Source organism: Callithrix jacchus, chromosome 2 (genome assembly GCF_049354715.1).
Source record: "Callithrix jacchus isolate 240 chromosome 2, calJac240_pri, whole genome shotgun sequence".
In the NCBI taxonomy this organism is placed as follows: domain Eukaryota; kingdom Metazoa; phylum Chordata; class Mammalia; order Primates; family Cebidae; genus Callithrix; species Callithrix jacchus.
The window spans coordinates 154993770-155137948 of NC_133503.1; the positions used below are offsets into that span (position 1 = coordinate 154993770).

At 41.6% G+C, this 144179-nt stretch overlaps 1 pseudogene; it reads left to right on the forward strand.

Moving 5' to 3' along the window:
- The first annotated feature begins 99352 nt into the window (after positions 1–99352).
- Positions 99353–101171, forward strand: LOC128931431 (uncharacterized; annotated as a pseudogene).
- Positions 101172–144179: the final 43008 nt, after the last annotated feature.

Consider the following 144179-nt stretch of genomic DNA (forward strand, 5'->3'; position numbering starts at 1 on the left):
AGGGAGATACAGGGAGCGAAAATTGGGAAGGTTTCTCTGAGGCAGTAGACTTTAGGTTGAGGCTGGATTAGAACCAGCACTTAGCAAGGTGAGAGGGCACGTGGAGTGGGAGGGGTTCAGGCAGAGGCAGTGGGAAGAGCTGCAGAGATCTCCACTCAGGCCTGGGCAGTGGGGCCCAGCTCTGCGGAGCTGAGGTAAGATGGCATCACATAGTCTCCCAGAGGCTCGCTGCACTGGGCAGCCATTGCCAGGCACTCCTTGTTTCCTCTTTCCACCCAGAATCAGGGCCTATTTAGGAGCTTAAAATGGCTGTGTGGTTGTTTTCTTTTTTTATAGTCCAACCCTCTTTCCCATCCAGGTCTAGATTCTGCTCTGATTCTCGGGGCTTCTCAGGGTACTTAATGTTCCCATTCAGTCAGGGTCCCATGGCTTTCTAAGCAGGGGTCCGGTGACCAGCCTTTTCTTTGGTCCTGGGTATGTGACTTTTACAGTTTCCCTGAGTTCAGTCTCCTTTATGAATCAGTGCACATGGTGGACTCATTCTTATTCTCCATCTCTCTCTCTCAGTCTCTTACACACACACACACACACACACACACACGCACGTCAACAATATCCTTTAAGTCAAAAGCTCATGGAGGAACAGAGAATACCATACCCTGCTCTCTCTCTTTCTTTTCCAACCACTAGACTGCCATTAGAAATGTTCAGGCTCGGGGGAGAGGAGAAGATGGTGCTATAGGAGCAACTCAGAATTGCAGCTCCCAGTGAAAGTGCAAAGGGTGACTGGACGCCCCATTCCCAGACAGATCTTTATTGCCCACAGACCAGGAGATTCCCAGGTGTAGGAGCCCCAAGGGCCACCAGTGTGTGGTCGGCGCAGTGTTTCGGCCAGTGCCGCAGTGCAGCAGCACTCCATACAAAATACACTGGTCTGGTTGCCCTGTTAAACCGGCAATTTGAGATTTGGGAAGGCAGATTAGTACATTCATCTGATTAAATGGGACTTAAACAGTAATCCAGGCCAGGAGATTCCTGGGCAGTGACGTTTCAGCCGGTGCAGTGGGTTGCCGCACAGGAAATCACACAGATCTCGGTGCCCTTTCAGCAGGCAACTGGAACACCTGGGAGAGAGTCAACCGTTCAACTTAAAAAAAAAAAAGGGCTCTGAGGCAGGGAGCCAGGTGATCAGGCTCAGCAGGTCCCACCCCACAAAAACAAACAAAACAGCAATTGGAAACACTCGGGATTGAGAGTTTCAAGGCAAGCATAGCTGAACCCAGGACGATGCAGCTCGGTGAGGGAGGGGCATCCCCCATTACTGAGTCACTCCACCCCTACGGAGGTACTCTGCCATTGCTGACAAAGCCTGCCATTGCCGAGGCAACCTGCCATAACAGAGAGAGTCCGCCATTACAGAGGCAGGCCACCATCGCCATGGCAGTTCTAACCATACCCATATAAATAGGACTACAGGGAATTACACACGGCAGCAGGGCAGAGCCCACGACAGCAGGGAGGAGCCCACAGCAACAGGGCGGAGCCCACGGCAGCAGGGCAGAGCCCAGAGCAGCTCAGCATAGCCTCTGCAGCAGGCAGTGACTAGACTGCCTCCTTGCTGGGCAAGACAGTGCAGTGGATACTCATAAATAAAGCCCTAACTCCCTGGGACAGAGCACCTGAGGAAAAAAAGGGGCTTTATGAGTTCTGCTGCAGCAGACTTAAACATACCTGCCTAGCAGCCCTGAATGAACAATGGAGCTCACAGCTCAGCACTTGAGCTCCTATAAAGTACAGACCATCTCCTCAAGCAGCTCCCTGAGGGCCTAGACTGTTAGAAAGAAAACTAAGAAACAGAAATACTTCATTATCAACAATCTGGACGTCCACTCAGAGACCCAATCAGAAAGTCAGCATCTACTCAGACGACAGGTGGATAAATCCACAAAGATGGGAAGAAACCAGCACAAAAAGGAGGAAAACACCTGAAACCGGAACACCTCGCCTCCTACAAGGGACCACAACCCCTCACCAGCAAGGGAACAAAGCTGGACGGAGAATGAGTGTGATGAAATTACAGAATCAGACTTCAGAAGGTGGGTAATGAGAAAAGAACACATTCTAACGCAATGCAAAGAAACTAAGAACCTTGGAAAAAGATTTGAGGAAATGATAACAAGAATGGACAACTTAGAGAGGAATATAACTGAATTGATGGAGCTGAAAAACACAACACGAGAACTTCGCAAAGCATGCACAAGTCTCAACAGCCAAACTGACCAAGCAGAAGAAAGGATATCAGAGGTTGAAGATCAACTCGATGAAATAAACTGAGAAAGCAAGATTAGAGAAAAAAGTGCAAAAAGGAATGAACAAAGTCTCCAAGAAATGTGGGACTATGTGAAGAGACCTAACCTACGTTTGATAGGTGTACCTGAATGTGACGCAGAGAAGGAATCCAAGCTGGAAAATAGTCTTCAGGATATTATCCAGGAAAATTTCCCCAACCTAGCAAGGCAGGCCAATATTCAAGTCCAGGAAATACAGAGAACACCACAAAGATATTCCACAATAAGAGCAACCCCAAGGCACATAATTGTCAGATTCACCAGGGTTGATTATGAAGGAGAAAATGCTAAGGGCAGCCAGAGAGAAAGGTTGGGTCACCCACAAAGGGAAGCCCATCAGACTCACAGCAGATCTCTCAGCAGAAACCCTACAAGCCAGAAGAGAGTGGGGGCCAATATTCAACATTCTTAAAGAACTTTCAACCCAGAATTTCATATCCAGCCAAACTGAGCTTCATAAATGAAGGAAAAATAAAATCCTTTGCAAACAAGCAAGTACTCAGAGATTTTGTCACCACCAGGCCTGCTTTACAAGAGCTCCTGAAAGAGGCACTACACATAGAAAGGAACAACCAGTACCAGCCATTCCAAAAACATACCAAATGCTAAAGAGCATCAACAAAATGAAGAATCTGCATCAACTAATGGGCAAAACAGCCAGCTAGCATCAAAATGGCAGTATCAAATTCACACATAACAATATTAACCCTAAATGTAAATGGGCTAAATGCACCAATCAAAAGACACAGACTGGCAAATTGGATAAAAAGCCAAAACCCATTGGTGTGCTGTATCCAGGAAACCCATCTCACATGCAAGGATACACAAAGGCTCAAAATAAAGGGAAGGAAGAAGATTTATCAAGCAAATGGAGAGAAAAAAAAAAAAAAAAAAGCAGGAGTTGCAATTCTTGTCTCTGATAAAATAGACTTTAAAGCAACAAAGATCAAAAGAGACAAAGAAGGACATTACATAATGGTCAAAAGATTGATACAATAAGAAGAGCTAACAATCCTAAATATAAATGGACCCAATACAGGAGCACCCAGATATATAAGGCAAGTTCTTAATGACTTACAATGACACTTAGACTCCCATGCAATAATAGTGGGAGACTAACACTCCACTGTCAATATTAGACAGATCAACCAGACAGAAAATTAACAAGGATATCCAGGGCTTGAACTCAGACCTGGAACAAGCAAACCTGATAGACATTTACAGAACTCTCCACCCCAAATCCACAGAATATACATTCTTCTCAGCACCGCATCATACCTACTCTAAAATTGACCACATAATTGGAAGTAAATCACTCCTCAGCAAATGCAAAAGAACTGAAACCATAACAAACAGTCTCTCAGACCACAGTGCAATCAAGTTAGAACTCAGAATTCAGAAACTAACTCAGAACCGCACAGCTTCATGGAAACTGAACAACTGGCTCTTGAATGTTGACTGGATAAACAATGAAATAAAGGAGAAATAAAGAAGTTCTTTGAAACCAACGAGAATGAAGGCACAACATACCAGAATCTCTGGGACACATTTTAAGCAGTCTCTAGAGGAAAATATATAGCAATAAGTGCCCACATGAGAAGAGTGGAGAGATTCAAAATTGACACCCTATCGTCAAAATTGAAAGAGCTAGAGGAGCAAGATCAAAAAAACGCAAAACCTAGCAGAAGACAAGAAATAACTAAGATCAGAACAGAACTGAAGGAGATAGAGACACGAAAACCCTTCAAAAAATCAATAAATCCAAGAGCTGGTTTTTTTAAAAGATCAACAAAATAGACAGACCACTAGCCAGATTGATAAAAAAGAAAAGAGAGAATAACCAAATAGAGGCAATAAAAAACGATAAAGGGAAAATCACCACAGATTCCACGGAAATTCAAACCATCATCAGAGAATATTACAAACAACTCTATGCATATAAACTAGTAAACCTAGAAGAAATGGATAAATTCCTGGATACTTGTGTCCTCCCAAGCCTAAACCAGGAGGAAGCCAAAACTATGAATAGACCAATAACAAGTTCTGAAGTTGAGGCAGCAATTAAGAGCCTACCACACAAAAAAAGCCTAGGTCCAGACAGGTTCACAGCCGAATTCTACCAGACACACAAAGAGGAACTGGTCCCATTCCTTCTGAAACTATTCCAAATAATCCAAAAAGAGGGAATCCTTCCCAAATCATTTTATGAGAGCAACATCATCCTGATACCAAAACCCAGCAGAGACTCAACAAGAAAAGAAAACTTCAGGCCAATATCCATGATGAACATAGATGCAAAAAACTTCAATAAAATACTGGCAAGCTGATTGCAACAGCACATCAGAAAGCTTATTCACCATGATCAAGTAGGATTCATCCTGGGGATGCAAGGCTGGTTCAAGATACGCAAGTCTATAAACATAATTCACCACATAAACAGAACCAAAAACAAAAACCACATGATTATCTTAATTGATGCAGAGAAGGCCTTTGATAAAATTCAACAGCCCTTTATGCTAAAAACCCTCAATAAACTCAGTATTGATGGAACATATCTCAAAATAATAAAAGCTATTTACGACAAACCAACAGCCAATATCATACTGAATGGGCAAAAACTGGAAGCATTCCCTTTGAAATCTGGCACTAGACAAGGATGCCCTCTCTCACCACTCCTATTGGATATAGTACTGGAAGTTCTAGCCAGAGCGATCAGGCAAGAAAAAGAAATAAACGGTATTCAAATAGGAAAGGAGGAAGCCAAATTGTCTCTATTTGCAGATGACATGATAGTATATCTAGAAGACCCCATTGTCTCAGCCCAAAAACTCCTGAAACTGGTAAGCGACTTCAGCAACGTTTCAGGATACAAAATCAATGTGCAAAAATCACAAGCATTCCTATACACCAATAACAGACTTAAAGAGAGCCAAATCAAGAATGAACTGCCATTCACAGTTGCTACAAAGAGAATAAAATACCTTGGAATACAACTCACAAGGAACGTAAAGGACCTCTTCAAGAAGAACTACAAACCACTGCTCAACGAAATAAGAGAGAACACAAACAGATGGAGAAACATTCCATGTTCATGGTTAGGAAGAATCAATATCGTGAAAATGGCCATACTGTCCAAAGTAATTTATAGACTCAATACTATCCCCATCAAGCTACCAATGACCTTCACAGAACTGGAAAAAACCACCATGAACTTCATATGGAACCAAAAGAGAGCCCGCATAGCCAAGTCAGTTCTTAGCAAAAAGAATACAGCAGGTGGCATCACACTACCGGACTTCAAACTATACTACAAGCCTACAGCAATCAAAACAGCATGGTACTGGTACCAAAACAGAGATATAGACCAATGGAACAGAACAGAGGCATTGGAGGCAACACAACATATCTACAACCATACAATCTTGGATAAAGCTGACAAAAACAAGCAATGGAGAAAGGTTTAATAAATGGTGTTGAGAAAAATGGCTAGCCATGCGCAGAAAGCAGAAACTGGACCCCTTCCTGACACCTTACACTAAAATTAACTCCAGATGGATTAAAGACTTAAACATAAGACCTAACACCATAAAAACCCTAGAAGAAAATCTAGGCAAAACCATTCAGGACATAGGAGTAGGCAAGGACTTCATGAACAAAACACCAAAAGCATTGGCAACAAAAGCCAAAATAGACAAATGGGACCTAATCAAACTCCACAGCTTCTGCACGGCAAAAGAAACAGTCATTAGAGTGAATCAGCAACCAATAGAATGGGAAAAAATTTTTGCAGTTTACCCATCTGACAAAGGGCTGATATCCAGAATTTACAAAGAACTAAAACAGATTTACAAGAAAAAACAAACAGCTCATTCAAAAATGGGCAAAGGATATGAACAGACACTTTACAAAAGAAGACATACATGAGGCCAACAAACATATGAAAAAATGCTCATCATCACTGGTCATTAGAGAAATTCAATTCAAAACTACATTGAGATACCATCACACGCCAGTTAGAATGGCGATCATTAAAAAATCTGGAGACAACAGATGCTGGAGAGGATGTGGAGAAATAGGAACACTTTTACACTGTTGATGGGAGTGTAAATTAGTTCAACCATTGTAAAAGACAGTGTGGCAATTCCTCAAGGGCCTAGAAATAGAAATTCCATTTGACCCAGCAATCCCATTACTGGGTATATATCCAAAGGATTATAAATCATTCTACTATAAGGACACATGCACACGAATGTTCATTGCAGCACATTACAATAGCAAAGACCTGGAACCAACCCAAATGCCCGTTGATGATAGACTGGACTGGGAAAATGTGGCACATATACACCATGGAATATTATGCAGCAATCAAAAACGATGAGTTCGTGTCCTTTGTAGGGACGTGGATGAATCTGGAGAACATCATTCTCAGCAAACTGACACAAGAACAGAAAATAAAATACCGCATGTTTTCACTCATAGGCGGGTGATGAACAATGAGAACACATGGACACAGGAAGGGGAGCACTACACACTGGGGTCTATTGGGGAGAATAGGGGAGGGACAGCGGCGGGGGGAGCTGGGGAAGGATAACATGGGAGAAATACCAGATGTGGGTGAAGGGGAGGAAGGCGGCAAATCACACTGCCACGTGTGTACCTATGCAACTATCTTGCATGTTCTGCACATATACCCCAAAATCTAAAATGCAATAAAAAAATAATAAAAAAATAGTGTCATACAAACATTTACTCCTACTTTTCTGGAAAAAAAAAAAAAAAGAAATTTTCAGGCTCTCTCTGTGATATTTTTAAGTTCTCGAACATGGACCCTACCACTTAGCGAAGATTATAAATCTGTAAGTCACATGCCTTACCTGAGATTCAGTTTCATCATGTATAAACTGAAAAAATATGCCTGTCCCTTTAAAGAGTTGTTGTAAAGAATAAATTGATTTATATTCATGAAAATACTATTCAAATACTTATCTTATTTTTCTTTCTGGTCAGAGAATCCAAAGTAGGCTGTGTCTCATACAAGCATGAATCATGACATTGAAAAGGTTAAAACAACAACTGCAACAAAATCCACCAGCCAGATGGAGGCTGATGTCTGTGAAAAGCAGCTTCAGCCATAGCCAATGATTTTAACTTAGGAAGTAAACAGGCTGGAGCCAATGGACAGGGTATGTGTTTGGTGGTCAGAACAGCACTACAGATGCGGAAACTTAATGAAGACTTTCTGCTTCTGTGGATGCAGAGGATGGCAATGAAGAGGATGATCATCATCAAAGGTCATCTCACATTTGAAGGCCAGTGCATGAAAGGGCTGTTGAGGAATGCAAGGATTCAGCCATTTTTCTGATGATGCTCTTGGGAGGTCTTTGCATGTCTAGATTCACTGAGGAGTGGATAAACTATTTTCCACCCATCTGGCTCTCCTCTTTGGCTTTCCTATTTACTGCCTGGCTGCAGTGCCAATCAGCAGATAAATTTGCAGTGGAATCTCACAAGTTGGCTGAACACTGAATCTGACAGCCATATTTGGAGTGCCACAGGCAATTAACCACACATCTCCCTTTCAATGAACCACTTTTCCAGGGACCCAATGGTGGGCTGGTATCTTGTGAAATAATCTTGTGGGTTTGGACAGAGGGCAATGGGCCACATTTCATGATTCAAGACACATGGCCACCTTGAATGTACAGTCACATTTCCAGGCAAATAACCAGAAGCGTCTTTGGGAAAAGTCAGGTGAAACAGGATGGTCACTGCATCATCAAGCAATACTAACCCATGGCCTGTTTGACATCTCTGGTTGCAGCTGAAGTTCCTGGAGAAAATATACTGGACCCTTGATGCTGCCAGAGTACAATTTAGTAAGTTGTTGACATGTTCTGAGAAATTTCCTAGTGTCCTAGTGACAATGCACATGTAGGGATTAGTTTAATTCTTGTCTTATTTTTAAGCAACCTTTGTTTCCCTGAGAGGTACAATAGGGCTACAATGATAATAAAATACGAATCTGTGTTTCAGCATCCACAAGCAAAATCACCAGGTCCTTAGCAGTGCACATTGCCACAGACTGAAAAATAATCCTTTCCTTTTTCCAAAGACATCTAGGATCTGACATGTGCTCACTAACGGTTCACGTTGCCTTCTCCTTCTATCTCTGCCACCTTCACTGGGGCTGTCAGCCTCTAGGAGATGAGGCTACTTGGTGTCTGGGCCAAAGACTGGTACAGGAGTTAGAGGATGGGTTTATCCCCCAACTCGGCTGTGTGATCCTGGGTGAACCACCCACCTAGCATCTCTATGCCCAAGGTTGGTGCCCTGTACCCTTCTCTTATTACATTCTTGCCCCTGGCAGTGCCATAGTTATAGCTATTAGTCTGCACAGGCTCATTAATTCAACACCTAATCAACAAATATTTACTAACTGTCCACTGTGGCAGACTGTTCTTAGTGCTTGCTGAAAAAACACATGCACTGATGGAACTTCTAGTTGCAGAAGGTGAACTATACACAAGTAAACAAAATACATGCAATGTCGGAGGGAAGGAGAGCTGGGGAGGAAAGGAAAGCAGGGGATGGAGAGCCAGTGAGGGGTGGGGTCACTGTCATTTTAAAGAGAGGATTGGAGAAGCCTTCAAGGAGAAAATGACATTTGAGCAAAGCCCCAGAGTAGGGAAGAGCATGAGCCATGAAGATCAGGGGAAGAAAGCATTCCAGGCAGAGGTTACAGTGATGGCTTGTAAGTTACACCTCACCCTGCATGGGGTGAGGCTGGCGGGTTTGCAGTGCAGCCAGGGGGCTGACGCTGCTGGAGCCCAAAGAGCCCAGGAAGAGACAATGGTGGAAGAGAAGTTCTGACAATTAGGAGTGTGGTGCAGAGTTGGGGCCAGTGCCCACTGGATGGGCTGTTCACACCTTTGTCAGGACTTTTTCTCTGAGTGTGTGTTTGGTGGGGGGTTTTGGTGGGGAGGGTGCATGGCAGGGTTTTAGCTAAAGAGAGATCTGAATTATGTTTTAAAAGATCATGTTGCCTGCTGTGTTGAGAATAGACTTGGGTTAGAGGGTGGTGTTGCAAAATCAGAAATAGCCAGACCAGTTAGGAGGCATCTGCCATAATCAGGACAATACACGATGGTGGCTTGGACCAGGGTAGCAGCATTTACAGTCAGATTCTGGATTATGTTTAAGGCACAGCAGACAGGATGGGCAGGACAACTTCCCAAAACTGATATTTCCAGTTGACACTCTCCCAAGGGCCAGCCTGATGTTAAACCACTTGCTGGATCACTCCACTTGAATGGCTTTGCAGAGCTCTGACTTATCATGCCCCAACCCATCACCCTCTAACACGACTCCCACCCTTATTTTTTTCTTTTTATTATTTTTTCTCTTTTTATTTTTTCCTAGACATAAGTCTTCAGAATCCTGTGAGTCTTTCTCACTCTCCACATATAGTAGTTAATATATTCTAAAAATTATTTCCTCATTGTCATTTGAATCTAATCTTTTCTAATTCTACTGCCATAACTGTAGTTAGACTTCCCTTATCTCGCTCAAGACTCAGTTCCACAAATCCTGGGTAACTGCTATATGCAAGGCACTGCTGGAAATGCAAGGAGGGGTCAGATACAACCGCAGCCCCCAAGGTGGTTAGCTAATAATGAGAAGAGACCATAGTGAGAGAGGCAAGCACCAAGCTGTTCACCAAGCAGCCGCTGCAAGGCATAGCCCCCATTCCCCTGACCACACTGCAGAAGGTGCTGGTCACACCACCCCCGAATGCTGACCTGGAAGAGGGCCCAAGTCATATCAGGTTGCTGTTGCGTCCCAGCTCTGGCTGAGTGCTTCCTACGTCTGCAGCTTAACAGACGTGCAGCCATTATCCCAGAAGACAGAACTCGCCGACGGGTAAGGACCTTATCTCTGGATTCACCTGCATCAGGGTGTGACTCTTAGCCCTGCCATTCATTCCCTTCAGGCCTTTTTGTGGGTTGCTTAATTTTCTCCAAGTAAGTTTTCTCTAAGCAAGTTTTCCGAAGTTTAAGGAAAATAAATATAAAGTGGCTTGCACAGAGTTGGCATTTGACAAGCAGTAACTAATACTAGATGTCACTGTCTCCCCCTTCTTATCTACCTTTCACAATGCCTCTGGGTTCATTTGCCTAAAACACAGGTCTTACATTATTGTATTGTCTGCATGACAATTTACCATAAAAAATGCCTCAACACAGGAATGTGATACATGTGTGTTAGTAAATTTTAACCCACATATCTTTTTGAGTTTTTGACATCCTTAACCATTTTTACCAGTAAAAACCATCTAATCTTTTAAGCAAATAGGAGGGAATTTTTTTTTTTTTTTTTTTTTTTTTGCTTTTCTTATTTCTTTTTAGATAGATCAGTAAATCTGAAAGTATCATGTGCCTGATAGGTCCATGGACTGGGCAATAGAAGATAAGAAAGATGTAATATTTGTCTTCTGCTTTTAAGGGTCTTTTAGTTAAGTGGAAGAGGCTAGAGTCATATATAAAACAATTAGAACAACATATTTGGAAGAATAAAAGGAGTTCCTATGCGAACCATGTAACTTACACTGCGTACCGAAGATTGGGTAGATTGAGTTAGGTGGAAGGCAGAGAGAGGAAATTCCAATTTGGATCAATGGTGCTGTAGTCCAGGCTTGTCCAACCCACCCACATGGGGCCAGGATGGCTTTGAAATCAGCCCAACACAAAGTTGTAAACTTTCTTAAAACATTATGAGACTTTTTTACTATTTTTTTTTTTAGCTCATCTGCTATTGTTAGTGTGTTTTATGTGTGGCCCAAGACAATGCTTCTTCTTCCAATGTGACTTAGGGAAGCCAAAAGATTGGGCACTCCTGGTCATCTGTTATCTTTAACTCTCTGTTACAGTTTATTTTCCTGTTTACCGTCTCATTCAGAAAATTCTGTATTGAAGGTTTAATATTCTATGGAATTACAAATTGATTTTTGATGTTCTACAAACCCCCTTCTGCAATACCTGGGAATTTCAACCCTCTCTGTCATTTTCTACTATGCTTTGTTGAAAGTAGGACCCGTGTTGGACAAACCAATCCTGATAAAAAAGCTGAGTCACATACCAGCTTTTCTTTTCTCTGGGAGTGTCAAACACCCAAGTAAAGCAGTTTTCCCCATGGAATGCAGACAGCTTAGGTTTCCAGTTTTAAGTCAGAAGATTTCTGTTATGCAATTTGTTCCCACTATTTTTCTCATTTCACATTGGAATGTTGATCTTAAGCAACTGTCACTCCTACAAAAATACACAGGACATCTTTTAGTGCAGTATCGCTTTTTATTTCATTTGGCAGGTAAAGATAGCTTTGTACAAGGAAATTTAGAACTTGTCAACCGAATTTTGGTTAATCTCACTTGAGTTTAAAGAGAATAGATTCCTGTTTCCCTTCCTTCCCCTAGAAGTGAGATCTAAATTCAGTTTTATTTGATAGAGCCTGTTGGACGTAGGGCTGGCTCCAAAGACAGCACATTAAAGTAGCAGAAAGTTATTTTCTTAAAACCTAATGGCGCCCTCAAGCGGCACATTCCATTTCAAGATTTTCTTTCTTTCTTTTTTATGAGAGGGAGTTTTGTCGCCCAGGCTGGAGTGCAATGATGTGATCTCAGCTTACTTCAGCCTCTGCCTCCAGGTTTCAAATGATTCTCCTGCCTCAGCCTCCCAAACAGCTGGGATTACAGGCATGCACCACCATGCCCGACTAATTTTGTATTTTTAGTAGAGACGGAGGTTTCTCAATGTTGATCAGGCTGGTCTCGAACTCCTGACCTCAGGTGATCTGCCCTTCTCAGCCTCCTGAAGTGCTGGAATTACAGGTGTGAGCCACCACTTGAGCCACTGCACCTGGGCCCCATTTCAATATTTTCCATCTCACGGCAGTCCTTTCAGAAGCTTTGTTTCTTAAAAGCAGGATAAATTATTTTTTTGAAAGATTAAGGCAATCAGGTTTATTATTTCTAAAGATGACCATGCAAATTCCCCGTTATTAGTCTTCAATCCCTGAAAGCGCAAGATGTTTCTTGCCACCTGCTGCCATGAGAAGGAAACTTAGAGGCATGCACTGATACTCTATGGCATGGCGGGTGGATGATTTCTCAGAACTTTCTCATGGGAAGGGTGGGTGCACTCTTAGAATCAGTGATTCCTGCTGAGTTGATGTTTGAACAAGGGAGGGGACTTGAGAAAATAGTTAAAAATGCTTTGAAACTAAGCATGCTCTGGCCTTCTTTCTTCTATGTATGCAGTTTTAAGAAGTCACAGTGATTTATACTTCACAAGGTAGTAAATCGTGCTGAATTCTTTGGTTTCCTCTGAAGCATCAGTGATCAAGTTACTGATGGGATGAATGAACCACTTTGGTGATTGTTTTTCCAGGCTGACTTTGAACACAAAATCTTTTGAGTGTTCTAGTGGATGGATTCAGAGCTTCCCACGGGCTGGAAACTACTCACGAGACCTCCTCACATTTCCCAGTGCAGTAGGAGTGAGGTGGCCTATGTGAGAGGCAGGGCAGCCAAGGGCTGTGGTTGCTCCAACATCTGTTGCATGGGTGCTTTATTAGTCACGTGGGCCAAAGAATTAACTCCCAAAGAGTCTGGGAGGATCTGCATTTCCCTTAGTCAACCAGGCTGAGTGGCCTGATTAAAAGTCAGCACACGCCTGACTTGGTACATGCAGACACCATCTGAAGTCCAGGAGGACAAATTGCTTCTGACAATGTCAGTCACGGGAGGGACCTGGAGTGACTCTCATGCTTGCGCCTTCTCACTAACTTTGGCATTTTATACAGATCCCACAGAAGGGTCGAAGCAATTATCAAAGAGCTTAAAAACTACAGAAATAAGAAGGAGACCTTTAAAATGATCATTGCTTTGATAATGGAGAATCAATTTCAATGCAATGTTATGGAGGTTTATGCACAAGTCCGGAGGTACATTGGTTTAGTAGACCAGAAAGATTTTGTTGTTGCTAAGCTCATTAACATTCCCAGAAGAGCAATGAAGATACCACTCCACTTGCTATGACTTATGGGTGACCATATTGACTTCTTAGATGAAAAGAAGCTAAAAGAGTCAAGAAAGAGAAAATGCAAATTCAGGTGTTTTTAGTTGGTGTGAAAGATAAAGAGTTCCTTGATTCTCATGCTCCCTCTTCAGGGAAGGGAACTGTGTACCTTCTCCTCTGTTTTTTTGTTCACATAAGGTTAATTCCATAAAGTTAAAATTCACTGGAAGATTGGAGGAGTTTTATCACGAAGGGTGAAGGCTCATGCGCCATGTTTTCATAAATGTGTGTGCCTGGGAGGAGGGGACAGAAAAGACAGGACATCCCTGCTAACTCTTCCATGGAAGGCTGAGCAAACATCAGGGAGGATAGAGACCTGGAGTCACTCTTTGGAAGTTAGGCTCGTGATTCATACTGGCCACTGAAGGGTGCCCCTCTGCAGTCATCATCCTTCAGAAGCCCAGACTCAAATTCCACTGGTACAGATGTAGCTTTTTAATGTGTTGCAGAGTTTCTCAACTTCAGCACTACTGATATTTTGACTCAGATAATCTTTATGCCTCGTAGGATGTTTAGCAGCCTATCTGACCCTTAACCACTAGATGCCAGTAACACCTGCCGCCCCAGTGATGATCATGAAAAATATCTCCAGATAGTGCCAAATGTCCTTGGAAGGCAAAACTGCCCTTGATTGACATCAGTCAGTCCATTGTTCTAAGGCTCAAATGCCCTTTCCCAAAAGATTCTTGTTTAGTCTGGAGTCAATGGACACTGCATTAGAAAGAAACAATAGTTGCTCTGGCCAACTGTCTAGTCATTTTCCAGTTCAACCCCAGCTACAGGATTCCCCAGCCTAGGTGGCTTTGATCAAGTCCATCTGAGATGATATAGGGGTCTATCCCACCTTCTCTCTCTGCAGCCATTCCAGCCCCTCTTTTCAGAGCTCCTCCTTTAAATCCTCTGAGAGTGCAGACTACCATGAAGTGGGGTGTTTTGTAAACTGCTTTATACTAAGGCATGTTTGTCACCTGGACTATTGCAGGGCGTCATCATACTGAAGGATGTACACATTTAAAACGAGGGAATGGCCTGACAGAGGGCGTTGTTTCAATTTGTTAAATACTAATCTCTAGCAGCAGGATCCCAGGCACCTCGTTATCTGTAAAATGGGGGATATTAACAGTGTTTCCCTCAAATCTACTGTGTGGATTAAGTGAGTAAAGCACTTACAGCAGTGTCTAAAAACACTAAACACTCTTGCAATGCTAATCGTCCTGTTTTTGTTGCTGTTATTACTATTATTACGTTCTTATCTAGCCCAGAGACATGTTTGGAGGAAGATATGATAGCTTTAGCTTGAACCAACTTCCCATAAAGGTATCCTTGTGTTAGAACAGAAAATCAAACAACACATGTTCACACTCATAGGTGGGTGTTGAGCAATGAGAACACATGGGCTCAGGGAGGGGAACATCACACACTGGGGTCTGTTAGGGGGTGGGGGGCTAGGGGAGGGACAGCGTGGGTGGGGATGTTGGGGAGGGATAACACTGGGAGAAATGCCTGTTGTAGGTGATGGGGGATGGAGACAGCAAACTACCTATGCGACAGTCCTGCGAGACATGCACATGTACTCCAGAACCTAAAGTACAATTAACAAAAAATAATAAAAAGGAAAAAAAGCTATCTTGTCTTTAGTCTCTAACCTCTAATGCTGCTTCTGGATAATTGAAACAAAACCACCATTAAGCAGAACTTAATGCTAAAAAATGAATCCATCTTAAAAATCCTCCCCCTTTGACTATACCTTTGAATATTCTGCCCTGAATCCCAAAATCATTGAATAAATGAATGAATGAGCTAGAGGTAAAATGGAAACAAATATTTGTGAAGCAGCTATACTATGCAAGGTGCCATGGGGCTATCTAGAATATTAGACGTTATTTTATGACTAATAAAGATGCAGGCACTCAAATCATCAGGCCACCCTCAGGGCGTAATGAAAGTTGAGAAGAGTATAAGGTATATGGCAGTAACGAGCCTGGAGAGGTGACTTTTCCACACAGCAGTTTGGTGGGAAGGCACTTGGGAATTGAGGGCAGGGGAGAGGAGTATTCTAAGCCTTTCTTTTGGGCCCTTGGGTTTTATTGCGTTACTAGGAAGCAGCTGCCCCCTCAATTACAGAGCCAGAGATGCAGTGCAGTGGAAGTGTCAGTTTCACATGTGCCATCTGTAAAATCTGAAACCTCAAACTCATACAGAGACCACAGAGCACTTTCTGAGCCTTCCAGTCATGCCGCCTGCATTCAGGTTCTTTGTGGTTTCCGAGAAATGCTCCATAGTGAGCAAATGAACTAAATCACAAGTTGTGCTGAGCCAGAGAAATAGAAGCCTTCTTGGAAGTGCACAGCTGTTGTCTAATTTTCCCAGGGTCTTCCAATTCAAGCAGAGAAGCGTGTTGAATATCTGTGTGTGTGCATGTGTACTTGTGCCAGAGAGAGGGAGAGAGAAAGAGAGTCAATTGCTTTATATGAGAAGGAAGATGAGAGCTACCCATAAGTGAGAAGCGTTAGTGTTTATTCCTATTTTAATAGCAGGGATTCAATGTTCTACTGCCTGTGGATTAATTTACTTTAAAATAATTTGTTTAAGATAGTAGATTTTAGGTACTCATTACAAAACAAAAAAGAAAAAGGTAACAGAGACGATGGGCATGTCAGCTCGTTTGATTGTAATAATCACTATCAAGATAAGTATATCAAAACACACTTTAATAGATACAATAAAGCAACAATAACAAATAACATAATTTGTATAAACTGTATAATTTTTGTGTACAAGGTAACTCCAATCATCATTTTAGAGGTGATTAATAGTCTTTGAAATCATGAGGTTATTAATTATGCAGAATCCTAAACAGAAATTTAAACCTCAAAAGCTAATTTCTTGGTACTTACTGAAAGAAAACCTGAGAGCGCTTGTTAATTAGCAGAAGGGATGTCAGAAACAATTTTAAGTGCTGAAATTCGTGGTGAGAGTTTGACTGGAAGCGTAGTACAGGACTCATTGTCCTTTCGTGAACATTCAGTGACATAGGGGAATGAAGGTTAAGAATCTGGCAAGCCCAGGACTTTAACGACCACTTTTCAGGTCAAACATCCCTTGGGCTCTGCTTTCGTGGACTTCATGGAGGATTTCTGTCTCTAATTTGACTCACTCACCCTGGAATGTGCCTTTTATGTAAGGCGCGATTGTGTTGCCAAGGCAGAGAGTGAGACCTCTTCTGCCACACGCAGGCTGTGGGACTGAATTGTGTCTTTACATGGAATTTGCCCCTTTTGTTGTTCTGCACCTGATGGTGAGTGTGTGGTGAAGGGGACATCTAACTCCACCCACTTAGAACCACCAGAGGATCATTGGCTTCTAATATTCACCAAAAACAGCCTGATGTTTTCTGTGTGGCCAATGGACTTAGGCCAGTTTGCAGCAGTGTAAGCAGCAGCTGCCCGATGGTAATGCAGGATGGGGAGCTGGTGAAGATGTTTGTTCAAAAGTTTCATTTTGGAATATGGCTTTCTGAGGAGGAGGGAGGCTGGATTCCCACTGTGTTTTGTGAAGCAACTGTCTGATACAGTGAGTCACAGTCAGGAGTGTCTCTTGGCTCCTGAGAAAGGTTTAATGATGAGCCAAGAGCTGCAACCTCCCTGGACAGAGGCTGTGGGCATGCCACAACTGTTTCTGGGTGATGGCTCCATCAGATATTGTTTACCCAGCAGCCGAGAATGACGGAGGCCTTGTAGGTACTGAGTACAGCGCAGGTACCTACAGTGCCTTGTATGTGCCCTGATGCAGGGTATGGGAGGCAGTGTAATGTGGGGGCTAAGGGCTTTGGTTTCAGAGAGACTTGGCTTTTCATCCTGAACTCACTGGTGGAAGAGGAAGAGAAGCAGGAAGGAGATTCATTCCTCATCCCATGTGCTCTCAAGTCAGAGCCTATTCTTTCTATTTTGTAAAAATAGAAGCTGTCACCCCATTACTGAATAGGAAGGAGGGATGATGGGGTTACAGGGCTAGAAGAATGAGAGAAACCCAGGCAGCCTTTAATGGTATTTTTCAGAACGTCACCTCCCACGGTTTTCATAGCTGCTCCTGTAACTATGTGGCCTACAGTAAACATCAGTGTGGATTGGGCTGATGGACTAATCCTGCATCTAACCTTGGCCGAAGGAAATGCCGCGTAGGACCTTGAGTCTCCGGAGATGACTGTTAGAGGAAACAGAAGAAATCCCCCCGGCTCCTGTCCATCCACCTACCTGCTTTAACTTTTTCTTCCTTCATTGGAAGGTCTTGCTCCCAAATGCTCCATGAGGACAGTCGCGGAAGTGGCTATCATTGATTTATATTTCTGTGCGAGCAATTCCAGCCCCTTTCTTCAGGGTAGGTTTTTACTCTGAGAAATTATGAAGATGGCAGAGGAATAGAAGGGTCCCCATGGGAACAAGAGCAGGACTGGCTTTTGGGAGTATTAAGATATGCACTTTACTGACTATATTTTCCTTGAGATCTCTGAGTTCTGCTGTAAAATAGAGTGTCTGGCTTTCAATTTCTCGCCTATGAAAATGATACACTGATAACTTCAAATAGAAAAAAGTTTCAAATTAATTTCTTCATCAAATATTTATTTATTGAGTATTTATTGAGTATATGCTGTATCAGCCACTGGTCCACACCCTAGGGAGCTAACACAGCATTGGTGGTCACTTGGATTAGGGCAGAAACAGAGATGGAGAGAAGCGGATTGATTTGGGTCATGTTTGGATGTAGGGCTAGCAGGACATTGGATGTAAGGAAAGGGGATGAGTGAATGAGTGTGGATTCCTAAGGTTTGGACTTGAACCATGAGATAGATGTTGGTGCTATGATAAGATTGAGAGGAGGACTAGGCTTGCAGAGCAGAAATCAAGGCTTCCATTTTTGTCACGTTAATTTTGAGATGACTATTTGACAACTGGGAGAAAATGGCAAGTAGGCCGATCTTATTCAGTTCAGACTGCCATAACATAAGGCCCCATAGACTGGGTGGCTTCAACAACAAACATTTACTTCTCATAGTTCTGGAAGTCCAAGATCAAGGTGTCTGCACATCCAGTGTCTGGGGAGGGGTTTCTCCTTGGTTTGTAGACAGCTGTCTTCTCATTGTATCCTTGCATGGCAGAGAACAGAGAGAGGAAGCTAGCTCTCTGGTCTCTCCTGTTAAGGAAACTAATCCTATTAATGCGGGCTCCATTTTCAAGACTTAATTACCTCTCAAGGGCCCCACTCCTAATACCATCACATTGGCGGGTAGGATTTCAGCATATGAATTTGGGCAGGGAGGTAGGGGAGAAGGCCAGACGTTTGGTCCATAACAAGGGCTTTGGATACACGAGTAAGGCTGAAACCGAGGCGGATCCTTGGAACCAGAAGTATGAATTTGGGAGTCCTTTCCATGTAGTACTTAAAACCATGGGGTGGGAAAAAGTTTATAGATGAATAAGAAGAGACCAGGCAGGGCTGAGCTCCAAGACATTGCAACATGCAAAGATGGCTTAGGGGACATGAAGCCAGTAGAGGAGACGGAGCAGGTGCAGTCACTGAAGCAGAAGGTTAACACAGAGCCTGCGCTTTATGGACTCCAACAAAGGAAAGGGTTTCAAGGAAGGAGTAGCCAGTTTGAATGCTACTGAAGGCAGGATGAGATGAGAACAGAGAGCACTATCAGGTGTGGTGACTGGTGCTTTCTGCTCTCATCTCGCCCTGCCTTCAGTAGCTCAGCAAGAAACAGAAATTATACTGCCCTGATTGGTTGGAAGCAAGGAGGAGAGACATCATGTGCTTCACAGAGTTTATAGTGAGCTGAAGAGACTGTAATATCAGGAAGGGGATTTTTAGGGTTAGAATATGCTTTTTAGCTGAAAAAATAGGGGGCTATTGAAGATTACGAGAGAGAGAGAGAGAGACTGACCTTGAAGAGGCAGAAGGAAATGGGATCTAGAGGCAAGCGAAGGTCTGCCCTGAACAGGTAACTCCAGTGCCTGTAACAAGAATAGATGCCAGGACAGGGATGACAAAGCCAGGTTGGGGTTGGTCAAAAAGAGACCCAAAAATCTGAAATCCAAAATCCCAAAAATCAGAAACTTTTTGAAGGCCGACATGATTCTACAAGTGGAAAATTCCACACCTCAACCTCATGTGACAGGCTGTAGTAGAAAATTCAGTCAAAACTTAGCTTCATGCACAAATGAAAGTTATTGTATAAACTTACCTTTGGGCTATGTGTACAAGGCATATATAAAATACAAATGAATTTCCTGTTTAGACTTGGGTCACATCCCAGGATATCGCATTAGGTACATGAATATATGTTAAAATCCAAAAAAGTCTGAAATTTGAAACACTTCTGATCTCAAGAATTTCAGATCGTGGATCTCAACCTGTGTAAAACATTTGGTGGTGTCTACTTCCTGCAGATGGCACCAGAGACACAGGATCATAAGCAGGTGGACCAAGAATTGGCTGTGGAAAAGCATTCCCTGCCTAGCTATTCGGCAAGCTGAGGTGGGAGAATCATTTGAGCCCAGGAATTCAAGGTTACATGAGGTATGATCATACCACTGCACTCCAGCCTGATAATGGAGTGAGACCCCGTCAAGAAAGAAAATGGGAGAGAGAGAGAAAGAGAGAGAAGCAAGCAGTTCTCTTTACTTCTGATTCAAAAACACTCAGCGTTCTGAATCTGGAGGGGCCAGGGAGTCTGTTTAGTGTACGTTTCTTTTCAAGTCTCATCCGATTGTGTGGTGAAGGTAGGATTGAGTCATATGTGTAAATTGCAAAGAGGGAGGCAAGACAGCTGTAAATAGTTCTTTGGAAAGCAGAATGCAACAATTTTAAATCAATTTTTTAGTTCTAAGGTAGCTGAAAATAGTTTCCTGTGGCTTCTTGTATTTCTTTCACTAGGGTTACTAGAGGCAGCTTTGTGTTAGAAATGCAAGTTCAGCAGAAACATGTCTTTCCCTAATGAAGTCTGGTGCCTGCTAGTATTATGTCTGGGTCCCGGGGGCTGCTCCATGGGGAAGGGTGGTACAGGTACTCTTTAGTTCTCCAGTTGCTGAGAAGTTCACATATTAAATGGACATAAACCACTTAGGGTTCTGGGTGGGTCCTAACTCCATACGGACATTATGGGTGGGTTTGTGGGGAACAGTTTACCACTCAGAGCTGGCCATGTGGATCCCCTCATTGCTCGATGGATGGTTTCCTATCACAGCTTGTGGATTGATGAAGACTTGATTCTGAGCAAAGCTAAGCAGGAGATGGGACAGTGAGAAGCAGAGGACTCTCCAGTTGTAGGCAAGTTATAAGAATTCCCATTGTGGCTACAGACAAGAGCCATCTTTGCATGTTCTGTTACTGAAAGTGCTCTGTAAAAGTTCATTTGTGATCGCCCAAAGATCCAAGGTATCATGGAATGTCAGAGCTGGCAGGGACCTCACAGACCAATTAACTCACTCCTCTAATTTTATTTAAGAAATGTTTCAAAATGTAATAGTGGTTTGACTCCCATAACTGGGGGTATGATATAAAAAATACGATGCAAAAATTTTTTATATTCCTTCAGTGGCAAGGTATTTGCCACTGGCAATGAAACAAGAAGCGATAACCAGGGAAAACACAAAGATTTTTCAAAGTTAAATTCCTCAAATCTGTATCACATCATCACCTTCCAAAACTTCCCCACTCCTCTGTTAACCCATTGCCAGCTGACTTTTATTTCACCCTCTACAGAAAGTTTTCATTCTTTTTAAAATTTTTATTTTAGGTTCAGGGGTACATGTGCAGGTTTGTTATACAGGTAAACTTGTGTTACAGGGGTTTGCTGTACAGATTATTTTGTTACCCAGGTGTTAAGCCTAGTTATTTTCTCTGATAGTTATATCAGAGAAAGTTCCCAATAGTTATTTTCTCTGATTCTCTCCCTCTTCCCACCCTTTACCCACGGGTAGGCCCCAGTGTCTGTTGTACCTCTCTATGTGTCCATGTGTTCTCATCATTTAGCTCTCACTTATAAGTGAGAACCTGCAATACTGGGTTTTCTGTTCTTGCATTAATTTGCTGAGGATAATGGCCTCCAGCTCCATCCATGTTTCTGCAAAGAACATGATCTCATTCTTTTTTATGGCTGTATGGTATTCCATGCTGTATATTTACCATATTTTCTTTGTCCAGTTTACCATTGATGGGCATTTACGTTGATTCCACATTAGGTTGATTGCTATTGTGAATAGTGTAGCAATGAACTTGTGCATGTGTCTTTATGATAGAATGATTTCTATTCCTTTGGGTATATACCTAGTAATGGGATTGCGGGTTTGAATGGTAGTTCTGTTTTTAGCTCTTTGAGGAATCACCACACTGCTTTCCACAATGGTTATACTAATTTATATTTTCACCAGCAGTACAAAAGCATTCCCTTTTCTCTTCAAGCTTGCCAGCATCTGTTATTTTTTTTTTGTTTTACTTTTTGATAATAGCCATTTTGACTGGTGTGAGATGGTATCTCATTGTGGTTTTGATTTGCATTTCTTTAATCATTAGGGATACTGAGCTTTTTTTCAAATGCTCATTGGTCACATATATGTCTTCTTTTGAAAAGTGTCTGTTCATGTCTTTTGCCCACTTTTTAATGGGTTGTTTTTTTCTCGTGAATTTGTTTAAGTTCCTTATAGATGCTGGAATTAGACCTTTGTCAGATTCTCTAGGTTATCTGTTTACTCTGTTGATAGTTTCTTTGGCTGTGCAGACGCTCTTTAGTTTAATTAGATCCTATTTGTCAATGTTTCCTTTTGTTGTGATTCCTTTTGGCATCTTTGTCATAAAATCTTTGCCTGTTCCTAGGTCCAAGGTGGTATTGACTAGGTTGTCTTTCAGGATTTTCATAATTTTGGGTTTCACATTTATGTCATTAATCCATCTTGAGTTGATTTTTGTATAGGTGTAAAGAAGGTACTAGCTTCAATCTTCTGCATATAGCTAGCCAATTATCCCAGGACAAAGGCTAATTAACTTAGCTTGTTGAGTGGTGAAGCTGGGATTTGAACCTCTAATCACTCATACAATGAGGGGTTATAAAGCCTCCATGAAAAGCTGCCTCCCTAAATAATGGGGTGTTACCCTATCTGCTTTTTAGATGCATAATTCTCCCCCTTCTGGTAGTTACTGTTTTAACTTGGGCCTTGGAGGCTCTCTGGCCTTGGAGGGGACAAGGGAGCTGAATGAGCTTAGGCTCCTGGAGAGTCAGCCTGGTCCCAATCCAGTTCTCTTCTGGTTTCCCAAGCTGCCCCTCCTGCTACCAAATATACCTCAGTTCCACATTATTAGCTCTGGATCTCTTTGGGGGTAGAATCTCTCATGTAGTGTCTAATCTTCCCATAAATAAAGGAAAAGCAGAATCCATTTGTACTTTTTTACTTGGAGAACATTTCCTCTTTTCTACTCAGAACAGCTACCTTGAAATATTCCCCTTGGGCTAGGCAGAGTTTTCCTTCTAGCCAGGATATAGACCTTTTCTGCTATGTTCTCTTGGTCACTGAGTTAATGTCACATTAAGGGGCCATGTGGGTTCTGCAGAATAACAGGGGACCTCTTTGTTCTGGAGGCAACTGGTTCAGCTGGAATTTCTCCACTCTCCTTGGGAAAAGGTTCTGTTTTTTGAGAAATTAGAATCCTTGACAGAGGTCCTCAAGAGATCCCTGTCTCTCCTGAGGCAGCTTTCCAGAAATTAGAGAATTTAATCTCTGCAGAACTCAGAAGTTTTCATTTGCCCATTCTTCCTTCCTTCTGCTGACTTCCCAGGAGAATGAAAGAGTACTGTGAGGTACTCTTTCAAAGACTGATGTTTCTGAAACCAGCAGTGACTTCTGAGAGTCTACCTCATTTTCACACATCAGTGCTCACTGAAGTTACAGCTATTGCCTCAAAGAAATTGGCTCAAATTCAACCACTTATTAATTAGTCTGGGAGTAGGGTAGGTTCCATAAGAATTAGCATTCCTGGACAGGCCCCTTAATGTGGCAAATACAAGTCCTCTTGTCTACAACTCAAATCTGCACACATGATACATTAATATTTTAACAATCAAATTCATGATTTTACACTTCATTCTGCTGAGTGGCTAAAACTCCATCTTGGTTTATGTAGCATTTCCTCCTTCTCACTACCCAGCAGGCCAAGAGGAAAAGAATGTCCTGGGTTGGAGTAAAGAACAGTCAAGGCAAAGTGGTCAGAGCAATGACACTGGTGGGCCTTACAGAAAGTCAGAGCTGCATGGAAGCAGCCCAATCCCACAGCTAGATCAATGGGGCTCCAAAAGACAGTAAGATCCCAAGACAGAAAATGTCTGTGTGATGAGTATTGGTAGTCAGAGCCTTAACCAGTCTCACACCAGGCTCCTACACTAGGGGTGGACCAAGAGCATTCAGAGTAGCTTGGGAGAATTGGAAAGGGTTGCCGACCTGATGGGACCATTCAGATGGGAATGAGATGGTCGTCATGGAGCCTGCAGGGACTGACACCTGAAGATCATGTCGGGTGAAGAAAGGCTCAATGGTGCCTGCACAAGGGTGAGAATGTCTTGCAACAGACAACCGCCACACCCCTTCTTCAGTCATCCTGATATCCTGGCACCAGATAAGTTCTATGGAACTGCAAAACAACTTGGGGCAGGGGATGCAGGAGAGAATCCTTCAACTGACTGAGTTGTAGTTTTGCATCTGCGACAGATTGGAAGGTCAAAACAGAAATCAAGTTGAGTTTTGGAAAAATATTGAAAGTCATAATTTGTGCACACCAGAATCTGTGAAGCTAGAGTTGTGCACCAGCTCTATCAAAGTATGGATCTATTGAAACAACCCAGAAGAATTTCATGGACATAAAATTCAGAAAGTACATCTGGACTTCATAGGAATGAGAAGCCACCAGGCCAACTATTTTCTGTGGCTCTGACTGCCGTTATAATCAGCTTTTCTCTGGGACATGGTACAAATATCCTCTCTGCAAAGACCAAGACAGGGCAAGAGGATTCTTCTGTTGACTTGTGGTCCCTCTTCCTCCACAGCTTGGATGGAACTTGGAATTCTGCTGACATTTATGAAGGCACCACATCCACATGACTTACTGGTTCTGTGACTGCCACCAGATCATTGCATTCTTTATGCTTCTTGGTTGAAAGTTTTGAGAAGGAATCAGCTTTGACATTCTTGTTCCCCAGGGTCCCAGGTCTTGTTCCCCTTTAGATCAGGAATTCACCTGGTCCAACTGTGTGCGATCAGAGGGTAAGGGGCTATGCAAATGTGACACAGCTGCTTAAGCTGGTCATATCAACAATGGTATATGGGTTGGACAGTTCCAGAGGGGAGATTTTTGGGCCCAGAGGCTTGACCCAACTTCTAATTTACTTTTATTAAAATTACTGCTGTACATGTCATGTTTCTCTATATGTTGCAGCTTCCTAGAAAGCAGAGGCTGTAACTAATCTCTGCATGCACCAGGGCATCTTTCATGTGCCTTTTGCATTTGAAAGAGTTCAGTGAATGTTTGTTGAATCAATGAATGCACATCCCTAGATTTGTTTTTTGCTCTCTATACTTTCATTTCTGAGTGAACCATGTTCAGGCCAATATCTAAATAGGGTAATTCCTGTTGCTGGGGCATAGCAGAAGAGTGCCAGTCAAAATGACGAGGTTAGAATGTGGCCTTTATTTGGGTGGATTTCCTGACCAGACACTACAAAGAAACATCCTTAGAGTCACCACAAACATGGGTTTTTCCTAACAACTGAGAATCATAACTTCCTATTATTCTAGAGCCATGTTAGCTGCCATGGAAATTGGCTGGAGATCACATTAATCTTTGAAGCATTTAAGTGACAAGTTACAACTAATTCAAACAAGAGGAGCAAGTGGTATCCTACCGGGAGCCAATTCCTAGTTATCTCTTTTTGACACTTTGAATGATGTTTCTAAATTAAAAGCTTCAAGTTATTGGCAATTACTACCTTGGTTTGTGTAAAGAAATCCAAACATTACAAGTTTCCTTGTGTGCCAATTAAAAGAGCTCTCTCTATTTAAATAGGGGAGCCATCTGATGCTAATGTTAACCAGTTAGAATCATAAAATGTTGAGCCTGAAGGGAATTTATGGATCATTTAGTCCATACCTTTCATTTTATAAGGGAGGAAACTGTGGCTGGTGCAGGGTATGTGCCTTGTCATCTAGGACCAGAGCTATAATCCTACCCATCTGATCCTGGGTTCTTCAGCCCCAAGAAAATCTACACTGCTGTGGGCAGCTGGAGGATGTTGGAGATTATTAACACAGAATGCATTAGTAGTCTTTAGCAGTATTCATGGACAAGTACACAGAAAACAAATGAAACAGTCCGGCATGCTGCAGGAAAGATAAGAGATGGCTCATTCTCAAGAGTGTGTGTCTGAGGCTTGGGATCGAGTCAGGTCTACTCAGAGATTGGCAGAGAAGACCCACAGGCCCAGCAGGGCCCCTGGGTATAATTATAGTGCCCAGAATTCTTACCATGGGCTAGGTACCATGTTTAATACTCAGTTCTCATGAGTTCACCAGACTGCACAACACACCTATGGAATCACAATGAGTATCTGTATTTTACAGATGAGGGGACAGCTGGGATATTTGAGTGATTTGCCCAAGGTCACATACCAATGTCACTTACTAGTATCCAAGCTAGAATTTGCACTCGGGTCTTTCAAAGTCCTGAGTTTGTGTTCTCAGTCAGAGATAACCAAGATTTGAATAGAGGCCCCTCTGGGAGACATTGGTGAGAGCTTGGGCCTCTCTAGATAATCTTGTTCTATGCTGCTGCTTCTTGTAAATTTATATGGATACTTGAGCCTGCCAGGATAATTTCTGCATGCATGGATTGATCTGAGCTAAACTGGCCTCAGACCACAGCAGACTTCCCAAGCTTCACCTCCAGCACTTTGGTAGGACAGTCAGCCCAGGGTGAGGCCAACTTCTGTGCTTACTAACTCACATTCCTTGTGGAGAGGCTTTCCATTTGTTTAAAATTCTAAAGCTGGTAGAACTGTAGAGATTTGGTGTGATTTCCATGTTTTAAGAAGGAAAAAGCAGAGGCACAGTGTGTTTAGTTTATACCGGGCTGTAAATGTGGGAGACCACAGTGGCTGGGAGTAACAGGTTTGTGTGGAGCCTGGAAAATCTAATCCTTTTTGGCTGGTTCTCCTCTTAGATGCTTGTCAGCGAGCTGATTATTCATTTCTTGCTTGTTGGAGAAACAATACTGATAAAGTTCACAACACTTGATGGGGATGGGGCGTGGATAGGACACAAAGGAACTAGGAGATGTGATGAATTTAGCAAGGCCAGGGGTATAACTCCACCTGCCCAGGTAGCTTTAAGGGTTCTTGCCAGGGGTGGTCAGGACCCCTAACTAGACTCTTCAAACTACTTTGAAATCCTGTTTTAATTTAGTTTGAAGCTAAAGAACTACCGCGACTGTCCTTGCAACTCAGAGAGGAAAGAGTTGTAGAAAAGGAAGGATGGATTCACCTGTATATTAGGCGCAAAACCACCACGGCTGTCAGTGAAATATCTCTCCTCCCCTTCAGCTCCATTCTGAGACTTCCAAAAATCATAAGGAGTCTTCACAACCATCATATGAGGTAGGAACTATCACTATGCTCATTTTGCAGACAAAATGCATATGGCAGGCCTGGCATCAAGGCCCAAAAGGACTAAGGGACTTGCCTTGGGGCACTGAAGTAAGTCTGGGATGCAAAGCCAAATGGTCAGGTTCTTAACCACAAATCTGCTGCTTCTAGTTCATTTTCAGAAGCTCCTTCCAGTTCCCACATTTTTTTGGTTTGGGACTAAATATGTGGTTCCCCCAAGTACTCACATTAATGGGCAGGTTACCACCATGGGTTATTACAGTCTAGTCCTCTATTAGACTGTTAGAACCCACTTTGGTGTTGTCCCACCCCAGGGTAAGGAAATATAGATATTTGTCCACAAATTCCTTCCATAATTGGTTGAGGGCTGCTCCTGTGAGCATCCATTCCTGGCTTGTCTTGGGCATACAAGTGCAAGGCATGTTCCGACACACAGAGAGTAAGCCCCATGCAGACAGCCGCATGTACTTGCAGGAGAAAGTCAACAGCATGTAAGGCGATCATGAGTGCTGAGGAGAGTCTGAGCTGAGGACAGTGGTCATCTGGAAGTCAGCTCCTCATCTTGGGGTTTGCAAATGTATGGCCTGCAGAGCATAAACCATAGCTAGTATGATGTAAATCATGCTTGGATTGAAGTTGAGAAGGTTCTTTTGCTTACAAGTAATGGAACCCTATCTGAAGTAGCTTAGGTTAAAAGGGGATTTGACTGACTGAAAAGATAAGAGTACAACTGGGCTTGTGGATGAATGGAGATGACAGGTCTTATTCATCCCAGGCCCAAGCTGCAAATATTTTTGTCTGCTCTCTTCTTCTAATTTAGAGGCTAGCTTTTTTGAAAAGGCAGACAGCTTTACCTATAGCTTCTCTGCTTCCCCTCCAGAGAGGAGCAGACCCTTGTCCTTTTGAAGCCTTCCATGAAAGTCTTTAAATTGAAACTGATTGGCCCTGCTTGGGTCAAGAACCCGCTCTTTGACCTATCACTGTGGCCCATAAATGTGGAGGCCAACTCCCACTTTCTACACATGGTCAGAGCAGGAGTAAACAGTAGTTCTCTTAATAAAAGTGGGTGAGGTTCCCAGGAGAAGGGATGCTGCTGGGTAGACAAAACATGCCAGCTCAGAAGGTAAAAACAGTGGTCTCACAGGCCATCTGCTGAGGAAATGGTCAAAATTTGATTACATGCTTAAAAAGCACTTCATTACAGAACAAAAAAGCAAATGAAGGGGAAATGACATTGTTAATTCTATTAGGAACAGAATACCACTAGCATCGATTGTTCTTGTAGCACATCTGTTGGCATTTTGACAAACGCCCGTGTTGCAGAGAACACAAGTGAAAGAAGGGCTGCCCAGAGGAGCTGATTCTAGAAGGTCCCTGGCACCTCCCTGTCAGGCATTATCATTTTCAAGTCATGCTTAAGTTTATTTGTACCAGTAGCTGCAGACCTGAGTGAAAGCCTTTTCTCTTTATGATCTATGATCACGTGCCAAAACTCAAGGGCAATAGCCACTGTGTCAGGACTCTTGGGTCTTCTGAAGAGTTGCTTCAAAAAGTCAATGGATTCACTTAGGGGCCGCCCTTTTAACAAAAATAAGGCTCATATTTGAGAAGGAATGATTGTCTTCTCTCCTTCTTTTCATACTCATCCAACACCTATTTACTGATGCTATGCCAGGCGGACATTGAGTATATGGAAATGAGAAAAACAAACCCTATGCCCTCCTGAAGCTCACCTTGGTCAGGGAAAGCAGTTGCCTCAAGGCCGGATGAGGGTCCTACCTCCTCCAGGAATCCTGCCTCCTCCCATCCCTCCAGCCTGCTGCCCTCACTCTTGTTACAATCACCTGCTCGGACACGCATACTTCACTCCATCGCAGATTTCGGCCTGGCAGGGCAGGGGCAACTACTCTCAGTCCCCTTAGGCGCCACCAGGACAGTTTGATGCCACGAGCCGCGGGCGGCGGGCGGCTAAGGATCGGGGTAAAGACCCAGCTCACTCCTTGCGCTGAAGGGGCGCAACAGCTGCAGGCTGCAAATGGCTCTCTCTGCCCCCCGCCCCCGGACCCCGAGATGTTGGGGGCGACGCCCCCTTGCCAAGCTCCAGGTGGCTGCGGCGCGGGTAGCTCGGCAGCTACAAGGGAGTGAGCGCGGGGCGCGGGGCGCGGGGCCGCCGCCTGGTCCTGCTGGCCTCCTGCCTGTGGCTCTGTGGGTGCTGGGAGGTGCGTGTCCCAAACTTCCCCTTCCCGTCCCGTCCCCGGCCGGCCGCGCGCAGAGGCTACTTGGAGAGGGTGGGCGAGAGGGGAGGAGGGTGCGGGCGGGGAGGCCCCCTGGCAATGCTGGGCCAGGTTCGTCCCGCCATGACCTGGACTTTGACTCGCAGGCGGGCGTTCCTGAGCGAGGCGGCATAGGGAGAAGATTGCTCAGCCCTGCGCAGTGGCTGGGGCGCCTCCGCGGAGACCTTCGGTCTCCCGGCCCATGCGGCCGGCGCCTCCACTGCAGGGCCTGTGCCTCACCTCCGCGTGGCAGTCCCAGAGGGTCGGAGGTTTAAAGTCGGCCTCCTGACTGCGTTCCGACATGCAGAATAAATGACTTGTGCGGTCTTCCCTCTAGATCCTTCTTTGCTCTGCCCTCGCCCCGCCCGGGAGAGAGTTACTCGCCGCAGGTGATCGGCGGCTCGGGCTGCCAGAAGCCCCCCGCTGGATTCTTTGGCCACTGGCCTGCTGTCCCATAAGCCCCTCCACGTATCAGCATAAAATTTCTGGGTTCCATTAGGTAGAAGTGCTCGACATTTCTGTGGCACCTTTCAGACACTGAAGATTGCTAATGACATAATTCCTTAGACTTTTTTTTTACATGATGGAGCCCTGTACTTGGTTTTTCCCTCCCTCCAAGGCGTTTTGAAATTGAATTCGGTTCAACAATAGACTCCCTTTGAGACTTTTTAAGAGAACACATTCTAAATCAAAGGCCTTGTATCACTGTAGTACTTGGATCAAATTCTAAAGTCTTATTTACTTCATTTTAGGCGTAGACAAATAGTGCCCTTGCTGCCTACAACTCTTGCTGATTTCATAGGAACTTTGCAGCACCTTCCAGCGACGACCCGTCCCTGGAGCAGAGGACACCTCACTTTCCCCTCGTGGCGGTGGAAGAGGCCAGGCTCTGTTCTCAGCTCTGCTCCTTCCTTCCTGGATTTTCCTCTGCCCCTTCCCCACCCATTCCTGCCTAGTTCCCAGAGTGGATAGGACAGGGAACTGGAGGCCTGGGGCTGCTGTGACTGTGGCTTTGACGGGGAAGGTGTGCGTTGCAGGTCAGGGAGATCTGAGAGGGCAGTGAGTGCCACGTGGGGACAGATTGGGTGGTGACAGGCAAGGAGCCAGTGATCCCAGTGGTCAGTGTAGGATGATAGGAAGCATTGCAGTCAGATGGATGTGGCTTCAATTAGGCTGTTGTTCTATATTCTCAGAATTTGGGGAAGTTACTTCCCTGAGTCTTGATTTTTACCTCTGTAAAATGGAGATGATGATAGCTTCTTCAGGGAGGCTTAAATAAAATACTATGTAAGACTGCCTAAAAGCCTGAGAACCACTCATTAAACACTCATTTCCATCCTTTCCTACTCATTACCCTCCGTTCCTCCCCATCTGTGCAATTACCTTGGGTAAGTGCCAGTGGGTTAGAGATCCATTTAAGGGAAAGAATGTGGATAATGGAAATTCATTGAATAAAGAATTTCATAGCATATGTTTTAGCATATTTGCCGTTCTTCATCCATGGCACCGATGGCATGACAAATATTGAATACCAAATCTTACTCAAATGTACTTTGGTGTACTTGGAAGAATATTTTCTTGAGTAGCCAGATGCATGATCTAAGTTTATGTTTCTTCCTTATCTCCTTGGGTGATTCAGGCTATTGCCTTAAAAAATCTAATTGTCAAAGACTTAGGTCAGCTCTGTTCTCAGTCCTTGAAGAACAAAGGGTGATGTGTCCTGGGGTTGGCAAGTTTCATCACGACAGGAAGCCACCTTTGTCTAGTGAAAAAATACTGTCTAGATAGAAATATCTTTAGCATACACCCCCAGTATATCTTTATTTGTAAATCATCTATCAGTGTTACCAAAGCTAGACCACTCAGCACTAGACCCAATCAATAGTTCAATAATTTCTCATTGTTATACTAACCTTCTTGTCAGAGAGCCTTAGCATATTATTGCCTTACTTTGTAACGAGGCTGGTGGAGAGCTTGTTCAGGAAGAGGATCACCAGCACTGCTCATTCCTTTGCATTACTGTCCTTACATTATTTGTATATGTCTTTAGCCTGTGGTTTGTTTGGAGGAACTTTGTAAGCTCCTGATTGTATTTGTGAGGACTTGTTTAGTTACAGTGAGAAAATGCAATTGGTAAACACAATTATCCAGGCAAACCTGCCGGTGGCGTGTACTGAATAGGGGAAGAGAGAGGGCATCGCTGTCAAGCCTTCCACATTGTAGAACCCCCGCTCATCCCTTAGGAGACTTGTGCATGGAGCAGGTGAAACCCACAATCAGCAGGTGATGCGGTCTCATGCCAGTTGAGGCAGGATGCCAATCAGTCTATAAATTAAAGATGAAAAAAATCTTCAGTTCTTATTTATTTTTAGATACTATAACCCCAGAAATCCTAATGTTTTCTTTCAGTTCCACAGTGAATAACTTGGCATCCCACTTTACTATTTCTTCTCCAAAGCTGTGGTGCCCAAACCCAAATGTTTTCAGGAGCCAGTGAGTCATAGTGAGCCAAGCAGCTGTTAGTGTGGCAGGAGGTGACACAGAGTGGTGGGTACCCTGTGGTTGACGCATCCACACCCCATGCATGGTTGCTATGTTGTGAGAGCAAATGAGTCTCAGGGTGCCCTGACCATCTGTTTTTTCTAGAGAAACCAAAAAGTCCAGGTTTTTCTTTAAAATTTCCTGTTTTGAATTTTTTTTCTTTTTAAATAGGGCTTGTATAGGACATACAAATCACCATAAAACCCTCCCAACCTTTGCTCCAGAGGCCCTTATGCCACTGCTTTATTAACCTCTGTATTCCCAGCACATAGTCCAGTAATCTGCAGGTAATAGAAGCTCATTAAATATGAGTGACTGAAGGAGAGAATGCCCCTGGGGAGTGTGGTAGGCAGAAAACAAGCCCCCCAAAGATGTTCATGTCCTAATCTCTGAATATGTGAATATATTGCTTTATATGGCAAAAGGAATCTTGCAGATAGGATCACATTTAGGATTCTGAAATGAAGAGATGATCCTGGGTTATCTAAATGGGCCCTGAATATCAGAAGGATCTTGTAAGAAGGAGACAGGAGAGTCAGCATTGGAGGAGGAGCTGGTTGGGGAGGTGTGATTGCTGGTTAGGGCCACAAGCCAAGGAATGCAGGTGGCCTCTAGAAGCTGGAAAAGTGAGAAAACAGGTTCTCCCCTAGAGTCTCCAGAAGGAAGGCAGCTCTGCAGACACCTCGATTTTAGCTCAATGGGACTGCTTTCCGATTCTGACCTCCAGAACTTGTAAGATAATAAATTTGTGTTGGTTTAAGCCATTCAATTTGTGGCAATTCCTTATAGCAGCTACAGGAAACTTATACAGGGAGTTCGTGTCTGAGTAAAAGAGATAATTCAATGGCCATATAATCTGACAGCAGCATGAGATGACAGTGCCATCAGAGAGGAATGAGGGGCTGGAAAAGCTACCAATGTTAGGCCAGGAGTTTAGGGAAGGTTCTGTCCCTGTGGGGAGTGAGCCTGGCTACAGCACTGACTCCCATGCCAGTGGCTGGGGCCTGGCAAACTATCACACTAGCTGGGAAGTGAACACAGGAACACATAAATGCCATACATGGGGCATACAGGATAGGACACAGGTTCCATGACACCTAAGAGAGAGTTGTCAGTTCAACTGGGGTAGACTGGGCACAAAGACTGCCTCACTGCACACTTTCTGGGTGTGCTACTTACATCAGAGTCTCCAGGAATAGCTTTCCCTCTAATTATGCCAGGCACAATCTGCATGGCCATGCACAGTGGACTGGGGGTCCTGGGGAATGCCCTGTTGGGAGGAAGTAAGGGCAGGGTACCTGCTGTTTTTCTCTTTGTAACTGGAAGTCCCAGTATAGAACAGTTGCATGAAAGCTAGTATTTGGAGAATGAATGACTAGATGAGAGACTGGTGGGTTATGTTCTGCAAAGCAAGAAGTCTAGGTCTGTAGATTGCCTTGGCTGTACCTGGAAATCCAAGATTTGCATTTTTACTGTGGGCCTGGGCCTAGCACCCTCTCCTCTGCCCTCCTCCAAAAGTGTCAGCAGAGGGATGTGTCACCAAAGCTTCCCCCTCACTCCAGCCCTCTGAACATCAGATCAACTGCCTGCCTTGTAGCCATGGAGCAAGTATCTTAGTGGGCCTGAGTTTTGTGGCAGAGACTTTTAGAATTTTTCCTGTTGGGGTTTGCTTTCAGTGAATAAAGAAGGTTGAGCTTCCCAGGGCATGTTGGATGTTTGTGCTAAGTTATTTCTTTTCTTTTTGACAAAAGAAAACAGGTTTATTTTGCCAGTCGTGCATTAGCACACTAACAAGTATAGGACTTAACATTCCAGAAGAATATACCCATGCTAGCAGGAGTCCTTTGCTTTTAAATGTATATACCTATGCATCCCTACCTCAGTTAAGATACAGAATATTTCCATCACCCTAGAAAGTTCTCTCCTTGCCTTCCGCCCCCCCCAAAATCTGTTGTTGTTGTTCTGAGACCCAGTCTGGAGTGCAGTGGCATGATCTTGGCTCACTGCGCCCTCAACCTTCCAGGCACATGTGACCTTCCAGGCACATGTGATCTTCCAGTGCTCAAGTGATCCTCCCGCCTTAGCCCCCTGAGTAGCTGGGACTATAATCATGTGCCACCATGGCTGGCTAATTTTTTTGTGTTTTTTTTTTATGCTGACTGGGTTTTACCATACCCAGGTGGGTCTCAAACTCCTCAGTTGAAGTGATCTGCCTGCTTTGGGATCCCAAAGTGCTGGGATTACAGGCCTGAGCCACTGTGCCTGGCTCCTTCTTACCTTTTCCAGCTAATCTTCCTTCCTCCAGAACAGCAACCATTGTTCTGATTTTCTATCCCCTTATTAACCATATTAATTTTAATTTTTTAAATTGCAAATTTCATCACTGCCATGCTGGTCATAACACTGCTAGAAGTCTTTAGAAGCTGTTAATGTGTTTTCATTGTTCAAACTTCACCTACTTCTCTGGATTCCAGATTAATTGATTTTTTTAAAGTAAGGTCACATCTGTTTGTTAATCTGCAGGTCTAGCTCACAGCCTCTTTGATGAATAGAAGGTATACTAACACAAATGTCATACATGATTTGGTTAATATAAGTAACCTGGTCTTTCAGAATACTATTGAATGATACTGAGCTACTTAAAAATTAATTCCTCGAATCCCATCTCTTATATTTCCATGGCAAGTAGCATGCATTGTCTCAGGGGACAGTGGCGTTTTCAGTTTACAGATGAGAAAATGATTCAACAACTAACTGACTGATACAAAAATCCTCCTACCATAATCAGTGGTACCAGAACTAGATTTTTATTATTTTGCTCATTCCACTATCCTAGGCTGCATGGACACAAAGAAATAGGAAACTTGTATTCTAAAACTTCAGTTTCGCCGGGTGCAGTGACTCAGGACTGTAATCCCAGCACTTTGGGAGGCTGAGGCGGGTGGATCATGAGGTCAAGAGATCGAGACCATCCTGGTCAACATGGTGAAACCCCGTCTCTACTAAAAATACAAAAAATTAGCTGGGCATGGTGGCGCGTGCCTGTAATCCCAGCTACTCGGGAGGCTGAGGCAGGAGAATTGCCTGAACCCAGGAGGCGGAGGTTGCAGTGAGCCAAGATCACGCCATTGCACTCCGGCCTGGGTAGCAAGAGCAAAACTCCGTCTCAAAAAAAAAAAAAAAAATTCAGTTTCGTTGTTTCTTCTCTGAAAATTCATAGGTCACCCATTCTTTACATCCTCCAACATAGCGTTGAGCACTGTGAAAGCCCAGAGATGCTGCAGTGTCCAGAGCCTTCTTGCTTCTTACTCCGGCTAAACGAGAAAACACTAAGTTGCCAGGTTTGGATGGCTTTACTTTACTGTACTTCTCTTTGCGTTCTCTTGAGTTCATCTGTAGAGGCTCACCTACCTAATCCAATGGTATATTGATAGACGCAGGGATTTTTCCATTCTCCAGAATTTCCCATGTCTCCCTAACATCAATTAACAAAATATTTTTAGAATTCAATAGGTTTTTAAGTTCCTTATAAGTGACATCTTAGAAATAGCATCATAAAAATTGTGGTGGTTTCTGTTTATTGACTTCAAACTGTAAAGCGCAGCCTCTAGGGTCCTAGGGACAGCCCTGCGCACAGTCCCAAGCAGCAGCCAGGACAGCACCATCGCCAGCTCTTGCCTGCCGCACTGCTGACCTAAGTTATTTCTTTCTTTCTTTTCTTGTTTCTTTCTTTCTTTTTTTGAGACAGCAGTAGTGCAACTATTATCTCGGCTCACTGCAACTCTGCCTCCCAGGTTCAAGCAATTCTCTTGCCTCAGCCTCCCAAGTAGCTGGGACTATAGGCATGTGCCACCATGCCCTGCTAATTTTTTATATTTTTGGTAGAGATGGTGTTTTGCTATGTTGGCCAAGCTGGTCTTGAACTCCTGACCTCAGGTGATCCACCTGCCACGGCCTCCCAAAATGCTGAGACTACAGGTGTGAGCCACTGCACCCAGCTGAGATTTTTAAGGATAGATTTGTGATGCAAAGTGTGGTGTTCCTTTCTGAGTGAAGTCACTAATCTCAGATGACACAACATAAGTAACAGCTGCTTTATTAATGCAAGACCTCCTCTTAGGACTTTGTATAATGCAAATAATTTATCACAGAAGTCTTGTTTTATTGTTTTTTATTTTCATTTTAAAAATAAGTTATGATATCTGCAGAATATATTTAGAAGAATAACAGTACATACACAGGCACAATTATAAAATTAGCAAAAATCAAAAAGTAATTCTAATTTCTAGTGAAAGCAGATGTAAAATCTTTTTTGAACTACTTTCCTAATCACTTTCCTTCCTATGCTAGTTTTGAACTCACATAGCCATGAGACTGATGGATCTTTCTAAAACCCCAGTCTCTCTCCAACTGAAAAGCATTTGATGCTTGCCTATTGTTTGCAGAATAAGGTTCAACCTCCTTAACATAGTTCATAAGACCCTCCCTGTCCAAGGGGATCCAGTTGGTGAGTCATTCGCTTGCTCCCCACAAGTGGATTAAGAATTTCTTGTCATGTATTACGCATCAACAAAACAATAGAAAATGAAACCAAAGCTTCTTCTCCCAGGTTCTCTGTCTTAGTAAGTGGATACTGAGCCCGAAACCTGAATTGCCCCTTTGTCCTCTCCCTTCTCCCTGCCCTAACAATTCTATCTAAATATGTCTTGAACCTACCCACTTCTCTCTGCTTCCCTAGACCCAGCCACTTGCTGCGAGTCTACATTTCAGCCAGCGTCTCTCCTAAATTGCAATCTGATCACGCATTTCCCTGTTTGCTCCATATCTAGCCTGCTTTATGGATAGAGTCTGAGCTCACTAACTTGCTTTCCAAGACCATCTTTTTTTTAGTGAGTGTTGTTTGCCACGCACTTGTTCTAGGCATTGAGAATTATGCAGTGATCAAGACTAACAAAACTTCTGACCTCCGAATCTCACATTTTATTTGGGGTGGTGTGATATTGGCACTGGATAATAACCAAGAAAGCAAAGAAGGTAATTAGAGATTATGATAAGGGTCTCGAAAGGAGTAGCCAGCCACTGACCTGTGTGCATTTGTATTTATGTGTGTGAGGGCACTTTAAACAGAATGGCAGAGAAGACCTTTCAGAAGGGCAAGGTGGGGTTTGTTCTCTAACGTTTGCCCTGTGACCTGTCACATCCCTCAGCCTCTACCCTGGCAATCCCTCCTCACACTGCGCCCAGCCAGACTGGACCCTCAGTTGCTTGTGTTCACCTCTCTCCCTTATCTCCTGTCTTCCTGTCTGCTCCATTGCTCAGGTCTTCCCAGAAGCCATTGCCTGAAACCCCTGGACCCACCTCCCTTGATTAAGGCCTGTGCTTCTCTTGTGTGTTTCTCAACTAATAATCAAGCAACTGTAGTAACTTGATTAGCCGTCTGTCATGTTCATCACTGAATCCTCAGTACTAAATAAGATGCTTGGTATCACTTGTGGACAGAATAACCAGTGCACAGGTTAGGCTGCTTAAATCTGCCCCTTTCCAAGTGAAGTCACTAATCTCAGTTTACAGATTAGGGATAGGGAGAGACACTTTAAACTTGGATTACCCCTTCCTTCATGCCCCAGGTGGCCCCGGGGGTGCTTCTGATGAACCAACTTCCTAATATCACTTGGGTGCACGCTCTTCTTTCCAAGTAGCTTTCTCCTCTGGTAGACTCCTCCTCTTTGTTTTATTAATTCTGCATCTTCAACTCCTGACAATACCTGGCACATAGCAGCCACTCTATAAGCAGTAAGCCAAACAACAAAAGCACGAAACCAAAATAAAACAAAAAACCAGAGACACATAATTTGGAAGAAGGCATTCTAAGAAGGATATAATAATAAATAATCACCCTCCTGGGAGAAATTGCAGAGCAATCTGAATGTTTTATGTATTTTACCATTGGATGACTCTGGCTCCCACTCAGCCATTTCATCTTTTCTTCAAGCACGTGAAATCAGGAGGTTATCTGATTATTGCTCAACTTTGTTTCACTAATACTGAAATCACACTTTTTCTTCGCTGAAGGTAGGAATCACCTTTCTTTTTCCAGGAGCTAATTTCACCCATGTTTCTATTCACTCTTTATTATTATTTTGGGACACTTATTAGGGGCTGTAAAAGATGGGACCTACTTAAAGGTGTGCAAGGACACGAACTGGCTTCAGGCTATCAAACCAGGTTTTAACCTACTTCCTTGCTCTTCTCCTGAGGCAATGGAAATTTCTGCCCACCAGCTGGGACTAGAATTGATTTAGTGCCAGAGAGGTGAAACGTGGGAAAATATAGGGATATTGTTTATTAATGTTACTTAGTCATTCTCAGCGGTAGCTTTTATAAATTAGAAAACATTTCCTGGTTTTGAAAACTTAACAATACCGCCTCTGAGTCTGTCAGAAATTGAGGTGGGGGGATTCAGTAATGGGAAGGCCTGGAGGATAAACTCAGCTAGCCAGTGGGTATGTAATTGCCATCTGTCCACTTTAATGACCTTAGCGCTACATTCTAGTTCTATTAAGTTTAATTATTAATGCATAGTTTAACGAGAGAAAAGGTTGCTTTTGCATACTTGGGAGAGTCTGTAGGGATCATATTCATTTCTGTATTAACTTCCTATCTGGATAAAAACACTGGATTAGTGGTGGGGAAAGCTTGGTTTGTGTCCTAGTTCTGTTTCTAGCCAACTGTTGACTGTGCACAAGTCCCTAAGCTTTTCTAAGTCTGAGTTTACTCAAATATAGAATAAGGGGTCTCCTAGGTCAGTTTAGTTTGGTTCAATAAATGCTTACTTACTGGCTGCCTGTTTTAGGTCAGGTTCCTTAGTGAGAAAGCCTGAGTGAGGGATTGTAGTGCAAGTGAATCATGGATTTTTCCCATTAGAGAATGTAGGGAAGTGAGGGAAGCAGGATAGGGCAGGAGAAGATGCCCAGCAAAGATGCAGTTTCAGCTGATGTAACCCCAGCCTGATCCCAGAGGGGAATCTGGAATACGAATGGAAACACAGAGTTCTACGTATTTTATAGATCAGTTCCAGTCAGTCTTTGGCTGTGGGTTGCCCTCCAGGGTAAGGGGTGTGATTTCACTGGAGTTTTTGGATAAGGCAATTCAGCAGCTGCAGGATGGGTGCATAGCCTGATAAAAGGGATCTAAATGGGACACCAAGAGAAACTGTGACACCACCTGTGTGCCAGGCACTATGCTGGGTGCTGAAGAGTTGAAATACAAAAGGTATAGTGCCTGATTTTAAAAACTTACAGAACAGTGCAGGAGATAGATGCAAAAATAAGACATTTTAACGCAACTTGGTAGGTGCTAGGATAAAGAAGAACAAAGTGGGGAGGCAGATATTACAGGCTGGATTCCCCAAAACTTTGCTTAGAGCTTGACTACTCTGATGATTAATTCCTGGGTCTGAGTCTCAGCTTCTTCTGCCCTCCTGCTGTAGGAGATGAGAAGGACTTTGTCACTTAGCTTGTAATTGTCAACTAATCTTTCCCAGCTCTTCCTTATCTTTTCCAAAGCTTCATTCAAGTTTGGTAATAGGCACCCAATTCCATTGTCTTCATAGTTACTATTCATTTGCCCTGTTTTTGATAGCTCAGTATTTCATAGCTACACCTGATGCTTTTTGCTCTTACACAAAGCTAGCTCACCGTCAGTGAGAGTTGTGAAGAGAGAATAACCATTCAGAGCTTTCCAGAGTGGGGGTGAGAGAACACTGAGCCTTTATACACCCATGTCAGATCTCTGGCTCACCCCAGGAAGCAGGTATGGTCTTGGGAGAGGCAACTTTCCTCAGCAGGATCAGTCCTTGAAAACAGATGATAATATAAAGTGGAATAGTCATTGCACAATAGATTTACTAACATATTTCTTTTGTTATTTTCCTCTTAGCAACTTTTTATGGTGAAAGCTATGCGGAGTTCAGCATCACAGAAGTTACCTCTGAGTTATCTCTTCAATTAAAATTTCAAACCAGCAAACCACAGGGTTTACTTTTTCTTGCAGCTGTGACAAATGACTGTTGTACAGTATAACTTCAATCAGGAAACTTACAGGTATGATTTTTAAAAATCTTTAAAATACATATAAGTATATGATTATTGGCGAAAAAAACAGTGAGAGAGAAAGAGAACAAAATAGCTGTATCTGTTGATTGCTGTTATTTCACTAGAATAAAATGATGTGTCATTTTTGTAGTTTGGGATCTTTTCCAGTTTTACTAGCATGTCTTAAATATTCCAACTTTAAAATTTCCTGAGTTCAGTATGTATTCTATAAGCATGTGAAGAGTTTTCATGCCAAAATTTCTCTCTTCTTTTTCTTTTGTGAAAGGCCCCATTTTCTCAATAAAACATTATGAGATGAGAAGTGAGATGAGATTGATTAATTATGATTCTTTTTTTTTAAATTTTAATTTAGGTTCTGGGGTACATGTGCAGATCATGCAGGATTGTTGCATAGGTACATACACGGCAAGGTGGTTTGCTGCTTCCATCGCCCCATCACCTACATCTGGCATTTCTCCCCATCTTATCCCTCCCCAATCTTCCCACCCCCTACTGTCCCTCCCCTAGCTCTCCCCAACAGACCCCAGTGGGTGATGCTCCCTTACCTGTGTCCATGTGTTTGTTCTCATCATTTAACACTCACCTATGAGTGAGAACATGCGGTGTTTGATTTTCTGTTCTTGTGTCAGTTTGCCGAGAATGATGGTTTCCAGATTCATCCATGTCCCTACAAAGGACAAGAACTCATCATTTTTTATGGCTGAATAGTATTCCATGATGTGTATGTGCCACATTTTCCTTGTCCAGTCTATCTTTGATGAACATTTGGGTTGGCTCCAGGTCTTTGCTATTGTAAACAGTGCTGCAATGAACATACGTGTGCATGTGTCTTTATAACAGAACGATTCATAATCCTTTGGGTATATACCCACTAATGGGATTGCTGAGTCAAATGGAATTTCTATTTCTAGATCCTTGAAGAATCGCCACCCTGTCTTCCACAATGGTTGAACTAATTTACACTCCCACCAACAGTGTAAAAGTGTTCCTATTTCTCTACATCCTCTCCAGCATCTGTTGTCTCCAGATTTTTTAATGATCACCATTCTAACTGGCATGAGATGCTGTCTCAATGTGGTTTTGATTTGCATTTCTCTAATGACCAGGGATGATGAGCATTTTTTCATGTTTATTGGCCTCATGTCTTCTTTTGAAAAGTGTGTGTTCATAGCCTTTGCCCAATTTTGAATGGGTTTGTTTTTTTCTTGTAAATCTGTTTTAGTTCTTTATAGATTCTGGTTATTAGCCCTATGTCAGATGGGTAGATTACAAAATTTTTTTCACATTCTGTTGGTTGCCAGTTCATGCCAATGATTGTTTCTTTTGCTGTACAGAAGCTCAGGGGTTTAATTAGATCCCATTTGTCTATTTTGGCTTTTGTTGTCAATGCTTTTGGTGTCTTAGTCATGAAGTTCTTGCCTATGCTTATGTCCTGAATGGTTTTGCCTAGGTTTTCTTCCAGGATTTTTATGGTGTTAGGTCTTATGTTTAAGTCTTTAATCCATCCAGAGTTAATTTTAGTGTAAGGTGTCAGGAAGTGGTCCAGCTTCTGGTTTCTGCTCATGGCTAGCCAGTTTTCCCAACACCACTTATTAAACAGGGAATCCCTTATGCATTGCTTGTTTTTGTCAGGTTTGTCAAAGATCAGATGGTTGGAGATGTGCAGCATTGCCTCTGAGGCCTCTGTTCTGTTCCATTGGTCTATATTTTTGCTTTGGTACCAGTAACATGCTGTTTTGATTACTGTAGGCTTGAGGTATAGTTTGAAGTCAGGTAGCATGATGCCTCCAGCTTTGTTCTTTTTGCTTAGGATTGTCTTGGCTATGCAGGCTCTCTTTTGGTTCCATATGAAGTTTAAGGTGGTTTTTTCTAGTTCTGTGAAGAAGATCATTGGTAGCTTGATGGGGATAGTGTTGAATCTATAAATACTTTGGGCAGCATGGCCATTTTCCCGATATTGATTCTTCCTAACCATGAGCATGGAATGTTTTTCCATCTGTTTGTGTCCTCTTTTATTTCCTTAAGCAGTGGTTTGTAGTTCTCCTTGAAGAGGTCCTTTACATCCTTCATCAGTTATATTCCTAGGTTGTTTTTTTTTTGAGATGGAGTTTCACTCTTGTTACCCAGGCTGGAGTGCAATGGCGTGATCTTGGCTCATGGCAACCTCCGCCTCCTGGGTTCAGGCAATTCTCCTGCCTGAGCCTCCTGAGTAGCTGGGATTACAGGCACACGCCACCATACCCAGCTAACTTTTTGTATTTTTAGTAGAGACGGGGTTTCACCATGTTGACCAGGATAGTCTCGATATCTTGACCTTGTGATCCACCTGTCTCGGCCTCCCAAAGTGCTGGGATTACAGGTGTGAGCCTTATTTTATTCTCTTTGTAGCAATTGTGAATGGGAGTTTGCTCTTGATTTGGTCTCTGTTAGTCTGTTATTGGTGAATAGGAATGCTTGTGATTTCTGCACGTTGATTTTGTGTACTGAGACTTTGCTGAAGTTGCTTATCAGTTTAAGGAGATTTTGGGCTGAGACAATGGGGTCTTCTAAATATACAGTCATGTCATCTGCAGATACAGACAATTTGACTTCCTCCTTTCCTAATTGAATACCCTTTATTTCTTTTTCTTGCCTGATTGCTCTGGCTAGAACTTCCAATACTATATTGAATAGAAGTGGTGAGAGAAGGCATACTTGTCAAGTGCCAGATTTCAAAGGGAATGCTTCCAGTTTTTGCCCATTCAGTATGATATTGGCTGTGGGTTTGTCATAAATAGCTTTTATTTTGAGATACGTTCCATCAATACCTAGTTTATTGAGAGTTTTCAGCATAAAGTGCTGTTGAATTTTGTCAAAGGCCTTCCCTTCATCTATTGAGATAATCATGTGGTTTTTGTCTTTGATTCTGTCTATGTGGTGGATTACATTTATAGACTTGCTCCTGTATGTTGAACCAGCTTTGCAGTCCTGGGATGAAGCCTAGTTGATTATGATGGATAAGCTTTTTGATGTGCCATTGCAATCGGTTTGCCAGTACTTTATTGAAGATTTTTGCATCTATGTTCATCATGGATATTGGCCTGAAGTTTTCTTTTTTTGTTGAGTCTCTGCCAGGTTTTGGTATCAGGATGATGTTGGTCTCATGAAATGATTTGGGAAGGATTTTCTCTTTTTGGATTGTTTGGAATAGTTTCAGAAGGAGTGGTACCAGCTCCTCTTTGTACATCTGGTAGAATTTATCTGTGAACCCATCTGGACCTGGACTTTTTTTGGTTGGTAGGCTATTAATTGCTGCTTCAACTTCAGCCCTTGTTATTGGTTTATTCAGGGTTTCAACTTTTTCCTGGTTTAGGCTTGGGAGGGTGCAAGTGTCCAGGAATGTATCCATTTCTTCCAGATTTACTAGTTTATGTGCATAGAGTTGTTTGTAGTAATCTCTGATGGTAGGTTGTATTTATGTGGAATCAGTGATGATATCCCTTTTATCCTTTTTTATCGCATCTATTTGAGTCTTCTCTCTTTTCTTTTTTATTAATCTGGCTAGCAGTCTGTCTATTTTGTTGATCTTTTCAAAAAACCAGCTCCTGGATTTATTGATTTTTTGAAGGGTTTTTTAATGTCTCTATCTCCTTCAGTTCTGCTCTGATCTTAGTTATTTCTTGTCTTCTGCTAGTTTTTTAGTTTTTTTAAATCTTGTTCCTCTAGCTCTTTCAATTTTGATGATAGAGTGTTGATTTTAGATCTTTCCTCTCTTCTCATGTGGGCATTTATTACTATAAAATTCTCTCTAGACACTGCTTTAAAAATTTATCAGAGATTCTGGTATGTTGTGTCTTTATTCTTGTTGGTTTCAAAGAACATCTTTATTTCTGCCTTCATTTCATTGTTTATCCAGTCAAAATTCAGGAGCCAGTTGTTCAGTTTCCATGAAGTTGTGTGGTTCTGAGTTAGTTTCTTAATCCTGACTTCTAATTTGATTGCACTGTGGTCTGAGAGACTGTTTGTTATGATTTCCATTCTTTTGCATTTGCTGAGGAGTGATTTACTTCCAATTATGTGGTCAGTTTTAGAGTAGGTGTGATGTGGTGCCGAGAAGAATGTATATTCTGTGGATGTGGGGTGGAGAGTTCTATAGATGTCTATTAGGGCCACTTGGTCCAGATATGAGTTCAAGTCCTGGATATCCTTGTTAATTTTCTGTCTTGTTGATCTGTCTAATATTGACAGTGGAGTGTTAAAGTCTCCCACTATTATTGTGTGGGAGTCTAAGTCTCTTTGTAAGTTGTTAAGAACTTGCTTTATGTATCTGGATACTCCTGTATTGGGTGCATATATATTTAGGATCATTAGCTCTTCTTGTTGCATTGATCCTGTTACCGTTATGTAATGAGCTTCATTGTCTCTTGATCTTTGTTGGTTTAGGGTCCATTTTATCAGAGACTAGGATTGTAACTACTGCTTTTTTTTCCTCTCCATTTGCTTGCTAAATCTTCCTCCATCCCTTTATTTTGAGCCTGTGTGTGTCCTTGCATGTGAGATGGGTTTCCCAAATATAGCAAACAAATGGGTCTTGACTTTTTATCCAATTTGCCAGTTTGTGTCTTTTGATTGGGGCATTTAGCCCATTTACATTTAAGGTTAATATTGTTATGTGTGAATTTGACCCTGCCATTTTGATGCTAGCTGGTTGTTTTGCCCATTAGTTGATGCAGTTTCTTCATTGTATCAATGGTCTTTACCATTTGGTAGGTTTTTGGAGTGGCTGGTACTGGTTGTTTCTTTCCATGTTTAGTACTTCTTTCAGGAGCTCTTGTAAGGCAGGCCTCGTGGTGACAAAACTTTTCAGCAATTGCTTGTCCGAAAAGGATGTTATTTCTCCTTCGCTTATGGAGCTTATTTTGGCTGGATATGTAATTCTAGGTTGAAAGTTCTTTTCTCTAAGGATGTTGAATATCAGCCCCCACTCTCTTCTGGCTTGTGGCATTTTTGCCAAGAGATCCTCTGTGAGTCTGATGGGCTTCCCTTTGTGGGTAACCCGACCTTTCTCTCTGGCTGTCCTTAGCATTTTTTCCTTAATTTTAACCCCAGTGAATCTGATGTGCCTTGGGGTTGGTCTCCTTAAGGAATATCTTTGTGGTGGTGGCTATATTTCCTGGACTTGAATGTTGGCCTGCCTTGCTAGGTTGGGGAAGTTCTCCTGGATTATATCCCGAAGAGTGTTTTCCAGCTTGGATTCATTCTCCCTGTCACATTCAGGTACACCTATCAAACATAGATTAGGTCTTTTCACATAATCCCATATTTCTTGGAGGCTTTTTCATTCCTCTTTACTCTAATCTTGTCTTCTCATTTTATTTCATTGAGTTGATCTTTAATCTCTGATATCCTTTCTTCTGCTTGGTTGATTTGGCTATTGAAACTTGCGTATGCTTTGCAAAGTTCTTGTGTTGTGGTTTTCAGCTCCATCAAATTGTTTATGTTCTTCTCTAAGCTGGTTATTCTAGTTGGCATTTCATCTAACCTTTTTACTAGGTTCTTTGTTTGTTTGCATTGGGTTAGAACATGTTCTTTTAGCTCAGAGAAGTTATTACCCACCTTTTGAAGCCTTCTTCTGTCGATTCATCAGACTTATTCTCCATCCAGCTTTGTTCCCTTGCTGGTGAGGAGTTGTGATCCCTTGGAGGAGGAGAGGCATTCTGGCTTTTTTTGTGTGTGTTTTCATCCTTTTTGCACTGGTTTCTTCCCATCTTTGTGTATTTATCTACCTGTGGTCTTTGGTGATTTTCAGATGGGCTCTCTGAGTGGGCGTCCTTTTTATTGATGTTGAAGCTATTTATTTCTGTTTTCTGGTTTTCCTTCTAATAGGCCCCTCTGCTGCAGGACTGCTGGAGGTCCACTCCAGACCCTGCTTGCCTGGGAATCACCCATGGGGTCTGCAGAACATTAAGGGTTTCTGCCAGTTTCTTATTCTGTTATCTTTGTCCCAGAAGGGTACCTGCCAGATGTCAGCCAGAGCTCTCCTTTATGAGGTGGATGTATGGGGGTTGAGGAGTCAATTGAGGAGACAGTCTGCCCCTTATCAGAGCCCAAGTGCTATGCTGGGAGCTCTGTTGTTCTGTTCAGAGCTGCTGGGTAGGTACATTTAAGTCTGGGGCTGTGGGACTCATAACTGCCTCTTTTCCCAGGTGCTCTGTCCTGGGAAGGTAGGGCTTTATTTATAAGTTCCTGATGTGCTGCTGCCTTTTTTCAGCGATGATCTGCCTAGCAAGGAGGTAGTCTAATCACAGGCTGTCAGCAGAGGCATTGCTGAGCTGCCATGGGCTCTGCCCAGCTGCTGTGTAAACTTCCTTACAGTTCTGTTTACAGAGGTACAGTTAGAACTGCCTTAGTAATGACAGTCTGCTTCAGTAATGACAGACTGCCTCAGTAATTAAGGATTGCGTCGGTAATGGCATACTGCCTTGGTAATGGCAGACTGCCTTGATAGTGGTGGACTGCCTTGGTAATGGCAGATGCCCTTTCCCCAAAGAGTTGGACTATCCTGGGTCTAGCTGCACTTGCTTGGAAACTCTCAATCCAGAGTGCTTTAGATTTCTGGTCTTTGTCGGGGTGGGACCCTCTGAGCCAGATCACCTGGCTCCCTGCTTTCAGCCCCCTCTTTTTCAGTTGAATGGGTGGCTCTGTCTCCCAGGCATTCCAGGGGCCAATTGAAACAGCAGCCCAGATTTGTGTGAGTTTTTGTGTGGAAAACTGTGGCACCAGCTGAAACAGCCACGCTGGAAACTCCTGGCACTTTCCAGCCCAGGTATCTCCTGGTCTGTGAGTGGTAAAAACTGCAGAAGAAGCACAGTATCTGAACTGGAGTGCTAGAGTGGATGGAAAAGCCCCTGATGGCCTCTGTTGGGTAGGGAGGGTGTTCCTCCAGGGATTGCACTTCCTGGGTGAGGCAGCGCCCTAACCTGCCTTGGCTCGCCCTTCTTGGGCTACTCCCACTGTGCAACCAGTCCCATTGAGATGCACCTGGTACCTCGTTTGGAAATGCAGTGATCACTCACCCTCTGCATTGCTCTTGCTAGGAGCTGCACTCCAGAGCTGTTCCAATTTGGCCATCTTGGATCTCTTTCTAATTAATTATGATTCTTTTTAGGTGAGAGTGAATTTGGGTACAAGTGAACAAATGCTCCTTTCTGAGCAGAGACTTCATATGGATGACTTGGTTTGACATTTGGTGGAACTATGTTAAGGATAATATTTCCTTGGTTATTGACAAACATGAGACGACTGGCCAAATGGCAGCTGGTGGGATGCATAATTTGAATTACCAACATGGAATCTACCCAGGAGGCCGCAGAGCACTCAATGTACCTTACCTGGATGGAAAGCTCCCCAATTTTTGAGGATGTATGAAGGATATGGTTTTTAACCAGAGGGAGATCTGTATGTCCCTTAGATTTTACCCTGGTTTTAAGAAGATTTATGAGGTGTCACTAGGATGCTGATGAGTTTTTTGCAGGGGAGGATGAAGCTATCAATTTCTTTAGCCCCAGATCCTAAGTCACTTTTCCAGAATGGAAAATGCTAGGGCAAGGGCTATTGGAATTTACTTTGCAAACTCAGAAATCCTTGCTTTTATTTCAGTTGGGTAAGGAAGGAGATTTTGTTGCTTTGGAAATAGATGAAGGTCTGTCTATTGAGAGCTTATGTAGGAAGGCATAAAAGTAAAACTCAGCTTTCTTCTTTTAGTTTTGTCAGTGACAGCAAGTGGCACATTATTCAATTCACAGGGGAGTATCTGGACTTAACGGTATGTGAAAAAAGGATAAGGAAATCACTGCCTTTGCAAAGCAAACCATTTTTAATTGAAGGGGCCCTTTTAGTTGGAGGTCTTGATAACCAAACGTGGAAAGAGGTGAAGAGGTTAGAACTTACCTCTGTGCCTGGGAAATTTGCTCAAGGGACCTCTTTCAAAGGGTGCTTAAGGAGCCTGGAAGCCAACTCGGAAAAGAGAGCATTAAGGGATTCCCTTGTTTCCAAAGATATTTCTGCTGGGTATAAAACTGAGAGTGTTGATGACACAAATCCTTCCATAACAGTGATAGAAAACCTGCATCAGTCAGAAATTTTCCTTTCCACTGTTGTCTCTGAGGTCATCAAGTCTTTTCTTCAAGATGAGAGTAACAATTTCATGGTTTTTAATAACTTGGAAGTCTGAGAAGGTAGATGAGCCTTACTGGAACAAAGGCACATGAAGCTGGATGTGAAATTTAAGGATTTGGGTATCCATCATTCTCAAATACTATTTAAAACAGAGGAAATGCCTATTCATGGGTTCCTTCAATTAGACATGTCACCTGAGCAAGAAATGGAGATGACTTTTACCATGTTAGACTTATGGCGAGGAAAAGTTTGGTATGTCCATGATGGTTCAGAAGAACCTATGGATTATTTTACATCTACGGTTTATTCCAATAGCAAGAAAGAAATGCCATTATATCTGCAATAACATGTACCACATAGTGTAACATTATTGTCATTCCAGTCAATGATTCCCTGTACCTTAAGGTTTCAGAAGGAAACTTGCTTCTTCTATTTGAGAACTCTAAGAAACAACTGACCCTAAATATGATACACATGTCAGACCCTGACACAGATTTTTTGAGTCTTAGTATTTCAATTCTTGACAACTTCAATTCAGATGCTGAGTTTTTAGAAAATGTAAGTGATCTCAGGAGAGCCACTAATCATTTTACACATGAAGATTTAAGAGATGGCAATCTTTTCTATGTGCACACTTTTGGCACTCTTTTCTATGTCTACTGAAACTCTCAGATTTTTCAGAGAGAAGGTGATAGAGAGATGGAAATGTAAGTGATGGAAATGAAGATTTAAGAGATGGCAATCTTTTCTATGTGCACACTTATGGCAATCTTTTCTATGTCTACTGAAACTCTCAGATTTTTCAGAGAGAAGGTGATAGAGAGTTGGTTAGTAATACGGCAGTGTTGCAGATCATGACTGCTCCTTGGGACTTTTCAGTGGTCAGTAGAACTAGTGTGGTCATAGAACAGCGGGGCACTCCCCTGATTACATGGGGTAACTTGTCAGTGGAGGCTAATGGTTAATGGGCTGAGATGGAGACCCATTATTACATCACTCATCCACTTCAATATGGCCATATTCAACAGTGAGGGTCAAGTGGGAAATGGAAATAAGTCAGCACCTTTTCTCAGTGTTCTGTTGATCAGAGTTGGATCTGGTACTGTAGTACATTCAAAGAATTGCAGCTAGAAAATATTACAGATCACTTTAAAGTTAACATAGAAGGAAAAGTCAGTGAAGAGCTGATATTTCCAGTTACAATAAATGGCTGAAGTTTATCCTTTTGAAAAATGTTCCTCTAGAGATCAGTCAAATAAACAAGAACATATTGAATTTTGATCATTTGCAGGCTGCAACAGAGGGTGAGAAGCAGCTGAGAGAGAACTGGATTTTAAGTTACTGATCCCACCTAAGAAAGGAAAAGTGCACTTGGCAATAAAGTTCTAAAAATGAACTCAATCTTAAGCAAAAACATTTTACATACTCTAAGATAAGGAGAGGCCAAAGGAAGACTCACAGGATACTTTCAGGTTTTTGATTGTTGCAAAATACATAAAATCAAATATTCTACTTTCAGAATCAACTTTAAAGCAGATAAGACGTACATAATTTTAACTAACAGGATTTGTTAAAGAAGGAGAAGGGAAATTAATTACAAAATTAGAATTATTTGTTCAAATCTTGGACAATCAGATCTTCCAACATAAAATCACCAAGGACCCTCAACATGGGAAGCTGAAATTGCTTACCTTGTCTGTTTCTCTGGAAAATAATGACAGTATCACTATGTTCTCAAATCAAGACATAGTGAGTGAATAGCTGATATATGTTTATGCTGACGCTGAGATCTAGGGTGATGAGTTCTTCGTTGTGGCCTCCATCACAGGACCAGAGGGAACTGGATCTTGACTCAGAGCATTCATCTACAGAAATCAAAGTCACCATTTCTGTTGGGGGCAAGAATGATGAGAAACCAGTACACATGATAGATAAGGCCTTTCATATTGTGTGGAATGGCCAGCGCTTATTGACCCTGGCAGATCTGTTACCATGACACTGACTTAGATTTTGATGATGGACAGTTGTTCTACACCCGGCGGGGCATTCCAAATGGGGATTTGGTGCAAGCCAGAGACCCCACTCAGAAACTCTTGCAGTTCAGACAAGAGGACCTGCAGGAAGGGCACGTGCTTTTCAGACATCGGGGTGCAGACTCAGCCCACTTTGTGCTGTTTGTGATAGATGGTGTTCACTATACATGGTCTCTTCTCGAGGTCAGTGTGTCAGACCCTTATGTCCAGATAGCCAATAACATGGGGCTGCTCATACAGAGAAGAAAAGATGGCAGCCTCATAGCAGCCAACCTGAGTGTCACCACAAACCGAGATGTCAGAACAGACCATGAGATTGAATTCCACATTGTGCAGCCCTCAAAGCATGGCAGGATCCTGGTCAACCATTCTGTTTCTCACTCATTTTCCCAAGATGACTTGAAGCAAGGATGTGTGATTTATAGGCACAATGGCAGTGGCAACTTTGATGTATTCAACCTGACAGTGTAAGTTAAAGCCACATACTTAGAAGGGGGAGTGTATGTTCAGGTGTGTTTGGAAGGCCACCCACATTACATGCAGGTTCTGCACCTCAAGACTGTTGAAGAAAGAAAACCAATAAAACTGAATAGAGGAAGGCTCCAGATAGGTGATTATCCTATCCATAGCACCAAGAATTCTCACTCTCCCAGAACCACAGGGGCTAATAATCTGTTTGCTTCTGAAAGCTACTTTTGTGTTGATTTCTCCCCTGGTATTAGGAGTGAAGTTTTAAAAATATAGATACCATTGAGAAGAAAAGTTGGAAGGTTTTATGATTTTGAGGCTTCCAGTTTTCCTACACTTTAAATGGAATGTAAGCAAAGCTCAGCCTTATTTCAAAGCTGTGTTCATGCATGTGCATGTATGTTCAGTACAGTATAAGCTTGGAATAAGGAAGAGAGCTATATATTATGATAAATTAAGAAATCTTTACTTTTATTCATTATTCATAGCAACACTGCCAATATTTCATTGGATCTGAGTTATATTTATGATGTGCTGAAGCACAGGATAAAAGCTTAGAGTAATTTAACAAATGTAAAAAGCGTTCCTAAGATAGCAGCAAATACTATATTATGTAGTTTCTTTAGTTCTGAATGTGGCCTTGTTTTGTATCCTGAAAGTGATGGCTAAAATTAGTCTAGACAAGTGGAATGTCAGCGGTGAGATTAGAAACCACCTGGTTTCCTGGGGCTCCTACTGAAAACTTCCTGCTGGAAAACAGCCATGCTGATCAGAATTAGGAAGGGGTGTTGTTTTTTAGGGTAATGCTGCGTAGGGCATGGAATGTGTACGCTGTGATTTATAACAACTGACCACAAAAGCCGGCTATTCTGAATCTACCCTCAGGACTGAAAACAAGCTTACTTTTTTGCTAGATGCAGCCAATAAAATTAAGTAAAAATGAATTCAAATCAGAATGGTTAAATAGTGAGTTTTGAATAAGAATTTCAACAGTGAGTTTTGAATAAGAACTAGCTTTTTTTTCCCATTATTTTTCAAGAGCTTAGAGTTACGTTTCACCACAAGGGGGCATGTGCAATTCAATGACTTTAAATCAGTTATCACAGATTTGAGATGGAGTTTGCTGAATAAAAACTTACATTAATTATGTATTGAAAATGCCGAACGAGTTAAAATGGGGGATTAAAACTTTCCTCTCAAGGTCTTACAATGTTACTGACTCCACTGCTGCTTCCCCTACCATCTTGTATTCCTTCTCCTTACCCTACCATTTTATTTTTTTCACCTCAACCTTCGAGTCCTGGGGTTTTGTTGCTGCTGTGAATGACACTCGGTTAATACATTAGTAGCAACTCAAGTGTTGCTGACCAGGGCCGATATTAAAAATATTAGCATGGGCACCAAAACAGACTCAGGCTTAAACTGTGTACCAACACTAAGTATAACTTAAACCAGTTGTGGAAGTTAATATAAAACAATGTGGCTGTCAACAGTCTTGACTTTTGCATTTATTAATACGTTTTTCTTTTTGTGTCTATGTATTGTGTGTGAACTCAAGGCTGGGCATGAAGATAATATTCCTTCAGAGGCAGTGTTCATAGTCAGAACTACACCAATGCATGGATACCTCCAAAAATTTATACCAGAAGAAGGCAGCTTGGGTGCAGATGGAAGGTCCCCTTTGACTTTTACACAGCAGGATGTGGAGGATGGCGATATTCTTTATGTGCAGACAGCCCCTGCCCAAGAGCAGGACTGTTTTTCCCTGGATGCGATGAATGGTTTCCAAGTTGTGAGCAGAGCTGAATTCTTGGTGGATATTGTTCCTATGTGGATTCCTCTGGAGGCAAAGAATTTCACAGTTCAAGAAGGTGGCACCAGAGCACTTCTAGAAGAATACCTCAAAATTCCAAGCAAGCAGTTTAAGGGACCTGACTGTGAATTTGTTTCACTTGAACCACCGAAACATGGTTATGTCAGAAGTTCGAAAATTCCAAGAGGAAAGCTAATGAAATTGACCAGAAAACAGGTAATAATGCTCAATTGATGTAATTGGGAATGTTGGCTAGGAGAAAAAATGACTGTCTATTGTTTAGATTCATGGGAATGATGGGACCTTGGAGAGTGTCTAGTTGACCTCCCAACAGATGCTAGAAGCCCTTCCACAGTATCCCTATAGAGAGGTCATCTAGCCAGTGCTTAAACATCCTCAGTGATGCAGAACTTACTACTTGCTGAGATGACCCCTTCCAATGTAAACATACTCCAGTTATTAGAAAGTTATTTAGACTGAGCTGAAATCTGCCATTTAAAAACTTTTTCTCCTAGGTCCTGGCTCTGGTACTCCAGAGCCTTCTTTTATGAAAGCTCTTTAAGTATTTAAAAGAAAAGCTTATCAAATTTCCTTGAATGTCATCTTTTTCAGGTTAAACCTACCTGGCTTTCCAGCTTTTGCTTCTAAGCCATGGGTTTCCTGCACCATCCTAATTACCTAGTTCTAGATGAGTGCCATGTTGTCGCTGTCCCTCTCAGCAATACTGGGGTAATGCCCAGGTATTTAACACAATATGCTTTAATCATTGGTGGATTTTTTCATTCATTCATTTCTTCATTCAACCAATAGATGCTTACAGGATACATTCTCCATATCACACCCTATGATGAGGGTAAGCTCTCGATGGTTAAAATGGTCCAGTGCCTGCAATCAGGGAGCTGGGCACCATTGCCAGTTTGGTGTCCAATCAGCATAAAATAACTAAGGACAACTCCGGGCTGCTGTCATGTTTCTTTGCTTTGGGTTAGAATGGTCTTGTTGTCAGACTTTACTTTCTTATTGTGAATAAAAGAATGATTTCCATTACTTTCCTTTTAAATCTTGAAAAGCAACTTGCAGGTCCCCATCATTTCCTTTATAAGCCCCTAGGAATATACACTCTCCAGGTTTGAAACCATTAACAACCACCTACCGTTTTAGAGTGTCTTTGTCTAGTCAGCTAGGAACACTTGTTTGATGCTTCATTTTGCTTCTAAGAATTTCAACTCATCCCTGGATTTAAATCAATTTACTAAACATCCTGTTTGAGTTAGTGTAGAGCTACCATAGTCACTAAAACATATTCCTCGCCCTCAAGAAACACTGTTGAGTAATCAGGGGCACCAGGATTAATATAAGGTGCACTCTTCTTGCTTCTTACATTGCACTTTCACAGTGGTTCTGTGGGAATAAAGAATTGGCACATGTGATTCTGACTGAAGAGCATAGAGAAGCCTTCACAGAGGAAATAATGTTTAAGCTAGACTGTGAGCAGAGAGTGAAAGAACAGGGATATAACAGAGGAGGAAACAGAGAAAAACAGGGCAAGCAAAGGAATAGCATGGCCAAGGGTATTCTAGCAGGGCCGAGAGTCGTCCAGGAGGTGGAGGAGTGGCGGAGAGGACGTGGAGCTAGCCTGCGGAGGAGTCCTCCCCTTTGACCACAGGAGATGTAACCTGAGTTACACACCAAGGGGACTGGACTTAACCGGGGGACGTGGGGAGCCCGGGGGAGAAGCAGAGAATGCTGAGGGTTGGAAAAGACCTTAGACATCAGTGCTTCTCCACAGGGGTCCCAGAGAAGGTGATGCTTTAGTGACCTCATGCAGGTGGGTGTCTTTCAGTCATGGCTTATCCTTTAAATGCTGGACAAACCATCCAAGATGATTTCAAACCTGCTCTGCTGTGAGTTGAGTTGAATACTTTTGTAAAATTAGTTGTAAATTGTTCCTATCTTCTGAGCACTAAATTTTGGTCCTATCTTGGTCAATTGAGTGATTAATTGTGCTTCCTAAGAGGCATGTATTTAGGAATGACTGGTTGAAATGTTTGTGTCAAGATGCAGGTGTTCCCTGTGCATCTGCTGTGACAATATGCTGTCTGTGTTGTCATGTAGCCTTGTTCACAGAGAAGAGTCAAAGTCACAGGTCCCTGCTTTCCAGGCGACCCCTTCACATTGTCTCTCCCTTACATGACTCCTGGGGTCACCAAGTTTTGAGACATGGTCATTTTCACTTACAGTGACTCTAATCTCTAAAAACTAGTGGCTGCAGCCTTTAGTGACTTGGAGAGGGAGGAGATTCCTTGCCATTCTTGCCCTTCATTCATTCAGCAAATAGTTTTGAATATCTGTTTTGTGTCAGGGATGCCAATTCTGGGTCACTTTGACCCAGAGTGAGGAGTGAGAGGGGAGCACTGGGGGATGAGAATGTGTGAGCAGAGAAATGCCAAATACACCCCTGAACAGAGTTGGTAACAGGGGACCAAATAATTTTGAATCTGTCAAGATTTTTCATTAGTTGATTGGATTTATCCCCAATTCTAAGTATTGGGGATAAATTGGTAAACTAACTAGGTAATAATCCCAGCCCATAGGGAGCATTTTTCCTAATGAGGGAAAGAGAGAAACAGGGAGAAACAATAAAGAAAATAAATACATGAAATAAATAACATGTTGAATGATTTGTGCTATGGAGAAAAATAAAGCAGGAAAGGGAGCTAGGAAGTGCTGGGACCTTTAGTGGAGTGTGTGTGTGTATTGACATTCAATTTCTAATACAGTGGAGAAGGCAGCATTTGAGCAGACCCCGGAGGAGGTGATGGATGGGTGAGCTAAGTGTATATGGGGAAAACATTCAGGCAGAAGGAAGAGTGAGACCAACAGCTTTGCGTGGGGAACATGCCTGGTGTGTCCAAGTAGCAAGTCATCCTGTGTGGCTGGCGCTGCAGGCATGGTGGAGAGTGCAGCAGATGAGCCGGTAGGTGAGATGTGGGGAGGCCCAAGGCTTCACCTTTGACCCAGAGTGAGGAGTGAGAGGGGAGCACTGGGGGATGAGAATGTGTGAGCAGAGAAATGCCAAATACACCCCTGAACTGAGTTGGTAACAGGGGACCAAATACTTTTGAATCTGTCAAGATTTTTCATTAGTTGACTGGATTCTTTAATTTTAGGCCAATGGATATTGCTCTGGTTCTAGAAGTTTAGGGATAGACAAATCCTCAACATACCATCTCTTTGCCTTCGAATTAATATTAAATGGCATGTCATTTTGGGAAGTGTCTCTCCATTAAAGAAATGATGTAGTTTTGCAGGAGAAGTACTCTGAACGTGACTGCTATTGAAACGCCGTGTTCCTAAAGTGCATTAACATGCTCCCCGCTTCTGCTCAGAGCCAACTACCATGTTTGTTTTCAAATAGCTTAAGACAGCATGTTCCAGGAGCACATGACAGGCCATGATCTGGAATTCCTCTGCCCACAGAACTCCAAAGAAATTCTCATAGCACCTGTGTATGAGTGGACACAAGGCCTTTCCCTTGAGGCCTTTCATGAACTTTTCAACTCTAGTCAGAAACACTTCTGGAAAATCAAAAGACTTTGCTCAAAGGAAGTACGCCACAGGAATGGGCAAAGTTGAACTGCTAAAAATTTTGGCTCTATTTTATCAAAATAAACACAATCCCAGAGACTTTTTCAGAAGTTCAGCTACTCTTTTTGGGGTTTGGAAGTTCTCTGCGGTATGTTTGGGTCACAGACCCATTGCAGCTAAGTTCCCTTTTAGTTTTATAATCCCCTTGGTCTCTGATTTTGTTCCTGTGCTCTTCAATATTTCAATCAGAGTTTTAAAGACACGAAAGGCATTTTGATCAAAATTGTGCCTATGACAAATCCAAGAGGAATAACTAATCCCCTGGAGGACCATTTCAGCGCTAACATTGAAAAGATGAAATCTGACCAGCCTGGGCAATGTGGTGAAACCTCATCTCTACCAAAAATACAAAAAATTCACCAGGCATGGTGGCACTTGCTGTCTTCCCAGCTACTTGGGAGGCTGAGGTGGGAGGATTGCTTGAGCTTGGGAGGTGAAGGTTGAAGTGAGCTGAGATTATGCCACTGCACTCCAGCCTGGGTGACAGAGTAAGACCCCATCTCAAAAAAAAAAAAAAAAAAAAAAAAAAAAAGATAAACTATAACAGAAGTAAGAGTAAATGTTTGCATTTCAATTATTATAGAGAGGGAGATCTGTGTTGTTAGAGTAATTTGATTTCAGTGTAATTCATGACAGTTTGCTCACAGGAGATGTAGTTAGCTAGTCGTGGGTAGCATCCTTTATTAGTTGCACCAAAACCTATTGTATTCTGAAGGAGAAGGAGCAGGATTATAGGAGTATAATGTCAGTAGGAATAACCTCACAATTAAAGGACCAATGCATACTTAGTTTAGAAAGAGAAATTTGGGCAAACTTAATAATTGCTCTGGTCCATATGTCTCTAGAAATCCAAGCAATGGATAAGTAGAAGTTTCAGAGGTGAAATCTAACAGTTTGAATTGTCAAATAAAGCAGTTAGCAACCTCAGAAATTAGTTACTAACAATACACTTTAATGTTAGAAGTAGCACTTGACCTCAGATCTTCTGATGATCAGTCTAGCATTCTCTTTGCTACACCACATTGCTCAAGTGCTTTGTTCCTCCTTAATCCTATGTCTAGGATGTAGTATCAGTTCAGAAAAACTGTGCTATCCATCATAGTTTACACGCTGATTGTTAGACTGAAACTTCGCGGGATGAGGACACGCTTTTTTGTTTTAGAGAGATTTTAAAAATTAAGATTTTTTTTTGCATTTCTCTTTTTTTATTATACTTTAAATTCTGGGGTACATGTGCAGATCATGCAGGATTGTTACATAGGTATATGCATATACTTACAATGTATACCTTTGGTGGTTTGTTGCATCTATCCCCCCGTCAACTACATTAGGTATTTCTCCTAATATTATCCCTCCCCAATACCCCCACCCCCTGCTATCCCTCCCCTAGCTCTCCCATCCCCCAAAGGCTCCTGTGTGTGATGTTCCCCTCTCTGTGTCCATGTGTTCTCATTGTTCAACAAAAATTAAGATTTTTAAAAATTGCCATTTGTTCATATTTTTAAGTCACATTTCAGCAACCTGGTGATTTTGTGGTTTGTTACAGGTGGAAAATAAATTGATTTACTATGTTCATAATGATAGCAAGGAGCTTTATGACAGTTTCACCATCTTTGCAAATAGCTCAGAGTTTGGAAAACTGAGTCTGCCCCAAACTCTTTTTGTGACTGTTGAATCTGTGAATGATGAAGCTCTGGTGGTAACAGCCAATAACATCCTTAGGTAAGTGCTACCTGCTTTAGACTTGTCATAAGAATCTACCAAATTTATATTATTTCTAATGATAAGTAGTAAGACCTGTGACTCTGTGTATATAGTTGACAAATTCCCACTGGTTTTAAATAAATAATATTTATTACTTGGGAGTTCTGCTGGGTATGCCCAGCTAATTTTTGTATTTTTAGTAGAGATGGGGTTTCACCATGTTGGTCATGCTGGTCTTGAACTCCTGATCTCATGATCCATCCACCTCTGCCTTCCAAAGTTCTGGAATTACAGGCAGGAGCCACTGCTCCTGGCTGATAGTTCTTATTACTAAAAAAAAAATACTACAGGGCCATACCAGTTTTTGGGTAAAATAAGGCCACTACTGAGTCATGGGATGGTATTTCTCTGGTTCTGGGAGCCTCAGTCCCGCTCTGCTCTCAGAGGCTCCCCAACGGCAAGTTCCCAAGTGCTCACAGTAAATACCTTTTGGCTGGGCAAGGTGTCTGCCATTTTACACCTCTCCTGCCCAGGAGCCCTGAGGTAATATCTGCTACTGTGGCTTCTGCTCCCCACACAGAGAGGATGACTTGCTGGAAGTCATTTCTTGCTACACTGGTACTGCCAGCATTTGGAAAACCCTTCAATGCCAATTTATGCCCAAGTATCCAAAAACTTCCATTTAATAGATGTTCGTGGTTTCCACGTACCCTTTCTTGCTGTCTCTTCTTCTAAGAACCTGGGCATGAATCCATAAGACTGGCTTGAAGAAAAATTGTAACTAATATAATTAGTGCACAAAAAATAAGGATTAGCCGTAATTATGTGCTAGGTACTTCTCTAAGGGCTTAAGCCAGCTGAGATATGAGCTACCATTTGTCTCATTGTGCAGATGAGGGAGCTGCATGACTGCTGAGCGACAGGCTGAGGATGGAAGGACAGCATGGAAGCCTGATGGCTCGTACATGCCTCTGTCCATGGTCTCCAGCAGTGCCTGACAGAGTAAACGGGAAATATTTGCTGAAGGAATGAATGAATGGGAATATAAATAATTAATTCCCCCAGCATTGGCCCACGTTTTTTAGACCAGGTTTCTGTCTTGACTCCCTTTCTTTAGTGTGGCTGTGTTTCTGGGAGAAGCCTTAGCCTCTCACACAAATGAGCTCCTAGTGGGCTCATTCATCAGGTATGTCAAGACATGGGAATCTAAATGTGTTCAACTTGAAATTTGGTTACAACGACTGTTCCCACATACATATTTGGCAATTTCAGCCTCATTTATACTGCTCACAGGGGTCAATAGTTAATAATAGATTATTTAGAAGGTCAGAGGAAGTTGTATGGTTAGAGGTGCAGAAAAGGTGCACATGAGTAAAGATTCCACAGTTCCATCTGGCAATGGTGCCTCCCCTTGGGTGGTGGAGGGCTTGAATATGTGGTGGGGCATTTTTGTTATCATATTGACTGGAAGATGCTACTGTATTTAATGCTTGAGGGTCAATGATGCATAATATTTTCAATGTGTGGGCTAATCCTACAAAATGAAGAATGACCCACCCAAATGGCGATGGTGTCCTATTGAGAAACACTCTGGGCTGGGAACTTATGAATTACAGTACACAGGCCTCATCAGGCTTGCTGCCTGCTTGTGTGCATGGTCCACAAGCTGAGAATAGTTTTTATAGATGAACATTTGCAATTGATTTAATTATAGAATTATAGGAAACATTAATTTGGAAGCCCATGTAAGCAAAATGTTTTCCTTCAAAAATGAATTTCATTCTTCTCAGTAGTAGGCTTGTATTACAAAATAATTACATTCAATTATTATTATTATCATTTTGAGATGGGGTCTTACTCTGTCAGCCAGGCTGGAGTAGAGTGGCACGATCTCAGCTAACTATGACCTCCGCATTTCACTCTCGAGTTATTCTCCCACTTCAGACTCTTGAGTAGCTGGGATCATAGGCACCAGCTGAGCTAATTGTTTATTATTTTTTTTTATAGAGATGGGATCTCCCTATGTTGCCCAGGCTGTTCCCGACTCCTGAGCTCAAGTGATCCTCTTACCCCAGCCTCCCAAAGTGCTGTGATTACAGGCGTGAGCCACCACCCCCACCCAATTATTATTATTATTATTATTTGAATTTTATCAGTAAAAGATTTGTGAAAAAAACTTTTATTTGTTATGTAAGTATCCATAAAATAGCCCCTGTTTTGTCTCATGGCCCCAAAAGCCTAAACTTACTTTCTTGTTTTTCCCAGAAAATATTTGCCAACACACATATATACCATGGAATACTATGCAGTCATAAAAAAGAATTAGTTTATTTCCTTTGTAGGGACATGGATGAAGCTGGAAGCCATTATTCTCAGAAAACTAACACAGGAACAGAAAACCAAACGCTGTATGTTCTCACTCATAGTGGGAGTTGAACAATGAGAACACATGGACACAGGGAGGGGAACATCACACACTGGGGCCTGTTGGCGGGTAAAGGCAAGGGGAGGGAGAGCATTAGGACAAAACCTAATGCATGCAGGCCTTAAAACCTAGATGACGGGTTGATAGATGCAGCAAACCACCATAGCACATGTATACCTGTGTAACAAACCTGCATGTTTTGCGCATGTATCCCAGAACTTAAAGTGAAAAAAAAACGAAATGAAAAAAGAAAATATTTGCCAACCCTTCCTATGTCCAGCATTATCCAGTAGAACTTTGTGTGATGATAAAATATGGTATCTGTGCTGTCCAGTACAGTAGCTACTAGTCACATGCAAGTAGAAAGTATTTTAAATAAGACTAGTATGATTAAGGAATGGAATTTTAAATTTTATATAATTTTAAGTACTTTACATTAAATGTAAATAGTCCCATTTACCTAGAGGCTACTGCATTGAACAATAGTATTCTAAACAGTAGGGGATGGGACAGATTCAGGTAGGCAGAGGCAAGAATGTGTGCAAAACTACATTTACAGGGCAGGGAGAAAACCAGCCCGCTAGAGTTGAAGATCCAAGTTTCACAGCATAGGCTGGAAATAAGGGCCTTGGATTCTAGGAAATAATTTGGATGATTTTGTAGCTATGGGAGAATATGCAGCTATATTCGAACTGTGTGCAGTGGCTGAGGGAACATAGAGCTTCCAAAGCTACTTTACCCTCATAATGTTTTAAAAAAAGAAAAGCATAGTATTGTTTTCATCGTTTGAGCAACTTTCTCTCCTTCCTTCAGAGAGCCTTTCATTCTTTTCAGTGTGACCCCAGATTGACTTTTTAAGTACATCTGAATTTATCCTTCCTCCCTCTGTTTCTGAAGTTCATTACCATCATGGCTAAAGTATAAGAAATTGATGCAAGTCTCTGACTGGCCACGTGGCTGGATTTAGTTTTGGCAGTGTTGCCTAACTGCCATTCATGTATCAGGTTGGTATAAAAGCAATTGCAGATTTTGTCATTGAAAATAATGGCAAAAACCACAATCACTTTGGCACCAACATACTAGATCACTGGCCTATAATAAACACATTTGTATATTGGGCATTATATAGTAAATACACTATCTTCATATGTATTTATAAATGTATAATGCATGTGCATATACAAATGTAATATAATATTTTTAATGTGTATTTCCTCAGTTAGGAAGAAGATCAAATGTTATTCCTGACCTTGTTTTACAGGTGAGGAAACGAACCCAGGGAGTAGTGTGTGGCCTAAGGTACGAAAGTCGGTGCAATAGTAGGGTGTCCTCACTTCTATTCTGAGAATTCTTTGACCCTGCTTTCTTTACTGTGCTGTTTTTGGGGTGCTGTGGTGGGATTTAAAAAACGTACTATTTCAACAAACAAAACAATGGTCAGAGCTAGTATTATTCTAACCCAATAGATCTTAAAGGTTATTTTCTAAGTGGCAAGAATGATCCAACCACCAATGATGGCACAGCAGATACACCATCTTCGGGTGGTGGTGACGCAAACAGGAAAAGGGTCTTTGGTGAGAATTGGTGGCCAAGCAGGTGACAGAGAGAGACGGGATGACAGTAAGGAGAATAGCAAAGAAATACAAAGCAGTAAAACTTTGACCTTATTTTATAAAGCTCTCCAGGGCCAGTGAAATGATTGTGCAGGCATAGCCGGAAGCCCACCAGAGCCTAATGTAACTAATGCTCTTTACATGGTTAAAAATTATAAGGGTTTTTATTTACTCAAAACAATTGGATCCAGGAATAGGCTTTTTAGTGCTTTTAATTATCTTAGAGCTTGATTCATTATTCAGTCTCTGTATTTTAAGTGAAAAATTATTAGTGTTCATATCTTAAAGACTTGTCACATTATCGTTTGACTCCACAGTTACTGCTCAGGTAACCTGGGATGTCTGTCCCAGTGGTGACAATTTAGGCTGCCCCACAGATTCGTGTCTTAGTAATGCCTCCTGAACTCTCTCTGCAAGGGATCTGGGAAGTAGGTTGGTGGCTACAACGAGGAATTTTAGGGGTCAATTATTATTAAATACAGTTATAAGAAGTTTACATTTATTGTGTGCTTACCAAGTACCAGGCCTCTTCTGTAACTGGTGTTATTTTCACAGCCTTCCAAGGGAACTTTCATGATTCATAACCTTACTTAAACTACAGGAACACTGAGGCACAGAGAGGTAACAAAGGAGGCGTGGACTTGATGCCAAGTCTGCCTGAACCTCATCTCTTGCCCCCACATTCTGCCACAGCTCCCTGCTCCTCTCGGCTGATTCAAGCTCTTTCAATGCATCCAGGTTGTCAGGGGGTTATTAGCAAGAAAACGAAAAGTATCAAAGCTGCTGTGCCTCTTGCTTCTACTGAAGTGGCTTTTATTGGAATAGGGCTATAGCAGCTGTAGCAGCATCTATGGGTTTACCCAGGAACCGCAGTAGAGGGTTTGGGCATTTGGCTACATGGTACGGAATTGCAGGATGAGAGAGATGCATGAGAGGGATTAGGGAGGTCGAGACGTAGAAAGATGCTGGACTTGGCAAACAAAAGGGAAAACCAGTGGATAAGTAGTAAACTCTTAGGCCTCTTTAGGAATCGAAGCTTCATTTTGGGCTTGGCCTTCAGTTCTGAAGTATCAGTTATAAGATGCATCATCAATTTAATGTCATCTTTACAATATTAAATACACATATCAAATTAGAATGTTCAGAAATGTTAAAATGTGAGAGGGAAATGTGTACCCCAGACTTTGTCTCTGTCCCTCCTTAAAATTAGGGAAATACAGTCTCCATCAAGAACTGCGGGGTTGCTTCAGTGGTCTGCCCAGACCGCCTCTCTCTCTCACCTTGATACAAGGGTGTTTTCTCTCAAGGAAAAAGGAAGATGAATTGTGGCCGAGGACTGTTTCCTTTATTCTTACCTTGTTCCCTGGGCAGTCTGGATCCAGTTCAGAAAGGGCACAACTGCCCAACTTTGAAGGCAGTGTCATTCAACACTGGTTCTTTCTGAGTTTATTTATTTATCAGATAAGAAACTTGTTCCTTGCCTTGAAGGTTTTGGATTAAAATTGGGAGAATGGAGTTTAAGGGTTTGTAAACTGCTCGTGTGAACTTCAGCAACATCTTTCTGAGCATTACTTTCCTTAATAGCAAAACCCCACGGAGGGAGCATTGTTTCACCTGGTGATCTGTCAGTCCCTCCCAGTTCTAATGCCCTGTGGTTCTATGGCTGTAAAGCTTGTTGATATTCTCTGGCTGATGCTGGACTTGGACAGATGGAGAAGCAGTAGAGCTGCCATATTATGCTGGATAGACTCACTTTAGTCTAGACTAGGTGGAGGTTTTACATTTCAGATGAACTATTTCTCTTCTCTGAGAAATGTACAAATAGTTTTGGTTTTAAAGTCAGTGTGTCTAAAGTCTCAAAGTGACTAGGTACTACTGTGGGACATTGCTAACTCGTCACGTAAAGACGTAGAAGTTTTGGTAGGACTTCCTTGATTTTTTCTTTTAATGAAAGAGATCCCAAGAATTGTTTCTTGAATTCTAAACAATAGTCATGGCCTGCTATTCAGTGAAAGTCTTCCCAAACCAAGGTGTTTTAGCTTATTCACCAAATAATTTTTTTCTTTGTTTAAATTATGACTATTGTGAATAATGCCTTTTGGGATTTTATTGATTTCTAGTCATATGGTACAGAAGTTAGAGGCCTTCCCTTGAAGTCTGGGTGTATTACCTCCTCTGGGAAGGTAGCCTGGTTAGACTATGGCTCCCCAGGCTTCCAGATACAACGCCCTCAGATGAGGTGTTCTCTAACCACCCCCCAAGAAGAATTACGCCATCCTTTATCCCTGGACCTTGATTTATTATTCTTTTTAGTGCCCACCACCCTTGATATTAAACAAGTAAACAAATCTATTTTGTGTCTCTTCCCGAAAATATAACCTCCATTTGGAAGGGGATTTATCTGTCTTTTCCCTGTGGTGTCCTGTGTGCCTGTCATGGTATCTGGCACATTATGGGGGCTCAATAATACTGAATGCCTAAATGCCCTCATGGAGCTTATGTTCGGTAGGGAAGACAATACAATTATTTTATAAATAGAATGAGATCTGCTCTATTCTTCAGCAAAACACTTGAGGTGATAGAGAATGACTACGATTAAAGAATACTGATACTGCAGAGACAGGGGTCAGGGAAGGTCTGTTCAAGGCGGCGATATTTGATGGAGGCCTGTGTGTGGGTGGCTCTGAAGATCTCCCCCGCTGATTTGCAGGACTCAAAGGATTCAGCATACTCATGGCTAAGATTTATTACAATGAAAAATGTGAAGCAAAATCAGCAAAGGGAACCAGTACGTGGGGTGAAGTCCAGAGGAAACTGGGTCAAGTGCTAAGAGTCCTTTCCAGTAAAGTCACCTACAATGCACTTAATCCCTCCAGCAATGAATTCTTATGAAACATGCAAAGTGTTGACATAAGGGAAGCTCATGAGATACCGAGTGCCCGAGACTTTTACTGGGAGCTGGTCAGGTAGACACCCTCTGTTTAGTATGTACCCAAATCCCTGACCCCCCAGAAGGAAGTAGGTGTCCAGCATAAACCACATTATTTATATAAGCAGTGTGGACACATTGAGCCTCCCTTATCATTTAGGGAAAGTTTTATATCAGCACGGGAAACTATATAATAGCCAAGTTCCCAGTCACCAGTGCAGTGCCAACCTTGCAAGCAGGGCTTTCTCAGGAAAGGCAGCCTGCAGCCTGCAAGGTGAACTCTTTTCTGAATAAAGGTGGGGAGCTGGGGCAGGGTGATTAGACCAGGAAGTGAGAAGACATAGAAATATTAGAGGGAAGAACACTCAAGGCAGAAGAACAATCGAGGGCAAAGGCAGCGAGTTTGTAGCGTGTTTGATGACATGGAAAGCTCATGTGACTGGAGCAGATGGAGGAGGGAGGAGAGTGAGTAGATATCTCTCCATGGTGAGAGTTGATTTCTGGGCATAAGGACCCCCCAACGCCAGACAGTTTTGTTCTACTGTCTTTCAGAGATAATGACAGGGAAGCAGGCCAGCATTCACTGAGCCCCTGCTAAGAGTCAGGCTCAGTTCTAAAAGTATCACATAAATGATCAAATGATTTCTCATTTAATTCTCTCAGCGACTCTTGACATAAAATGAAGACTGTAACAGAGTTGGGGCACAGAAAGGTTAAGCCACCTGACCAGAGGCATACAACGAGAAGAGAGGGCAGGTCTTGTGGCCAGGTTTTCTTGGCCCAGAGCCCCCACTCTGCAATCTACAATGGGAATGCTCTGTAATAGCATTTTAAAACTGCAGGTTGCAACCTGTGGAGTGGACTGTGAGATTAATTAAGTCAGAACCAATTTTTTTTTTTTAAATTAAACAGAATGGATAGCATCAGAATGTGTTGTGTATAATGAGGGTAAATATTGTTTTGTGAAAATTTTGCTTCATATATATAGATAGAAAGAATTTTAAACACACACATATGAATATGCATATGTATACTAGGTTGCTTTGTAACATGTATTCTTTAGTTTCAGTATTAACATTGTAAGCCACTGACCTATCAAAGCTAGACTCTTTTAAAACTATGAATCACATTTTTTTCATCCCTCCTCCTGTTTCTGGGAAAATCTGTCATTTTAGGGGATTGAGTCAAGTCCCAGATGTTCATCTACTGGAACTTCTATCTGCCAGGACACTAGAAACCGGTACTCAAGGTTAATGCTAGAGTTGTTGATACAGCCTATAACAACCCCAAGCCCCTCTTTATCAGGATATGTTACCACATGTAAGAGGGCTTTGTGTTCCAGGTGGAAAGTCAGATTGTTGCCCTCAGCTTTGAAGTCTCCCTGTGACTCTTCAAGGTCCCAGTCCTGCCTGCAGGTTAAACCCACCTGCCCGTGACCCTGCCCCTCCACCTTGTTCATTTCAGCAGGAAAGGAGGTTGGAATGGAAGTACCAGCCACATTGTCTGTAAGGCTGGCTGACCCATTTTATATACTGCTGTTATGGCCCAAAATTATGAAGGAAGAAAAATAATACATTATAAAAACTTAAATACTCAAAGAAAAAGGGAAGTAGATGAGAGCATATAATCACAGTGTTGCCTCCCTCGTGTCTGTAGTATAATGTGAATGAAATTGCTATAAAGGTTTTAGAATGATGATGTCTTCTGCACTGAGATTTTATGATATAATTACAATGGCTATTACCAATGTCAACATAATTTAGACGTTATGAAAAAGAGCCAAAGGCAGCCAGGAATTGGTCTTGCTGATTTTGAAAGCTTGTGTAGACAATTTATGACATTTAAGACATCCTTTTAATTTCTGATCCTCATTTTTTTTTAATTGGAGTGAGGCATCTCTTTTATCCACTAGAATGTGTAATAACAATGGCAAATGAGCACAGAAATATTCTGGAAAGACTGAGTGTATGGGTCAATTGCAGTGTTCTCATAAATTGATAACCTTTAACATTATTAAATAATTTTCACATATCAGGTGTGTTTCCCTTCTTGTGAAAGCTAATATATAAAGCATATGCATTTAAACAATATGGTGGAGCTACGAGAATGCAGTTTTCAATAAAATAGTTTCTCCGAAGCTATGGTTACCAGTTACTTCTTTCCAGGCAAAGTTTCACACTTAGGAGATTATTTCAGACAGTGACATTTCTTTTATCCATATTTCAGAGCATAGCAAACAGTAGTAATAAGAACCATTCACATGAGCCATTACATGTCCTAATGACAGTTATTACTTACATAGTACTTACAATGCCTGGCATTGTTCTATGCAATTTACATTTACTCAGTGAATCTTCAACAACTCTCTGGGATATCATTTTTATTTTAAAGATGAGAGGAATCTGCAGCACAGAGAGGTTTTGATACTTCTCCAAGGTCCAAAGCAGAAAGGCTTCTGGTGAACAGCAAGTGGCAGAGCTAGGATGTGAGTTTGAGCCTGGAACCACACTGTTTTCCTACTCCCTCCTTCATAGTTAGTGAAGAAGTTCAAGGACCTGGTGAAGGAGATTAAGAGAGTATTGCTCTTATTCCCATTTTAAGAAGGTGGAATTAAGATCAAGAGGTTAAATGATTTGTCTAAAATAACAAAGTTAGTGGCAGAGTCTGGGGCAAAGACAGTCATGCAAATGCAAATCTCATAAAGCCTTCAGATTCAGTGCTGTCTCTGACTTTTCAAACAGCATATTCTCAAGACATTCAGATTATCCTGTGTGATGACTCACTCTCCCTACTTGTCATCAGGGCCTGGAGGAGGTGGCAAGAAGGTCTGCCTGCAGTCTTAAGTGGGAGAAGGAGGTGGGAGCGTGGGGGATAGAGTTGCTGATAGCATCTCAGACTCTGGATGGGAGTTCATAGGCAGCAATCTGAATGTTAACCTCTGTCCCACCATATCAGACACACTTCTTTCTCCTAATTAAAACATTTCCTTAAGCCACAAGGCTTTCAGCTGATCTCCAAGATCATTCAGTGGTACAAGAGATCATTTGTGTCCTGACAAACTGGAATTGGGAATTGAAGTTAGACCGTCTTGGGCAAATCATATGTATTTTATTCTGAAATATATTCAACTGATTATTTTCGTATTCAAATATGATCAGTGAATTTTGTGCATACCTGATAAAACATATTTTTGTCCACAAGGGGGCTTCATTTTCCTATTTTTCAAATTTCTCTTTCAATAATCCTATACATTTTGTTTTGTTGTTTTTATACTGAAAATAGAAACATTTGCTTGCTTTTGAGAAATACCTGTCATCACTAAAAAGAGCTTTGAGAGCTGGGCATAGTGGAAGAATTAAGGCAGCAAAGTTTGAAATGCCAGCTGAAGTTCTGGGGGGACCAACAGCGAGAGAGTGAATTCATGAGTATTTCACATCCATTTCACATCCCTTGTGTGAAACTCAACAAGGGTCTGGGTTTGTTTGTTTGTTTGTTTTTTGAGACAAAGTCTTGCTCTGTTCCCCAGGCTGGAGCACAGTGGCATGATCTCGACTCACTGCAACCTCTGCCTCCAAAGGTCTGGGTTTTTAAATATTAAGATTACAGCCAGGATTAAATGGGATGATAATTAGGTTTCTAAATACCACCAACCTCTTCTTAAAGCTAAAGGCCAATTTAAAAATTGTTATTCCAGGTTTGTGTTATTTTCCAATACTTAGGGTTTGAACCATTCTTTTTTGGGGCTTTGGATCACTTTAAAATCTGAATTCAAGTTAGGGGTTTTTGTTTTCTTTCTCCTCACTTACCTGAAGTTCCCTTACCAAGCACTGGGCACTAAATCAGGCCCTACCTGAAGCAATGGGGCCGTTAATTCAACTAAATTTGGTTAGAATGGAAATGAGACCTGAGGTTACTAGATCTTGTTTTGAGTGGCAAGTTTTCCATTTGTTTTGGAAGATGGCATATTTCAGAAGTGAGAGGGAGGAAAAGCAGTGTTTCATAGCAGAGTAAGTACAGGGGAAAACATACTTGGTCCAGACTTTGTGTGCATGGCCTTGGAAAAAATGATTGTCTCTACAAGTCATGAGAGGAGAAATGGCAGCACATTTGCAAATCAGTTTGAGCTCTAGAAGAAATGAGGATGTCATAAATGTATGGATTAAAAAATGTAAAAAGTGAAAAACTAGAATGAGTGGGCTTGGCATTTTTTAAATAGTCCAACTTGTACATTTTATTATAGTCTTTCCGTGGGCTTAAATGAAGGCCAAAACCTTAAGATTTGACTGTTGTATTGATTTGCATTTCTGGTAGCTACTAAAATTTCTGGTAGCTATTTAAAAGTTGATGTCCTTAGGGCTTAGTGCTAAAAAATCTTCAGTGGGTATATTCAAATGGCAAGATACAGGCATGTCCGTAGAGAACATAATTATTAAACAGATAAATTACTCACCCCAAATTAGGAGGAATGCTGGTAGGTTAAACAAAATCCTCAGTGTGTGTTATAGAGTAGCCTCAATAGTGGGGATCATCACTTCCTAAGTGACTTTTTGGACATGCTAAAGCAAATCACATCTATCCTCAAAGCCAAATCTGACAAAGAAGATGGGTCACATAAAGCTAAGATTTATTGAATGCTTACTATGTGCCCGTCGAAGCAGTTCTAAGCACTTTTCATATATTAAATCCCTCAGTCTACTTAACAGCTCTATCGTTTCTAGTTTACTGATGAGCAAATTAAGGCAGAGAGAGGTTAGAACTGTGCCCCAGGTTACACAGCTAGTAAGCAACAAAGTAGTGACTCAAACCCAGATAGTCTAACTGGACAGAAACAAAATCAACAATTCTTGAACAACCTGAAAATAATTTGAAAAGAATTTCAAGCTGTGATATTGTTACTGGAACACGTTATTTTTCAACATAATTACTTTGAGGAGTTAAACATTGGTTTGGAGGTATAAGTTCGAATATGTGTGTATGTGTGTGTGCCTGCGTGCATACGTGGATATGTGGGTATTTATTTATATACAATTACTTTATGGCTTCAGCTGTTAACTTTTAAGAAGTTAAAGGATAATTCACAAAATACTTTTTTCCTGTGTTATCGGTAGTTGGTGTATTAGAAGGAATTAGAATGGATTATCTTCTAGCCCTATTATGCCTGATATGAAAATATAGGAATCCTATATGTTTTCTGAATTTTCTGTCTCAAGTTCTGCTTGGTTATTAGATGATGGGTTAGCGTGGAGTAAGTTCTTTCACAGACTGCTCATTATACTGAAGGAAATGGTTCTTTTTAATGGGAGAGAGTATCTATTAAGTCATTTAGGATTGAATTTTTAAACAACTCAGTAGAAAGCATAGAAGATGATAAGATTCTAACCAGAGAATAGAGAATGACACATACGCTTGGATATGTGCACATGATGTTTCTGTGGGTAAGAAAAAAATATATAAATACAAATACAGATAGAAATGTGAAAATTGAGTTAGTAATAAAACTACTTGTTTTTAGTGTTAGTGAAGTATCCTGTGACTGCACAATTAGAGAAACGCAAAACAGCCGAATTCCATCAAATGTGATTCAGTATCCATATAAACATTTTAAACCCATGTTCAAAACTGAACTCCCAATCTTACTCCCCCAAATCTACGCTACATTCAGCTTTCCTTATTTCAACTGCTGGTAACCCTGTCTTCACTTCTGAAATCCAAGCCATAGAGTCATCCTAACCTTTCCTTTTTTCACACCTCAACACATCGAAATACTCAGAAATTCTGCTAGTTTTGTCTTCAACAGAAATCCAGAATTTGGCCACTTCCTACCACCTCTGCAAGTTCTGGGACCATTCTTCTCTGTCATCCTTCTTTGGGATTACTGCAGTCACCTCCTAACTGGTGTCTCTGCCTCTACTTTGTCCCTCCCAACCTCAATTCCTGACCCAGAAGCCAAAGGATTCTGTGAAACATGAGTCTGACCACATCACTCCTCACCTAAAACTCTACAATGATCCATCGTTGCACTCAAGGAAAAGCCAGAGTTTTTACAGTAGTGTTCAAGACCCCGAACGATATGACCTTCCATTATGTTTCAACTCATCTCCTTTGACTCTTCTTCTTGCTTATCCTGCTCCTTTCACACTGACCGATTTCCTAGTCCTCCAGCAGATGAGGCCTGCTTTTGGGCTGTTTCCTCTGCCTGGATGGTCCTCCCCTCAATATTTACATATTCACTGTCTCCCTCTTCACCTTCTTTCAGTCTTTCCTCAAACTGAACCTCATACTTAACATTTGTCCACTCCTGAGACCCCCCTTGTCTTGCTTTATTTTTTCTTTATTTCATAGTGCTGTGACTTTTTTTTGACACATTATTTAATTCATTTTTTTATCATGCCATTGTTTCTTCTCTGTGTCCCTTCATGCCTTCCTGCTGGAATGAGAACAGGACTCCTTTTTTTGGGTTACTGCAAACACCCAGAACATTGTCTGGAAGATAGTAAATGCACAATAAATGCTTGATTAATTGGTGAGTTAAGATGTTCAGGCAATGTAAATAGATTTTAAACGTAATTGGAGAACATGAACTGTTACTCAGATACAATGGTAGATGTGTGCTATCAGCACGGCAAACATTGCAAGGCCGTAAGAACCTCATATTTGTGTTCTTGCATGACAAATAGGACAAATGGAATAAAAAGATGCAGTGTATGTGATTTTTCCCTTCAACTATTTAAAAGCTAATGAAATAATTTGCTTCTTACGTCAATGAATGGAAATCCTTAAATCAATCCTATGAGGTAGGTTCTGAAATATCTGAGACTCCAGCATGTGCCATGCACACAAAAAGTGCTAGTCATCAATTTTTGGTGTTTTTCTACATTATACAAATGTATATGCACTTTCAATAATTGAGTTTGATTAATTATGAATCTTATTTCTTTATTGAAACTTCATAATTTAAACACTACTTCATGCTTTGCATTTCATCGGGCATTTATGTATGTTTCAAATGAGAAAACGTCATGCTTTAAAAATTCTGTTGAATTGCTTTAGCTTTTAAATCTTTGTGCAAGGGGACAGGATGTCATTGGTATCCAGTTTACTAATGTGATGTGATTGGCATTGGTCCTCAAAAGATCTGTGGTTCTCTTCTTTTTAGGTGTGGATGAATTCTGTCACTGAGATGACCAGTGGTGATGACCTCTGTGCAGAAGATGGCGACTCCTCTCCACACTGGGTCACACCATCCAGTGATGGGCATTTGGCTCGTAAGTCCTTTCCCAGCCAAATTCCAGAACTTCACCCAGGCACAAATCAGTGAGGGCCAGCTAGTGTTTATACACTCTGGTATGTTATAGGAAAAAACAATGTGAAACTGAAATGCATTTTCATCAGTGGTTAATGTGATGGTCATATGACTGAAAACCACAGGACATCTAGAAACTTTCCAGGCCCTAGACTTTTTTAAAAAATGACATGTTTTAGTAAGGCTAATAATAGCAAATATTAGAGTTCCTATAACTCTCATTTGACTTATTGAAATTGTCATGTAAGGTCTGTGCTCAGATATAAGCTTCTCTGAGAGCCTTTTCCTGAGCACCACTAAAATAGCATTTCTTCTCTGTCACTTTCCATCCCTTTCCCAGAATACCTGACCTTATAGTATAAATTTATTTGGACATTTGTTTGTTGTCTGTCTTTCCCTATAGAGGAGTATAAGGGCAGAACCTTTGTTTTGTTCATTGTTGTATCCTTAGCACCTAGCAGTGTTTAATAAAACATAGTAGGTGCTTAATAAAAATTTTTTGAAAGAATATTGAAAATAATATTGAACACCTATTATGTACCCAGTTATATGTTCCAGATGCCAGGAATACATTAGTAAACAAAACAAATAGCTATTTTTTCAATGAATGAATATGTGAATGAATGAAATGAATATAACTTTAGTTCTAGGGGATCCTGACTTTGAAAGGCCTCTTCTTCTTCCTCATGTTTGTCAGTAAATCAATAAGCCAAATGACTGCTGTAAATCTACTGAAGGTGACCCAGCCACTCTGCAAGGGTGACTTGGCTTTGTTTTCAGGCTGCCCTTGTCAGAAGAGAAGCAGGTCATTCCCAGCCTGCAGCAGGAATGGGAGGAAGCATGAGCTAGAAGGGCTGGACAAGAAAGTGAAAAAGCCCTATTTTCAGTTATTTCAAATTATCTTCTTTGAAAATATGGCAAAGAAAAGAAAGATAAAATATCCTCTAACTCCACATGAAGTAATTTCCTGATTACCTTCGCAGTTAATGCAAAGAATCCCCAAAGAATCGGAAAATAATTTACCATGTGAACGCTCTCACCTGGTGGTTCCACGCCTGTAGCCTGGACCTGTGGAGGTTAGTTTCATTGCTACAAGGTCCTAAATCTACCTACATATATATGAAAGCATAGTTTCTAGACTGAATGGTATTTTCCACACACATGTTTCTGGTTTCAAATGTGCAGAGATGTGCTGATTAAATAAAATACAATTCATTTAAAAAGGCACTGAATAGATGGGAAGTCTGCCAATTAGGTATTGTTAGTACTAAATAAGTATTGTTAGGTGAGGGCCTAGAAAGTTTTTCATTTTTATGAAAGGATTATTATATTTTCAAAACAGACAGGGCTGCTCTAGAGACTTGTACAAGAGAAATTTGGGTTTTCTGAAACTGAGAAATCCACGGTAGAAAGAAATCACTGACTCACTACCACCTGTCAGGCACCACAGGAGGTACAGTTCTGTCATCTATTTCATTTCATCTTCTAAAGTCCTCGGAGCCACAAACTGAGGCTCAGAAAGATTAAGTTTGTCTGACTTTAAATTGGGGCTTTCTCCACTAGCTGCCACCCATGAAGGGTAAAGTAGGCAGAAGAACTGAAGTTACTATTTTCAGTGAAGGATTAAAATAAAAATTAGCTTGCTGGATTGATTTATTTGTCCACTACCAGGTCAATATTTGCTTTTGGTGAGTAGAGAAAATAATTTCTCCTAGAAAAGTAGGAAAGAGAGTTAAAGGCAAGCTAAATGTGAGAGCCAATCCATTACATTTTCTAAATGGACATGGAGGCAACTAATAACCCTCAAAGTGGCTGGAGGCCAGCTGCCGATGACGCTGTTGCTGAAACCAGCTGGTTCTCCCCTGTGCATCTGTCCACCATCAGCCCCAAACAAAGACTTGGGCTTAAGTAGTCTCTCTTAGCATTTTATGTTCGCAAAGTGCTCCGCCATTAATTGAATTCATTATTCACATAACAACCTAAGTAGGTTGATAAAACCAAGGTGTGGGAGGCTAAGTGAATTATATAAGGTCACCCTTCTGAAAGGTCTATCAGGAAAAATCTAGTATCATACAGTGAAAACTCCACAGGCCAACCCTCGTTTTTGTGTTTCCCTCTTTATCTTTATTTGGTCATAAATTAGTCTGTCAGAACACACCCAATAGAATATTCTATATTTGTTTTGATCTTATTCTTTTGACTCCATCTCCATTTTGTTTCCGGATTCATGAAGAGTTCAAAGTGCCTAATGGCAGAAAATGTTCTCTCCTTAATTGCATGTTTCATTAAATACAACTTTCAAAGTGCTATTACTAGAAAAACAAGCAAATCAAAAAGAACATTTGGTTGTGGACCCCTGTTATCAATCAAACAGACTCAGACTTCTCTCTCTCTCTCTTTTTTAAATCGTGACTTGTGAGTGTATTAAGAAATTTTTTAACAATCTTCAATTTTTTGTGTGTGAGGAATCAGAACTCTCAGGATTTTCTTAGATAACAAGGACTTTGGAACTTGTCATGCCATTGACCTACCTTTTATGAAATCACATTTCTGGGGAGTACTTGTACAGAATTGCAGAGTCTATGTTTCCTTTATTCCCTGCCACGTGGTTCCTGAGAGCAACAAAGATACATTTCTACTAATTCCATGAGGCAACAACCCCTGGGCCTCCAAGAGTACTGCTGGGTGGATGTTTTCAAGCGGTGATGGGAATATGAGGAATGTGAACGTTAGGCTGTCTTCACAGGAATCCTGCCTGGTGCTTTATGAGTCAGGTTGGTAAAGCACTCCTGGGAACTGGATCGATAAGGGATCCATCTCAATTTCAGCTTTGCACAGTTAATTTATAACTTTACTGATATCACTAATCCCTTGACAGAAGTGTGGGAGTAGAATTCTCTTCTTGTAGAAATTTCACAAAAGCAGGGCTGAGTTTTTTCCTTTTTCTCTTTCCCCTCTTAGCAGAATATGGCTAGCTTGAGATAGAGAAATAAATAGAAGTGCAGGTAATTATTGTGTGTGTGTTAGAGTGGGGGAGCAGGAGTATATTTACTTCCTCTTAGTTTTGATTTTCAGTATTATTAGGTAAGTATTATCAATATTTCAGAAATTACTTGTGTGTGTGTGTGTTGTGCATGCATTACTTTTTACTGGTATAAATTTATTCCAAAGTAGTAAAATGCAGGTGACAAATATATTTTTAACATTAAAAAAAAGTCTTGGAGAATACATCTTTTCTTTCATTTATTATGTCATGAGATGAGGGAAATCTGCATTATAGATGTTTATGGATATTGTTTTAACTTTATGTTTTTGGCAATATTTGATTTGGTTTAATTTGGTGAGCTCAGTGGATATATTAGCGCACTCTAAGATTACTAGAGGTTGCTTTGCAGGGGAACAGGTGGGAGAGAGGATAAAACGCGGGTGGCATTTGCAAAACAACCAGATTGGCCAGAGTATAATTTCTTCTTTTGAAGAAGCAATGTCAGGAGGCTTTAATTTTCAGGTTACTGATGGCTTGAACAGGTTTTTAACATCACAGCTCGAGCTCCGATCATTAGCTTAGAAGTAAAGAAAGGATTGAGCATCTTTTCAGGTAAGATTTTAACTGAAGTGAGTGTTCAGGTTTAAGTGTTTTTTTTTTTTTTTTTGGTTTGTTTATGTAGAAAGTTCCACCTGCATGATATAAGGAATCATCTCTGACTGTGTAGAATAATACCAACAACATTTATAAAGTTCTGGAAAGAATTCTCTGTCTGCAGGAATTTAACACAACCCTTCTCAGTTTCCCCATTGCTGTTCCTCCAGGAGGTCATGCTGGTGAAGGGTGGTGGGTGTGGGGGAATCACTGAAGCGGCCATGTTTATGGTCCATGCGTGCTTTTTCCCTGCTGTCTCCTGGAGTCCTTAAAGACGCAAGGAGAGCCAGGCTGTGCAGTGACGATGTTCTTTTACTTTCTTGGATTTTCTTATTTTGAACATAAAACCCCTGTGCACCAGGGGACTGTCAGGGACTTCAGGGAGTGCCCGCGTTGGGGCCCTGCAGCCTCCGGACTGCTGTTGGCGAAGAATCTCAGCCAGGTTGAGGTGAAAGAGCTAGGTGAGCACCACTGACCCAGCACCATCACCTCAGGGCTGGGGGAAGATTTGCCCAATGGCAGGGGTAATAGAAAAGGTGGGGAAAAAAAGGTTGAATCTGTTATTTCCAAAAAAAGGCATTTAGATGCACAACACAGGAAGTAGCATTTCAACATGTCCTCATATGCTAAAAGAAAAATGAAAAAAGAGGCTTGGCGAGGTGGCTCAAGCCTGTAATCCCAGCACTTTGGGAGGCCAAGGCGGGTGGATCAGCTGAGATCAGGCATCTGAGACCAGCCTGGCCAACATGGCGAAACCCCATCTCTACTAAAAGTACAAAAATTAGCCAGTCATGGTGGCAGGCGCCTGTAATTCCAGTTACTCAGGAGGCTGAGGCAGGAGAATCTCTTGAATCCGAGATGCGGAGGTTGCAGTGAGCTGAGATAGTGCCACTGCACTCCAGCCTGGGAGACAAGAGAGAGACTCCATCTCAAAAAATCAAACAAACCCCGAAAAAAGCCAAAAGCAACCCTGTGGATTGTGACTTATTTAAGTGATATGCATTATCAATAAAACAGTAATTTTATTAGTTATGGCCATGGTAGCCCGTTGTCTTCAACCACTGGGAAGTTCTGAAAAAGGCTGAACTGGGGCCTCGTCTTGCACCAGTTGAATGGAAGTCCCTGGAATGGGGCCTGGCATCATTTTTTAAAAAAACTTACAAGATGGTTCTAAAGTGGATCTAGGATTGGAATCCCTGAGGCTAGACACTGTGCTGGTCATTTAATCCTACAACTCTGTGAGGTGGGTGATATATGCACTAGAATCTGGCAGGATTTTTTCTTAACGAGAGAATGCAACTTGGCCATGCAAGCAGGGAATGGTGGCGAGAGCTCTCATACTTCTCCAGTAAACTAGAGAAAAGTGACATTTTCTTTGTGCCTATTTAAAAAACAATCCAAGTATTTTTAGGAGAAACGTCGAAATATTTAGTTGCCTTAAGCCTTTGAGTTCATGACAAGACTTTTTCAAAATGCAGTAAAAGATATGTTAACCAAAATTCTTCTATTCTGAAACCTTTTTTTTCTGTTCTATAACTTTTCTCTGAGAATAATGTGATGCTTCCATCAATTTTTTTCAAGGCAATTAAGGCGACATTTAATGTTTTAAAAATTAAGCAAACTACCACACCCTAGTAATCTGAAAAATCTGGTAATCTTCTTGAAAAATTCAAAAATCAGGGTAGATCTGGTTGCTGCAAAAGATTACATACCTTTCATCTATTCCAGCAAAGCTGATTCTGGTTTAATATGAAAGACAGTAATAGTAAAGGAGAGACATAATCGCTTCAACTTAGAAAGTTGTGAGGTTCTGGTGCCTATTTTAGTGAATATTACTTTGGCGTGAAAAATGTATTAGAGTGGCCCCAAATTTCCTTGTCAACTTTGTCAAATGATGTATGAAAACGTACAGTGCTCATAGCCCTCTGTTAAATGTCAGGACACAGAGCCGAGTAAGCGTCTCCTTTCCCCTTCCAACATGACCTGCACGACCTTACCTCCCTGTGTTCCAGAATCCACCACAGGGACTGGCGTCTTATCCTCAAATCCCAAAGCCAATGGTGCCGTTTCCCAGGCTCCCCGCAGTGGCTTAGCTTTGTGGGTATTCTTTGTTTCTGTGTTTCCCTCTCTCTCTACACTGTGACTTGTTTCCTGCTGCAGCTCCTGGCCAGTAGGAAGGAAGGCAGTTATTCACATACATTTTCATCAGGTGTCTCTTACATTTGATAAAATCCCAACTTGGGTGGGTGTGGATATGAGAACTGTGGAATCACAGTTTTTAGAGTTCAGATGGACCTGAGGGGTCATATGGTCCAGTTGTTCTTGGTGTTTTCCCCATCCTTACACCCCTAAGTAGCAGTGACCTACTCTTTCCTGTATCAGAATTCCCTGGTGTGTGTGTGGTTCTGATGACCATGTCACCTCATTCTCTTTGCAGCAACCCAGCTGAGCCTTGCTCAGCCTGACTTCTGCAGCAGTCTCCAAGACTGTTGGTCCTTGCTACTGTGTGAAGCCTTGGGGTAATGATGACAGATGCCCCATACTTCCTCTTGCCTCGGGCCCTCGACTCCCATCCCATTGTGTCAGGTCCTCCTGGGGAAAGGGAGGCCTGTGTGTCTCACTTCAGGGTGTGACTGCAGATGTCGGTTGTCAGCTATTGTTGACCTGTATGTTCAGAAACTATATGCTCCAAAATTTCAGGAAAAATCTTTTCCTTTTTATAGAACTATTGATTGTTTAGAACTATAATAGGAGTAGAAAATCTATTTCTATTATAGTTTAGACGTTCAAAAACTGTTGATAACCTGTGTTTTTACAGCGTTGTATATTTCTTATCTATTGCACTGCCTTGCTATAGGGATTTAAATGAAAGTCTATATAAAAGCAAATTTTGGTCCTCCTCATTTGGCAGATAAAAAACATGGAGTTAGCCAGGCGTGGTGGTGTGTGCCTCTAGTCCCAGGTACTTGGGAGGCTGAGGCAGGAGGATCACTTGAGCCCAGGAGTGTGAGGCTGCAGTGAGTTATGATGGTATGACAGAGTGAGACCTTGTCTCTAAAAAAAAAATACTTAAATTAAATGAAAACCATGGAGGCTTGGGAAGGCTCAAGGTCATGTAGCTAATAGGGATCCTAAGGCTCATGGCTGAGTGCCAACTCCGACTCCAACTCCGGTGCTGGCATGGAGCCGCTCCTCTGCTATATGTCTGGGCCAGTGCCCCAGGGCTGTCTCTGCTGTTGGTTTCCTAAGAATGGGACCATCATGGTAACTGTTTATTTTGTCTCTTTCTTGATATATTGAAGAATTCTGACATGTACAACCAGGAAAATACGTATAGCAATTTAATAAGCTGTAACTATTATGTAGAAATTTTGTGTTTTATTCTCCTTCATTAGGGAAATATTGCAACCTGGCATTAGTCAACAATTTTTTTTTATTCACACGTATCCCCTACCAGTCAGACTTCCTCTACCAGCTTGTCCGACTTCGGCTATTTCTGTTTTGCTTCGTTTGTGCACCCAGCCTTAAAAAGTGGCCCTAGCTTGTGACTCCCAGAATTTGCATGGGAAGTCAAAATAATGATGAGAATACTTAGTATGGTGAATGTTTTAAGGTTAACCATGATTTCTATGCCCTGACAAATTTGAAAATTATCTTTCAACTTGGCTATTTTAAAGTAGAAAGGACTACAGTTCTCAAGGAACACTTTTTTACAAACTAAGAAAAAAATTTACACAAAGTATACGTTCATTTTGTTATGTATATTTTATACGTATATAAATTGAAACACATTCTATTTCTTTCTGTAAACTTTACTCCCCCAGAAAGGAGTTTTATAACCAGTTTTCACCTTGAATGCTGCCATTGATTTTGTTTGTTAATCTTTGGTGGTGGCATTTTGGAATATACTGTGGCTTTAGGACCTAGTTTTTCTGCTTATCCAAATTGTACTTGGCTCTTTTTCAAAGAATGTTGGGGAGGGACTGACCTTGAGAGTTCTGTTTAGAATGGTCTGGAATATAGGCTTACATAGACCCCAGAGTTAAGCAGCCCTCCAGCAAAGGGTCTTCCTGGAAAAGTCTGTGATTTCTGTCTCTGGTCATGAGATAGAGGGAGCTACATCTCACCAACAGCTGTCTGTCCTCCACGGCAGGAACTGAAGGAGGAAAGAAAGGAGAAGGGACTCACAGTGTGTTACTAAAGGGTTTAGAGCAGGGATTTGAAAACCTTTTAGTCAGTGGCTTTTGAAACACTGAACTGAATATTGTAAGATTTAGTGGGAGGTAACCAAGAACTATGAGAAAAGATTATCAATCCGCAAGGAAGTAATTAAAGGCCTATTAATTGGCAAAATGAGAGCTTTACACTCAAGTACACTAATTGTGTAAAACATATAGTAAGTGTCCAGTGAGTGGTGCAGAATAGGTGAGCTGCACGAATTCGGAGGAGGGAAGTTTCCCATAGACTGCAAGGATCGAAGAGAGCTTGGTGGCCAAGACAAGCCTCGAGCTGTCCCTTCAGAATGAGCAGCATTTTGGTGGGTGGCATCAAGGAGGGGAGGGCATGCCAGGGATGACAGCAAGACCATGAAGTGAAGAGCCAGGGAAGGAATGATGGGTTTGAAAGGTGGGACGGAGAAGACATCAGATTTGTTGAATGGTTAATCACATTATTTCCTGACTTGGATTTTACTTCCCCCATTGAGTTCAGAGTAGAAGAGTATAGATGAGATAGTGTCAACTTCTGAGTCAGTGAAACTTATGCTTCACCATCAGAGAAGTTGCTTAACTTATCATCCCTTCTTAGTGATGAGGAAACAAATGCATACTTCTTAGGGTTACAATATCTAAAAGAGAGGGTAGGGCTGTGTCTGTGCTGTGTCTTGGTATATCTCTGCTCCTTATTGTGGGGCCTTTCATATATTAGTTACCTGATAGTGTTTAAAGAGATACCTGAGGCCTCCAAGCCTAGCGCCCATGAAAATCTGGCTATCATGCTGCCAGTGGTTTTTCATGAAACAAACATGCTGGGATACAAGGATTTTGAGAAAGCCTGTGTTTATAAGGAGGATAAAATGGATTTCTTTACTCCATAACTTCTCAGAGACTTTATTATGTAGATTTGCTTTTCAGATCTCCACAAAAGGCATACAGAGTGAAGACTTGCCAAACAGATGTGGTTTCAGAGTCTCTTATATTCTTTATAGGACAGTTATTCTATGGATATAGATTTAGGTAGGTCCTCAGAGAAATCATTTCCAAATTAAATGCCTGGAACTCACTGATGAAAATGTCAACTGCTTGGATGAAATGCTCTGGGCAGGAGGGAAATAATGCTTGTCTTTTGGTGAGTTGGGCTGGGTCACAAGAGAGGCTTGCCAGGCAGTTGCAACCAGTGGTGAGCTAGTCTTGCCTACTGAACATGTTCAGAGTGACTGCTGACTAGGAATTAAGCGTAGCTACCCTTCTGGCTTAGGTAGCTGGAGAAGAGGATGAAGACTGATGTACTGTGGCTGAGAGAAAAGCACTCTTGGCCTGGGACAGCTCTGGTGGCTCCTCTACTCCAAAAGGCTGAGACAAATGAAATAGTATGTTTTTTAAAAAGAGTCCTACCTGCCAAAGGCAAGCCTAGACATGACGGAATAAGTGAATTATAAATTAGGGCCTTTTATGAGAAAGAAGGCACAGCTTGGGGAAAGGTTTCAAAGAAAAACTGAAGATGGAGAAGCTGGATGTTGGCATGGCTAGAGACCACACACGTTAGAGGCATAATCCATCTGATAGGAAGGGACATCCTACCTTGACAGGGGACAAAGGAAGGTCCCCTGTATGGCTTTATATAGCATAGCCTGAGGGCACAGAAACACTGCCCTTAGTCTCCCTGGTGTGACCTCTGATTCTAGCCTCGCGGCTCCAGAGCCAGAAGGTGGCAATGATTGCAAAAAATGTCAGCAGCAAGAAGTGAAAAGAGTGTGGGTGGCAGTTACCAGCGTCATAAGAGCATGTTGCGTAATAAGCAAACTTGTGTCAAGACAGTCCTGAACTTGGCATGGAACTGTGTTCCTGTGGCTGACTTTCCCAAGCACTCTTACCCTCACCCCCAAGGAACCCCATCCCCAAGTTCTCAGACATTTTAAATAGTGCCTACAAATTGAAGGCTTAGAGAATCCTTGCAGGTTTGGAAATCTTTCAGATCTAATGCTGGCCTCTCCTTGGACTTAGCCACTGCCCAGCGTAGTTTGAATACTACAGTTGGTGGCCCTTGCTCTGTAAGACTACCATGGCTGAGCAAGGAAAGCAAAACAGGATGTCATTCAGGAAACGTAGTTATTGTTAGACAGTTAACTCAGCTTCATAAACAATTTATGAAGCGCCTTTTCAGAGGGCTACCCTGTGAAGGCCAATGCTAAAACCTTTAGCAAAGGCTCAAACAAAAGAGATGAGAGAAGATTCTGGGCTGGAAGAATGACATGAATTGATTTCAGATCTGCCATTCTATAAGGTTGGAGATGTTCCCTACATCATTGCAAAGTAATGGGATATGTACTCCAACTCTGTGCTCCACTACGCGTGGTCCCTGGGCCTTCCAGTCCATGAAGTGATAAGAACTAAAAGTGACAGGAGGTGTTTAGAAATTTGTAGAGCAATTTTATGTTGCTGTGACATTTTTATTGTATTTTATAAAATTATTTGTCCATGGTAAAATAGGTAATACTGATCCTTTACCACAGAGCATTTGAGTGTTCCCAAGACTCTCTGGCTCTAACTTGAGTGTCCCCAACTCTCTCTGGCCTTTGGTTACTAATGAGGTCACATTAGCACCCAAACCCATGTGTCACTGGTTCTTCCCTGCCATGGCATTCATGTGGGCCCTTCACTCCCCACATCCATGCATTTTTCAGGGTCCACAGGAGGTGTCTCACGTGTGTTCAAGAGCCACCCTCTGCCCCTAGGTATCAGCAGTTGGACACACCATTGAGCACCTACAGCCGCCGTCAGGCCAGGACACCTCTACCCATCGTCCATGGGAGAGTGCGATCTCCTGTGTTCTCAGCACTACACAGTTTCCTTTCCCATTCTTATACTGGGAGCTTAGCTCGGGGCCACACACCCTGGCGTTGCCTTCTTTCTCTAGGGATCAGACACCCAGGCCTGGGCTGGGAGTGAGAAGACCGTTTCATCTGGGCTCTAGTGGCAAATTATGCCTGCAGGCAGATGCCTCAGGGGTCACTGGCATCTTATAGCCCAGTTTCAAGTTAGAGCTAGCCGCTGCCCCCTATTATAACCAAGTGTTTCCCAGAGAGTTTTCAGGGATCTGTACAGATTATTTTGTTAACTGGCAGCTTTTCTGTGCTTTATGCTTATATACATGTTTTAATCTTCACTTACTTTCCACGAAGCCCCTTTCTTCTCATGACCTGAAAGCTGTGACCAATGATGTGGACAATGCGGGAAACAGAACTAACTTTTACAGTCGTAAGTTTCTCCAGATTTGGGAGGTTGGTGAGACTGAACTCTGACAGCAGCACAGAGGAAGTTTCCATGTTTACCCAGTATCTGGTGAGTTCTGACGTCTGTGCTGCTGAGCAGGGCTGAGCATCTCTTCGAGGCAGGCCTCTCATTTAAACAAAGCAGGTGTGACCCTTTGCCTGGGCAATTACTCATTTCAGCTGTGCTGGTTTTAAAATGGAACATTTTGTAGAGAGCATCTGAGACACGATTGTTAGAAAACACTGAGAAAATTAAAACTGCATATTTAATAAACAAAAACAGATCCTTTCATCACTGAAGACTGACTTAAAAGAAAATCCAAAGCATAGTTGCAGGAATAAATCCTGCAGGATATGTGTGTTTGCATTCATTTTTAATATGTAATATTATATACACCATTTAATATAGTTATATGTGTCTTTATAAATATGTCTGTGCATACACACACGTATGTGTGTATAATCCGTACTTGAAGCCATTTGTGTTCAACTTCACTGGCACTTACCGCTACCACAACCACATACTTTATTTAACTGGCTAAGCCTTCAAACTTTTTTTTTTTTTTTTTTTTTTTGCATTCTAGCCAGGAATCTGACTAACCAGACATGTTTACTTATATGTGATTTTATTTTCTAAAAGCCTATTTTTCTAAATAGTCTTCTTGAATAACTCGTTTGCCATTCAATTTTCTTTTTTCACTCTGAAACAGTACATACATGCATCTGAGAGCCGATTTGGCTATAACTTTCACAACTAAGAAATTTAAAAATCCAAAGTTAAGCTTAGAGGAAATAGCAAGAGTAAACCGTATGTCTGCCGTTAACCTTTGAACCATTTCTCTCCAGAATGAATTTGGTTTTTGCTTTGCAATTGCCTTTGTCTGGGATGCGTTTAAGAGAACTGGTCATGATGCTAGTTAAAGGTCTGAATGTGATGCTGAAAAGGGAAGTATGAATTCTCTAGCTCACAGATGCACCCAGAAGAGGAAGAAAAGGATTAGAATGAAAACTTCGTTGTGTCAGGGAGCTGAAATGTGCCCAAGGACATCAAAACATGTCCGGGGTCAGTTTGCATTTTGAATACTGACAAGAATGATATCAGTCATATAAAGATGCATTGGCTGTAGCAAATAGTTTTTTTTAAATTGATCATGATTATTGAAAGCATTATTTTCAAATACTTTTGCAAATATATGTTATTTTAGATCAATATGATCCAAACATATGTAGCCCGGATCCTCTAGATTATGCTGCAGTGACAAACGAATCTCAGTAGCTTACAATAACACAAATGTATTTCTCACTTATATCATCCATTCCTATGGGCTGGCTGTGGGTCTGCTCTACATGTCATCCTTATTCCAGTGTCTGAATTGAAGAAGCAGCCCATCTCTTGGACATTGCTGTCCTTGCAGCAGTGGGGGAAAGTGATGGTGGAACCAGAGCAGGTGATGTGTTATATTGAGGTTCAGGGCTGTACAGGGGTGTCTAGGATGAAAGGCCCTTGACTGCTGGTCCATATGGAGATGGGAGAAGGCTTCTGTCTAGAAGCACAGCCTGGGAAGTCCCATGAGTGAGGGGTTAAGAGAGAGTTTTGCTCCTCTTCCTGAATAGACTGGGCATCCGGCTTTTCTCACCACATACCCCTTCCTCTTCCACGTATACACCTGCCACACCAGTGGCCTGGTCCAGTGCTTTCACTCAAAGGACAGGTGAGAGATTTTTTATAATGTACACACATTAGAATGTTTATCAGGCTTTTTATACAAGGCACACACTCCTGGATATGACAATTTCTTTCTCCTGAAAGGAACATCTAAGATCAATTTATGGTATATATTCAGCTCAGCAACCCACACTTTCTGCACCTTTGACGTGTGATGGGCAGAGAGAGCTTACAATTTAGGGATCAGGCACCCTCTCTTTGATCTGCTGCTGACTAATTATGACTGAGCACAAGGTCGTTGGCCTCTAAAGTCAGAAGGTCTGGATTAGCTCTGTGACTTGGGCAAATCACATATGCTTTAAACCTTAGTTTCCTCATCTGTAAAATGGGAAAAAATAATCGTAGTAATAATTGACAGCATTTTGAACATTCATCATGTACCAAGGACTGTTCTAAGCCTTCTATTATGTTACTTATTACCTCCACTTACAGACTTAGATACTAAAGCACAAGGAGGTTAAACAGCTTGTCCACAGGTGCTCAGCGTACAAGCAGCAGAGCCAGGATTCTAACCCAGGGCCCCTGACTCTGGGTCATACTCCTGTCAACTAAGCCATGCCTTCCTTCTAGCGTTTAAATGTGGAAAAAGACAGATAATAGATGTATAGATAATAAATGCTTGGCACATTTTCCCACATATAACAAGCACTAAGTAAATGGTAGCTAAGGCTTATGTTAATATCTTTGCTTTTTTGAAAATGTGAGAAATTCCTTTCTTCTCCTAGTAGCTGAGAGTCGAGTTTCACAGGCGAAGGCAATTTTCTGGGACACTGTGCTTACCCTAATGTGCTCCAGTAAATTTAATGAATGGAAATGAGGCCATTAGAGGAGAGTGACTTTTGCTTCACCTTATAACCCACTTATTTTTTTCCCTTTGGGTAGAGCCCCTGGTGTTCTCCAATACATTTCCCTGAGTGATGATGAGAGTGGAGGGCTGAGAAAAATGTAACTGGGTCTCATGTAGGGATCGAACACTTCATTTTCTGGCACAGCAAAGGCTGGAGGAGGAATGAAGCCTGGGGCTAGGGCAGCTCCAGGAACCTCACCCCAGTGGGTTAGAGCAGCTGAGAGTGCTATAGCTAAATTAAGGTGTTGTTTTTATAGAAGATGTTTGGCTACATTTCTGTGCATGTATTGAAATACTCTGTTTCCCCTTCCACTTCAACAGTCATAAAGAACATCAGTAATGTGGGGTGTGGAGAGAAAATTCTGTAAGGATATAAACCGCAATGCCAACTCTGGCTCCTTCAGGGGAGTAAGTTATCCTGACATTTCTGTGTGTGTGTGTGTTAGTCTCTGAGTATAAAAATAATACATGTTTATTATGAAAATAAGAACAGAAAACATTAAAACATTAAATTTATGTTGAGAAAGCACAGAACATTACCCATAAGTACAGTACAATGGTTGTTAATCTAAAGGCATTCCAATTCTGGTTAGCGTGTGTGTTCAAAAATGCACATATTTATTTGTGACTTGGGTAGAGTAAGAAACTTACTGTTCATCTTCCTGGCTTTCCGTTTTCCAGATCCTGTCTCCTTTTTCTCATGCGAATAGAATGTGAATCTTTTCCTAAAGTCTGTAGTTTTATGGCCTCTGTCAAATAGGACCCGGATCAACTCTCAGTCGTTTTATAATGGCTCAGATTTATTATCTAGCACCTCCAGAACATTTTGGGAAGGAAAAGAAACCTGGAGACAGGTTATGGAGTTGGTGAAAATGATCAAAACCTTTTCTCTGAAATGCTTTATGAAGATGCTTATTAATGCATATTATATAATTAGTCCTCTTCAATCTTGTTGGTGAAAATAAATATTACCCAGGAAACAGTATCAATTGTAAAAGAAGTTCAGAACTATTCAGCTGAGTATAAATGAGCAAATGGCTTTAATTACTATTTGGCTTCCTTGATAAGTTTTTCTAATTTCAAGAGTCAATTCCAGCCACTAACCTACTAAGTTGGGAGAGTGTTTTAGGCAGTTGATGGTTGAGTGTGCTTTCACACATTTACTTGAAAGCATTTGTTCCCAGCCCTTTACCGCCCTCCCCTGGGGGAGGCAAAACCGCCATATTTTTTGCAAATAAAACTCATGCTTGGCCAAGCATGGTGGCTCAGGCCTGTAATTCCAACACTTTGGGAGGCTGAGGTGGGAGGATTGGTTGAAGCCCAGAGTTTGAGACCAGCCAGTCAATGTAGTGAAACCTCCCCCTACCCCCACCCACCAGTTTCCATAACAAATATTTTTAAAAACCCAATTAGCTGGGCATGGTGGGGAATGTTTGTAGTCCCTACTTAGGAGGTAGAGGTGGGGGGACTGTTTGAGCACAGGTGTTCGAGGTTGCAGTGTGCTATGATCATGCCACTGTGCTCCAGCCTGTACAATATATGGATGGATATAACTTCTGAAAGAAATCTCCACTCTCTGTTATGCTTAAGATCATACTTTGGCAAAATAATTGTGAGGAAAATGCTTGTTATGTCATAGCCCAAAAATACTTTCTTATCCCAGAATGAATTTACTATTTTTTTCAAAACATACCATGTCAGCCTACCCAAGATAAGCAAGTACCATTTTTGCTCTTCACCATAATATTATATCTGCCTAAATGGGAAAAGCTAAACCACAGAAACTTTTGCTCAAAATCTTATATCCTGAAATTAAGCATGCGAGTACACAAAGAAGATAAATCATCAGATTTTAAAATTAAATGAAAGCTTTTTACAAATTTAGAATTATTGTTCATTTCAAAGAATGTATAAACAAAATAAAAATAGAATTCTATAAAGCACTGATTCCTTCTAAGTACAGCATGAAGCTAATTGAATGATTTTAATTTAGTGCTTGGTGAAATGATTTAGACTCATTAAAAAGCAAAGTGTTCCAGTTTGAGGTTTCTGATGCCTGGCCCTTTTCGTTTTCCATACAGCCAGTAATTGCATTTCAGCCATTGTACTGTTGTGGGTGGAAGATCATCCGTCTCTGTCTCTGCTTGCTGCTGCAGTATGGACACAGGTGTCCAGGGCTACATTTAGAAAATGATACAATCAATTCTGAGTTATGACTTTTGTCTAATTACCTCTTCTCCCAGAATCTTGTTGCCCAAGAAAACGCATTTTAAGAAATCGTGAACACATTTCCCATAGGACAGAAATTAATTTATTACGACTTAATGGAGAGTACAATCAACTTTGATGGATCATTACACTTTGGTTCCTGAATATTCTGAGCAGGGAAGGAGCAGGGCCTTGCTGTTAGTGATTGCTCCTGTCGCCTACCCCAACACTGCTTCCTGGGGTCTTTTCAGTAATAAGCTTAATGACCACTAGACATAGAAGTTATTTCAGACATTTTGCACTAGTTTTTGTTCTTTGGGGCTAATTTTGGCTTTGTCATTACACTTCATTGACTCATGTATTAGCATATTTTCCCACATATAGAAATTATTTTGTTATCATTTAATCACCTGTTCCTTGTTCAAGCTGGAAATTGACTGATGGGTCCCAGCCCAATGGCTTTGAATAACCAAAAGTGTTTCTTTCTTTTAGAACTGTTGGCTCTTTCCTTCAAAAAGCAGATAAAAAGAGTTATCTTTTCTTTTTCCATTAATTTCCTATAGGTGTTGTGATAAATTGCTACACCCTTGATGGCTTAAAATCCCTTCCAGTTCCTGAGAACAATCTGAACTCCATTTCACTAGGCTGAAATCAAGGTGTCAGCAGTGCTGTGCAACCTCTGAAGGCTCTGTTGGGGAGTTTCCTCCTTGCCCCTTTCCCAGCTTCCGATGGCTGCAAGCATTCCCTGGCACACGGCCACATCACTCCCATTTCTGCTTTCGTGGTCACACTGTCTTCTCTTTTTCCTAAGTCTCCTTCTGCCTCCCTCTTGTAAAGATTCATTTAACTGCAGTTAGGGCCCACCTGGATAATCTAGAATGATCTTCCAACCTCAGAATCATTCACTTAATCACATCTGCAAGGTCTTTGCCATATAAGGGAACATTTATAGGTAGTTTTCAGAGATTAGAGCCTGATATCTTTGGGGGCAATTTTTAGCTTACTACACTCACATAACAAAAGCAAGATGTCTCATACTGCCTTCTGCTGTTTTCTAATAGTAACCTTTTATATGAGCTCATTTGGTAGTTTTATTAAAGGTCTGTACATGTATAATGGTACAAGGTATATGAGAATCTATGTTTAGGTCTATATAAATGTGGGTTTGGACTTCTCTGCCAGGTAGGGCTGTAGATGGATATCTTGTGCTCCTTTAAAAGATTTTTATTCTAGTTGCTTTCTGTGGAGACTGACCCAGTTGTGGGAGGGCATGAGCCACAACTCCTGGGTAGTGTCAGGCCTCCATGTGCAAGCCCGGACCCAGCAAGTCTTAAGATCTGCCTGCCTCGGCTAATCAAACCCCCCCACCCCCCCAACCCCCCCCAACCCAACCCCTGGGTTCACCATTATCCCTGATAGCCCAGTAAAGCCTCCCCCAGTTAAGATGGCTCACCCTACCCTGCCATCTTAACTGTTATGATAATGTGAACACTCCCCACCCCACCCTACCATCTTAACTACTCTTACCCCACCCACCATTGTAATTGAACTTATGGTATGGTAATGTATGCTCCTTGCCCCTGTCCCCACCACTGTAACTGATCTTACTCTGTAACTTTCCACTGCCCACCCCAAACCTGTAAAACCAACTCCTATCCACTTCACTGATGCCCTTTTCGGCCTCAGCCCACCTGCACCCAGAGGAATTAACAGCCATGTTTCTCACACAAAGCCTGCTTGGGAGGGTCTCTTCATTCAGAGAGCGTGTTTTAAAAGATAGTTGTTTGGGTTAGGTTTTCAGTTGCCCATTTCTAGCTGGAGATTTCTAAGTAACATCATTTAGGAACCAAGGTTTTCTGAAATGCCCCTTCTATACGCTCCCACTAAGGGAAATTATTCCTGGGACTTAACTCAGTCCCACTTCATTTAGCCTGATTCCTGAGCACACTCTCAGCCTTGGCACCCTGGGCTGCCTGGGCTTCTGGTCTCTTCTGGGAACCTTGAACCCTCTATATCTGACTAGTCTCTGTAGCCAGGATCATGTCAGTCCTGGTGGAAAGGAGAAAGGGCAAACAGAGAGGAGCTGTTCCTTGGTGCTCATCTTTCAGGAGTACATCATCTTGATGTCTTTAGAATGGTAGCTTTTAGGACTTTTTGGTTAATTTTCATGGACCCTTGGAGACTTTACCCTCTCGAATTGTTTGGCTTTCTGTAGTCTCTTTCCCCGTGAATATCTGTTCGGCATACAGATTTATTCATTTGTTTAGTTTTGTTCAATTCTCTCTCTTCTTCCTCCTGGCCAACCACTGTCCTGTCCAGACACCTGAACTTTGGGCAAAACCAATGCGTTGTGGAGAATTAAGCAAGTGGATTCCTGTCACCATCTCTTCTTTCTCCTTCTCCCAGCTGACCCTGAGACAATTTGGTTACTCTCTTCTCCAGTGGGAATTTCAAAGCTGTGTTTGACTTTTAAGCCCCACTGTGGGAAGGAATAGTGGAAAGGACTCATGCTCTGGTTTTCTTATCAGATTCAAAGGGAGCTGTATTTAGAGACACCCTTACAATGAAGATTTTCTCCAGAATGTTTAAGACCTGCCTTTTGGTCAAGTTTGACAATTCTAATCTCATTATCTCCAGTCCTGTCTCCATGTACTTCTGTGAACCTATAGAATGCCGTTAGGAAAAAAAAAATCATATTCCGCAGTTGACCCCCAACCCCTGCCCCAAGCTTAGTATATCTGAGCTCCTGCTTCATCCCCAGGTTCATCCAAGAGCACTCATAGTGATCCTTAGCTCTCTGGCTCCAGGTTTTAAAGGCTTAGCCTTAAGCAGGCAGGTATCTGTTAGTCACCTTGAGGCCCAACAGGAATTGTCCTTGGGAAAAACGCCTCTTTATTTAATCCCAATGTCTTTACTCTTTAATAGAGTAATGAGAGTCTCTCCCTGATCAAAATTGGCAGTAGTGCCTGTAATCCTAGCACTTTGGGAGGCTGAGGTGGGCAGATTGCTTGAGCTTAGGAGTTCAAAACCAGCCTGGACAATGTGGTGAAATCCTGTCTCTATCAAAAAATACAAAAATTAGCTCAGCATGGTGGCACACATCTGTAGTCCCAGCTACTCGGGATGCTGAAGTGGAGGATGGCTTGAGTCTGGGAGACAGCAGTTGCAGTGAACTGAGATCACACCACTGCACTCCAGACTGGGTGACAGAGTGAGACCCTTTCTCAGAAAAATAAAAATGACTGTAGAATAGAAGAATGGGAATACAGACTTTCTTTAATTTGCCATTTGTAATAAATATAGTACATAAAATGAGCTATTAATTTATTTGAGTCACTACAAGTCTGGACAAGCCCTGGCCAATAGTGACTGTGTTCTAGGCAGGCCAAACCAAAAAATGGCATTTGTCTGCCCTAACATACTTGCAACTGACTTTCCACATTGCCAGGGTTCTTGGAGTTGGAGAGCCTATCTTGTGAATTTCTTTGCTGCCTAGAATTTCACTGAATTTTCTACACTGTAGGCGTGGATCCTAGGAAGTCAAAAAAGCATGAACTCTGGAGTCACACAGGGCTAGGTTCAAAACTGGGCTCTCCAACTTATTGACTGTGCATGAATTATAAATTATATAAAGTGTTTCATAGAGCACCTGGAATTTGTGTTTAGGGTCAATAAAAGTTATGTGTTCTCTATGTGTTTTTGTTAAATAAATGAATAAGAAATATCCCGGATTACCTTAATTCTACTGTTTCATGATAAAAAATGTATATACTTTAGATTACATATTGTAAGGCACTTTTAAAGTAGTTTATTTGTCCATTTGGCAAATACGTTGAGAATAGAAAACAAGCCTATACAATATGGTGAAACCCCATCTCTACAAAAAAAATACAAAAATTACACAGGCATGGTGGTGAATGCCTGCAGTCCCAGCTACTAAGGAGGCTGAGGCAGGAGAATCGCTTGAACCTGGGAGGCAGAGGTTGCAATAAGATGACATCTCACCACTGCACTCCAGCCTGGGTGACAGTGAGCCATGAGACATTGTCTCAAAAAAAAGAAACCAAAAAGAATTGTGAACAGATACTTATTTACAAAGCAAACAGAAGTAAGCTTTTGCAACATGCCATCATTTTAGCCTATAAATTCCTTCTTTTTTATGGGAAAATATTTTATTTTGCATGTTTTAGAACTTCCTGATTGCTTAATATTCACCTCCATGATTCAGTATAAAGAATGAGTATAGCCTTCTGTCTTAACCGAATCCCCTGATGTTCCAGTAAGGAGCTGGTTGGTGAGAACTTAGCTTTCTTGAAAGACCTAGAAATGCCCAGGGCCTGCATTTTTTGAACCGTGATATGCAATAGAGCAATTTAGTCAAGTGCATATCTACAGGTGAGGTATTAATCCAAATATTAATGCACAAATGGAGGCTCAGAGAGATCAAGTGAAAGTGACTTGCACAAAGGTCACAGAGCTGAAAATTGGTGGAATTTATACTTGAATGTATGTCTGATCAATCTAAGGTTCAAAAGCTCCACTCTTCGGCTTCCATTCTCACATTAATAAGAAAAGCAATAATTCAAGCAGTTGGAGCCGAAGAAGCCCCAATTAATTGCTGTGGGAGAAACCACTTATCGACTAGCCTGGAGATCAGGCTTCTGGTCTCAGCTCTGCTACCAACTAGCAGTGAAATGAGGGTGTGGGGGTGGATGTAGGGAGGCCTTCCTTAAATTTCCAATTTCTCTGAGCTTCTCAGCTGTAAACTTTAAAGCGTCACAGAAAAGTCTGGTCTTCTTAAAACCAAATCTCTCTCTTTAGCATCTAACAGATGGTTTTCTTTGTGGTTCCATAGGAAATCAAGGATATGAGATCCAGAAAGTTTAAATCTCAGAGATCCGAGGGATGTTATAATATTGCCCCTTCAAGTGACAGCACTGTTAGCAGTGGAAGAGAGCTGAGTTAACCCAAATTACTGGTGGCGAATCCGAACACTGCAGCAACTTCAGCCCTCGCCTACGCAGAAGAAAGAATGTGACTAAGGGTCATACAACAGAAAAAAGAGACGGGGGTAAGTTCCAGAGCAGGAGTGGAAGTGTATTTAAAAGGGCTTAGAACAGACAGGAAAGAATCTTTGGAAGCGATCCAAGTGTGCACCTGAAGATCAAAGGGAGAAGAACGGAACCTTTAACCTTGATCCTAGGGCTCTATAGCTCACCTCTTTCCCATGATTCTTCCCTATGTGTGGGCTTCCTGCATGCACAGTACCTTCCCTATCCTTGGGAGCTGAATGCATACAGTGTGTTTAGGAAGTTGTACTCATGTCCATCTGAAGGATTTCTTCCTTTTTCTGGTGGAGTGTACCCTGAAGACCATACTTTGCCATTTTTGTCTCTTAATATGCATGCCCAGGAAGCTTCTTCTCCTTGGGGTGTGTCCTTTATGAACAGTTTAACATTAACAGGCGTGGACCATCAGGAAATGGCCTCTCCCTGGTGTACCTGGCAAGAAGATAGCAAGGTCATGAAAGGCAACGTGACTGAAGAATGATTCCAGATTGAAGGAGATGAAACGTCAGAGGTATTCAAACCAGAGCAAGGGTGGGCTTCCTGCATGTGCAGTACCTTCCTTATCCTTGGGAATTGAACACGTACAGTGTGCCAATTTATCACTTTTAGAGAGGCAATGCAATAATTACCGAACCATCACCTGGCATCTCTAGTGGGCTGCGGGAGAGAGTCCTCTCATGCCTAACTACCTGTAATAGCACTACTCTGGGAAGTTGTAGGATTTGGAACAACATATCCATCCTTTCATAGGCAAGGTAGGATGACAGCCTTGTTAAAGTCCTAGAGAAATGGACCAGGTTGGAGGTGGCAGCTGGGTGGAGGTGGTGGGATGGGGCAGGTACGGGGACCAACTAGACCCTATATCTTGATCTTTAAGTTACTTACTGATTTTCAAGTGTCCAAGGCATTTGTATGTGGGTCTCCCTCCCCCATTTTGCATACTCTGAATCATCAGAAAAGTGGGATTACTTGGCCCTTCTTGAAGCTGATGTAGTAAAACACCTTGGAGTTTACTTTTTAAATTATCACGTTTTAACTTTTATTCTGAAATAACTTCAGACTTACTGAATACTTGTAATAGAGTACAAAGACTTCCCATATACTATTCATCCATATTCCCCAAATGTTAGCATTTAACCACATTTGCTATATCATTTTTCTTTTTACACACACAAACACATTTTGGACACTTTGAGAGCTAATTGATGACATGCTCCTAAAAATAATTTACCTCTAAATATTTCAGTGTGTTTTTCCTAAAAAGAAGGCCATTCTCTTATAGAATCACAGTATAACTTTCAAACCCATGAAATTCACATTGCTGCAATACTACTATATAATTTATAGATCTTATTCAAATTTCACAAGTTGTTTCAGTAAATTTTTTTTTTAGCAAAAGTACAAGTCCACAGCTAAAACATAGCATTTAATTGTCCCATGTCTTTATGTTACCAAAAGGGATACCAATCCAGACGCCAAGAGAGCATTCTTGGACCTTGAGCGAGAAAGAATTTGAGGCGAGTTCACAGAATAAAGTGAAAGCAAGTTTATTAGGAAAGTAAAGGAATGAAAGAGTGGCTACTCCATAGGCAGAGCAGCAGCGATGGCTGCTCAGCTGAATATACGTATAGTTATTTCTTGATCATATGCTAAATAAGAGATGGATTATTCATGAGTTGTCTGGGAAAGGGGTGGAGATTTCCCAGAACTGAGGGGCCCTCCCCTTTTTAGACTGTATACAGTAACTTCGCACATTTCTAAACTGTCGTGATGCTGGTGGGAGTGTCTTTTAGCATGCTAATGCATTATAATTAGCATATAAAGAGCATGAGGTCAACTAGAGGTCCCCTTCTTGCCATCTTGGTTTGGTGGGTTTTGGCCAGGTTCTGTACTGCATCCTGTTTTATCAGCAAGGTCTTTGTGACCTGTGTCTTGTGCTGACCTCTTATCCTGTGACTAAGAACGCCTGACCTCCTGGGAATGCGGCCCAGTAGGTCTCAGCCTTATTTTACCCAGCCCCTATTCAAGATGGAGTTGCTCTGGTTCGAATGCCTCTGACATTTAGTTTTCTCCAATCTGGAATCATTCTTCAGTCATGCTGCCTTTCATGACCTTGCCATTTTCTTGCCAGGTACAGGATAGTTCTCTGCAGAATATCCCTCAGTCTAGTCTTATCAGGTGTTCTATCCTGTGTCCTTATGATCACATCTGTTTAGGTTGTGCATTTAGGGCAGGAATACTGTGATCATTGCTGTGTTCTCAGAGCTTCCCATCAGAGGCCCTGAGGTTCACTTTGCCCAGTACTGAGGATGTTTACCTCTGTCACTTGGTCAGGTGTTGCTTTCAGGTTTATCCGCTTGAAAGTGCTGTTCTCCCCTTTGTAATTAATAAATATCATGTGAGGAGACACTTTGGAAATATTTAAATGGCCTGTTTCTCATCACATTTTCACCCACTCGTTTTAGGATTCTTGCCTGAAATGTTTATTGCTGCAGAGGTTGCCAAATGGTGATTTTTTTTTTGTCATTTTGTTTTTCCTACTATGTTTATTAGCAGAAATTTGACACTATTGGTTTTCTAACATTCCAGAAAGACTTACTCTGTAAAAGAGAAACTATCTGGGCTAAACTACATTCATGAGAAATAAAAACCTCTCCTCTCTCCTCTCCCCAACCGCAGAGCTCAGATATTCAGCTAAGTGGCTTATCTGTCCGTATTTAATACCATGGAAATGTGCAGAGCTGTTGGAAATTGTTCCTAAGGCCATTTTCTATTTTAGGTGACAAAATTCCTAATCCTCTCTTAGATCCTTCTCTCCTCAGGTTTACCCCACATGTTTTCTCCTGAAATCTTGGTCTCATTCTCCCTTTCCTGGCAGAAGCAGAAGCTCTCTTCTGAACATTAACCAGTCTACTCACCTGCAAACCTCTTTCAGGGCATGACTGGCAAGTGGACATTCCACAGACACCCTTACTCTATTTTATTTCTAGCTCAGCACTTTCAGTAACCCCCTATCCAGTCTTAAAGTCCAGATACTCAAGATGCATCTAATTAAGTTCTCTCACTCTCCAGGATAAAATTAGGCAATTAGTTATTCACACTTAATTTCCATACTCTTGAAATGCCTTTTCAAAAACAGAACCTATGACAGACCTCTCCTCCACTAGGCTCCTGAAATACAAAGCTATGTTTAGGACTCTTCCCCAATCTCTTCCCTCAGAAGCTTTCCAACCTTCATCTCAATTGTCTGTGAGCACCATTCCTTTCCTGGGCAATCAATCCCTGCACTGCAGACATCAGAAGATCCTTAGATTATTCTAACAACTTCTGATATATTTTTCAGAGAAGCTAATTTTCACTTATGCCCAAGGACCCATGGACAAAATTGATCAGCTTCCAAGAAAATCTTTCATCCTGGTTAATAGACTATGTTACTTTTCATCTTAGGAAACAGGATCTCTTTTGCCTTCTAATATTATGCCCCTCTCAAGCAGAATAAAATGTATCCTCTGGTCCAAAATTCATGGCACAATCACCTGTTTCTGGGAGGAGGAATGCATTTATGACTAATCATAAATCTTAAGCTAGGAATTGAAATGGTAGGGCTGTCAAATAAAGCAGACTTCCTTTCCCAGTGACTGCTGGGAACTGAGTCACCCGTTAGTACCAGAAGTTGCTCTCTTTGGAGAAACACCAATTTCTTCTGAGTAACGTTGCTTCTCTATAAGGAAATGTTTAAAGATAATATTTTTCTTTGTTCTCCCCATTTAAAATCCTCAAAAGACAGCATTTCCTTGCTTCATCTTTGAATGGGCTAAGAAAGAAAAAACTCCTCACCAACAGTTTTGGGCTACTTTGGGACAGGGAGCTGATCTTCCATGGAAACTCACCAGACCAAAAGTCTTTCTACAACTTGAGTTTGAGATATAGCCTCTGTATCAGCACTGAGCTAGAACAACATATATTCAGAGACCCAAACTTCTGTTAGTTACTATAACATTTCTAGATATTGATTGACGAAGTGGACTCATCTGCTATGTAAACTGCATGATAGTTTATCCTAGGCGTGTTTGAACTGGACATGGAATACCTTGGCAAAACACACCTGTAAATTCTGGCTATTATAATAGGTAGTAGGCCCACAGGAACTAAGGGCTGAATATTTAAAAACTATTTAAAAAGATGTGACTCGTAGGAACTAAGGACTGAACATTTTATCTGAAGCCTTCCCTTGAAAATTTGGAACTTTTAATCACTGGACTATTCACATGGGGTCTGGAGGACAAAATTCTGGATACAACCTATCACCATCAGTTGAGTTAGAAAGGACATTTATAGCTAACAAGTATGAGGGACTTAGATTACGTCCTGGAAAATACTTTAGGCAAGAGGGGATAATTTGAACATCAATTATAACAATAATTGCAATGAAATGAAATATGTCATATGTTAAAATTCATGCTTTTATAACGATTGCAAAACAAAACCAATCCAGTGGTCATATTTGGATGTTGAAGCCAAGGGACCAACTTGCTTTTCTAAAAATTGGTACATAATGGGAAAGAATCAAGCATTTATCCTGTCTTTCCTATACCTCACTGTAACCAAATAGCAGATGAAAGAAAGTTCTTTCTTATAAAAAAACTTCCAGATAATAAACAAGAAATGATAAAAGAGCGTCAGTGATTTGCCTCTGCAACAGTAATGGATTTAGGCAATGGTAGCAATGGCTCTTTGAATGTATTAGGCGGTGGGCTAACGGCGAACCTTAAAATAGAAAGATCAACCTGCCAACACTTGAATCTGCCTGTCAAACTTAACATATCCAAAAGAGGAGCAACCTAATAGTTTGCTTTGCAATGCGATGCAACAGAAAATATAAAATACAACCTGTAAAATATTCGTATCCAAAAGTTGAACCTGATTCCCGTTAAGTCTCTAGATTTTACTACCAGTACACAGGAAATAGAGAGGAGAGAGGAAATGAGAAACAGCATCCCAGGGATGCAGTCAGCAAAATCCAGAATGTGGGAAACTCTCAAGACAGCCCGATTTCTTCAACAAACAAATTCCAAGAAAAAAAAAATCAGAGAAGGGGATCCACAGATGAAAAAACACCTATGAGAAGCATCAAACTAATGTGATGTGGACTTAGGACCCTGACTCAACAGAGCAACTGGTGAAAAAAAAGACATGTACTAGATTACCAGAGACATTTGAACATGTGGGTATTTGATAATACTAAGTAATTGTTTGTAATACTTTGATGTGATCATGGTATAATGGTCATGTTTTTAAGAGTCATCTTTAACCAATACTTAAGCATTTACAGATGTGTCTTAGTCTATTTTCTATTGCTTATAACAGAATATCTGAAACTGGATAATTTATAAAGAAAAGGAATTTATTTATTACAGCTGTAGAGGTTAAGAGGGTTAATGCTGAGGGACCACCTCAGGTGAGGGCCTTCTTGCTGGTGGGGACACTGCAAAGTTCCAAGGTAGTACAGGGCATCCCATGATGAGGGAGCTGAGTGTGCTAGCTCAGGTCTTTCTTCCTCTTCTGATGAAGTCACCAGTCCCACTCCCATGATAACCCATTAATCCATTAACCCATTAATCTGTGAATGGGTGAATCCATTCATGAGAGCAGAACCTTCATAACCCAATCACCTCTTAAAGGCCCCACCTCTCAATACTGCCACACTGCTGACTAAGTTTCAACATGAGTTTTGGAGGGGATCAACATTCAGACATTTCATAGCTAGATGAAATTATATGATGTCTATGATTTGATTCAAAATAATCTATGGGGCAGAAAAGTAGGTAGGAGTATATATGCAACAAGACTTGTTCTGAGTTGATCATTGTTGAAGCTACTGAAAAGTTAAGTAGAGGTTTCTTATAAACTTTCTATAATGTTATAAAAATACTTTAGACATTAGTTGTATCAAAATCAATGTACTTTTCTTTCTCTGGTGAATAGATCATTTTTGTAATAGAATGCTTTAGGTTGGAAAAATAAGTTACTACATTTTTAATGTTCCTGCATTTAGATGGGTATGTACAATAATTTGAGTATGAGTAGAATGAACTCTTGAAGGACATATATCTCTTCCAGTTAAGATATATGTCAATCATTGTATCACCCCTGAAACCAGAGGTGATACAATGCTCTATAAGCTCTTCCACCTGGACGCCATTCCCATCTCCATCAGCCTGGTGAAGCTTACCGACCTACTTCTCCCACAAGGCCAGACAACCATCCCCATCACCAATGCTTACCTGTCAGACGTGACCAATGGGAATCTGCATTTCTCTTACTGTCTGGTCAGGTCTGCACTGTGGAGGACTCCTTTACATTCATGGCCTCCTCCCCACCAGCAGCCCTGGGCCCCGAGGAGTTCTGTATTACTATTTCATATGATATCAGTGAGCCTGGTCAGCAGTGCCGTCTATTTGCAAATACAAGTAATGCTGCCAAGATATGTGCAGTGCCTCATCTATAATTATTTAAGTAGGGAGAGTTTGCAAATAAATTTTTCCCCTTTTATTTGTCAATGCTATGATAGCAGTCTTCAAAATTAAGCTTAAACAGTTATAAACAATTATTCATTTACATGTCCTCCTTCTGCAGGCCTCTCCTATTTTATCTCATAAGCTTCAATAGTTGTACTGGGGGAAGGATGGCAACTTAGCTTTAAAGAATTTTATTTCCACCTCCAAGTGGGGACTTCACTATACTCATGACTGAAAACCACTGATAGAAAATGAAAATGACAAATAGAGTTCTTAAAAGGAAACAGGTACTGAAAGTTGTATGTTTCCAAGGCGAGAGAAAGTGCAGTAGTAGATAAGTTAGGAAATCAACATTTCATAAATGAATATAAAGATTTTAAAGCTCAGATGCCTGAAATGTTGACTTGATTGTGTGTGAGTGTGTGTATTTAAAATGTATTTACTATGCCTTAGGTAGCAATGCTAATTCAAGTACTTGAGCAACCGAAGGGTTACAAATAATTCACTGAAACAAATTTTAGAAACAAAGAGCTTTATAGCTGTCATCTAAAAGTTCTAATGAAATGCCAATTTGTTCTTTATGTTTTAACAGGAGCTTCTGTCAAGGAGGGAGACAACACATTAATCTCACCAGCACGGGTACGCTGAACCACTCCTTCACTTTCTTGCTCAGGGCAAATTACGTACAGCAAGAGATAGTTTATCTCCCCTTCACCATAGTGCCACCTGACCCCTCACTTTTGCAAGCATTTACAGCAGATGTTCTTTTATTTGTCACTGAAGACCACCTTGTGACTTCAGTTCTCTCTCAGGAAAAACCTGTGGTTTCCTCAGGACTTGTGGCACGGACAGAAACTTTAGGGAAACTGACCCAGACCAGATGGCAGAAAACACACCCTGGGGACAGCACACTGGTGAAGAGGGTGGCAGAGTCTCTCCCACCAAGGTCATTTGGCAGCCAGCCACCACTAAAGTCAGCCTTGAGGCACACACGCAGCCCAGATAGAGCAGTTTCCCTCTGATGGATGTCATACCCTTGGCTGCCACGGCCTTCCTGCTGATAGTGGCTGCAGTGGCCTTGTGTGTCTGGCTGCTGAGCCGAAAGGCAGAGAAGGCAAAAACCCTCATCAAGCCCCAGACCAACCTGGAATACACAATCCCAAGTCACAGGCCAGAAAAGAGCATAATGGTTCCACTCTCACAATGATACCCATTCTGCAAAGCTCCAGCAGCCCCCAATCTGTCTTTTCAGGGCCCCACATGTGAACAAATGTCTTCTCCAGTGGCCAAACCAGTGGACAAATGTGCTCCTTGGAAGACGTGGGTGAACCTGGACCCCGACGTGGTCAAACTCTGCCAACAAACCAACCCAGCGCTGAAGCACAACCAGCACTGGGTGTGGATTGAGGGCTCGGATTTCTTACTGACCACCTACCGTGTGCCAATCGCTGGGATAGGCATTGGGATATAAAGGCAAATAAATGCTGGTTCCATCAACTGAGAAAAGCCAGGCCTGCTAGTGATTCAGTGTTCAATCCTAGCTCCGTGGATCAGTTGTTCAATATATAAACCCTTTACTAAGGTGGTACAGAACGTGTTAGCCCCACCGAGAATGCCAGTATTAACTTGGGGCATAAAGTTTAAGGAGGAAAACTTTGAATACTTTTCATTGAGAATTCCCTCTGAGTGAGTCAGCAGGCAGTGCAAGAACTATTTCAGCATGTACAAGCAGCAATTTATCACATCATTGAGTATGTTTCTGTAATGTTTTTCTGTAATGTCTTTTCCGCCTTGGAGTCTCTAGGTTTGATTTCTTAATGCAGGAAATGCCTTAGTGCTCTAGGTAGTGTTGGGACAGTCTGGCCCTTTTGAAAGTATCCATTAATACATTATTTCATCAAGAGGCTTTGTCTATGCTAATTTATAAAATCGAGCCTAGAATAGAAATATTATTTGAAACCCTATGGGACAGAAAAGTTGGTTGAGTGTTTGTGTGATACCTCAATCTGGCTTAACTTTACAATGAGTTAAAATAATGGTCCAGGCCCTGTGGCTCATGCCTATAATCCCAGCACTTTGGGAGGCCAAGGCAGGCAGATTGCTTTTGCCCAGGAGTTTGAGACTAATCTGGGCAACATGGTAAAACCCTATATCTACAAAATAAGCAAACAAACAAACAAAATCAGCTAGGCATGGCAGCATGTGCCCTAGTTACTCTGGAGCCTGATGTAGGTAGATTGCTTGAGCCTGGGAAGTTTGGGCTGAAGTGAGCTGTGATTTACGAGACTCTGTCTCAAAAAAAATAAAAAAAAATGTAATAATAACAAATTCATATTTGAATTGTCTGCGATTGGCCAACTGAAGCTTAGTTTCTGAAATTGTAAAGTGAAGATATTAGTATTTGTATTAGGAATGCTTTGGGCTGCAAACCTGCAAGACATCCACTATCAGTGGTTTAGGTTGGAGATTGGCAAGCTTTTTCTGTAAAGAGTCATGTAGTAAATATTTCAGGCTTTGTAGGCCATATATATATATGTTCTGTCATGCAGTCTTCTTGCTTTGTTTCTTTTTAACAACATTTTAAATATGTAAAAAGTAATTCTTAGTTCTTGGATTTGGCCCACATACCATAGTTTGCCAATCATTGATGTAGGCAATAGACGTGTTGAATTATTTCAAGTAACGAGCATGCTGGGGGAGGGCATTATAAGACGGTTCAGTAGTTCAAGAATGGCAGCAAGAACCGAGCTCTTCAGTTACTTCTGCTCTACCTTCCTTAAGCTGTTAACATTTCATTCTTTCATTTAATTTCTTGTAGTTGTAAGATGTTTGCTGAGAAACAAACAGAAATTATAGTGGAGGAGAGATAGAGGATGGAAAAATGGTTTTTTAAAAGAGACTCTTCTATTATTATTATTAATAATAATAATATTGTAAAAGGAATTTCTGCCTAAACATTTTTTTTTATCTCATTGTCTAGAAATGGGCAACATGACTTCTATCCCTTGGTCAACCACTGGCAAAGGCAAATGGGGTCCTCATAACTGACAGTCTCTCTTGGGGCCAAGGGAGGAGTCTACCAATTCAGAGACCAATGGCTCAGCCCACCATGTAATTAGGAAAGGATGGGGGATAACAATTGTACAGACAATGAATAGGTTCTATTAAAATATTATCCAATTCCAGCACTTTGGGAGGCCAAGGTGGGTGGATCATGAAGTCAAGGGATCAAGACCATCCTGGTCAACGTGGTGAAACCCCGTCTCTACTAAAAATACAAAACATTAACTGGGCACGGTGGCACGTGCCTGTAATCCCAGCTACTTAGGATGCTGAAGCAAGAGAATTGCCTGAACCCAGGAGGCGGAGGTTGCGGTGAGCCGAGATCGTGCCATTGCACTCCAGCCTGGGTAACTAGAGCAAAACTCCGTCTCCAATATATATATATATATTATCCAAATATTGAAATACTTGGGAACCAAATATTTTGATCTTTCAAATCAGTGTCTTGTATGTCCTTTTCATGTTTCAATGATTTTTCTTGAAGCCAAAGGCCAGTGTTTCTCAATAGGGGTGCGGAGGGTCATGATGGAGGTGTGTGTGAGGGGAGACGTGCCCCCCAGAGTACATTTGGCAATGGTGAGGGACATTTGTGGTTTTCAAAGCTGATGGGGGAAGGATGCTTCTTGCATCTAGTGGGTGGAAGCCAAGGAGGCTGTCAAACATACACAAATTTATGGAACAGCCCTCATAACAAAGGTGGAAAATGCCAACAGTGCAGAGACTGAGAAACCCTGTTTAAGTCACAATGAAGAGTTTTCTCATATACCCAGTAAAGGATAAACTTATTACCAAGTCTAGGCAAAAAGTATATTCTAAAAACTTCATGGTGGAGGGAAAATCCCACAGCATATTTGAAACTCTGATCGGCTAGTGGTATACATTAACATTTTAAAAAGAGGATGTATTTGAAACCACGCAAAACTTGACAGCAGACCCATTTCTTCATATTACTTGTCTAAGGAAAATATTTGCCTTATGTTAGCAGGTGGAACATATCAGGAGATGAAAAATGAGAAAGAATATTCACAAAGGTAAAGATGGGGTCAAAGTGTTCCCAAAAGTCTGATGCCTCTAATATGTTTCACGTGGAAAAGATTTTGTTCTCACCCCATCTTTTTTCTGTTCATCTGAGTCGCACTTCCCTCCCAATTCAATTTTAACTGCTCTTTGGAAAAACCCACTTCATAATCTACAGAATAAATGAAATCATAGCATGTTTGGGCCTAGGGATGATGACCATGCCTTAGATACTTGGACCTAATGCCATGGACAACTGTGGGTGAAGAACATTTCTCTACTCTTCTTCCAAAAGTGCTTTTCTCCAGTGCGTCTGGACTTCTGAATTGTATAGTCCCTTTCAAGTGTTTTTGTTTAAAAGGAGGAGGAATGAGAGGCTTAACCCAAGCTTGGCTTGGTCATCATGCAACTCAGAATTGTTCTTAGGCCTGTTTTAATCTGGGCACTTAAAAGGAGTCTGATGGCAGTGTGCCTGAGTCTACACATGCAGGGGAGGCTGAGGAGCATCTCTGAATCCAGTAAGTGGGTTTTGTTTCCCATCAGCTGGGCAGGGAGAATACCTGCTCTTTGTGGAAAAGCCAGAACTACTTGGCTCAGTGAGCATGTGGGCCTCTTCCTTGCTGCGGCCACAAGATCTCTGGAGCTAAACAAAACAGTCTGACTTCCCCTCTTCATTTTCTTGTTAATTTTGCAATTCCACACATAAAATGAGGCTGCCTTCTCATGGCGATCCACAAACATATGTTAAGCATCCATATTGGAAGGAGATACAGATACTTAAAAATAATAATTCATTTTATTGTTTGTGAATGTGCCTGCTGGAGCCAGAATATCAGTGTGAGATCCAGATGTCAAACCTCAGTGGTTAATCCAATAATTAACAGAGAGTTTGGAAAGTTTTCTTCTAGAGGCTCTGGAATATTCTACTGATTAACAGATGGGTTCAATTATAAGGCAATAATGCTTACCATTAGATGCTGGCTCAAAGTGTGAAAGAAATATTTTTGGCAAAACTTTATTTAACATTGAAAATTGAAGTTTGGAAATTGAAAAATCAGCTTGAAATGGCTTCTCCCATATGCAGAGGCATAACAGAATAGTTTTGACTGTTTATTATGATAGAGTCACTGCTTCTTAGCAAATGACTGGTGAATTAATAAGCGTATAGCAGAGGTTAATACCAGAAGATTGGCAGGTTTTTGCATAGAGAAAGTATACTCTCGGGGCTAGGCTGGGAGTGGAGGTTCTCTTACTATTATTATTGTTTTTTGACCTCCTGCAAGCATTTTTTCATATTAAGAGGTCTTGGCAGATTCCAACCTTTAGCTGTTCCTTCTCAAACATCTGGGTACATTTCCTTATAGTCTGCATTAATTAGGTAAGTTGAGGGTGACACAGAAGCGGGCTTTACCCCTCTGGTTCTTCAGATTTCTGGAGCTGAAGTGGACACATTTGGAGGGTAGATGGAAGGTGATGATACATATCAGGTGATGGATCCTGAATTTTGGATGGGACTGAGCTATCCACTCCTGTATCTTTTAGAGACATCATAGTTAATAATGAGGTTCATCCCTGCACGAGGAGAGGCGTGAGGATGAGAGTTGGCTGGGAGTCCACTGTTTGGCATGCTGGATGATGGATCTTTTGCTTATGATACTCAAAAACACCACTGACTGTTTCATAGAGACTCAGATGAGGCTGCCTTCTCATAAAGACCCACAGACACTTATTCTGCACCTCATGTATGTGAAAAGCTAGATCCTCTCCTTGGTCTGAAGATGCAAGATGCTATCCCGCAAGGATGTTTTTGGTTTGCTTCTTCTAGTAGGCTCTTGTACAGTCACATAAGAAGTGCCAGGACATATGAGGGTATGGGAGAAAGAGGACAAAGACAGGCAGAGCTTAATGCTTTCACTTCGAGTACTCATAGGTGAGTCCTGCCCATCCAGTGGGGCAGCAAGAGTTGGAGCACAATGGCCCACAGTGACATGTCCCCCGCCCTCCATGTTTCTCAGCCCAGCGTTGCACTCCGTGGTGTGCCCCAGGTGTGGTGACACGGCCGAGTAGTTAAATAATCAACTCTGGGTCTGTTTTGGATCCTGGTCCTCTATTTCCTAGCAGTGTGACTTACTCAATTTCTCTGAACTTTAGTTTCATCAACCAAAAATATGGAGATAATGATATTAGTACATACTTCTTCGGGATTTGTTAGGATTAGTGATAGAATCTCCTGATAGTAATAGAATAGTAATAATTGTACATTATTTTCAATGCCTCAGGCACGATATAAAAGAATTTTATTTAACTACTATAAAAGAATTTTCTTACCTAGGGTTTTGATGTGCTATTAAAGAACTAATCTATGACGTCTCTGAATAAACCACAGGCTCACTTTCTACCCAAAGTAGTGTATTACTGGTGGTAGAATTTCAGATGAATGATTAGGATAGATGAGGTGTGTTTAGGAAGGGAACTTCCCAAATGCTCAAACTCTACCTGGCATGCAGGGCCTTTTCCTCGGTCCTCACATGGGGATTTAGTAAGAAAATGGATGTAGGAAAGAGTATGTCAGGAACACTTGCAAGGGACAGACTCAAGCTAGAAAGACTGAGCGTTCTCTACCTTGCAGAGGGGGCTGAACCACTGATTAAATACCCAGCCCCATTCCCTTCCTGTTCAAGCAGAGATCAAATCTGCACAACCAGGCTCTGGATGGGAAATCCTTACCTGCGCTTCCCTCCTCCCAACCCGATTGTTCTCAGGCTTTCATCAATTGGTAATTGCTTTTTTTTTTTCTTGAGATGGAGTTTCGCTCTTGTTACCCAGGCTGGAGTGCAATGGCGCGATCTCGGCTCACTGCAACCTCGCCTCCTGGGTTCAGACAATTCTCCTGCCTCAGCCTCCTGAGTAGTTGGGATTACAGGCACGCGCCACCACACCCAGCTAATTTTTTGTATTTTTAGTAGAGACGGAGTTTCACCATGTTGACCAGGATGGTCTCAATCTCTTGACCTTGTGATCCACCCGCCTCGGCCTCCCAAAGTGCTGGGATTACAGGCGTGAGCCACCGCACCCAGCCGATAATTGCTTTTTAATTCCAGAATTAACAAAGGACTGTTACTTAAAAAAAAAAAAAAGAATATCCTTAGGAAAATTAAAAGTATCCAACTATCACTATAATTACATCTTTAAAGCAAGGACAGAATCTTAGAACAAAGAACTTTATGGTGGGAAAAACAGATTTTTATGAAAAATTTTCTCCTTTGTCCAGATTTGACTTTGACCTTGGAAAATCTCAGGATACACCAGCAGGGTCAGGAATTCACCTCTGGAGGCCATGCTTATGGGTGCTTTAATCAGAGCAGAGGCAGAAGCTGGGGCAGAGGGGAACTCAGGCTCCTCAATGTTGGTGTTCTTTAGAAGCTGTGGCCAGGTATCCCTGGTACATGTGTGCACGTGTGGTAGGGAAGGAGTGGCAGAGGGAGTGAGGGGTAAATTTGCTACTTAAGAGTCCAGACAGTAGCAGTTCCATGGGTGTGCAACCTGTGCAGCCACACAGGGCCCACTCTCAGAAGGGCTTTGGGTTTGGTTGAACACTGTGTGTCACCATCTTGAAATTAGAATAATTTTTGAACAAGAGGCCCCACATTTTCATTTTTCACTGGGCCCCACAAATTATGCAGATGTTTCTGAGTCCTCATAGAATTTACCTGATACTTGCAACAGACACCTCTTCAGCACAGTTTAGAATTCTCTCCACTTTGCATCTGACTCTAACTATAGCTGTGGCTACACGTTTCAAGCATGTTTGCAGCTGTGAGCGTGCCCTGTGCTACCCACCCCAGGGCTCCTCTCTCTCCACTGCATGACTGTGGGAACTTGGGCTTACACCACCCCGAAGTAGGGAGCGTTAACTCTCCCTGGAATTGCTCTGGTCCCGTGGAAAAGTGGAGCCTATGGATAAATGCTTCCTCCTTTCATCTCCCAAGTGAACAGTGTATTCTCTAAGGCTTCTCAGAACATCCTGAAGATTGAGCATAATACATTGGTGTGTGGACTCTTTTGTTTCCCTGTTTATCATCCCTGTCCCTCACTCCTGTTCCCACTCACAGACGAGTCTTCGCTTTTGAGAAAACCCATGCTAAGACAATAGTTGACATTCTCCCTGACCGTGACCCCTAGGATTACAGACTCTGGGGCCAGGGATCCATTGCCTATTGACTCTTGCATGACCCTTGGGTGCACAGTTACTTCTGGGTCACTTGCCTCCAGGAACCCCTTTCAGCCGGGCCCATTGCCTGCTGCAGCTCAGGTCTGTGAAGACACTGCTTTCTGCCTGCAGTTGGGAGCCAGGGGCGCTTGTGCCTACGAGAGACTCCGGCTCAACATGATTCTCTCGGAATCGTGCTGAGGGACAGACAGGCATTCACTGAACCATCTTCTAGCTGAACATCTCCTTACTCTTCAGTGCAGTTCCTCTGCTGGTCATGTTGGGCTCCCAGAAACAATAATCCTTTTATCCCAACTTTTAGCAAGACCAAGATTTATTGTATTTTGTAAGATTTTAGAAAGGCTTCTTTTCATTTTAACATGGTTCATGCTTCTGCAAAGACATTCGCTCTCTTTAAAATAATAGCTCTATTGAGATATTTACATACCATAAAATCCACCCAATTAAAGTATTCAATTCAATAATTTTCAATATTTTCAGAGTTATGCAATCATTACCACAGTCAGTTTAAGAACATTTTTTTTACCCTCAAAGAAATTCTTGTACCCATAGCAGCCACTTACCATTTACTCCCAGTTTCTCCAGCTCTAAGCAGCTACTTACCTACTTTCTGTTTCTATAGCTTTGCCTATTCTGGATGTTTCATATACACTCATGCACTGCGTAACCACATTTCAGTCAATAACAGACCACATATATGGTGGTGGTCTCATGAGATTCTAATGAAGCTAAAAAATTTTTATTGCACAAATACCTACCATGTGTTCCAATTGCCTACAGTATTCAGTACAGTAATATTCTGGACAGGTTTGTAGCCTAGGAGCAATAGGCTATACAATATAACCTGGATATGTATAGGTTTGAGTAAGAACACTCTGTGATGTTTGTACAACACAGAAATGGCCTAACGTGCGTTTCTCAAAATGTAGCACTATCCTTAAAGAATTGCTGACTGTATAGAATCGTACAATATGTAGTCCTTTGTGATCACCTGTTTCAGATAGTGTAATGTTTTCAAGGTTCCTCTATGTTATAGCATGTAACAGGTTTTGTTTTTGGCTGAAGAATATTTTGTTGCATGGGTATACCACATTTTGTTTATTCATTCATCAGTTAATGAACATTAGGTTTGTCTGGCTATTTTGAATAATTCTATGTGAATATTCATGTGCATGTTTTTGTGTGGATACATATTTTCCTTTCTCTTATACCCAGAAATAAAATTGATGGTTCATATGGTAACACTATGTTTAATCATTGGAGCAACTTCCAGACTGTTTTCCAAAGTGGCTACCATATTTTCCATTTCCACCGGCAGTGCATGAGGGCTCCAATTTCTCCACATCCTCACTACACCAGTTTTTAGTTTTAGCCATTCTAGTGGGTGTGAAGTGGTACCTTATTGTGGCTTTGCATTTCCCTACTAGCTAACAGTGTTTAACATCTTCTCGTGTTCTTACTGGCTATTTGCATGCCTTCTTTGGAAAACTGTTTATTCATATCATTTGGCCATTTAAAAAATTGGATTATTTGCCTTTTTTATTGAGTCGTAGGCATTATTTATATATTGTATACTAACCTTTATCATATATATATTATACAAAAATGTTCTTCCATTCTGTGGGTTGTCTTCTCACTTTCTTGATGGTGTTCTTTGAAGAAGAAAAGTTTTTAAATTTTTTTACTATCCAATTTACCTTTTTTGTTTCTTGTACTTTTGATGTTGTATCTAAGAAGCCATTTCCTATTCCAAAGTCATGAAGATTTGTGTTCATGCTTTCTTCTGAGAGTTTTGTAATTTTGGCTCTTAAAATGAGATGCTTGACCCATTTTAAGTTAATTTTTATGTGTAGTGTATACAGCGTGAGGTAGTGATACTTCATTGTATTGCATGCAGCTATGTAGTTGCCTCAGCGTCACATGTTAGAAAAACCATTCTTTTGACATTTAATTGTCTTTGTGATCTTTCAAAAAGGAATTGATCATGAATGTGAGGGATTGTTTGTATACTCCCAATTCTATTCCATTGATCTATATGTTTCTCTTTATGCCAGTAGCAACCTATCTTGATTACTATAAGTTTTGAAATCAAGAAGTATGAGCTATCCAACTTTGTTCTGTTCATTTTTCAAGATTCTTTGAGCTATTCTGGATTTCTTCAATTTCCATACGAACTTTAGAATCAGCTTGTGAATTTCTGCAAAGAAGGCAACTGGGATTTTTTTTCTGAGATTGCATTGGCACTGTAGTAAATTTGGAGACTATTGAATTTTTTTTTTTTTTTTTTTTACTGGAGATGGGCTTTTATCATGTTGGCCAGGATGGTCTCCATCTCTTGAACTTGTGATCCACCCGCCTCAGCCTCCCAAAGTGCTGGGATTACAGGTGTGAGCCACTGCGCCCAGTGAGACTATTGAATCTTAACAATATTAAGTCTTTTCATCCATAAATATGAAACTTCTTTTCATTTATTTAGGTCTTTAATTTCTTTCAATAATGTATTGTCATTTTCTTTTTTATTTTATTTTTATTTTTTTTTTTAATTTTTATTGGATTTTAGGTTTTGGGGTACATGAGCAGAGCAGGCAAGACAGTTGCGTAGGTACACACATGGCAGTGTGCTTTGCTTTTCTTCTCCCCTTCACCCAGATTTGGCATTTCTCCCCAGGCTATCCCTCCCCACCTCCCCCTCCCACTGGCCCTCCCCTTTTCCCCCCAATAGACCCCAGTGTTTAGTACTCCCCTTTCTGTGTCCATGTGTTCTCATTTTTCATCACCCACCTATGAGTGAGAATATGCGGTGTTTCATTTTCTGTTCTTGTGTCAGTTTGCTGAGGATGATGTTCTCCAGATTCATCCATGTCCCTACAAACGACACAGACTCATCATTTCTGATTGCTGCATAATATTCCATGGTGTATATGTGCCACATTTTTCCAATCCAGTCTATTATCAATGGGCATTTGGGTTTATTCCAGGTCTTTGCTATTGTAAACAGTGCTGCAATGAACATTCGTGTACATGTGTCCTTATAGTAGAACGATTTACAGATTTTGGATATATACCCAGTAATGGGATTGCTGGGTCAAATGGAATTTCTATTTCTAAGGCCTTGAGGAATCGCCACACCGTCTTCCACAATGGTTGAACTAATTTACACTCCCACCAACAGTGTAAAAGTGTTCCTTTTTCTCCACATCCTCTCCAGCATCTGTTGTCTCCAGATTTTTTAATGATCGCCATTCTAACTGGCGTGAGATGGTATCTCAATGTGGTTTTGATTTGCATCTCTCTGATGACCAGTGACGATGAGCATTTTTTCATATGATTGTTGGCCTCATATATGTCTTCTTTCGTAAAGTATCTGTTCATATCCTTTGCCCACTTTTGAATGGGCTTGTTTGTTTTTTTCCTGTAAATCAGTTTGAGTTCTTTGTCAATGCTGGATATCAGCCCTTTGTCAGATGGGTAGACTGCGAAAATTTTTTCCCATTCTATTGGTTGCCGATCCACTCTAGTGACTGTTTCTTTTGCCGTGCAGAAGCTGTGGAGTTTCATTAGGTCCCATTTGTCTATTTTGGCTTTTGTGGCCAATGCTTTTGGTGTTTTGTTCATGAAGTCCTTGCCTACTCCTATGTCCTGGATAGTTTTGCCTAGATTTCCTTCTAGGGTTTTTATGGTGCCAGGTCTTATGTTTAAGTCTTTAATCCATCTGGAGTTAATTTTAGTGTAAGGTGTCAGGAAGGGGTCCAGTTTCTGCTTTCTGCACATGGCTAGCCAGTTTTCCCAATGCCATTTGTTAAACAGGGAATCCTTTCCCCTTGCATGTTTTTGTCAGGTTTATCAAAGATTGTATAGTTGTATGTATGTTGTGTTGCCTCCGGTGCCTCTGTTTTGTTCCATTGGTCTATATCTCTGTTTTGGTACCAGTACCATGCTGTTTTGATTACTGTAGCCTTGTAGTATAGTTTGAAATCCGGTAGTGTGATGCCCCCCGCTGTGTTCTTTTTGCTTAGAATTGACTTGGCTATGCGGGCTCTTTTTTGGTTCCATATGAAGTTCATGATTGCTTTTTCCAGTTCTGTGAAGAAAGTCGATGGTAGCTTGATGGGGATAGCATTGATTCTGTAAATTACTTTGGGCAGTATAGCCATTTTCACAATATTAATTCTTCCTAACCATGAACATGGAATGTTTCTCCATCTGTTTGTGTCCTCTCTGATTTCGTTGAGCAGTGGTTTGTAGTTCTCCTTGAAGAGGTCCCTTATGTTCCTTGTGAGTTGTATTCCAAGGTATTTTATTCTTTTTGTAGCAATTGCGAATGGCAGTTTGCTCTTGATTTGTCTTTCTTTAAGTCTGTTATTGGTGTAGACGAATGCTTGTGATTTTTGCACATTGATTTTATATCCTGAGACTTTGCTGAAGTTGCTTATCAGTTTCAGGAGTTTTTGGGCTGAGGTGATGGGGTCTTGTAGGTATACTATCATGTCGTCTGCAAATAGAGACAATTTGGCTTCCTCCTTTCCTATTTGAATACTCTTTATTTCTTTTTCTTGCCTGATTGCTCTGGCTAGAACTTCCAGAACTATATTGAATAGGAGTGGTGAAAGAGGGCATCCTTGTCTAGTGCCAGATTTCAAAGGGAATGCTTCCAGTTTTTGCCCATTCAGTATGATATTGGCTGTTGGTTTGTCATAAATAGCTTTTATTACTTTTAGATACGTTCCATCAATACCGAGTTTATTGAGGGTTTTTAGCATAAAGGGCTGTTGAATTTTGTCAAATGCCTTCTCTGCGTCAATTGAGATAATCATGTGGTTTTTGTTTTTGGTTCTGTTTATGTGGTGAATTACGTTTATAGACTTGCGTATGTTGAGCCAGCCTTGCATCCCTGGGATGAATCCTACTTGATCATGGTGAATAAGTTTTTTGATTTGCTGTTGCATTCGGCTTGCCAATATTTTATTGAAGATTTTTGCATCTATGTTCATCATGGATATTGGCCTGAAGTTTTCTTTTCTCGTTGGGTCTCTGCCGGGTTTTGGTATCAGGATGATGTTGGTCTCATAAAATGATTTGGGAAGGATTCCCTCTTTTTGGATTGTTTGAAATAGTTTTAGAAGGAATGGTACCAGCTCCTCCTTGTGTGTCTGGTAGAATTTGGCTGTGAACCCGTCTGGACCTGGGCTTTTTTTGTGTGGTAGGCTCTTAATTGCTGCCTCAACTTCAGACCTTGTTATTGGTCTATTCATAGTTTCAGCTTCCTCCTGGTTTAGGCTTGGGAGGACACAGGAATCCAGGAATTTGTCCATTTCTTCCAGGTTTACTAGTTTATGCGCATAGAGTTGTTTGTAATATTCTCTGATGATGGTTTGAATTTCTGTGGAATCTGTGGTGATTTCCCCTTTATCATTTTTTATTGCATCTATTTGGTTGTTCTCTCTTTTCTTTTTAATCAATCTGGCTAGTGGTCTGTCTATTTTGTTGATCTTTTCAAAAAACCAGCTCTTGGATTTATTGATTTTTTGAAGGGTTTTTCGTGTCGCAATCTCCTTCAGCTCAGCTCTGATCTTAGTTATTTCTTGTCTTCTGCTGGGTTTTGAGTTTTTTTGATCTTGCTCCTCTAGCTCTTTCAATTTTGACGATAGGGTGTCAATTTTGGATCTCTCCATTCTCCTCATATGGGCACTTATTGCTATATACTTTCCTCTAGAGACTGCTTTAAATGTGTCCCAGAGGTTCTGGCATGTTGTGTCTTTGTTCTCATTGGTTTCGAAGAACTTCTTTATTTCTGCCTTCATTTCGTTGTTTACCCAATCAACATTCAAGAGCCAATTGTTCAGTTTCCATGAAGCTGTGCGGTTCTGGGTCGGTTTCTGAATTCTGAGTTCTAACTTGATTGCACTATGGTCTGAGAGGCTGTTTGTTATGATTTCAGTTGTTTTGCATTTGTTGAGCAGTGCTTTACTTCCAATTATGTGGTCAATTTTAGAGTAGGTGTGATGTGGTGCTGAGAAGAATGTGTATTCTGTGGATTTGGGGTGGAGAGTTCTGTAAATGTCTATCAGGTTTGCTTGCTTCAGGTCTGAGTTCAAGCCCTGGATATCCTTGTTGATTTTCTGTCTGGTTGATCTGTCTAGTATTGACAGTGGAGTGTTAAAGTCTCCCACTATTATTGTGTGGGAGTCAAAGTCCTTTTGTAAGTCATTAAGAACTTGCCTTATGTATCTGGGTGCTCCTGCATTGGGTCCATATATGTTTAGGATCGTTAGCTCTTCTTGTTGTATTGATCCTTTTACCATTATGTAATGGCCTTCTTTGTCTCTTTCGATCTTTGTTGCTTTAAAGTCATTTTATCAGAGATGAGAATTGCAACTCCTGCTTTTTTTTGCTCTCCATTAGCTTGGCCAATCTTCCTCCATCCCTTTATTTTGAGCCTTTGTGTATCCTTGCATGTGAGATGGGTTTCCTGGATACAGCACACTGATGGGTTTTGGATTTTTATCCAATTTGCCAGTCTGTGTCTTTTGATTGGTGCGTTTAGTCCATTTACATTTAGGGTTAATATTGTTATGTGTGAATTTGATACTGCCATTTTGATGCTAAGTGGCTGTTTTGCCTGTTAGTTGTTGTAGATTCTTCATTATGTTGATGCTCTTTAGCATTCAGTGTGATTTTGGAATGGCTGGTACTGGTTGATCCTTTCTATGTGTAGTGCCTCTTTTAGGAGCTCTTGTAAAGCAAGCCTGGTGGTGACAAAATCTCTGAGTACTTGCTTGCTCGCAAAGGATTTTATTTTTCCTTCACTTCTGAAGCTCAGTTTGGCTGGATATGAAATTCTGGGTTGAAAGTTCTTTTCTTTAAGAATGTTGAATATTGGCCCCCACTCTCTTCTGGCTTGTAGTGTTTCTGCCGAGAGATCTGCTGTGAGTCTGGTGGGCTTCCCTTTGTGGGTGACCCGACCTTTCTCTCTGGCTGCCCTTAGTATTCTCTCCTTTATTTCAACCCTGTTGAATCTGACGATTATGTGCCTTGGGGTTGCTCTTCTTGTGGAATACCTTTGTGGTGTTCTCTGTATTTCCTGCAATTGAGTGTTGGCCTGTCTTGCTAGGTGGGTGAAATTTTCCTGGATGATGTCCTGAAGAGTATTTTCCAGCTTGGATTCATTCTCTTCGTCCCCTTCTGGTACACCTATCAAACGTAGGTTAGGTCTTTTCACATAGTCCCACATTTCTTGGAGACTTTGTTCATTCCTTTTTGCGCTTTTTTCTCTAATCTTGGTTTCTCGTTTTATTTCATTGAGTTGGTCTTCGACTTCAGATATTCTTTCTTCTGCTTGGTCAATTCGGCTATTGAAACTTGTGTTTGCTTCGTGAAGTTCTCGTATTGTGTTTTTCAGCTCCTTTAATTCATTCATATTTCTCTCTAAGTTATCCATTTTGTTATCATTTCCTCGAATCTTTTTTCAAATCTTTTTTCAAGGTTCTTAGTTTCTTTGCATTGATTTAATACATGATCTTTTAGCTCACAAAAGTTTCTCATTATCCATCTTCTGAAGTCTAATTCCGTCATTATGTCACAGTCATTCTCCGTCCAGCTTTGTTCCCTTGCTGGTGAGGAGTTTTGGTCCTTTCTAGGAGGCGAGATGTTCTGGTTTCGGGTGTTTTCCTCCTTTTTGCGCTGGTTTCTTCCCATCTTTGTGGATTTGTCCGCTGGTCGTCTGCGTAGTTGCTGACTTTTCAATTGGGTCTCTGAGTGGACAGCCAGAATGTTGATGATGAAGTATTTCTGTTGCTTGGTTTTCCTTCTACCAGTCTAGCCCCTTCGCTGTACGACTGCTGAGGTCCGCTCCAGACCCTGCTTGTCTGGGGTGCACCTCTAGCAGCTGTGGCACAGCGAGGGATGCTACCAGTTTCTTTTTCTGCTATCTTTGTCCCAGGATGTTCCCTGCCTAATGTCAGTCTTTTGGATATAGAGGGGTCAGGGAGCTGCTTGAGGAGACAGTTTGTACTTTATAGGGGCTTAATTGCTGAGCTGTGAGCTCTGTTGTTCATTCAGGGCTGTTAGGCTGCTATGTTTGATTCTGCAGCAACAGAGCTCATTAAAAAACCCTTTTTTTTTCTTAAATGCTCTGTGTTGAGGGGTTTGGGCTTTATTTTTGGATGTCTGTTGAGGTCCTGCCCAGCTAGGACACAGACTAGCCGCTGTTTGGCTGCCGAGGCTCCGCCCTGCTGTTGTATGATTAGCCCTGTTCCTGCAGGCTCTGCTGTGGTCTCCGCCACACCCTGCGGCGGAGTCTCTCTGTTGTAGCGGGTTGCCTCGGCAACGGCAGGCTGCGTCAGCAGTGGGCGTGTATCTCAGTAGGGACGGGTTGCCTCGGCAACGGCAGGCTGCGTCAGCAGTGGGCGTGTATCTCAGTAGGGACGGGTTGCCTCGGTAATGGTGGACGCCCCTCCCCCTCAGAGCATCTTGGGCCGTCTGCCCGGGGCTGGTTTGAAATCACGGTTTTGTTCGTCCCACTGGGCCAACCCTAACGCTCTGTCCCTGTGATCCCCTGGCTGGCCCACTGTTCAAGTCTAGCTCAGTCTCAAGTCCAGCCCTCTCACGTCTCCTGTTGCTGGTTCAACGGGGCACCCGGACAAGCGCGCCCTGTGGGGAGCGCTGGGTAGGGCCGGCCGCCGCCACCCCGGCTGCCGGCTTCGCCTGGTGTCCCGCGTCTCCTCTTCACTTGGGAATTTCCCCATTCCGTGGGCAACAAAGATCAGTCTGGAAATGCAGCTCAGACTCACCTTTCTGCAGACACAATGCGAGCTCCGATCCTGGGTTGTTCTCACAGCGCCATCTTGAGTCCTCTCGCGTATTGTCATTTTCAATGTATAAGACCTGCATTTCCTTGGTTAAATTTATTCCTAAGTAATTTATTCTTTTTGATGCTATTATAAATGGAATGTTTTCTTAATTTAATTTTGGGTTGTTTATATCTGTGCAGAAATATAGCTGATTTTTTTACATATTGAACATCCCTAATTCAAAATGCTCCAAAATTCAGAACTTTTTGAGTGCTAACATGATGCTTAAAGATCATGCTCAAAGGAAATCCTCACTGTAGCACTTTGAATTTTGAGATTAGGGATGCTCAACTGGCATGTATATGCCAATATTCCAAAATCCAAACAAATTCGCAATTCTAAGCAATTCTGATCCCAAGCATTTTGGATAAGGGATTCCCAACCTGTATATCAATCTTGTAACCTGCCACTTAGTTTAAATCTTTTATTAGTTTTAGTTGTTTCTTAGTGGATTCCTCAGAATTTTGTATATACAAGGCCATGTCCTCTGCAAATAAAGATACTTTCATTTCTTCCTTTCTAGTCTGGGTGTCTTTTATTTATCTTCTTGCCCAATTACCCTTGCTGGAACCCGCAGTATGGTGTTGAATAGAAGTGGTGAGAGTGGGCTTTTGTGTCTTGTTCTTCATCTTAGGAGAAACTTCTTTCTCTTTCTATTAAGTATATTACTAGCTGTGGATTTTTTTTATAGGGGCCTTTTATCAGATTGACGAAATTCTTTTTCATTCCTAGTTGTTGAGTGTGTGTTTTTTTTTAATCCTAAGGGGTGCTGGGTTTTGTCAAATGATTTTTCTGCATCTATTGAGATGATCATGTGTTTTTTGTCCTTTATTCTGTTGGCATAGCATGTTATATTCATTGATTTTTAGATGTTAAACCCACCAATCCCACTTGATCATGGTGTATAATCCTTTTCATATATTGCTGGATTTTGGTTTGCTAGTATTTTTGTGTGAGTTTTCCCCCCCACTGTTTTATCACTCTTGCTGTAAACCTTTGAGTTCAGGGACATGAGCTCAAACAGAAGAATGTGTGCTGAATAGACATCAAAGATTTTTTTATCCAGGAAAGGTGTTGTGAAACAGAAGCAGAATGGATTGGGCATTTAAAATATTTGAGTCTATAAAGAGGAAGCTGAGATATTTTGTCTTGGTTTAGTGCACAGATCACATTTAGAATAATAGCTGGCATTTGAGTAGGTCTCTGAGGCAGAGGAATCTACCAGAACTACGATGGAGGAGTTGCCTATATGCTGCTCTATGCTATTTGGCTGTGTCAGCTGCTGCCCCTACCACAGCCCATCCCAGATGAGAGTCAAGGTTCGGTTGTTCTAGGAAGTTGGGAGAGCCAGGAAGGATCATGGAAGCTTTGTTTTCTTTGAGGATGGAATTTGCATTACTAACATGGAAGAGTCTACTGAAACAGCAAGACAATAGCTATCACAATTCAAAGCTGAGGCCTTCAGTACAATGTAATATTTCTAAAAGAAATAACAGAAAACATGTTAGATGACTCTTTAACCCCTCATTCACATTTTGGTTGAAAGAGACTCAGAAATTAGAAGCTGGTGAAGAAAAATTTAGAGAGAACTGCTCTTTTGCCTGAGTGTTACCCGACCTCTGCCCTCAGTGGAAGAGATATGAGTGCTTGGATATTAACTTAAGCTTAGGAAAAGAGATTTCAAGGGGCCTCCATGGAGACCTAGTGTATGTTCCCTGCATTTGAGGAACACAGAATTATCTAAGGGGAAGAGATAGAATGACTAGTTGCTTGACAGGACACAATGAAGAAGTGTTCATGGCAGGAGGCCAGATCTTCTGGGGTCTGTCAGGCCAATGAGAGAATATATGAATGTTTTATTTAAACCAGAAATCCAGAATCCCGAGTATAAGCCGGCATGAAGTCATCTTAGATCCCATTGAAGAGGGTGGTCTAGAGAGGGATAGAGACCTAAGACCTAAGCAAAGAGAAGCCAGGAAACTGCCAGATTTCTAGGGGATAAGCACAAAGAGAGCACCCAGCCAGAACACAGTTGCATTTTCTCTGCCAGGGGAATTTTGGAGGAGAGATCTCCAAAATCTCAGAGGAACTATGTTAGAGCTCACAAGAAAGTCGGCTTTCAACATCTGCAAACACAAGAGATCCAAAATTCTAAACCTTATGGAAGCAACAGTCGAGTAGAATCTTCTGCTCCCCTGACCTACTCATCCTTACTGAGCTTGAACACTGAAGGGGTTGAAACTATGATGAGCCAAAAGAGGAAGATCAAATAGGAGGGAAGACAGTCTTTCCTCCCTTGACAGGCCCAAATTATAAGAGGAGGGGAAAGCCTCAATCTAATCGCAAATTAGAAATTTTGACTATTACATGAGGCTGGACATTTTAATGCTAATCTGAAGTTGTAATTTATGACTCGAAGTGACTCTAGAACTGTGTGTATTGGATCAGGAAATTCTTGAGGACTTCCTCTATCCCTGTCTTATACAGTAGGCTTGGTCCTGCAGAGCCAACTGAAAGGGGCATTGGGAGGCAAAAATAGTTTTCTGCTTACCCTCTGTCCTGCTTGTTCAGCTTACTCTTTACATAAGAATGATACATTTCTGTTTACTAAAATCTTACCTCTCCTCCAGGGCTGAGTGCTGGATGCTGTTGACTTTCATTTCAAAATTTGGTTTCTCTAAACTAATACCCTACCTACATTTTACTTCCTCCGGGGCCTTGTCTGACCACTTCAGTTAGATGTGTTCTCAAACACCATAATGGATATTTCCCCTTTTTGGCCACTGAGCATCAGAACTACCTTCCTATGTCTGAGAAATGTCCTCTTTATGAGGGGAAACCGCATCCAGGAATAGAAATTGAAATGCCAGATACTCCCATTCCAGCCTCCCTGCAGCGCATGTGCAAATACGTTGCCTAAATCAGAAGCCAACAGTGGAAAGAAGCAGGGGCTGTCCCCAATCTATTCTGGTGAAAGGTGGCAGTAGCAGAGCTACATCTAATTTCCAGAGGCAACAATGACAGAGAATAGTGCCCAATGTTGGTGGTTGGTGGTGAAGCCTGTAATGTCTGCACCCAGTGGTAGGCACAGTCTTTGTCAGACCAGTTCTGTGGTAAACATTTGATAATAGTTCCTGGATCTGTAGCCACCACGACCATAGCCATCAAATAATTTCAGATTTACAAAAATGTGGCAAAGATAGTACAGAGAATTCCCATGTGCCCTCACCCAGCTTCCTCTGATGTTAACATCTTGGAACCCTGGTACAGTTATCAGAACTAAGGATCCACTACTGGTAGAACACTACTTTCTAAACTGCCCTATTTTTATTTTTCATTTATTTATTTATTTATTTTGAGACAGAGCTTCGCTCTTGTTACCCAGGCTGGAGTGCAATGGCACAATCTCGGCTCACCGCAACCTCCGCCTCCTGGGTTCAGGCAATTCTCCTGCCTCAGCCTCCCGAGTAGCTGGGATTACAGGCACGCGCCACCATGCCCAGCTAATGTTTTGTATTTTTAGTAGAGACGGGGTTTCACCATGTTGACCAGGATGGTCCCGATCTCTTGACCTCATGATCCACCTGCCTCCGCCTCCCAAAGTGCTGGGATTACAGGCTTGAGCCACCGCTCCTAGCCTATTTTTATTTCCACCAACTTTTTCACTACAATGCCTATTATAATTCCTGCAAAACCACAGTCCTGAATACCAAGGTTAGCAACAGCAGGAAGCTATTACTACCTCTCATTCAGAAAGAATAAAAGGAAGGGTTGGCTCTGGGAACTTGGAGCGTGTGGCTACTGCAAGCGGTGGCCTTCAGCAGATAGACCTAGGAAGCCTTGCTAGAGTGCCAGAAAGAGGGAGGGAGCTGGGGAACAGCTACTCCCATGTCACCGTCAGGTCTTTTTCTGATCTTCTGCCTGTGGCTTTTATTGAATGAACCCAACCAGAAGCCATAGGGCTAAGTTGCTGTTGATTCAGCCCACAGAGAGCAGCTTCTCAGGGCAGACAGCAGGGTGGACAGTGGATCTGGAGGTGCACATGGACAGACAGGTGACGTGTGGCCAAGTCAGCCTAGAAGCCCGCTTCCCTGACTGGAATCGTCACGCTCCTTCTACCTCACGCACTGCTGCCTTCTCCTTTTCTCCTACCCTAGGCTGCTTTGAGGTGCTTTTTGTTATAGATAGAAGGAAAAGCTTAGAGTTTTGCAAACTGCGAGGGACTCATTTTGGCCTACATTCTACACGCTCTACAACACAGAGAGCCCTGGGCCTTCTCTCCTACTTTTCTCGGGTTTCCTCCCAGCTCTGGAAGCCAGAAGTCTATCTTGAGGCCCCACCATCCTGACCCCCGGTGGCCCTACTTTAAACAGAGGGCTTTGCTGAGCAGTTCCTTCTAATAAGCACAGGAATTTTTGTGTGTGTATGCAATGGAAAAAGAAGGCTTGTGTTGCTTTCTGAGTAAGTGAGGTTTGCTTTCTTCCTGGAAAGAGTTTTCTTCTCCGAGGCTGTTATTGCCACAGTCAATTGAAATCTAGGTAGCTGCTTTCAGAAGTCTTCTCCTGTGCTTTGGAATGTAATTGAAAACAACTGTTCTGCTTCTACTAAAGCGTATTCTGCTTCTACTGGAACCAGTATTGCCAACCAATCAAGCAGAGGGTGAGGGAGAAACGGTTTGGACAAGGGAGGGGGAGATGGTGGTTGGGCCAGAGCAGAATAAAAATCAAGGTTTATAGGTTAGAAGGAAAAATATGTAATTTGAGGTTTCCACATAGAATATATTTCCATCTGAGTTGCCCTGATGGCAAAATAGGTTATGAAGTAGAATATCTGGGTGACTTTTTAGAGTGACAACATAGTGCAAGATTCAGTCAGCGATAAGACAAGTCCAGGGCCGGGCGCGGTGGCTCACGCCTGTAATCCCAGCACTTTGGGAGGCCGAGGCGGGTGAATCACAAGGTCAAGAGATCAAGACCATCCTGTCAACATGGTGAAACCCCGTCTCTACTAAACATACAAAAAATTAGCTGGGCATGGTGGCGCGTGCCTGTAATCCCAGCTACTCAGGAGGCTGAGGCAAGAGGATTGCCTCGGCCTAGGTGGTGGAGGTTGCAGTGAGCCGAGATGGCGCCATTGCACTCCAGCCTGGGTAACAAGAGTGAAACTCCGTCTCAAAAAAAAAAAAAATAGACAAGTCCAGAGCAGGACTGGAACACCAGCCTTCTAAGAGCAAGTGAGGTTAGAGACAGGTGTTTACCCTGCCTGCTCTAAAGAGGAGACAGGGAGAATATTTCACAGTGCTATGAGGAAGACGCAGGGGATGTGCTGTGAGCTTTCAGAAGAAACCCTGCCATCGACTTTCCAGTCATGAGTCTCACTTCAAGAAGGCAGATTAGAATATTCCTCCCAACATTGCCTTCGCCTTTTGTTTCCTACAGGCCTCATATTCTCCAGCCTTACACTTTTTGTATGATTCATAATTTTCTTCCAGGCAAATGACCCATACCAAGTGCAGATGCCCACTGGGTCTTTGCCAGGTAGGTCTACACCTGGAATGTGTCCCTCCTTGAGCAAAGTACTTCCAACCCTCCAGGTAGAGTGGCTGGGGAGTCTCCCAGTAGATCTGACACACATTCTCCAGTGCCTTGAAGGATACGGAGGATTTGGGGGCTAATTTGAGGAGACAGGGCTCTTACATGCCTTTCCTTATAAGAGTTAGAACATATTCCTCTTTCCCTTGGAAAGATAACAGAGTTCATCACATTCAGGAGCATTAAAAAGGACATTGGAAGTAAAATTACAACTGTTTTTTCTTAGAGTTTTTTATAATTATAACATTAGGCATGAATGTGAGCTGATGCCAAGCCCTTTGGATAAATATTTTAGCTGAGAATCTGGGCCTCTGAGAAGTCAACAACAGGCTGGACCCTGGATAAGTATATGAGGGGCATCTCCCTCTTTTCTGGTTTCCCATAAGACTCTGTAGTCCCCATTAATTTCCAAATGTAAACATTCCCGTTGTTATGGAACTTATGAGAGGCACATAATAACTAACACTTAGGGGACCAGAGGCAGTGCCTCACACTTGTAATCCTAGCACTTTGGGAAGCCGAAGCAGATGGATCACTTAAATCTAGGAGTTCGAGACCAGCCTGGGCAACATGGCAAAAACCTGTCTCTTCAAGAAATACAAAAATCGGCTGGGTGTGATGGCACATATTGGTAGTCCCAGCTACTTGGGAGGCTAAGAGGTAGGAGGATGGCTTGAGCCCAGGAGGTTGAGGCTGCAGTGAGCAGTGATCACACCACTGTACTCAAGTCTGGGTGACAGAGTGAGACCTCGTCTCAAGAAACAAAAGCTAACATTTAGGACAGTGCCAAGAATTTAGTAAGTATTCAATACTTTCCATGTTTTAACTCATTTAATTGTCACAAACACTCTAAAGTACAGACTGCTATACAGTTTTCTCATTGGTCAAATTGAGAGAAAGAGGCCAAATAACTTGTTCAAGTTCATATAACTAGTAAACTTTACAGATGTTGCGAAGTGCTTCTCAGATCTGCCTATTTCCAGAATGAAGGATTCATACCTCCAGCTGGTGGGAGTGTGGCTAACAGCCAACACAGCCAGCTGTCTTCGGCACTGGCCGTGGCTGAAGAGAGCCACCAGGCTGAGGACCATGTTCATTTCCCAGGGCAGCCCACATCAGTGATTGATTGACACAGGGGTACAAAGGCTCAGCCCCTTATTCCATCTCAAGATAATTCCGATGGTCCACCTCAGCTTCAGAGTCCCTCAAGTGTTGGCTCAGGCCTTTGCAGAGACTTCTCCCTCTGCCCAGTTCTGCTTCTCTCCTTTTCTTTCCATAGCACTTGATCCCAGGAGCATTCCCTATTAAACCTCCTACCCTCTAAACATCAACTCAGAGTCTGCTTCCCCAGGAACCCAAGACATGACAGTGCTGGAGCTGCAACTCAAGCTTGGGCCACTGGCTCCATAGGCCAGACTCTTCAGTGCCTTCTACTGACTCTCAAGAGAGGTATTACTGTTAAAGTTGGGAGAGACCTTAAAAGTCTGGTAGTACAATCCCGTGTTAGTGCCTAAAAATCAAAATTCTCTTTAAAGAGGGAGTGCCTTGCCAATAGCAGATCCTCTGTGTTTGTTCATTGAGAGGGGATGTATGCATGTGTGTAAGGGCGAAGAAATTAGGAGGTTCCCTCTGCACCCACATTTGTTTCCATACGAGGAGTGATTTGTTGCTGCTGTTACTTAGCAGAATTGAGATTTCCTATGGTTTTCTGATGATCTTCTAAGAGCCTGAGCTCAGCGAAGGTTGAGCTCCTAAGAATTGATGTCCCTGAAGTGATACTGCAAGGGGTTGGCACTAGAAGAAGGGCAGAAGCCACCACTGCTTTCTCCATTAGGCTGTGGAGTCCTTGTTGAAATGTTGAGATATCATCTGTATTCTGTCTTCACAAGTCACAAGCTCATAGAATTGTGTCTTTTGGGCCCAGAAAGAGCCTTGTGGGTCCTGCAACCCCTTGTCTTCTATAGATGAGGACACAGAAGCAGGAAGGAGCAGAGAGTTTCACCAGCTAGTCAGGGAAAGAAGTGACTCTGGAGCCCTGAGCCTGGGCTACCTCTCAAGGCTCTTTCTAGCACTCTGCTCTTCTATTTGAAAAGTTCTTGAAACAGATTCAGTATTATGAGTGTGTCACAGTGATTATTCCATAAGCACCTCTAATGCTTCCTGGCTTCCTTTGCATTTAAGTCGAAATCATGTGAGCATCCTGTCATTGCACTGTGATCAGAAGTGGAGTGCATGTGTTCTTCAGACCAGTGAGTTCAGACTGGTGTTCCTCTTCTACTCTTTATGTGCACTGAAGCAGGGACCTTGGAAACCAGGTGGAACTTATGTCAAAGCCCAACCCATATGAGACTTTATGTGCACAAGCAATTGCGGTCTTAAGCCACGGGATTTCAGTAGTTTGACCTTTATGGCAACTAGGTCAATAGGCTTCTACCTCTGGGCCAGATTGCCTGAACAGGACATAACGAGCAAGGTCAGCAATGGCAGCTTGGCATCTGGAAAAACCAACAGGAATGTGACAGTGCTTGGACACTCTTCTCAACTAAGAAACAGAGGGCTGAAATGGCAGGAGTTTCAAGATTGAGATAAGAATGGTAGTTCCTGGCTAAGTATACCTCCCCACTCTTTTTTTTGGAAGTCAGGTTCCCATGGACACAGAGAAGGCTGGGTCAGGCAGCACTCACATGTTCTCTATCTCAGTTCTCTCTCTATATCCAGGGGTGAGTTGTGGCCACATGCCTTTTCAGCCTGAGCCCAGCTGCACAGCCCCCCTTGCAAGAATGCTAGGGACTGATAAGAGGAACTGATCCAGTACCACTTCTCTCTGAAACCTCTGCTCCAGGCCCCACTTCATGTTCCCACCTGCCATGGGCCTGGAGGACCTGGTTCTGAACTAAGAACTCATACCACTTTCCCCTGGTGGGCACAGCTCTGGCTCTAGACAGAAGCCTGAACAAAGACAGAGGAAAGGCAAGGCTGTTGGTTTTGTGGCTATCACTGGGTGACTTTTGGCTCCGGAGCCTCAAATTAATATGTGGATTGCTGGCTCCAGTGTTGAATTCTGGCCAGCCGGCCTTGTTGTCCTTGCATTTCCTGGCACTGTGCCTGGCATGCCTACAGCAGCATGGCCCATTGATGGAGGGCTGGGTTGTCTGTGCCTGGTCTCTTCCGCTGCTGGTGTCCTATTTCAGAGAGACTCCCCAGTGGACATTCAGTGACACATGTCCTGGTATCAGCAGGTCCAAGGCCTGACTCTCATACCCACACTTGACACAACTTGAGTTCAGGCTGGCTGTTTACAGTTGTGGTTAGTGGTTTCACTGCAAGCAGATGTGGCAGATGACAGGATGTGATACGGCTGCAGGGGACAGTCGGTGGTAGCCGATGATGTAGATAATGGGAGAAATTCTGATAAAGAGGCTGACTTTTTCCATTTTTACTAGTAATGACACAGTCTCCACTGGGTTTTGCAAGTATCACAATGCAGGACGAGATTAGCAAATACAGTAAAGCCCAGCTATTTATGTGCAAAACCAAGGCAACATTGTGACAGATACTTGGCTTTCTTGACATTTCTCTTTTTAAAAAATCTAATGTGTCTTAGTTATAAAAATTAAAGCATTAGAATAGAAAGAACAAGATATTTTATAATCCTAAATATCGCTAACAGATGAATTAACAGTTTGACATATATTTTTCTATATTTTAATGCTTACCTATATCCATATATTTTTTAAAACATAAATGGGATCATACTACATGTATTAGTCTGTCACCTTCATTTTTATTGTATTTTAATGCGTTTAGATGTTTTTCCATGTCAATAGGATCTACTTTATCTTAAAAAAAAATACTACAAGTTTTAACTCTGAGGATGGCCCATGACTTATTTCTTAGTTCTTCAATGATAGGTTATTTTAATTGATTTTTTATTACAATAAACGCTACAATAAACATCATTATACAGTATACTTTTGCTAGGTGCATTGGTGGTATAGCAGTGAGCATAGCTGCCCTCCAGTATATCTTTGCATATCTCTCCGATAATTTCTTAAGGCTAAGTAACTAGAATTAGAAATATTAGCTCGAAGCACATGTAAAGTCACATTTTCAAACTGTGAGCAGATTACCTTCCAGAAATGTTGCAAGAATTTATATTCCTACAAACTAGTACGAGAGTGTTTGTTTTGCTACACCCTCGCAACTGAGTCATACCATTCCTATTACTTTGGCAGGTTAAAATAAATTTTGCTCTTCAAAATTTGTAATTTTTTAAAATTTAGCTTTTTTTAAAAAATGTAAGGGTACATGTGCAGGTTTGTTATAGAGGTTAATTTATGTCATAGGGGTTTATTATACAGATTATTTTGTCAACCAGGTGTTAAGCCTGGTACCCAATAGTTAAAAAATATTTTTCTTGATTTTCTCCCTCCTTCCACTGTCCACCTTCTGATAGGCCTCAGTTTGTGTTGTTCCCCTCTATGTGTCCCTGTGTTCTCATCATTTAGCTTCCACTTGTAAGTTAGAACATGCAGCATTTGGTTTTCTGTTCCTGCATTAGTTTGCTAAGGATAATGGCCTCCAGATCCGTCCATGTTCCTGCAAAGGACATGAGCTTATTATTTTTTATGGCTGCATAGTATTCCATAGTATATATGTATGACATTTTCTTTATCCAGTCTATAATTCATGGGCATTTAGGTGGATTCCATGTCTTTGCTACTGTGAATAGTGCTGCAGTGAACATAGGCATACATGTGTCTTTATACCAAAATGATTCATATTCCTTTGGGTAATGGGATTACTGGGTAAAATGATATTTCTGTTTGTAGGTCTTTGGAGGAATCGCCACACTGTCTTCCACAATCATTGAACTAATTTACACTCCCACCAACAGTGTGTAAGCATTCCTTTTTCTCTACAACCTTATCAGCATCTGTTATTTTTTTTACTTTTTAAAACTTTATTATTATTATTTTTTAAATTTTTATTTAGGTTTAGGGGTATATGTGAAGATTTGTTACAAACACGTATTATGGAAGTCTGTTGGACATATCGTTACATTACCCAGATATAAGCTCAGTAGCTTATAGTTATCTTTTCTGTTCCTTTCCCTCTTCTCACTCTCCCCTGTCACGTAGACCCCAGTGTTTATTTTTTCCCTCTTTATGTTCATAAGTTCTTATCATTTGAAATCCAGCACTAGACAAGGATGCCCTCTCTCACCACTCCTATTCAATATAGTGTTGGAAGTTCTAGCCAGAGCAATTAGGCAAGAAAAAAAAGGGGGGGTATTCAATTAGGAAAATAGGAAGTCACATTGTCTGCATTTGCAGACGACATGATTGTTTATTTAGAAGACCCTATCATCTCAGTCCAAAATCTCCTTAAACTGATAAGCAACTTCAGCAGTCTCAAAATACAAAATCAATGTGCAAAAATCACAAGTGTTCCTATACACCAATAACAGACTTTAAGAGAGCCAAACCAAGAACGAACGCCCATTCACAATTGCTATAAAGGGAACAAAATACCTAGGAATACAATTAACAAAGGATGTAAAGGACCTCTTCAAGGAGAACTACAAACCACTGCTTAAGGAAATAAGAGAGGACACAAACAGATGAAGAAACATTCCATGCTTATGGTTAGAAAGAATCAATATTATGAAATTGGCCATACTGCCTAAAGTAATTTATAGATTCAACACTATCCCCATCAAGCTACCAATGACCTTCTTCACAGAACTGGAAAAACCACCTTGAATTTCATATGGAACCAAAAGAGAGCCCAGATAGCCAAGTCAACTCTAAGCCAAAAGAACAAAGCTGGAGGCATCATGCTACCTGACTTCAAACTATACTACAAGGCTACAGTAATCAAAACATCATGTTACTGGTACCAAAACAGTGATACAGACCAATGGAACAGAACAGAGGTCTCAGAGGCAACACTACACATCTACAACCTTCTGATCTTTGACAAACCTGACAAAAACAAGCAATGTGGAAAGGATTCCCTGTTTAATAAATGGTGTTGGGAAAACTGGCTAGCCATGTGCAGAAACCAGAAGCTGGACCATTTCCTGACACCTTACACTAAAATTAAGTCTGGATGGATTAAAGACTTAAACATAAGACCTAACACCATAAAAACCTTAGAAGGAAGCTTAGGCAAAACCATGCAGGACATAGGCATAGGCAAGGACTTCATGACCAAAACACCAAAAGCATTGACAACAAAAGCCAAAATAGACAAATGGGATCTAATTAAACTCCAGAGCTTCTGCACTGAAAAAGAAACAATCATTAGAGTGAACTGGCAACCAACAGAATGGGAAAAAATTTTTGCAATCTACCCATCTGAGAAAGGACTTATATCCAAAACTACAAAGAACTAAAACAGATTTACAAGAAAAAAACAAACAAACCCATTCAAAAGTGGGTGAAAGATATGAACAGACACTTTTCTAAACAAGACATATATGAGGCCAACAAACATATGAAAAAATGCTCGTCATCCCTGGTCATTAGAGAAATGCAAATCAAAACTACATTGAGGTACCATCTCATGCCAGTTAGAATTATGATTATTAAAAAATCTGGAGACAACAGATGCTGGAGAGGATGTGGAGAAATAGGAACAGTGTACACTGTTGATGGGAGTGTAAATTAGTTCAACCATTGTGGAAGACAGTGTGGCAATTACTCAAGGACCTAGAAATAGAAATTCTATTTGACCCAGCAATCCCATTACTGAGTATATATCCAAAGAATTATGAATTGTTCTGTTATAAGGACACATGAACATGTACATTCATTACAGCACTGTTAACAATAGCAAAGACTTGGAACCACCCAAATGCCCTTTGGTGATGGACTGGACAAGGAAAATGTGGCACATATACCCCATGGAATACTATGCAGCCATAAAAAATGATGAATTCATGTCCTTTGTAAGGACGTGGATGAACCTGGAAACGATCATTCTCAGCAAACTGACATAAGAACAGAAAATCAAGCACCGCATGTTCTCACTCATGGGTGGGTGTTGAACAATGAGAACACATGGACACAGGGAGGGGAGCATCACACACTGAGGTCTGTGTAGGGGGTACTAGGGGAGGGACAGTGGGGGGTAGGGAGTTGGGGAAGGATAACATGGGGAGAAATGCCAGATACAGGTGATGGGGATGGAGGCAGGAAACCACATTGCCATGTATGTGCCTATGTAACAATCCTGCATGTTCTTTACATGTACTGCAGAACCTAAGATGCAAAAGAAAAAAAACAAGGCTGATAAAAAAACAAAACAAAAAAACAAACAAACAAAAACTAAAGTGTCACATGCTTCTATAAAAGCAAAAGTCCCAAAGTTAATGTTTTCCTTTACTGTTTTCAGTTTTGTGGCTGGCTTAGAAAAGCCTTTTCCATCTTAGGCATAAAAAACTAGTCTACATTTTTTTCCCTAATATTTGTAAATGTCAAAAGAAAAATAAACTGAATATTATATGTTTCATCCTACACAAAAATAAATTCCACCCAAATGAATTTAACTTATTTCTTAAAAATTTGACAGCCAATTATTGCTCTGCTATGTATTGAAATAGTAAATGCTTCATATTGCTACATATTGAAAATATTCCTATTTAAAAATTTCATCTTCATGTTTTATATTGAAAATGAGTTATACATATTGAAAATGAATTACACATGTGCAAATTTTAATCAAGATCCTATATTATGTTTCACCAATTTTTTTCTATGCTTATGTCAAATTAAATTGTTTTAATTATGTACAGTAGCTTTAAAGTAGGTTTGCATATCTGGGAGGGCAAGTCTCCACTCATTAATCTTCTCCTGCATTTATTTTTCCAAAGAAAAGAATCAATGTAGGTTCCCTCCTACAAGAAAAGAAAAAGCAATTCGATTTGTATAAATCAGTGTTCTCCAGAGAAACTTAACCAATAGGATATTGGAGAGAAAGAGATAGAGAGAATAAGAGAGATAGAGAAGAGGAAATTTATTATGGGAATTAACTCACTTGATTATGGAGGCTAAGAAGTCCTGTGATCTGCCATCTGCTAGCTGGATAACCAAGAGAGACAGTGATGTAATTCAGTTTGAGTTCAAAGACCTGAGAACCAGGAGCACCAGTGTCCAAAGACAGAAGAAAATGGATGTCCTGGTTCAAACAGAGTGAGTGAATATGCCCTTTCTCTGCCTTTCTGTTCTGTTTGGGCCCCCAAATGATTGGATGATGCCTGCCCACACATGTGAGGGTTCTTTTCTTTACTCAGTCTGATTCGAATGCTAATTTCTTCCTGAGATAACCTCACAGAAACACTCAGAAATAATGTTTTACTAGCTATCTGGGCATCCCTTAGTCCAATCAAGTTCACATATAAAGTTGACCATCACCAGACTTTTGATAGGATTGTGGTAAGTTTATAAATTAATTTGGGAGAAAGTGGTATTTATATAAGATTGAATCTTTCTAAATAGAAATGTAATATGTAAATCCATTTATTTAAGTTCTTTATGTTTTTTAATAAAGTGTTTTTTCATGAAAGTCTTAGAAAAAGATAATTTTTAAAAGACCCCATTTGTAATAGCATAAAAACTGTTGCTGGAATTTTATAAAGTATCTAGGAATCTCTAAACTATTGCTGGGTATACTGGTATGTAAACAAATGTTTGAAATCACCTGTCTTTTATATGAACGTTTTCCTAAACTCCCTGTTGTTAGTTCTAATTGTTTTTGAGATATGGTCATATTGCAAATAACAGTCATCTGTTTCTTCTTTTAACAGTATTCACACTGTCTTACTGAATTTGTTACGACCTTCAGAAAAATGTTATAGTGTATATGTCATGATATAGCTAATATAAACATAATAGTATAGAATTGATCGTATTTGTCTTTTGTATAATGTAAAAACACTAGAGTTATCCCCGTTTAAGTATGTGTGTTATTCATTGACAAAATTTTTTTCTCAAAGTAAGTAAATTTCCTTCTTGATTTGTTTTTAAATTTTAATATGTATGTATGGTGTATGCATTTTATTAGAATGGATATTGGATATTCATTGACTACCTTTTGACATCTATCTGGACAATCCTACAGCTTTTTTTTTTAGTAATAATAATGTAATACATTCAATTAATCAAATTTTCAAAAAATATGCTAGATGAATAAATGGACACATTAAAATATCTTTGCATTCCTAAAGCAAACCCTAATAATTGAATATGAGTTTTCATATATTACTGTATTTTCTTAGATATTTATGATATTTACCTGTATATTCTTAAAGTGACAGTTGTCTGTACTTTTCTGTGTGCTATTTTTGTCAGATTTTAGAATAAGTGTTATGTTGGCTTATAGATAACTTTTCAAATTACTTTTCTTTTACAAAATATTTTAATATTACCCCGATCATATCTCTAACACAGAATTAGATTCTCCTGGTCTGGCTGGGAAGCCCTCTGTGTTAGTTCTTTTTCTGTATAACCAATCAGAACAAATCTTAGTGACTTAGAATAACAAATATTTATTACTCCATTTTAGGTGAGTCAAGAACTGAAGAGCTGCTTAGCTATATGTTTGGGCTCACAGTCTTTGATGAGGTTACAATCAAGATGTTGTCCAGGGTTGTGGTCATCTAAAGACTAGACTGCAGCTGGAGGAATCATCTCCTAAACTCAGATTTTTAGCTGGTGGCTTTAGTTTCTCACCATGTAAATCTCTCCAGAGTGCTGCTTGAGTGTCCTCATGACATGGCAGTTGCCTTCTCTCAGGGTAAGTGATCTTAAAGAGAGTGAAACCTTATTGTCTATTGTGGCCGTGTCTCAGAAGTCACAGGCTATCACTTCTGACCTATTGTATTAGTCACAAAGACAAATCCTAATTCAATGTAGGAGGTGACTACACAAGGATGTGAATATCAGTAGGGTCAAATCATTGAGGGACCCTCTGGGAGGCTGGCTACTTCATCTTCACTTCTGTTCCCTATATTTTGGGTTCCCTTCTCTGAAAAACTGCTCTTGGTACTCAGAAAAATATTCGTGAAGGTATTACAGGTAAAGCTTTACAAGCAAGAGGGCTTTCAGCCTTTCAGTCTTAAGTGTCGCCTTGGGGTGATTATGAATATATACACACAAATATGCACAGCTGGTGGCTAGAGGCAACTTTCCACTTGAGTATGGATTGCTGTTTGTGAAGATTTCAACTCAAATACTTTGCAGTGACCCCTCCTTCTCTGCAGGAGTTATCTGGGAATACTCTTTGGAAAGGGTAGGACCTCTGGAGAGTGAGCATTTTTCCCTAGATTCTTTTCTACAACCACATTTCCTCTTTAAGAGGAATCTAGGGTTAAACATCAAACAGAGAACTCCTTCAGGGATGCTATTAATTCAGGTCAGGTATGCATAATGCTGACCCATTTTGGAAAAATTGCCCTGTGGACACCCTCATTTGGAACATGATGGCAAGAAGGGAAGCATTGCATTTGCTCCGTGGAGGGTGGGGGTGGGAGAGACTGTGTCATGCTATTTTACTTGAACTCTTTTCTTCTCTCCACTGGGAGTATCACAGTATAAAAATAATTTTTAATGTGAAGGTAAAAGTGGAGTTAGTCCCTCCTTTTTTTCATTCCCTGTTTTCCTTATATCTGTTTTACTTGAAAACAGCCTCCCTAAGATAGTGCCTATAAACAGTCTTGTACTAACTTATTTGCCTGAACTGACTTAAAATACTTTTTTAAAACTAAGTCACCCGATTTTTATTTATTTATTTTTAATGGTGAAGAGAAACTATTGTCTTCAAATTATTTGATCAGATATAGTTTTTTTTCCTCCATCCTGTCCTGAATTCCAATTCTGGAATTTCTTCCCCTTTGTCCATATTCTGAAAACCTTCTGAATTATTCTTCCTCGTACTATGAAAAGAGCCTGCTTTATCTTTGTTATCTCATCTGAAAGTTTCCTTGTCTTTGGTGTCTCACTTTTTAATCTCACCAACTTTGTTTCCACACCTACCTTTTCAACCTTTTTAACACTATATCTGAGCATTAGTCAGAAATAAAAGAGAAAATTTGTAAAAGGAGAGCATCACAGAAGAGTTACCGGGTAAGGAGAATTGAGATGTAGGTGAAATTTTCCAATTTCACTAAAACATCTCCAGTCATTTACAAAGGCCCCTCCCAGTTTAGATATTTAGTTATAACCTATGTTTGCTTGTTTGTCTTCAGTTCAAAACCATTTCTTTGGGTAAAATCTTTTTTTTTTTTTTAATTTTTTATTGGATTTTAGGTTTTGGGGTACATGAGCAGAGCATGCAAGACAGTTGCGTAGATACACACATGGCAGTGTGCTTTGCTTTTCTTCTCCCCTTCACCCACATTTGGCATTTCTCCCTGGGTAAAATCTTATAAGTAAGGCAGATTTAAAAAAAATCATTTTTGTGGATAAGAAATACAGAGTCCAGATTCTCAGGGACTGGGACTTTCCTTTCCCCCAACTCTCCATTCCTCTTCACTGGTTGGGAGTGGTGCTCCCTAGAATGTCCAGCAATCTTCAGAAGATCGTTTAAAAATCCCAGGACAAGATAAGCTCTGACGTCTCTCCCTCTTCTAAAAGTCAGTGTGACTGTGAAACTATAATTGCCCCGATCTTTCCTCTCCACACATCAAAAGCATACCCACCTATTATGGACTGAATATTTCTGTCTCCCCTTCCCAAATTCATATGTTGAAGTCCTACCCTCAAAGTGATGGTATTTGAAGATGGGGTCTTTGGAAGGTAATTAGGGTTAGATGAGGTCATAAGGATGGGCCCTTAGGATGGGATTAGTGTCCTTAGAAGACATCCTCCTTCTCCTCTCCCTCTCTCTCTCTCTCTTTCTCTCTCTGGTATATAAGGACACAGCAAGAAGGCAACTATCTACAAGCCAAGAGAAGGCCTTCACTAGAACCCCACTAACATGGTTTGACTATATCCTCACCCAAATCTCACCTTGAATTGTAATAATCCCCATGTGTCAAGGGCAGGGCCAGGTGAAAATAATTGAATCATGGGGTGGTTTCCCTCATACTAGTCTCGTGATAGAGAATAAATTTCACAAGGTTTTATAAAGAGGAGTTCCCTGCACAAGTGCTCTTGCCTGCCGCCATATAAGATGCCCCTTCACTTTTCCTTCATCTTCCACCATGACTGTGAGGCTCCCCAGTCATGTGGAGCTGTGAGTCAATTAAATCTCTTTGCTTTATAAATTACCCAGTCTCAGGTGTGTCTTTATTAGCAGCATGAGAATGGACTAATACACCAACCATGCTGATGTCCTGATCTCAGACTTCCAGCCTCCAGAACTGTGAGACAATTAATTTCTGTTGTTTAAGCCACCTTCTGCTGTTTGAGTATTTGTTATGGCAGTGAAATGGACTAAGACAGCATCTTTCAATGCTCAGCTCCTCCAGTCCACATCCCTGAGCTCACTTGAATATATTTATATCATCCTCTTAGGTGCTCTTACCCATGTTCTTCTCTTTACTTACGTTGCCCCTCCCATCTTTCTTGGTCCTGAAAAAGCATACAATTTCCAAGTAACGTATTCCAGTTTGACTGGAGCATGGGAGTGGTAAAGGTAAATGGGATAAAATTACATATGGATCATAGAAGGTAATAATCATCTGGGGTAGTCACTGATGTCTGGAGTGAGAGAGCTGGCAACACCCACGCAAATCAACCAGCTTATCTAGAAAATGATTTCACAGTTTCCCGTCAGTTATAGCATTCGTGATTTCTATGGTCAGAGTTGTTTCTGGCCTAACAGCAGGGAATGAAGTGAACTGAATTTGGGGAGAACCAGAGGCAGGGACAGAGGGTTATAGTCCTTGGTCTGTGAGTTCCATTAAATAAAAGTCATAAGAAAGCACTGTCCACCCAAATATCTTTTCATTGCTGCTCTGTGACATGTTTAATTGGATCTTCCATTTCTCCACAGGGATGGGGAATCTGAAATTCCCTGTAGGGAACAAGTAGCTAGCAGATGGTACTTTTGAATTCATTGCTTCTCTTGGAATTTTCCTCATGATCTCCATTCCTTTTTCCCTGAACATTTTAAACCTTGTGTCGAGCATTTCCAACGTTTTCAAAGCACCTCCACATTCAAAAAATTATCTTATATTTATAACAACTTGATGATGGAATAGAAATGATCACCTTCCTCTTACAAATGAAAAACTGAATGACTAACAGGTTAAATGACTTGCAAGGTTAGGGACCAGCAACTGATATTATCGGTGGAACCATAACAGAAAAGCGATGAACTGGAAGCTCGAGGTGTGCTCACAGCGCTAGCACAATTCTGTGGGAGCCGTCTCCTCCTTCCACCATGCCCACGGCCAAGTCAGAATTATACTATCCTGGAGGACTCACAGTCTACTTGCTGTGAAAATCTCCACCTGAAAGAAAATGTTCCTGGCCTAATAATCTTTGCTTCTCGAGACGTGGATTTTTGGAAAACTGGACTAGGAATTGGCACAATTCGGACTAAATAGGTTTTCAAAATTGGTTGGGAACAACTAGGCCAAGAGAATATGGCAAGCAGATTTTGCATATCTAAAATACATTCCTATTTAAGAAAGAGCAACTTTCTAAATCAGCTCAGAGCAACTATGGAAACAAAGGTTTTATGCCAAAGCTACAGCCACCACAAAGTCTGTTCCATCCCTCTAAGTCTGCCCTGCAACATCATGGCCTGTGTCTGTCATCCCGGTCCAAATGCTACGCTCCACCCTTCCCCTGCACAGCTTTCTCTTTCATAGGCAGAACACTGGCACCTCCCCAAAGGGCCCATGCTTGGAAGAAGTAGCAGGGTGGGGTAGCAGGGCGGCTCTGTGAGAGCTGGGAGAGGGTGTGGGACCTGGTCTCTATGCTCTGAGCCACTGCTGACGTCAAGCCCTCACCCGCACTGGAGGAAAGCACACAGAAAACTCCCTTTTGCAGCTGTGCAAACTGTTCTTGCAGAACTGCAAACACGCCCACTGCCCCTTACAGTTATTCTAAATCCACGCTTTCATTGGCTATACTCAGAGGGAAATAAAAGACTATTTCCCAGTTGGCCCTTTTTCAGCCAGACAAAATTAAAATGAAGCCTGACATTTAAGTGAAATCCTCTTCCAATTTATGTTCTGGAGTTTCCATGCTCCTTCCAACCCAGCCTGGTCAGAGCAGAGCTGGCCAGCTGAAGGCTTTTCTTCCAGTCTCCTAAGAAGTATCCTTGAAACGTTGGCTATCAGGCTGTTTCTAATATACATCTGTTTCAGGCTTCAGACATGACTTCTCACCCTCCTTGGTGGCACATGGTACATAGGAATCTAATCTAATGGCTCCTTCTATAAAGGGAAGGGAAAGGTGAAAGTTCATCAGATTCACCCCAGGTCTCATTGTCCCCACTGTTCAGGCAATACACAGACTTCCTAGGGCACCATCTCGTAAGGATCCCAGCCCAAACGGCGGGGGAGAAAATGAGGCCATTTTCCTTGGTGAGCATGTATGGTGGAATCTGTACCTTTCCTTGGAAGCTAAGGTTGGGAAGGGATAAGATATCTCTTCTACATCCCTGTAAACTGTACTCCTAAGAGTTTGACATCAAGAATGGTGTTAGAGGTTTGAGGGCTAGGAGAACGAGAGCCTACTGGGTTACTTCCAATCCCAAGTACTCTGTAAATCCCAGTGGCTCTTAGTTATGTGTTGACATCATCTGCTAATCCTGTGGGAAGGGGCTGCAGGGCATTAGCTTTGTGTAGTTTCGAAAGTTCTACAGTGGTTCTCATGTAGGTGGTTTATGTATTTGCCAGTTTTCTCAGCTGGGGTATGTACATGAACCACTCCTAAGAGTAAAACTCTAAAATCACTGAAAAGAAATTTTTTTTACATGTAATTATGAGACACAGAGGTAAGATAATAGCCAATTTAAAAAGCCTGGGGAATATAAAACCAGGAAGATCTGCAGTATCTAGGAGTAAATACCTCATTCATAGAAAAATGGAATAAGGCAGTTATTCCTAGGAAGATGACCTTGGCCTGTAGAAATAATAAACAAAATTAACTGTGCTCTAGCTGCAGGGATAGTACCCAGCCGGGTAGGAGAGAACCAGAAGAGTCATCCCTAGAAGTCAAGAAGACGGGGATGGGCATAGTGGCTTACACCCATAATCCCAGCAGTTTGAGAGACCGAGATGGGTGGATCACCTGAGGTCAGGAGTTTGAGACCAGCCTGGCCAACATGATGAAACCCCATCTCTACTAAAAATGCAAAAATTTGCTGGATGTGGTGGCACACGCCTGTAATACCAGCTACTCGGGAGGCTGAGGCAGGAGAATTGCTTGAACCTGGGTGGCGGAGGCTGCAGTGACCTGAGATCACGCTACCGTACTCCAGCCTGGGCGATGAGCAAGACGCCATCCCCCCCGCTCCCCCCCCCCAAAAAAAAAAAAACAAAAAAAAAGAAAGAAATCAGGTAGATGGGTGCATTAACATTAGATCCAAGGAGCACAGATACAAACACAGTGTGCCCAAAGTAAGGAACACAGGTTAATAAGGACCACCAATATTTCAAGCTCTCATTCTAAATAGTATCCACATTTGATTGTGTTCTGATTGTTAAGACTTTTATCGATTCATTCAGTTGCTATTATTGACCACTTACTACATGGCAATCACTGTGCTGAGTGTGGGAGGGACACAGCAATGCCAGTGGAACTCTTTCTCTATTTTTTTTTTCATCTTATTTTCACTTGGTCTCAGTTCTGCATTTAGACTCTTTCCATATGTAGAGAAGTTGCCTTCTGCCGCCTCCAGTTTACACCCTTCACCTTAGAAACTCTAAGAAAATAGAGAACTTCCTTCTCCCAAGATCTATTGATCATTCTTAGGGAAACATTCAGCTCAGTTTTGCTTGGGTCACACACCCAACTATGGCAGATGGTTTTTTCCAAAGATGGCCACACCAACATATTGATCCATTCCACATGTTCTTCCTGCAGTGTGACTGACGCATCTTCCACTGAAAGGGGAAGGGATCTATGTTCCCTCCCCTTGAATCTGAGTGGGGGACTTGATGGCCCCATCCAACCTACTACAGAAATGGTATGTAGCTCTTGAAGCTAGGACACAAAAAGGAGATAGTTTATGTCTGGCACACACACTCTTTCTCTTGGGATAGTCATCTTAGATCCCAGCCTCCATGTTCTGAGGAAGCCCAGGCCACATGGAGTGGCAACATGTGGGTGTTCCAGTCAACAGCCAGCAGTTCTGTGAGTTGAATGGGCTTTGACATGATTTCAGCCCCTGTCCCTCCACCTTCAAGATCTTCCAGCTGTGGCCCCAGGCATTGTGTAACTGAGACGAGCCATTCTGCTCTGCCCTGTTTGAAGTCCTGACTCAAAGTAACCTCGAGCAATAATAAATCACTTATATTTTAGTTCACAACAGTTTTAATAACTTCTAATGCAGCAGTAGACAAATAATATCTCCACAGAGCAAGGGAACAAGTGTGTTACTGAAGAAGAGAGATGTGAAAGGTTGCTAGGTAGACAACATGGGCAGACACCACAATCTACTACAAGTTATCCCGGGATTTGTTAGTTCCCCATGAGTGTCGCTAAGAGAAAACATTAGATTTTATAAAAATTGGAGACAGAGCCATTATGATCAACAGTAGATGAAAAAGAGTGCTGATTTTACTATCTAATACCATTTGCTACATCTACGGTTTATTATTGTTCAGGAAATATAAGTGCATTTTCTCAGATTCATTCTGTAGGCAATGATTTCCAATTCAGCAAGAATTTAAAAATGAAACTCAGAAGTATCATAAAAAAAAGCTTTAGTCATAGATTGAATTTCAGATACAAAATTTAGGTGGTCTTTAAGAAAAGAACATACATGGAGGTGGGGTGGCAGGCCATTTTCAAGACTTGCTCCTAGCTAGGTTTTCCTCTACCTGCTGCCATTCTGAGCAACCCAGGAAGCACCTTCATTTGTCTGTTGCATGTCATGGTAGATTTGCATAATCGCAGACTGAACCTGAATTCCTCACTAGCAAAAAAAAAAAAGTATGCTTTCTGTGGAAGTTTCCAGAAAGTAATGTCTAATTTGTTTATTTTTAAAAGATGATAAACCAAAGTATATTCTCAAAGTTTATTGTATTTAATGATTTTCATAGATGTCTGATAAAAAATCCTTTATATAGACTCATTTTTGAAAATTCAAAACACAGAAGGGGAAGCCATAAATTAAGCAGGATTTACAATATGCTCTTTCTCATAGGAAAAAAGTTTACTTTGCAATCAATTTAAATGACAGCTACCAGAGAGACCAGAGATGGAATTTCAGGATTGGGAGTTGAGATATGAAATAATAACTCTGCCTGCATGAAGACTCATCTACAGAGAAGAAATTAAAAAGTAGACATTGGAATGTTGTGCCTCTGAGAAAGGCAAGGCTTAGGGAGGAGAAAAAAGGTTAAGCTTGCTGGCCCTCAGCTTTATGGTTGCATGGTGGTCACAGAATTGAATGCATTCTCTGCCTCCATTTCCCTTCAAACATGGAGATTAGCAATGAAGGAGAATGCATTTTACCCTGTCCCTCTCTTAAGTTAAATTCCTCATCTAAATTCACGTGAAAACCTAAGAGACACAGCCCATTTCATAAGTAACAGAACTGAATTCTACTTTCTGAACTTGTAGTGACAGTGTTCAATTATGTAAATCTTGGTGAGTTTTTTTTTGTTTTTTGTTTTTTGTGTTTTTTTTGAGACAGAGTCTCGCTCGGTCACCCAGGCTGGAGTGCGGTGGCATGATCTCGGCTCATTGCAACATCCGCTTCCCAGGTTCAAGTGATGCTCCTGCCTCTGTCTCCCAAGTAGCTGGGACCTCAGGTGCACACCACCACACCCGGCTGTTTTTTTGTATTTTAGTAGAGTTGGGGTTTCACCATGTTGCCAGGCTGGTCTCGAACTCCTGAGCTCAGGCAATCCACCCACCTCCTAGCTTCCCAAAGTGCTAGGATTACAGGCATGAGCCACCACACCTGGCTGAATCTTGGTGAGTTTTTAAAAACCTATTTAAAGATTAGCTATTTTTTATAGTGGTAACATTTACATTTTAAAAATTGACCATTTTAACCAATTTTATCTGTATATTTCATTGGCAGTAAATACATTCCCATTGTTGTGTAACCATCACTACCTTCCACCTCCAGAACTCTTTTCTTGTTCTAAAACGGAAGCTCCTTACCCATTAAGTGATAGCTGCTCACCCCACTCCATCCCCTAGCCCCTGGCAACCACCATTCTTCTTTCTGCTTCTATGAATTTGATTCCTCTAGGCACCTCATATAAGTGGAATCGTACAGTATTTGTCCTTTTGTGACTGTTTATTTCTCTTAGTATAGTGTCTTCAACATTCGTTGTTCTTGTAGCATGTGTCAGAATTTCCTTTTTAAGGCTAAGTAATATTTTATTGTATATGTACTCCATATGGTGAATTCTTTTAAATGGGCTAAACAGTACTCTCCAACAATAGTTATCAGTACAGTCTTTGTGATCTCTACTATCTTTTCAACATTAAACATTTGCTCAAAAATGACATTTTTCTTCTTTATCATTTTATCATTTATCTGGTTGATTTTTCCTGTCTACCTCCCTTCTTTCCTTTCTCCTTTTCTCCTTTTTTTATTTATTGTACTTTAGATTTTGGGTACATGTGCAGAGCATGCAAGATTGTCGGATAGGTACATTCACGGCAAGGTGCTTTGTTGCCACCTCCTTTCTCCTTTTCTGTCTTCCTTCCTCTTATCTCAGTCTCTCTCCTTTGTGATAGCAGGTGCTACGTACTGGGGATATTATTACTATATACCCACCTCTTCTAACAAATCAAGTTCTCCAGGACAGGAACCAAATCTTACCTTATGAGAGGCCCTGAATAAAGGCCACTAAATGCTCAGTAGAGGAGAGCTGAGTTTAACTGAGTGGACTATTATGAGTTAGAAGCAAAAGAATGATTCCATTCACAAACTTCTCAAAATCAGCTAAGGCAGACGCAGATCCGTAAGTCTTATTTGTGTATTTATTTTTTATTGCTGCCATAACAAATTTCCACAGATTTGATGGCTTAGAACAACATAAATGTGTCATCTTACAGTTCTGTGGGTAGAAGTTCAGTCCAGGTCTCAATGGACTAAAATCAGTGTCACCAGGCTGCGTTCCCTTCTGGAGGCTCTAGGGGAGAATCCCTTTCCTTGCTCATCCAGGCGTTGGAAGAATTCAGTTCCATGTTGTCATAGGACCGATGTCTCCAAGTCCTTGTTAGTCTGTCACTTGGGGCAGAACTTAAGTCCAAGAGGCTTCTCTTTGTTCTTGCACATAGCTCCCCACACCTCAGAACCAGCAACAGGCACCAAATCCTTCTCCTGCTGTCCTCTCCCTGACCCTTCTTGTAATTGTTGCATTTCTATCAAAGCCTGGAAAGGTTCTGCACTTTTAAAGACAGATATGAGTGGACTGGGCCCACTTGAGCCACCCATCTGAAGGTGCATAACCTTAATCATATCTGCAAAGTCTCTTTTGCCATGTAAGGTAACATATACACCGGTTCCAGGGATAGGGGATAGGCATTTTAGGGGTCATTATTCTGCCTGCTACAATCTGCAGGCATCCACTCCAGACCTCCTAGTTCCTGATCTTCCAATCATTTTCTTCCTAGGGTGCTGCTCACTGGCCAGCTCGTTCACCATTCTTTAGGGATCCATGCATAATCTAACCTCAAGCCATTTCTTCTTCTACATAAAATGGATGACAAGTTGTATTGCTCATTGGGATGATTTTCTTTCACTAATGTTTTTCAAGGCCACCCCTTCATGAACTAAACCCAGCCTTTTTCTTCCTCCATTATCTGGTCATAAAGAGTCCCACATGTGGCCACTTGTGAGGTGAGAGATAGGTCCTGGTGCAAGAGTAATGGTTGACATAGGCCTCTGGACTACCTCCTGAGAGAGCGTGCTCCTGTGCCAGATCTTTGTTGTATAATAGCACTTCTATTTTACAATGGATTACTGCTGGACCTCCTCAATTTCATGACTTGGTGGGCTGGATATATGGTCCAAACACTTCATCCTGGAACTTCTACAGAGGGCTTTCCTACTCTGAGCTTACTTTTAGCTCAAAGCTTTTTTTTTTTCTTTTTTGTCACCCACTGTATAGGTTCAAGCAGTTTTCCCAGGTAGGGAATGTTTCGCCTCCAGAATCTGAATTGCCTATTAAGTGCTGTACTTCCTTCTTCACAGTTGGAGGTGCAGGAAAAAATAATTTTTCTTTTACTGATGATGTAATACTCCTTGAATCTTTGAAGTGTTTAGCTCACATTTTCTGTAGTACATGTGTCTTAACAAGGCCTCCAAACAACTAGCTACTTTGAGCTCATCTGATCTGATTAATATGATGCCATCAAAAGAGTAGAACAATGTGAGCTTCTGTGGGTTGTCCAGGTCTCTTCAGACTATATTTTGACAGAGAATAGAAGAGTTCACATAGACCTTGGGCAAAACAATGAACATATACCACTGTACATTTCATATGAATGTGAAACATCTAATCTTCTTTCCTGGTAGTAGAAATACAAAAGAACACATCTGCCAGCTTCATGGCCCCACACCATGTGGCTGAGGTCATGTTAATCTGCTCTTGTGACTGAATTGTGGATGGTGGGCTCAGGTCGCTCCCCGGTGGGCTGTGTTCCTCCAGGCCCTTGGTCCCTCACTCTCCCAAGAATGGGAGGGAGGATCCTTCTGGGCACGGTGAATTGTTTTAAGTAAATATCAAACCCCAAAGAGTTTTACAGAATGTGATTTATATGGGCAGAGAGGGAGAGAAAGGAGAAAGAAATAGAGAGTAGCTTCCATGATGTCGTGGAAGGGTTTCCAGAAATGGAGTCCACCCTGATGTGGGAGAAGAGGACTTTTAACCTGGGAGATATTCCTGCCCTATTTAAGTTTTCTGTCCTATGAAAGGAGTTCCTTTAAACTTCTGGTGGAGTGATTGACCTTTCATTTTTTCCCACTCAAAAGTTAAACAAAGACCTTTAAGCTCCCAGATGGAGAAGTGGATGGAGGTATGGCACTGGGAAGTTCTTGTCTTTGAAACTATGCCCCCTCATGGGCCGGGGAACCACTCAGCTGAGTTTACCATAGTCCACTATTTATATTTTTCTGTGTCTGTGTGGTTTCTGCAAGGTGCAGGTAAGTGCATTAAATGGAGATATGATGACCACCATCTCCTCCAGGCTGAATATTAAGGTGATTGAGGGAGAGTTTACTGATTTGGGAATTCTCTTCAATAATACAGGACTAAGTGCCTGGAGAAGCCCCAGGAGATGGTGTAAGCTAGGATGACTCCTGTAAGGATGGTAGAGAAAATAGTCCAGCCAAATGAGGTACAAAGACCAGAAATTGTCATAGCATACAGTGGAAGGGAAATTAAAACATCTTGAGAAAGCCACATGGTAGAGAGGCTATGCTATGTAAAGCTAGGAAGCCCAATTATATTATGACTTAACCCAATTTACTGATGTAGTAGCAAGGAGGAGAGTAGCACAGATTCTGAGGCAAGGAGGGATATGTTGTTTTATGGGAGAAGAACCTCTGCATTTTCTTCAAGTAAAGTTGGC